This window comes from Dromaius novaehollandiae, chromosome 5 (assembly GCF_036370855.1).
Source record: "Dromaius novaehollandiae isolate bDroNov1 chromosome 5, bDroNov1.hap1, whole genome shotgun sequence".
Taxonomy (NCBI): Eukaryota; Metazoa; Chordata; class Aves; order Casuariiformes; family Dromaiidae; genus Dromaius; species Dromaius novaehollandiae.
The window spans coordinates 25,392,695-25,514,590 of record NC_088102.1 but is presented as its reverse complement, the minus strand read 5'-3'; the positions used below and the strand labels follow the sequence as shown (position 1 = coordinate 25,514,590).

Sequence of the window (121,896 nt, the reverse complement as noted above, 5' to 3'; positions counted from 1 at the left end):
AGCAGGGCTTTCAGTAAGAAAACATTAAAATCTACTAAAATATCATAAAGCCTGATATTTTTTAAGAACACCAAAGATGGCTTCTCTGGGCAAGCATGCTGCATGTGACACACTGCTGAGAAAGCCGCAGATTTCTGCTCCCTGCTCTGCACTGGAGGGTGGCGAGGTGCCCGTGCCGCCCTGCACACCGCCCTCTCCCCGCTGTTCACGGCGGGCGGCGCTGGGGCACCAGAGCCCGCGAGCCCCAGCCCCGGGGGCAGCGCTAGAGCAGCCCGGGCGCCGCGGGCGCGCAGCACCGGCCTGTGTGTCCCCCCCCCGCACTCCCCGTGGACTCGCCCAGGGGCCGGCGCTGCTCCCCCGCCGCGCGGGGCCGTGGCGGCCACAGACTACAAGTCCCAGCATGCCGCGCGGGGGCAGGGCCGTACCATGCGTGAGGGGGGGGGAAGGCGGCTCCACTTGAGGGAGAAAAGGTGCCGCGGTGCCAGCGAGGCGGTGAGTGCCTGCTCCGAGCGCTGACGGGACGGGACGGGGCGGGGCGGGACGGGGCGGGGGGGGTGGCGCGGAGTCGCAGCCTGCGGAGGGGCCGGCGGGGGGCCGCTGCCACCGCCACCGCCGCGCCCAGGTGGCCGCTTGCGGCTGCGGGCCCCTTGGCGCGGTGCGGCCCCGCGCCTGCCCTTGCCGTGCCCGGCGCCGCCGCCCCGCCGCCGCCGCGGTGCGGTGCGGAGCGGAGCGGAGCGGTGCTGCGGGGCCTCGCCGCCCTGCTGAGCAGCGTCTCCGCGGCCTCCCGTGGCGGCAAGCGGGGCTCCGGCCTGGGCCTGGGCCTGGGCCGGAAACCCGTGTCGCTCGGGCTTCCCCGTGGCCCTGGTGCACGGTCGTGGCTCCGCGCCGAGGCGCTGGGTGGGTGCTCGCGGCCCCCTGGGTGCGGCGTCCGGGCCGGGGCCGGGCTGTCGCCGCGGGCCCTGAGAGGGCGGCCGGGGCGCGCTGCGTTGCGCCTCGGCGGAGCGGGGGTGGGGGGGCGCGTTACCCCGAGCTGGGGCCGGAGAAAGTCGAAGAAGCTGGCTCAGCTCCGCCAGAGAGGGGCGGGATGGGGTCGTTAACGCGGCTTTGCTAACGAAAGGCGGTTACGTCAGCAGGCGCGTTGCACAGCTGCCGGGTCCTCAGGATACCCTCGGGGTGTCGGAATGGCTTGTGTACATGGAAAAGACTCCTTGACACCTTATGGAAAACTCTGAAATACAATCGATTCTGGCAGTTCTGTATCGTATGTTGGAGGCTTTTTAATTCCTTTTTCATTGCTACAGCACATCAAGCGTGAAAGCAGGGACTTTGTTGCTGTGGCACTCAGCTGCTCTGACCGTTTGTTTGCTGCCTGGTGTTGCCACCTTCTGCTGGTGACGTGCAGCTGGCACGTGTGGGCCGTAGCTGGGGTGTCGCGAGCTGCAGATTGTGGCTTCAGGTGGGAGTGAGACGCAAGAACAGATGGGCTTGTACCCTGCTCTCAGGCAAATGTTCTTAATAGTAATAAAAAGATGGAAAGAAAAAAAGAAGAGGCATGTATTCTTTATTAAAAAATGCCCCTGTTCACCCCTCTGATTTTCCAATAAATTGAATTTTACAAAACCTTACAGGGAACAGAAATGTTTTAGTTAAAAGACTGTTGTGAAAGTGTCTTCTGAAGGACACAGAGGTTATGAGAGATTTCTGTATAAAAGAGTGACAGAGATCAGTCCTCTAGGAGGAAGCCCCAAATTTCTTAGGATACCGTGAGGCAGAGGGAGGAGGGCAGTCTTCTTTGGGAAGCGTGCACTCATTTGGCTCCAGTGAGGGCTGCAGGTTTCTTTTCTCTGAGTTTGATCTTAGGCTCGGAGGAGTCCCAATCAGCTAGAGACCCCTTCCTAGGGGAGAGGCGCTGGGGTGCTGCAGGTTGCTCTGACTGGAACTGACACAGTGCATACTGGCTTTTCTGTCTCAGAGTTACCTAAAGCTTGTAAAGAAATAAAGTTTAGCTAAGGTTCACGTACAGAGGTCTCTTGTGTTATATTAGCTTATTTTGCTGATTGTGTTCCTGTGAACTGTTTCTGAAAGGCCTGACTTGTGTCATTGCGTTGTGTTTTTTGATTACAAGACCTGCAGGAGGAAAGACATGAGCCAGACTGATCTTGCTAAAGGATCCCAGTGAGAAGTGGGAAGGTTTCCAAATCAAATCTAAGAGTAGCAGAATTATGGAGCTCCACTGTCATGGGGTAAAAGCCCTCACTCTGTCAAGGTGCTCCTGAGAGTTTGTAGAGTGTGTGAACCATTCCTCATGATTCATATTGCAATCAGACAGACTGATCAACTATGTTTTCTATCTAATGACTGTCTAAGGGAAAGGATAGGAAAGAAAAATATATCCAATTTGTAATTTTTTCAGATTTGAATCTTCTAAAGTGACATAAAGAATCACTGTATGTATCACATGCATTTGACGTTTCCACTATCTTATAGCCTGTAAATAATGAATACAGTGCTCAGAAATGATTGAGTGGGAAATATGTTCGTTCCCCACTCTCACTTTCCAGAGAAAAGGTGAGCAAGGAGAGAAGTGACACACCCCGGGCCTGTACTGGATCTGTGATAGAGCCAGGATTAAGCTGTTGATTCTCATGGACTTCCGTTCTGCCAGTGCAGTCCCAGTCTGCGCCGCCTAGCACTTGCACAGGATGGTGACGATGAGCAAGCAAGTCCTGCTTGGTTGCTCTGATCAGGTCCCCTGTCCCCTGAATTGTATGCAGCTGTCTGCTGCTGATTGCTATATCACATGCAGCTTCCAGGGACATATCGCCTTCTCTCCCAGCACTCACTGGCCATTCATAGTGAGGAGCCTCCACAGGGAGCCTGGTAGTTTCCAACAAGTTTTAGGCTCTCTAATGTTGAAAGAACTTCCTTTAAACACTGTTTTATCTTCTAGTATTTCCTTAAAACCCCCACAGGCCGTGATACCTTCAAAGCACTTGCAGTGGAGAGGCAGCCTATTGCCATGTGCAGAACTGACTTTTGATGACTATGTGCTCTCTTGTTTCTCTCCACCTGTTGTGTCTTCTTACAAAGCCTTTGGTAACATGGACAAATATTCTGGTGTGTGTGTGTGGTCTAGCACAATGGGATGCTCTTTTTGGATTTGTGGCCTCTAGAAGCTGTTGAGTTAGAAACAGCAATGGAGTCAGAGCAGAGCAACAGCTTGTGTTCACTTGCTGCCTGGCTGCTTGGAGCTCTTGACTGGGGGCAGTTGCTAGTAGTGAGTCATTAGCAGAGAAGAAACTAAAGCGTGGATTGTCAGGTCCCTTGCGGAGCTAAACATTGGATCACTGTGTTCTTCTCAGATGTAACTGTTGCTGTTTTGTGTCTCTGCAGGGATTATCAGTCATGGCAAGAAGGGTCTTGAAACTTGCCTCGTTGGCAGCAGCCACCACGGGTGTCTACCTGTATGGCAACAAGTTCCTGGATCCCAATGATTTTGGGGTTGTTCGTGTGGGCCGGGCCATTGCCACAGTAAGTTTTACCGTAGTAACGTGTAGGAGGATTCCTAGGTGCATAAGAGAGTTGAAGAATTGAGAATTGAAGTTCACAAGAACTTGGCATTTCCTGCATTCCCTCTCTGCATTTCCAGTTGGCAGCTGGCCCCAGGAGTTGGAAGAGCAATGAGGAGCTCTTCAAGTTGTTGAGACAGCGGGGAGAAAAGAGGTGAAAGCATAGAAGGAATAGAGCTATCATTTACACATTTTAGAAAGAAATGGGCAAAGATACTGGGCTGCAGAGAACTGTTTCTGTGGATTGGTTGGGACCTTCAGAACTACGACTCACTTTGGTCACACACTTCGATCAGTCAATTTCCAAGGTCAGCGACCTGGTACAGCATCCTGTTGCCCTTAACAGTGGAGTAAGCAGACCATCTTGTCTGTAGATGCTATTTATTACACCAGAACATTTGTTTTAAAGGATCATGGTTGTTGTATTAGTATGCTACAGTAGTCATTGCCCTGAGACTTAGCATCAGACATTTGGGGAGAGAAAGGCAGGTGTTTTGAGGATCATTCTCAAGGCAAGGGATGAGGGTGGGAGATGATGTACTTCTAAGAATGGATTGGTTTCCAGATTTTTAAAGTAAACCGTACAGCATCTTCCTAGGCACATTGGTGCATCACCTCTACTTCAGCCTGGTGTTGATCGCAGCTCCAGAAAACCTGAGAATGGGGACTGCCAGCCAAACAGGTTGCAGTCTTCTTGAGGACATTCACCAATGAATCCATGAGGAGCAGGGAACAAGACAGAGCAGAGACTGTGTGTGTGTGGGATCTTCATGTACCTCACTTGCGTTATGCATCTGTCACTTCAGGCCATGTTCTCCATCACTTACAGGCCCCCAGCACTAAGCAGCTGTCTGCCTGCATATCCTACAACTTCTAAGCACTTTGTTAATGAGTTTTATAGAAAACCAGCTCCTGAGGGCAGATGCAATAAGAAGCAAGCTCTGTTCATTGGCTTGAGTGCCATGCCATTTATATGTGCAGGCTGCACCATAAATCATGAAGAATGAATGCTTATTTTGAAAGGGTGAATGTGGAAATACAGACTTTAATCTTTCCCTGTTAAAATAAATGCTAAGCTCTGTGCTCTGCCCAAGACCATTAAGGCAGCACTGTGTGGTGGTGGGGAGCAGTTATCTCCATTTTACTGCAAGGGGAAACTTAGGCATAGAGAGGGAGCACAACTTAGTGTGGCTGGAGAAGAGTTTGCTATCCAGGCTGTTAGGGTTCTGTAATCTGCACTTGAGTTCCCCGGCTTGACCAGTGTTTCTCAATCTTACTGAAGCCAGTGTTTTTTGTAACTGCCTTCTGTTTAAGATAAAAATCACTGCGCATTGATGAAGTTGTACGGTTGGTCTGTCTGTGTTTTGAGTGACCGTGAGAGATTACTCTTCCTGATGGATAAGAAGTAGGGGAAGGGAGATTTTCTTTACTTTAGATGCTGACGCATCTAAAGCCCTGCTTGACTTTCACATCCCCTGCCTTCAGGGAGTTGCAAGTCATGGGCTGACCAGCACTTCACTGGCCTTGCTCTTGCATGCATTAGATGGTTCTGAACCCCTGGCTGCAAGCAGTGACCCCCCCAAAAAAGGCTGCCAATGCTCTGTCTTCTATGGGTGATAGCAGTTTTGGCCAGGGCTGCAGCACGTGTATATCTGAGTGTACTTTTGAAAAAGGAATTTTCTGTTTCTTTTTGAATTCTCTGTTCCCTCTGACATATGGGACTGTATGGTCAGGTTGTTTCTGAGAGATTCTTTAGTCCTGCTGCACCAGGGATCTCTGTCTTCCCAGTCTGGGGTCTGCTCCATGTTGGTCAGGCGCGGGCCAGCCCTCATGTGAGCACAGTCAGGTTTCGTTCTCCACAGTGGAACAAGCTGGGTGAAGCCAACAGAGCAATTAGACATGTTCATTTCTAAGAAGCTCTCAGCTTCTTGGACTTGCTCTTTTTGTAAATGAAAGCTGAGATTCTGTAGCAAACAAGTGACTTTGGATATTGGTGGCATCCACATGGGCCTACAGAGTCTGTCCTTTAATCTAGCCATGACTGGGCTCCTTACTCGGATGCTTAACTCAATCACTGGACCATATCCAGCCAAAAGCAGGCTGTAATTAAAAGGCTGCAATTCTTAGAGCTAAATTCAGCAGCAGCAGATGCAAAAAATTAAGACAAGTTATGGTGTAGCCAAGAAAAAAAACCCTCTGGAAAAAGAACATGTGGAGATCAAAAAACCTAACCTAGAATTGCATTCTCAGGCCACCAGACAGGTTTCATCTGGTGAATGATTTGAGTTTGCTCTTATTTTAACTGTGCTGGTTCACTTGTCCTTTGCAGAATTTCCCAAGAGACTTGCTGAAGTGCTCTAATAGAAAATTTATTCTTGAGCCTCAGCTTAGGAAACTGGCATTTGCTGATGTGTGGATAGAAGTTACTCAGAAGGAATGTTGTGCCAGGACCTCACAAAATCTGAGGATCGTTTTAGGAGTGGTGGAAAGCTTGTAAGGAGTTGAGAACTGAATGAGGCAAAGTGGCAGCCCACATCTTTGGGATATTTAACACTGGACTGATAGAAGATCAGTTAAAAAAATAATCTGGCATATATAATGGGAGGAACTGGATGATCTTGTAGGTCTTTTTATGTCTCTAAGACACAGTCTCACTCTGTAGACAGCACTAGTCTTAGATGAGAGTGAAGTCTGTGGTCTGGACAGCATCACACTTCAGACAATTTCTGTGTTCTGGTAAAGTTAGAAACCTGGCAGAGCAGTTTTGCATTTGCTGCACTTCTTTGAGGGCATCCCAGTTGTTTTGGAGCACATCAAATGAACATTGTGTGCTGTAGCTGGAATGCATCTCAGACACTAGCAGGGATTTGGCAATGTCAGAGTTGCCTATCAGGATCATCATAATACTAATTTAGTGTTTAAGATTACGATGTAATTAGCAACTGCTTAATTAATTCCTTCTTCCTCCGTAATACAGGCCAATCTGTTAGCTGCTTCTTTTCAGGTTGGAGGTGATAATTACCCTCATGGACCAGAGATAAAATAAGAACCAAGTTAAGCCTTCATCCAAGGCTGATTTGAACCTCCCTCCACTTCAAAGTTGTTCTTTGACATGGGAATATGCTTTGGAAAATTTTCCTTCCGAATGTGTCTCTGTGTAGCTGTGCAGCTGCTGAGTTCACCAGGGGCAAGAAAGCCTGAAAAGCAAGAAGGAAAATTTTGTCCTGCTCAGTTTTCGATTCTGAAAACAGGAAGTGCAAGAAACCTCAGCTCTGCAAGGAAAGAGTATGCCTGTTTGAAACTGCTTCCCAGCTTCATCCCCTCTTAAATAGAGGCATCTTTGAGTTTTTGACTGCTTCCCAATTGTCAGTTCCAGCACCTTTGCCCCAAACCAGATTTGATCCCTTTGCCTCTTTGGCTTTCAGGATACTATGATTGTGCTTTGTGTGCTTTTTTTGCATGCTTCCCATATTGAGGGTGCAGGGTGAAAGCGGGGCTAGTATCCCATCACAGAATGGGATGCAGTCCCTTTGGTAGGGAAGTTTTAGGGAAGCTGAGTTTGGATCCAAGTCATGCAGACGGTGCTTTATGGCAAAGATTTTGAAGTTCAAATGACAGATTAGTGGATGAGCTCATCTCTAATCTAGATATGCATACCCTTCTCTCCCCCCAAATAAACTTCATGGAAGTGCCCTGTATGTTTTGATTCCATTTCCTGTCATTCTGACTGTGGAAAGAGAGGAACTCTAATCCTAGGATAAAATCGTGACATTCTTAAGATCCATTTTCAAAAATCTTTAGGCACTGAGGAATCTAACTGTACCATCTGGGGATATGTCCAGCTAATAAGCTTTAGCTGGATTCCCATATTGCACTTTTATAATTATGTGTCTGCCCCTTTTGCCCTGTTGCCCTTTGTGCAGTTGAATATCCCTGGAAGTACTGTTTGTGCTGCTTTGTGTGCTTGTCATCAGCCTCTCTGTTCTCTGCTAAGCCACCCACCCATACTGAGCTCACTGTGCACCAGTGTGGTTAGGCAGGTTGGAGGAGTGAAGATAAAATGTGGGATGACTGGTAAGGCACAAACAGGACTGAATGGCCTGTATTACTAGCAGCTGATCTTATTGTGAAAGCCCTAGATGGCTGACTGAGAATGGGACCCTGCTGTGCAAGGTGCTGTACAGCAGTTATGACAGTGCTTTGAGCTTCTCTAATGTTATAGGAGTACCAAGTGTTGGTTATTTTTAATAGCTACATATTAGGTCTCTGCACTGCTTTCTATAAATGATGAAATCAAGCATTTGAATTCTTGAAGCGATTAAAATTCTTTTTTTCATATAATTTAATTTAAATACTTGGTTACTGTAAACTCCACTATGAAGCCTAGACTTTGGAGCCTAAGTTACATACATTCTGCTTAACAGAGGGTTTGTTTTTTTGTCCAAGATAGCTGCAGAGCTTTCTCACTATTTCTGGTTTTGTCTGCAGACAGCAGTTATTACCTACGACTACCTCACCTCGCTTCGGAGTGTCCCATATGGATCGGAGGAATATGACTTCCTCAAGTCACAGGTAGGTGGTACCGCACTGGACTGTGTCCCTCAGAAGCCCTGCAAGGCACAGGTGTTACCAAAACCATTGCTGTAAAGCAAACCGTGAAGCTATTGGCTTTATAATTCAATATGCCTGCTACAGGGTGGTTGGTAACAACAGAGACAACTGTCTCTGCACGTTAGAAAAGATTCTTGCAAGACCTATGGAGAAGGTCCCTCATCAAGAGTAGCCACATACAAACAGTGCATGCCTATGCCCACTGGAGATTGAGGTTCTTCATCAATGAGAGGAGATGGGTTTGGGCTCTGCCCTGCCTTGCCCTATTCCTGGCTGCCCAGACTGGATGTGTGGAGGTCAGCTGCTGAGAGGGGCTTGGCAGTGGTTTCTCATCCCACTTGTTGTTTGGTAATGGCTGTAAAATGAAGGTTAAAGGATTTAAGTAGGAGTATGTTGGAGGGGAGATCACTGGGATGAATCATGCTTGTAGAAGATCCCTGAAGAAATCAGAAGTAATTGGGCAAGCATTTCGTAGCAAGGCTGTCTTTTGATGTCTTTTGATATCACCAATTAAGATGAATAGAAAAAGCATTTCTAGTGAGAAGAAGTAAGATATAAAAGGAAGCACCTCTGCTGTGCCCCTCAGTCCTGCGCTGCACTTTTCCTGCTTTTCACCGTAGCCCTACACTACATTACAACACTTTAGCTGTGAGTAGCATTGTGTTTTAGTTGAGTGCACATCACGTAGCCAGTGTCTCCCTGCTGTTCCAGCTTAGGGCCTCTTTAGAGTGGGAAACAAGGCTTGTGCTGAATTATGCCAGACTGTGCAGCATGTCTGAAGTGAGATCTTTAACTTTATTTCCCTTCTTAGTGCAAGTAGGATTTAGGCCACTGGTGTAGCTGTAATGCATGGGGTAGTATTATCGAGGGCCTCTCAGAGTGAAGGGACTCTGAAGATGGAAACAGAGGTGGGCCTGGGCTTATGGTTGAGCAGTGGGCTCTATTTCATGTCTTGTACCAAGGCCTGCCCCAGCCATGCTGATTCAGACCTTCTCCAGAAATAGAGTTCTGTGGCACTGGGCTCCAGCATGTTTTAGTACTCTTCTGGCAGGGAATCAACTTCATCAGCATAGTCTTAATTAGAGTATTTGGGATAGTATGAAGAACAGTTTCCATGAGCTTGTTCTCATCCTCTTCTTCTGTCTAAAGATATGAAGTTGTTCTACTGTCTCATCCCAGGTGAGCAGCACTGTTGCCCTAGCATGAACTGGGGACAGATGTACTAGAGTCTGGAGCTTCACTTTCTGTCTGCCCAGGTCTCTGCAGCCTCTGCAAGCACCCCGGGGGCACTCAGGCCTGTGGCTTCTCCTCACAGTTGGTGACTAGGAGAAACTGAAAATCTTGGCCAACTGTGGGGGTCTTTATAGTCAATGGAATGAGTTGGTGAGTTCGCAGGAGAGTTCTTGTTGGGCTAGGGTGCATAGGACAAATCTATTGCAACAAGCACTGATTACCTCCATTCCTGGCAGTCCCAATTCTGATGATTGTGAACTTCCCTATGTAGAGCAGATCCCTCCCAGGCAGGTCTGGCAAAGGAAGCTGGTCAGTGCAGATCTGGGCTGTTGTGTGGATCAGAAGCTTCCATACTGCAGAGCTGTCAATCTGGCACTTTTAGTGTCTCCAGAAGTTTATTGGGAAGCCTGTACCTTTGAAACCTGTTTTGCAGAAGGGCTGTTTGTAGCTTTCTTGAGCGAAGCCCAAGTTATGAAGTTGTTGGTGCTGCGTATAGCTTGTCATTTGGAAGCGGTTCCCAGCAGCCCTTGCAAATTCCTGACCTTTTGCTGTGTGTCTCCATGGCCTCATTAACCTCTGTCATGCAAGTTTTGATGGTTTGTCGATTCATGCTCCAGGCAGCCAGAAAGGGCCCTGTTTGCTGGCATTGCACAGAGCTGTGCTCTACCTGCTTGGCAGCCAAGACAAGCTGAGTCAGCCTCTGTGTGTGGCAGACCTAGTGACTAGTGCAACATGTCAGCATGACAGGAGAGGGCTCTTGTGGCATGGCCAACACTAGCCCTGAGCCTTTGGCTGCATGAAAAGGATTGAGCTGGGAAGTAAGTAGGAGGAAGTAAGCATAGGCATAGCATGAGTTAGCAAAACTCTTCAGTGTGTTGAGGATCCAGGCCTGTCCTGATACTGGCAGGTGTGTTTGAGGGACACCACTAAGCCTGACAGTAGCAGAGCTCGTGGGCTCCCCAGCAACATCACTGCAGTACTTGTGCTAGCAAAGTGTCAACTTGACAGGGGAATTGCATGCCAAACCCTTTGTCTCAGGGCAGCTCCATGTGGATGGCGATCAAATTTTTACCATTTTGCAGCTCTTTCAGCAATCTCTGGGAGCTGAGTTTGTTGTGCTTGGACCAGTCACTTCAATGCAAAAAGTTCTCCCGCTGGAGTGGGTACTAAAGGTTAGTCACTGGATGGGGCTAACAGGACGTGGCTGTCCCTCCCAAGAGTATGCCGTGTGTAGAGGATACTTATCCAGATGCTGCTTGTACTTGCCTCTGTCCTGAATACATCTTTGGTGCTCTCAGGCATTCATTGTACTTCGTGGCTTTCAGTCCTTCCAGTGAGGCCAAATTAACCTCCCATTCATATGCTGAGAGTTTGTAATTTCCTTTTAAATGTGTATATGAATTGGTTTACTGATTTCCACCCTCATTTTGATGCTGGGCTTAGACCACAGATTGTGTTGGACAGGGACTTGGACTCCCTGGGATGCAGATAGTGACTGCAGGTCTGGATGCAGCTGCTATGCCTCTGCTTCTGGTGGGGGGATGGTGCAGCTGCATATGTGCCTGGGTCAGGCTTGCTGCTGGGAGTGGAAAAGCACTCTTTTCTGTGTATCTCTTCCTGGTACTCAACACCCTGATGGGTGCTACTTGAATGCTAATGATAATGCTCAACTCACTCCACGAGTTCCCAGTCAAACATTAAACTAGAACCTCCAAATTGCTCACAGGCTCAGGTGGGAGATAGGAAACCTCAATGGCAGCACCAGTCCCTGAGCCTGTTGGGGCCAAACAGGGACATAGTCATTAGGAAACAGTTAAATGCAAAGCAGATTAAAAGAAAATGGGTTCCCCAGGGGCTCTTAGCCAGGTTCTCACTTAGCTCCAAGGAAACCTCTTCAATCTTACTCTGTTTTTCTGTCCCTCATGGGCCACTTCTATTGCTAATGCTCTCAGCCAGACAGTTCTCAGCACCTTTTTATGGCCAGCAAATTGGGGGAGTATTTATTACTTTCCATGAGGAGCTGGAATTTTGCTCTGTATCCGTGGGGTTTGGTCGTGTTGGTTTGGCACTTGTGCCTCTCTCTGCCTCTCCCCTCAGTCAGGAGATATGAGAAGCCACCTTCATGATGGTACTCGTAGCCCTTCCTCAGCAACCATCGTGGCAAAAAAGCTTTATCATTTCCACTCCTGCCACTGCCTGTAACAGCGGTATACCTGCTCAAATGGCCATGTTTTATGCCCTTTACAGCACTTGTCTCATTTCACCACTGGTGGCTGGAGCACATGGGTAACTTGATCTTTCCCCTGAGTTAGGGAACCTGTCCTGGGTTATCTGCCCTTTTCCTACATATGATGGTACTGCCTGTATCATGACCATCATTAGCCCCAAGACATTGGATGCTTCCTAGGATGTCTGTAGGTCCTGTGTCAGGAGCGCTTGGGGAGATCTGAGTTTTCTTGGCTTCATGTCTGATTCATTAAATGGTCCTGACCATCTATGCATGTATAAGCTTGGACATTTCTTCCTGCTTCTGCCCTGCTTTTATTGTGGATCAGAGGAGGAATGAGGACAGTGCACTCAGTCTCATTTCCCAAACTTGACATTTATTACCTAATACTTTATCAACAAACCACTTGGTTCTGTAGAAGGCTGCATCTCTCTTACATTCTTCTGCCTCCTGAAGTGGTTTGTCTCCCTAATCTCAAGTCAGCCTCCTCTGTGACGTTTCCACTGTGCCTCTTATCATTGGCACCTGACATCATCCAGCACCTGGATGTCTTCATTGGCACTTCGAACATTGCTGGCATCAGTTTCTGCCGAACCTTCTGACTGACAGCAGGAATCTCACAACACAGTTTGTTTAAGGGCTGGCATCAGTGGGCTTCTAAGTTGTTGGAGGAAGAAGATTCCAGTGGGTCATCTTGAAGACTTCAGCACTAGTGGGCATAGCTGCAAATCTTGAGCAGGGCATTGCTTTTGTTGTGTTCTTATGTAAGACAAAAGATTGCTGCTGAGAATGTGGATAGTGGTACATTTTTAATGGAGGGGAGATATTGAGGAGAGAAAGGATCTCTCGTCAGGGTGTCTCAGGAGACAGTAAGAATCTGTTCTTGAGTTAACTATGTTGGCTATAAAATTGCTTTGTCAGGGAAAAGTCATTTGGGGAGGTTAATTAACGTTCTTCCTTTTGAGAGCAGAACTAGGATATTCTCCTCATTCAAACTCGTGGTTGTTGGGCTTTCAGTACCTGGGCAATTATTTGAAAGCTGCAACCTTATGCCATCATTTTACAGAATATGTTTTCTTGCTCCTGGGAGGCTCTTCCCAGCATATGTAGCATTTGCTTCTCACAGTGAGGTGGGTGTTTTCAAAAGAGAGCTTTGTCTCATAGTATAGTTGCCTGACTGAAGGAGCCTGCTGCCCCTGAAAAGAAGATGAGTGGGTGTACATGTGTTTTTCAAAAATAGCCTGCAATTTCTGAGTAGCTCAGACTAGTGAAAGAGCCTGTGCCTTTGGCCCTCTCTCGTGATACAGTAACACTGTGTGCCTTAAATAATAGGAAGCAATGTCCTAAAATAGTTTCTTCATGATGGAGCTGGACTGTGTCTGCAGAGAGAAGTCCCTGGGAGCTCTCGATGGCCCTCCTGCAGAAAGGCAACTCCAAGTTGGGACTGTAGGCTGTTCTACTCTGCAGCAGCTTCAGGAACAGGAGTTTCTCAGAGAGAAGTTCCCTACTAATGTACTTCCTCTAAGAGGTGAAGGAGGTGGTTATTTCTGTCTCTGCAGCCTTGGTTGGCTGTTCTTGCCCTTCGCAGTGGGGCAAGTGCATGCAGTGGTGGTTCTCTTTGGCTGTGCTTCAATCTGTGATGAACCAGAATGAGAAGAATCAAATGAACTTCTTATGAGACACTGAATAGCCATTAGGTGGCAGTGACTATCTGTCACCAAGCTAAATGGGTACCAGGAATAGAGAGGTGAAAAGCTTCACAGTCCGTCCACAGTCCCTGAGCTGATCATGTGAGGTTGCCCTATTATGTGCTCCCCAGGATGTCTCTTCATCTAAAAGGCTTGGTCGACACTAATGCAGTCTAAAAAAGCTACTAGCAGGGCCAGCTGGTGGTTTGATGACTCTACATTTGAGCACTGCTGTCTAGCAAACTTCCTGCCAACACATAAAGCATGAAAGCTTTGCACTGAAAACATATAACGAGCTGCAAAATAAATCTTGTAATTATAAGACACTTCCTTTTCCTCCTTCTTCTTTCTAGAGTGGTGTCAGCTGAACACTATGGCCACAGCATCTCTAGGTTTTAATTTTGTAGCATTTAGGAAGGTCCACTCTTTGGGATGTGTGCCTGCGAAGCAGGATGTTCTTCAGTCCTCTGCAGTGATTTGTTCAGAGAAACGGGCCATCTCACTGTGACATTTTTGGAGGAGGAAGAAGGAGAGAAGTGAGGGGAAATAGATATTGTCTCATTTAATTTGCACTTTTCTTCCTGGCCATGCCCCCTCATCTCTAAAGTCCTTCAAATTTCAGGAGCATGATTGTGAGGTGCCAGGCATACCACTGGTCTGTACAGAAGGTTTCCCAAGTGGTCCTGCATCTGTCCAGCACTGTCCCAAGCAGAAGTGAAGCTGTGTGCCTTGGGAGCATTTTGGATTCTCCCCTCCAGGTGGGGCTGTCCCTTCGCATTTGAATCCCAGAAGAAGACCTCAATATTTTGGTTCCTTGCAGCTACTGAGGTGGTACATAATAGCCAGAGAAACATTTGAGGAACATCTCAACCAGGTGCATTGAGAAAACCACTAGGAAGCTCTTGAAGGATGTAGGCTGCAAGGAACCTGTACCATGAGGAGCACTATGAAAAGAGGAACTGGAAAGTGGAGAAATAATCTTGTTTTATTTAATGTTTGGAGTACACCTTGAGTCCCAACATGAAATAAACACTCAACAGTGTAAAGTCAGGGACTTGGCAAGAGATGTCATTTGCTCTGAAGAGCTCATAATTGAGATTTATTTCTTTGCCTAGATTTTTCACCCTAGATGAAGATTGGATTACATACATACAGGATTTATCAGGAAATTGAAGGCCTGAGAAAAGATGGAAGGAAATGGGAAGGAAGTGGGAATTGCTTAGCATGCTACTGTAAGTAACTTAAGGCTGGTCCCGTTGACTTTGAAGCCCCATGTAGGACTGTTATGTTAATGAAAGACCGAGTAGCCTTGACCTCCTGGCCAGTTTATATAAGTTGGTTGTTAAAGGCCACCTATAAAATCAGTAGAGCTGACAGGTAGCCAGTGTTTTACCTATTTTAAAAGTAGGAAGACAGCTGGCTTTTTTTTATCTGAGACGAGGAAAAATAGATACATAAAACATTCACTTGGTGATAGAGACACATTAGTGCTTGGAAGGGTAAACTGGGCTTCTCAGATGTTATGTGTTGTTTGTCCTTTGAATCCCTGACAAGACCCATATTGTGGATTCTGTTCCCCTTCCAAAGGATACTGTAGTCAGCTTGCAATAAAACTCCAGCCTGAAGGACTCAGGTTAGGAGTACAGAGATGTAAAAACAGGGATGAAAAGCCTGGAAGTGCATACAGAGGATATTTCACATATCAGGCCAGGCTGGAATTGTAAAGCAGGGCTGAATACCGTAGATTTGCTCTGCTAAACCGGTGACCTTATCACATTCTCCCTAAAGTGTATCTGATAAAGGAATGTGCTGGAGGGTAACACACAATTACCTTACCTGTCAGGCCAGTGTCTTCATTTAGTCTGTTAAGTCAGGGAATTGTTGCAGTGGGCAATGTCTTGCAAACATGTCTCTGAAGTTCCTGACAGTGCTGAAGGCATCTTAGTGGGTTCTAGGCAAGTCCTCATACTCACATGGGACCCACCCAATTTCCACAGTTGAGGAAAAGGTGTCTCCAAAGGAAAATCTGATCTCCTCCTTTATCCAGCGCCTCAGGGCCAGGCCAGGGTCTGCCAGGCTGGGAAAGCCTCGGGAACTGGGAATAAGGAAGCTGTGTTCTCTGGGTTGAAGCAGCTGCTGATTTAGTTCAGGGGCACAATAAAATGTATGGTTCAGTGCCAGGTTTTGCAGCTATCCCTTACTTTCTTGACTAGGGAAATTGTTTGGAAGCCCTGCCTAGAAATCTGTTGATGTTAGCACATGTGTCTGCATTTTTGTGCATCTAGACAGGCACATCTGTCTGCTTGTAGATGTGTGCCTGTGTGTTCAGGGTATGACTGATTCTGTTGAAATAGCCACTTCCAAGAAAGAATCAAAGGCTCAAAGATGGCTTCAGAGTAAGGGGAATGGTAATCACATTCACTGCTAGCCTGATTGTGGTCCCATGGAATTGGTTTGGGGTTTCTGTTTTTCTTCTTTCTTTCTTTTTTTTTTTTTTTTTTGGAAAGTCCTGTTTTAGTGACTGCAAATTCTGCTTATGGTGCACCATTCAGAGCAGCTTGCTGCTCCTTCCTCTCCTGATGCAGCAGCATCATCTTGGCAGGTCTGACACCAGTAACAACTTGTTTTTGTCAGTGTACTGAGCTGATGTGACTTGGAAGGGACCCACAGGGAGCAGATAAACATAGTGACAAGGGTCATCTTTATACAGCCTCCACTCTGTTCCTAGCTCCACTTCAACAATGAATCTGCCTGTGAGGCGGCATATACACAGCTATGCACAATGCTTTATGAAATGTTCTCTGCAAAGCCTGGATCCATTTACTGTCTTGCCAGCTTTGCTGAATTTAGAGGTAAATTCACTGAAAAGGTCACTAGCAGAATTGTTTTTTAAAAACGGCTCCTAAAGTGACCTTACTGCCCCTGCAGTTTCTGTTTGAAAGTATATTGGTTTTGGTTTGCCTGTCAACTCTGTAAGTGTGCAGCCTGTTTCTTATTGTAGGGCTGCTCTGGAGAGTTGCTCACTATCCTTTACTTTTGTTTATTGTGTTTTTTTCTGAGGTATAGGCCACTGCTGTTGCCCCTCAACATGAGTAGGTTTTTGCAGGATTGCTGAAGGGCAGCAGGCTTTGCACTCCCATCTGTTTATTGTAGGGTTGCCACAAGAGGATAAGTAAGGGAGATGCACTTCCCTCCCTGGGGCCCTTTCCTTTGTGTTCACAGTCAGGCAGCAGGATGGGTAGAGCCCAGCAGGAGCTGTTTAATCTCTGCGGTGCCCTAGTATCACCTGCTCTGTCTCTCCTCTTGCTCTTCATGTCAGCTTCCCTGCTTCTACTTCTTGCAATAAGCCAAAGTTTTGCTGTGGCAGAGTCTGAATTGAGAGTTATTCACTGCCAATATATGGAGTGGTGATCCTTGACTGAGGAACAGGGTTATAATGAAATGTTGGCTTCTAAGCATGGGGAGTGAGAAATGGGTCTGATAAGGGTCTCCCCTTACACAGTAAGGCTGTCAGCTGGAAACTTGCTTTGTTCACTGTGAGCCAGTGCTTGTGCTGGACTGCATGCTCAAAGTTGAGAGATGTCTGCAACCTGGTGCATGTGAAGGGTCCTAAGAGTTGTACCGGCTCCTGCCTCCCTGACCAGCAAGGTGGATTCAACACTTTGTCCAGGCAGGACAGCTCTCCCAGTCTGTGGCTTTGCATGCTTGTGTCATGGGCAGTCAAGCCAGCAGATTCCCCCTTCCCCTTCCCAGTCCCTCTCTGGAGCAGGATTTTCAGTGCTAGCAGAGCTTGGTTCTCACCTGGAGAGATGAGCACCACAGTGCCTGTGCCTTAGCTTCTTTCTTGGAGATCCCACTCCAGAACCAGTGGGATGTCAGGTTTCTTAGCATGCCAAAATCTGATGAGCTCATAGCCCAAGAAATTCTTCCATTTGCAGACAGCTTAGAAACCTGTTACATTTCATATTAATATTGAAAGACTAATGCAGGCATGCATTTTTTATTCGTGGGATATTAAATTTAAATAAAGCAACAGCAAAAAAGACTAACTCTCTCCTTTTGCTTTTAGGCCTCTTTATTTAAGAAAATCATTGAAATTGTGTGGTATACATGCAACTATTGAAAGCAGGTTCCTTTAAATATCTACAAAAACCTTTTCACTGCTTGTAATTGCTGGACATATGTGCAGTTAATTGAAGAAGAAGCAATGTATAGAGAAGACCACTCCCCCCCACAACCCCCACCCCAGTGGCAGCTGCCACCCCTTCCACCTGCATTGCTCAACAAATTTCATCTCAAGATGGGAAATGAATTCTCAATTGCAACATGCTTAGTAATTAACCGCACTGTAATTCTGATGTGCAGTGCTGTCACCCACCATCAGGAGGGAGTGGAAAAGGCGCTGCATTTTGTTGATGGTTGAACATTTGTTTTCCTCATCATTTTGACACCAGAGGTAATTGCCATTCCTGAAGTATTCTCTTGGTACCATTACAAAGCAACTGTTAGGGACAAATTAATTATGAAGACTCTCATTATGGCAGATTAATAAGCCAATGGAGGAGATTTCTTTCCTTTCTTTCAGACAAATGAACAGTAAAATCTAACAGCTCCCAGATAACTGCTAGAAACACGTGTTTCTCTATAAGCCAACGCATATTTTGTTGGAGATGGTGGGGATTCACGAAACTAGGAATAGAGTATAGATAAGGTTTCCAGACTTGTTTTTATTGAGCTTTTGCTTTCCCAGTGTCATGTGCCAAAATGAGCTTGGGTCTGTGTATTGCCATATGGAAGGGAGGTCTTCATGGTTCTGCAGCTGAGAGTTGGTATTGGACCAGTGTCTTCCGTCTGGGTCATGATTGAGTAGTGTCATGTAGGTTTGGGAGTAAGGAATGCCGAACTTTGGATTTGATGGATTTCAGGAGAAGACATAAAGTCAGGATCTGGATTGCTCTATGGCCATTAAGGGTATCCTGGGCCAGGGATGTCAGATCTGGTGTGCTGGTTGAGTTCCAAGTGTCTGATGATGTTCTGCCTGCTGTGTTCCCCTGGAAGTTGCAGGGTTTCCACCCATATTATTTCTGTGGGGTACTCTCTAGGGGCTGTTGCGATATGGCCCAAAGACTTCCTCTGGTGGAGGTGTTGAGGCACTCTGCCTCCCTGTGGCTGATGTGTTCTATCAAAGCCTTAGACAGTAGGAGTTTGACATATCTGAATTGCTTACGGTTTCTTTAGAAGCTTACTCAGCTTCTGTGCACAGTCAGGACTTGGTAATTGTACTTTCAAAGAAGCAATTAGATATATATCTCACAGATGATTGACTACTATGGGGTACTAGTGAATCTCAAGTGATAATGAACACATGATTAAAAAGGGACTTATTTTAGGCTCCAGAATAGGCATCATGTAGACTTTAGAGGCCTGCTGGAGGAGGCCTGTTTAGGTTCTCATCTTTGCCTTCCTGTTAGTCTCACTAGAGTCAGCAGGAAGCAGTGACTTGGCAGGGGATCTCTCTAGTTGGGACCAGCATCCCCTCTCTTGTCTGTTCTTTTTGATGCCTGTGGCCATGTGCTTGTGCATACAGTGCTCTGTTCCTGCCCTGGAAAGGAACAAATCCTCAATGGTAATCAAAGCACGGCCACTCATGCCATGGACCCCTTACTGAGAGAGCTGTAAACTCTACTCTTTTCCAGAGATCAGACCAAGTCTGCATTTATCCCATTTTCCATCTTCCTCTGCCTTCTTCAATCAAGTCCCTGTTTCACTGTGATTTCATCCCTTTTCATGGGGTCTGTGTGGGATATGTAAATTCTTGAATATTGAATACATGAGGCCAGAAGTCATAGATAGTATTACTTTTAGACTGCTAGCATCTGATTTCTTCTCATCCCTTTGCTTCACACCCATCTAGTATACTGCTAATTCTATATGGTCCTTTCTGGCATGCAAGTTTTGTCTTTGAGACTATCCATAGCGTTGCATTTTGCCAGCAAGGTCTGATTCTTTGGAGGATCTTTGTCAGTTTTTCCCTGGGAGCATTATTTTTCTGACAGCTTTTGTACTTATTGTCTTTGTGATAGGCCTTTTTTCTTGAGCTTGCCATTTACCTTCTAGCCGACATTAGAAATTGGCTATCTTTGATCTAGTCTGTTGATGAAGATTGTCTCTTGCCTGTTGTCTTCATTGCAGTATTACCTTTGGCATTTACACTTGCTTTTGCTTGTCCAGCATTACCTTCTTACACCAGATTCTCTCAATTTTGACAAAGTAACATTGACCTTTGCTCATGTGAGAGTCAGACCAAAACCTCTGGATTCTTAGATGGATTCTTTTGTTTTTTAAACTGTGGCAAGCATGTCAGATTGGCAGTTTTCTCTACAGAGAAGTTGTAACTGGGTAGTGATAGAACAAGCTTTTCTTACCCTGCCCATTGGGGTACTTGCACAGATGATAATAGCAATCAGCATCTCTTATAGCAAAAAAGATCCATCTCTGACCTTCATCTGATAAAGTGCATTTTCTGCTATATCTAGTGCCTTCTGTGGGAGGGTGGAGGAAATGGGTTGGGATATTCTTCCATAGGCAATGGAGCAGAAATCCATTTAATAATATCCTATGTTGAACTGCTGTTAAATACAGTATTTACTAGTCCTTTGATCCTGGTTGGGGTAGGCAACCTCAAGATGAAGGCTTTCTGTGCCTTTTCTTGTTGGCTGTGTGCCCAACTCCCCATGCAATGATAACATTTCATGTTGTACCACATTCCTTATAAGTAAAATAACAGCTGGCAATGAGTCTGCAGGTGGAAAGACATTCCATTTTCTTGAAATTAGAATGAGACAAGACATCCAGCAGCTTTACTGACTATTTTACTCTAGTTTCTTATAATATGTTTGACATTTACAAATGCAGCATCCCTGCCTTGTGGATGCTCATTCATCTCTTAGATGAGTGGGCAAACTCAGCAACTGGCAATGGAAAGGGCAAAATGTTGAATATGTAAGTGTATACACAGATGATCTCAATTTCATTCCTTTCACAGCCTGGGTGAGCCACAGCCAAGTGCAGGGAAAATGCATGCAGTATAGTTCGTTGTGATACCATCTGTGACAAAGGCAATTACCTTTAGTAGTGTTGGGGGTAATTCCTTCCGCCTATTGTGGGAGCAAAGTAATGTGCTCTAGATGGTGACTAATCAACATGCAGCCTCACCTGGGATGTCATTTTATTCATCTCAGTGTGATGCCATGTCAAATATTCTTAAATATTTTTTTTTAACTGCTGTCTCTGCTATTTTTAACTGGCAGCTTGAAAGCCAGCATAGGTTCTCTCTGATGCTTGTGTTCCCAGCAGCCATAAAGATTCAGTAGGCCCAGTGCTGCCTTCAGTGGCACCCACATAAGCCCATTGTTTCCAGATTCTGCTTCCACTGACACCTGCACAAACCTATTGTTTTCAGCCTGAAAGCAAAGGAGTGGCTGAGAAGAAGGATCTGACCTTCTAATTGCAGTTTAACAAGTGTATTGATTGTACATGAATCAGAAGAGACACCAGCTCAGTCTCCCATAGCGGTGTCATTGCTGGGATGCTAATAGACTCCAGCTTCCTTTCTGAGTGCTGAGCTGTGCAGTGTTAACCAGAGGAAAAAGCTGGAATAACTTATATAAATATTTTTTTTTCACTAAAGTCAGCAGCTCTGACTCTGATACCCAGAGGGTAACAGATCTGCTGAGTAACAAGGGGCCTTTTTTTTTTTTTTTACGTAGGCACTTTTTAAAGTAGAATTGCGCTTTACTAGTGACGATGACTTACTGGCACTGGTAACCCTGCCACTGTCTTACTACTGGACCTAGTGCTATGACAGTCACTGTAGTTTTGTGGAATTGACAGTGTAATCCCATGGTTGTTATCCCTCCTGACTTCCTAGTCAATCTAACTTAATCACTTCTAGGTATTTCTTGTGTTGCTGTCCCTCTCCTCTCCAGGCACCCTGTTCCTATGGGAAAAGGGCTGTACTTTGAAGGTCAGTCTTCTCAGATTAAAGAAGGGGAAAGGAATCTGCCTCTGTCAGTTTGGTAAGGAGTGTTTTACTGAGCTCTCCAGAGAGATTGCAATGGAAATTCTTCTTTCTGGGTACTGTGACCATGCTGAATGCTGGAAACCATCTGTGTGGCTATAACAGAGGGAGCCTTTTTGCTGTGCTCTCCTGGCCACTGGGGTGACCTGCCAGGAGAGAAGTTATGTATGTATGAGAGGGAGAAGCTGCTGTCGCAGGGCTTAATCACCTGACGTTGACTCAGATGGGTCCTGACTGGAGGTCAGCTGTGACGTGCAGCTGGTAGGGTGGGATTTGACTGTTGGGAAGAGAAAAATGTCAGCCCAGATTCTTTGGCGTCTACAAAGTGGATGTGACGATTTCTCCCCTCCAGCAACAACGCCTGCCTGTGTGCTTCCTTCTTCCTTGCATGCTCACACAGGAGAACAGACTGTGTGAAGCTATCCTGTCCTGACCCACAGCTGCTGAATTAGATGAGACTCAGCTGAGCTTTCTCTGTCTTTCCTTCTGTGCTTGGGACATCCATCCCAATAAACTTCGCCTCTCTGTCAGTATATCTTTCAGTATATCTTCTGTCCATTGGTGGTTCCTGTGGACTCCATGGCTCTTTCATCTCCATGTATTGCAGGATGGGATACAGACACTAAGGCAAGTGGCTCCCAGGTGTGCATCTTCATCTCTGCTGCTGAGCTCCTTCAATTTGCTTTGAAGGCCAGGAATATTCAGCACTGAACAGATTTCCTTGATATTCATTTCCTCTCATCTCCTTCTTCTTTGCTAATTCTGGTAACACCCTGTGTTTCCCTTCCCCTTTACAGTGTCTGTCCTCTTGGAAAGTGTTACCAAGTCATCCCTCTTGGCACCATCTGGTTTTATTTATTGAAGGTGAATCAAGAAACTTCCTCACTTTATCCCATCCTGGTTCAGTCACCTGGAAGCAGCTCCTAATGTTCCCTTTCTTGTTTGTTTTGCTCCCTCTACTCCATCTGAGACTTAAGACTTTTTTTCAGTGAAGGGAGCATCTCTACGCCCCTCTCCCTGATGTGAAGCCTCCCTGTGCGTAGCCATAACTGTATGAGTTTCAGTGGCAGCCAATTCCCACTGTGGGCTTGTGTGAGCTCTTCCTCCCACCCTCCCCATGGTCCAGGACCAGCCTTCCCTTCCCAAGCAACTGCCTTCTCAGGGTCTCCTTACATGGATGTAGCTGTATGGGGAGTGTTTTCTCTTCAGGTTCTTTTTGCTGCACAAAATTATCTTTTGCTGTTAAGTCTTTAGTCTATGGTTTCTGTAGAGTGTGACAGAAGCTCCTGTTTTGGGAGCACCTCTGAAAGTAACACATCTCAGTTGAACTTCTTCCTTACAGTGACTGAAGACAGCAAATAGAACAGGGCTTAATAGCACTGATGGCTGGGACCCTCTGCTGTAGCTAAACACAAGGCCATTTAAGATGGTATCCTTGCAAAACCTCAGCTTGTTTTCGCTCCAGTCCCTCATGGTCTGATCCAAGCTGAGCTGAATTAATTTTATTAGCAAGATTTTGAGAGGATGCTGTGTCAAATTTATTATCATTTCACCTGCCTTGTAACTGGAGCTGCAGGCACTATGATCAATGGATTGAGACACGTGTCTAATTTCACTGCGGCTTCTGTAAATGTCTGTGTGTCTTCTGCAGCCATGCTGCTGAGTGACTTCTCATCCTCCAGGGATGCTCTGCAATGAAATACAGGACAGATCTTTGTCTCAGCTCTACAAGGACAACAGGGCACTGAGGGCAGTTTTGTGAGCCTGCCCACTGTGCAAGTAGTTGTAACATCCCAGGTCTCTAGGTCTGTGTGTACGATTATCGCTAGGTCTGGTGCTTCCTTCTCATGCAGGTCTGATCTTATCCCATCTTCATGTGGAAGTACCATTTACATCAGCGTGCCTGGTCTCAAACCAAAGATGGTGTGAAGAATCTGTTGTGTAGTCACAGGTATTGTCTTCTTCCTGAGAGGGCTTCCCTCTGGACTGATAACAGCTTTAAGAGAGAATGGACTGCACCTTTGTGCTGTGTCCTGGACACAGCACTTCCTTTTCCTTTCCAAGAAGAAAAGAAACTGAACAGAATTTGCTGAGAGGGAGGTAAAAAGACAAATTCTGCCATCACAGGGACTTGGCCTAGGCCAGCGCCTTGCATTGTGGGGCCCTCAGATTCTGGTGTTCCCAGTGTCCTCAGCAGACAGTGGACAAGGGAGCAGGACTGAGCTGTACAGATTTTCCACATTCCTATGTTTAAAATAGCTCCACAGGTTACAAAATTGAACAGAAGCATTGGACTCTCAGTGGCTGTGACATCTTTGCTTTTGCCCTGACCAGATCTCCCAACCTTTTCTTCAGTCAGTGTATGGGTCCCAGTATATGCAGTCATACAACAGGGCATTTGCATGGCACATCGTTTCTGGTGGGATACATGCCAGTATGTAAGGCCATCTGGGGGATGGAAGTAGGAGCAAGCCTGGAGACAGCCTGCTGGCAGAGCCCTGGCATGTGGCACAGCTCCTGCTCAGCCCTGCAGCTCCTCTGCAGGCCTGGAGGCCAGCAGTGTGTCAGACACCCTTGGTGGATGGATCACAGCTCTGGCAGAACAGCTAAGTCTAGCACAAAGGGTCACTGAACAGCAATGGGGTTATCTCAGCACTGCAAATACAAGAGATAGAGCCATGACAGTGATAGTAGGGAGCTGTGTGTGAGTCTCACTCTTCATGCGTGGGATATAACAGGTCTGATTTAGCATGTGGAGTGGAATCTAGCCTTCATTTTGCATTGTTGCCCTCCCAGGTTCCCATGAACTAGCTCAAGATTTTGGGTGTAAGTTTCCCAGACTGCCAAGAAGCATTAGAACATATTACTGTTTTAAATTTCACTTCCTTTCTTACCTTCCAAAGCTTGACTTTAATATCTGTAGTGAGGCAATACCTGCCCTAGTGGTACTTCAGTGTGTATTTATAGTAAATCATCAGATATCTCTAACTGTAAAGCAAAGGACATTTGAAACAGACAGTCATAGATTTCGCTAGAAGCGAAAAATGTCTCTAAGATGATCCTGACCATTAAGAGATGTCCTTCTATTTTTCACTTTTGCTTGAGTTTTTGCTTTGGATGTGTGTCAGGTAGGGCAATCTAGTGAAGAGAACAGAATCAGGGGCTTTGATTTTTATTCCCAGTCCTGCCATTAGTGTGGCTTGGGGGAGCCAGGCAAATCCTTTCTCTCTTCTGCAGTTTATTTTCCTGGTCAAAAAAGAATGAGCGTTTGCTTTTGTGAAGTACTTTCAGAGCTATGTATGAAACTTGCTATAGAAGTATTAAATAATCTTATTAAAAAGTCCTATGGCATGGTACTGAGTGCCTGTACCTACCTACTGAAAATAAGTTAGCATCTCACAGTGTATAATACCCTGCTAGTTAGGTTATTCAGACTAGAAGGGACCCCCCTTCTGGGGCTAAAGAAGATCTTATAGGAGAGGCCTGGTTTCTGGGTTCTACTTTCAAATCCTCAAGAATGAGGGGCCTGCTCGGCCTGCTGTGTGCAGCACCAAATTCATCTCCTTTTTGGCTGAGCCTTCAACACAGCAGAATGTTGCTCTCTGGAGATGATGTCTGTAGGTGCGAAGGACTCACCTTGACTCTCAAATTCACACATTCAGCAGTTTGATCTGGAACTTTTAGTAGGAGAAAATGGGTTGGTAATGCCATAGTCATAGAAGTGCTACATCCCAGTTATTTCAATATGCTATTTTCCCCTTATCTTCCTTCCTATTGCTCCTTGTTCTCCCTGCTAAGGAGACCTGGACAGAATAGTGCATTATATCTCAGAGGTGTTCAGAGGGGAAACAGCTGTTCCCTTCTTCTGATTTTCCTCCTGAACTGCCCCACAGATAACTAATTGCAGCTCAGTTGCTTCTATTAGCTATTTACCTAAAATTGAGCTGGCTAATGAAAATGTTTCTAATTAATACGAGGCAGATTAAAACTCATTACAGCAAGGTCGTCGGTAATGAGAGATAATCAGAGCACAAATGACCGAGCTTGAAGCAAAATGAAGATGGAGCATGAGCAAACTATCGGTACTGGCTGTGCATGCACCAGCCAGCAAGGGCAGAGTTCAGCAAGGTGGCTGCCGGTGCTCTGTGTACTGGTCAAGCAACATTGCTTGCTCCTCTCCAGTGCAGCTGCTAAGGCAGTCAAAACTGGTTTCCTGAGAAATAGGAGGATGCCTTTTTACTCAGGGTTTTCCCTGAGGGGAGCTAGCTAAAATGTATAGGTCTGAAAAGGTCACAGAATATACCAGCCAAAGTAGGAACATATGGAATGCCCTGGTTCAATATGGGCAGGCACAGATCTACAGAGGAGATAAGTCTTTAGGAAAGTTATGCTCAGGTTACACAAATAATGAATTATTAGATTGTGGGGTGCATTGCACCGGGAGTTATTCTCATTCCAAAGATGTGTGCTTAGCCTGTGATCAGCAGTACGATCAGTTAATATTAGTACAGGGAAGCATTTGAATGGGAAATGTCTGACATGCATTGGAACGAGCTTTTGTAAAAGGTAAGCAGGAAAGACAGCATGAAAAGGAGGCAATAAGAATTCCATTAGAGTTGTGTGTTTCCCTGCAGCATCCCTGCTGCCAGTCACTTTCATCTCCAGGCTGACAGTGTTAGTGAAGGCTATAGTAGTTTATATTAACTGTATACTTATTCAGACTTGTTGAAAGAGGAGATAACAGCCCCTTGGACGCAACTACGCTGTCATTGTAATGGGTTCTGGGTTTTCTATTGCTGTTTTTAAAGCACCTAAGTACCCTATTCACTTCACCAGTAGCTATATCCTCCCTAAACATCTTTACAGGTCTTTAGCATGGCACCTGATTTCAGTCTCTCCGTGTTCAATTGAGGTGGACTTCCTTTCATTGCTTTCTAGTTTGTGCTGTCCCAGATCATCTAAAGCAGCACTGTAGTTTTACCAGTCATGTGTGTACAGCCCTGCCATCATCATGTGTGGAAGAGAAAAGGCTTGTGGCCAGATTCCTTTCCTGTCATCTCTGACGTGTCTTTTCTCCCTCACCCACTTGTCATATCTTGGGGATACCTACCACAGAGATGTGATGACGTCCTCTCTTCCCGCTCTCTGCACTGGGACACTGGAGTCCAAGGGGAAGCCTCACTATTCCAGTCCAGTCTCCAGTTACTGGAGGCAGTTATGGAGTAGCTGTCTCCTGCTGGACACCTGGCAGATTTTCTGCCTGGGACACCCCCACGCACCCTGTGCCACAAGGTATTTCCTAACATCCTAAAGCCTTGAGATAGAACAGCAAGGGTTGCAACTCTGACATGCCAGAGGAAGAAAGGAAGAGGTCACAGTCATCGCCAATATCCCAAGCCCTTGCAATTGCAGGGAATTTAGTAAATAAAGAAGATTCTTGGAAGCAGATTGAATCCCAGCAGAAGACCAGACCCCTGATAGTCTCTGCCAGTTTGACCTAGGGAAACATCTCCCTTGACTGTATTTCTTGTGAGTGATTTAACCTGCAATATAGAAGCTGGATACACCAAATAGTTTCTTTAGAGATTTTAATGATGGTGGGAACATCAGCGCACCCTGCCTGTCTCTTACTGTGGCCGATCAATACGGTAATTTTCGTCTTGATGCCTTGAAGAAGAGTGTTTAAAGCCTTTTAGACATTTTATTACATGTAATGTTCTTATGAGTCTGTAAAATGGGATCGCGATACTGAGTTTTGTAAAGAACTGTGTAAAAGCACTTTTAGAGATGAAAAGCTCCGTATAAAATCAGGTATGGTTGTTTTATCATAAATGTCTAAAGCCTTTCTGAATATCATTAAGCTCTTGGCTTTTATATCCTCTGACAGTGAGTGCCACTGGTTAATGCTGTACTGTGTAAAATAGGATGTAAAAAAAGTTAAAGGGTTGTTGCTTTGTGGAATGCCCTATTATTTGCTCTTTTGTGAGAGCTGGGAATAGGAATGGGAGATTTGCTTTTTTATTATTTCATACAATTCCCTCTTATGCATCAACTCTCTCTAATCTAAACAGTCCTCTGACATTTCAAATCTCTTTTTCTCATGGGCTCCTTTCAAGCCCACAACCATTTCTTTTCCTGAACCTCTCTAGACTTTTTTTATTTCTCCTTTTTTGTGATAGGATGTCCAGAACCAAACACACTATCCAAGGTGAAGTTGTGCTGTCAGTTTATACAATGGCATTTTGATGTTGATGTTTTGATATTATGATTTGGTATTTTAACGTTGTTCTCTCTCCCTTTCTTAAGAGTCAAACAGCTTGTTTGGGTTTTTTTGACCCCCATTTTGCATTGAGCAGGTGCCTTCACTGCGCCATCCACAACAACATGATGCTCCTGTTGGGTGGTTACAGTTAATTTAGAGCCCATTGGTGTGTGCGGCCAGGACAAATTGTTCCTTCCAACGTGTGTAACCTTGTGGCTGTTTATGCTCAGGGTGATCTGCCAGTCTATTGATTGTGTGTCTGTCTTTGGTAGGGGCTTGGCAGGGCATATTTTTCCATAGTGGTGAGTAATTTCTATTGCATTTCCTGGAAGTTTTGTCATTGTGCAGTTCTCTCCTTTGCCAGATCTCTAGCAGGGAAATTAAACCTTGATATTAGAATGGGTGTAATGGGTCACTCCACTGTTAACTTTTGACAGTGATGCAGGGCAACCCATCTATCTTACAGAGCCCCTCCTGCCTTGTGGGTGCTGCCTGTACCTCTTTCTCTTTTCATCACATTTCTCAGTGTTTCTAGTACTAGTTCAGACTTGCTGGAAATAATGACATTGCAGGTGCTAATGTAGACAGCTCCTACAGTATCACCTTGTCTAAACCTGCTCAGAGAATGTTGAAATGAAGCTGTGGTAAAAACATTACTAAATATTACAGTCTTGTCCTAACTAGAGATCCCTGCCATTGCTACTGTCTGTAGTGCAGGGCTTGGTGTTGCAGAGAGGGCATTTTGAGTGGAGAATGGGGTAAAACAAACACATGATTTGAAAGAGTGTCCTTGCATCTTGTCCAATAAGGGCGGAGTTTTCTTTTCACTTTTTGTGAGGGAATTTATTGAAAGCCACTTGAAAGTCCAAATAAATCTTTCCCCTTTCTCTTTTATTGACTCTTGTGTTAACATGCTCAGAGAATTTTAGTGGACTGGAGAAGAATGATTTTTTTTTTCCTCTCAAAATTCCTCTTGGCTTTTTTTCAGTCATATGACATTTAGCTAGATGATTTTAGTATTCTCTGTAATTATTGTCTCAAGTAATTTAGTTGATATAGGATAAAAGCTAACAGGACTATGATTCTAGACTTCTTTTAAAAGACAGGGCAGCATTTGTTCCCCCTCAGTTCACTGGAAGCTAACAGTTTTAATGCGCAACCCCTTTTTTATTATAATTATTAGCATCTCAGCCACTTTTTAAATTCATCTGTAGATTTTATATGATTAAAGTCTTCAAGGTTGTTTCTGGGAACATCATTTTTGAGATCCCGTCTTGGAGAGCGTTTCCCTTTTGTAGCTGTGAGTGAGGAGCAGGCCTAGGGTAGACTTCTCCTCAGCATCCTGCCCCATGCAGGAAATCACCTGCTGCTTGAGCAGGCGTTTCCCTTCTCATGCTCAGGTTGGGCACAGGTGAAACATTAGCAGGCAGCCAGGTGGCACGGAGCTGTTCCTGCTCACCTGTGTGAGCATGCTTGACAGCACTAGGGTGCCGTTCTAGCCCTGTGCCCACGATGAAATCCAGCCTGGTGCCCTTTGTAAGGTATCTGTGTTTACAATGTTCCTGGAGACTGCAGTCATCACCAGGAATTTCTGGTGACTTGCTTGTTATGTTTTAGACTAATTGCATTTCAAATTTTCTCTCTGCATTCCTAATCCTCATTTCACGTTTTGCCAGCTATGAGTATGCCCCTCAGGGTTGGAATGACTTTTCTGAAGGACTTTTCATTTGAGGAATTGCTTTCACCATTTCACCTTGTTGTCTTTAGGGGTGTTCCAGAGCCCTTTTACAGAATCTGTCCCCAGATACTCAAGTTTGTACCAGTATATTTTACCTTAGCTGCTTAGTTTCTTCTAAATTAATTTCTTTATTTTTAAGACCAGATTAACATCAGCCCCATTGCTGACACCTGGATGTTTGATGCTCTGAAGAGCAGCTCTTTGCCAAGGTCTCTGTGAGTAAAGACTCTTTCAAAAGCATTTAAAATACTTGAGAAGCCAGATCTGCTTGTATATCAAGGATAAATTAAAAACCATCCCTGCACCTCTGCTTGCTGAGTGCTTCGTCCTGGAGGTGCCTGCTCTCCACACCTGAAAGTTATTTCTTTTACTAGGGCCCATATGAAACAACTTTAATAATCAAAGTTAATTTCAGTCTACCTAGGATTTTGGCAAACCACATGGGTCTGACAGCCCTGCTGTGGGCCAATGGAGAATGTATCCTGCTGAAACTGGGCAGGGGGTGAGAGAGAAAGAGAAGCCGATATGAAGTGGGGAAGGAACCATATACATGTGCAGACAGGTAGGCATTTGTAATCCAAGTTACCTCTCAAGGGCTTGGTAATCCCCTGTATGTGAAATGTTTCCTTTCCTGGCAGTGTGCTTGTGGGCATGCTGCATACAAGCATGTTCATGTCTAACTAGCTGCTGTTCTCAGCTCTTCTCCCTGATAAGAGTAAGAATCCACAGTGTATTGCTTGTTCTACAAAGAGCAGTATCTTGTGAGATTTCTTGGAGAAAAGCTCTGAGCCGTTCTGGGAGATTTCCATTTACCCTGCAGTTTCTTGGACATAGGACAGGAACATGTGGGTCAACAGTATTGGACACTGTAGGGGGAGCATAACACTCTTACTTTGCCTGTGATCAGGAGAAGGTTGTATATTAGGAAAACAAGTGCTACCTCTGAACCTCTGAGTTCTGTGAAGTTCTTGCTCTTCTTTATTTCTGGAGCCCTCTGTAAGGAGTGCCCTCCTCTTTCTCGGTGGGGACTGCTGTGTCCATGGGGCAATCTGGGTTCTCTACAGGATGGGGAAGTTTGAGTGGCTTAAATATCCTCTCTCCTCATGCTAGAGGAGTGAGGGGCCCTCTCTGCATCCTTCACAGCAGTGACAGGCATGAAAATACACCCTCAGCCAAGTGTGTCTACATCCAGTTGCATTTTCAGCTACTTAAGTTTTCCATCTTGCTGGCTGTTCCGGGTCATTTGCCAGCTGATCCTCTGGGTGATCGCTGTGGGGCAGGTGAATGCTTTGGTGCCAGCACCTCCAACCTGAGCTGGGTGATGCCCAGCACCGTGTTACAGCCTCAGGACTGCTGGTGCTCTGCCCTGAGCCATGCAGCAGCCTGGGGCCTCTCCTGGGCTCCTGCTGTGTCTGTGGGAGGTGGCAAGGCGCTGCGCTGGCCCCTGCTCAGCATGGGAGTTTCTGGAGTGCATCTGCAAGGAGCCGGCCCTGGCACTGTTTCCTGCCTGCACCCAGGGCAGGCAGCTGCACCCAGCCTGCCACCTCCAGGGAGGCCGGGCCACCACGGCTACAGCTTCCCCTTCACTGCCAACAGTGGGTTTTCTGCACTGCTGGAGGCAGAGAGTGGAGGGCAATTACTGGAGCTGCATAAAGCTGTTTCCCTCTAATGGGCTTAACTCCCTGCACTGTGACAAACTGCCCAGCTGCTTTGGCTCCCTCCCTGCCTTTGCCTTTCTCTTTCATCCCGTTACTCCTTCCCTGCATTTCTTGCTCTCTTGTCCCCTTTCACGCTTTCCTTTCCTCATCCCCTTTTGGCCTGCTTTTGCCCTGCCCACACGCAGGGGAACCGGCTGGGCAGGGGCCTGCTTGTTACAGCAGAAGCTTTAAAGCAGCTGTGTGAAATGCAGCACAGTAATCCAGGAGACTTCAGGGAGTGCTCAGGGGCACTGTGGGCACTATGCACCTGAGAGTGCTTCGGAGCAGGCAATGTGAGTTGCGTGCCCCTCTGTTTTGGGATAAGCTTGCTCTGCTGATGTGAGTTACACTTGCCTTGGCACTTGCATCTGGGGGGGAGGGTGGAGAGAGAGAGAGACTGTATGTGCATGTGCGTGCATGAGTGTGTCAAGTCTCACATACTGAGTGTAAGACTCGCACATTAGGCTTTCTCCTCACACTCCCTTAGGCCTGTACTTCATGTGCTGCAGCTCTGCACCCAGCCTGTCCCCTGACACGTTTCCAAGTGGGATATACGCACCCTGTCCCGTGATATGATGCTATGCTGCCTCATGCAGAGGGCATAGATAGCCAAGAAGTTGTACGTGTGTATATGTTTGTGTGTTCATACGTATTTGTTTCGTCGTTCCTGTCTGCTGTGTACTTCAAGGCTTCAGGTGGTGTCCATCACCACAGGACCTCAATGTCTCCTGGGCTGATGAGGTCTGCAAACAGAATTTGACCTTCACTAACTTTTTACACAGAAGCTAGAGGAACTAGCAGCCTCCATTCACATAGGTATCAGGCATTACCAGGTGATGGGTGCAGAGTTGTTTTTTGCAATTGATTTGCTTAGGTTTTATTAATGTACCAGGATAAAGTTATCTGAAGTTTATCAAAGAATATTGAGTATAACCATGTCCTTGGCAGGAGGCTTTCATAGTGAGAGTAATAAAGGCAGAATAAATCATTGTCACTAAAGGATATAGCAGCTGATCTGTTCTTGAGACACAGAATGATCTTCAGGAGCTGAAATCCAGGACTGCAAGTGTTTGACAATAGGCTTTGTCATTTGGTGGCTGCTCTTTGGCCAGTGTGAACAAAGCTATTGAGTCTCCTAACTCCTAGCTTCTAGAACCACTGTCATAGTGAGCTTTATTGACAGTGTGAGGAGTCAAACCAAGACCTGGCTGGACAGGAAGGTATAATTTCTCCTGGTGGTGCATTGGAATGAGATGAGGAGGATGACGGACTGCCCACCTACTGTTTTTCCACACTGCCAGATAGCTTTGATATATTTTTTTAATTCTATATTTTTAACAGACTCTCTGAGCTAGTATCTGTTGGGGTTTTTTTTCCACTTTAATCCCATGCACTGAGAGTCTGACATATGTAGTCATGGTCCTGACTTTTACCTTTTGACAAAGGAGTCCCAAATTCTGTGTTGTAGCAGTAGATCATAGTGACAAACCAATGCTGCGCTATGGATGGACATGTTGTTCTCTGCAAGGATGTGTCACAGGACAGAGCCAAAAACTAGTGTACTGCCACTGATTATGATACATGTGCAAATAAGTCTGGGAGTCCCTTTTACTGTGGAGCATCTTGTCCTGATCTGGTTCAACCCCTTCTGAATCAAGCCAGAATCCTCGTGCTTAGCTGATGCATTAGATCATGATGGCCAAAACCAATCAAGGAAATCCCTGGTGTGCTTAAATATTGAGGGAATAAAAGGGACACACATGCGTATGCATGTAACACATCTAATAGGCAGCAACAAGGCTTGGCTGATGTTGTGGTCTCTCTGCAGGTACACCTGCGCTCTGCTGAGCGCCTCCGGGAGCTGTGCTGCGCTAACCGAGGCACCTTCATCAAGGTGGGGCAGCACCTGGGAGCGCTCGACTACCTGCTGCCTGAGGAGTACACCCGCACCCTCAAAGTGCTGCATAGCCAAGCCCCACAGAGCACCAGGCAGGAGATTGAGCAAGTCATCCGTGAGGATCTGGGCAAAGAGGTAGGAGTGGCTGTTGGCTTCTTAGGTCTCAGTGAGCCATGTGCAGCTGGAGGAAGGAAAATAGCAGCAAGGAGGTGCCTGGTGATCCTCAGCTGCAAGAGATGTCAAGGAGAGATGTCTCCTCTTTGCCTCTACGAGAATGCCATGCAAATTTTCCCTGCCTATTGGTGGGCATTGCTGGCAAGTTTAGGAAAGGAGAAAATAATAGAGGAATAATACAGTGAGGACTGCCAGGTGGAAATGACAGGCCTCAGCAGAGCAGCATGCCCGGGAGCTTGTGCCCAGACTAACAGGGTTGCTGGAGGTCAGGATGGAGGGCCATGGGCCGCACTGAGAGGGGTGCTGTTCAGGACTCGGATGCTCTGGGAGAACTGTGTGAGGGGACACTACTCTCCCCTGGCTGTACTAGACCAATTCCAGCCAGCACTGACAGCCCTTTACTTTTTCAAGCCCCTAATTAACCCCCAAAGAAAAAAATAAATAAATCGCTTTAATAACAGCATAAATCACTTTTGGAGCTTGCAGTCAGGTAACAGGGAAGCCAAAGAGGCTGTGTCGCAGTTAACCCTCAGCAGCCCACAGCACTGAGATCAGAGGAGGGGGGTGCCTGTGTTCATTAGCTGTAAGAATCACGGTGTTTAGAAAGCGTATCCTGCTACTTTGCATCTTGTGCCTTTTGAGGAGAGCTCCCCTTGCACGCCTGCCCTAGGCCGAGGAGAGGCATTTCAAGGGTCACAGCTGACATAGTGAGAGGGAGGGAGGAGGCACCAGTGTGCAAAGGCAATTGCAAAAAAAGGCGGGGGGGGGAAGACGGGAGGTTGAAGAAGGGAAGCAGTGTATACATGTGCATCTGTTCATTTAAAGAGGTGTAGGGAGCTGGTTTGGGGTGTTCCTGGCTGTCTGACGGTGTGGGGAGGTGGTACAGTAGGACACAGGGCGAGTAAGTGAAGTATTTGGACCTGTTCAGTACATTATGGACAGATTTGGATGGAGTGGGTCTGCCTAGGTGTAGTTGTAGGGCCTAAATATTACCTGGTCAGGAATGACAATGAATATTTCCCCTCAGTTTAATGGCACAGTTAACATCAGCCCCTGACCTGCCTTCTCATTGCCTGTGTGAGAGTAAGACGCTCCCTCTGGGTGCTGCAGGCTTGTAGCACAGCTGGTACCAGCTGTGTTTCATAGCTCAGTGGCTAGATGGAGCAGGGTAGGCTGTGTGCTGCCTGTGAACCCCTGCTGCTCTGCAGGGCTCCATGCAGCAGCCCACCCTCTGTGGGAGCCATCCTGAGGTTAGCCCCCATTAAATCACAAAAGCAGCCACCTCTGGCTCAGTTTGTGCGATTCCTCTCTGTGACTGAGCAGGGTGCTCAGAGATGGGCCCTCTTCTTTTCTCTCAAATGTATTTTCAGCTGCCACTGAGACGCCCTGGTTTCTCTCAGTATTTCAGGAGCTAGACAAGCCCTCCATGCCTCATTGATTTGCAGTGAGGTAGCTCGAATCCAGTCTCTGCAGCAGCCTTCCCTCTTAGCATTCATTTCACCCACATGGGCAGTGCTGGGTGATATTTAATTTTAAAGAGACAGAGAGAGGGGAAAAAGACAGAAATGGGAAGAAAGAGAGGGAATGCTAATGAGAGGAAGAAAGCAGTGGTAAAAAAGAAAGAAGTGAAGAGCATGAGATGGACAAAAAAAATTAAAGGAACTGGTGAAGTTGGGCAGTATTAAAACCAGAGGTATCAGAGGAACAAATCAAGGCATTTAAAAACAAGAAGGGGCTGGGAAAACTTAATGCACCAAATTTGTCTTTGCTGGAGCTCAGAGGATTTACTGGAGTTACTTCAGGAACAAATTTAATTCCAGTGTAGCTATGTCCTCATTACATTTTAAATACAACAAACTGAGCTGAAATATAGATGGAAGAAGGGGCAAGGTGGAGTGTCAGAGCAGTGGGGAATGCAGAGAGGGATCCTGAAACCTTCTCCCGTGGGGCCAGCATGACACCTGGGAACTTGCAGGTGAATTCAAAAAGGAGAAAATGACACTGAGGGAATCTTCCTGGGGGACCAAAGCCTGACCCTGCTGCTTTCAAATTCAGTGGTAGGACTTTTGTCACCTCTAACAGGCACAGGAGCACGCCTCTCAGATGAGTCTCAAGTATAGGCAATAAAAAAAAAATTATATACAGTTTGGACAAGTGCAGACCCTAGAGGGAAAATAATAACTGGGAAATACAGATTTTTCTAGGGAGGAATTTGACAAACTGGCAAATGAAGCAGGAACTTGCAAAAGCACTTTAAGATTGAAAAAGCCTATAAATGTATAGGACCATTGTATCTTAGTCAATTAGAAAGAGTCTGTCTCCTGATGTGACCTCCTCCTGAAAATCTTATCAGGGGCTTGGAGTTTGACAAATGGGGAGGGTTTTATGGGAAAACTGGCCTAAATGGAGAGCGTGCTGATGGGACTGATCTTTGAGCCAAGACAGAGTGCTTGTGAAGCACGCAGCAGTTCGACACTGCTCTGTTGTCACCATGTAGGCTTGCACAGCACCTGCTGGTGGAGGAATGCTCACTCCAGGCCAGCAGCATGGCTAGAGACTACAAGCTGCAGCATTTAGCTCTGTCGCATGAGCTAATGGGCTGATTTAATGACAAATGGCCTGTTTTGCTGATCCAGCACAGAAGGAGAAGCATAATACCAGCTGACTATTCGGTTGCCCTGTTGAACCCCATTTTCAATCTAGGGCAATATCCATGTGTACCTATCAGGGGTTGTCAGGATAGGAATAATCAGTGGTCCCCAGTGTAGGTGTGGTGAGCGGATGCTGTTTTCCTAATCTCAGCCACAGTGGGTTGGCTGAGTGACGGTGGAAGATGATAATTCTCTTGAGTATTGTAAGCAAGAGGGTAGGGGAGAGGGATTCTCATGACAACATGAGTAGTAATGGTGGGAGGGACTGCACAAAGAAACCTTTACAATGACTCTTGGAAATGCTCACCAGTAAGATCATAGAGCAAGAATCTTTTGGGGAGACGATGGAGATAGTCTGGATGGATCCCTTGGATCAACTGGGAAAAGGTGCGTGCACAAGAATGGCTGATGAGTTGTGAATGAAACCATCTCACTTACCTCTTTTCTCTTCATTGCTTGAACAAAGTTCTGCAAGTTAAAAAAAAAAAAAAAAAAAAAAAAAGTGCTGGCTGTTGAAAATGAATGAGAAATGGATATGTTCCTGCCCAACAATTATCCTTTTCTCTGCATGGCTATTAATGACATAGGGAAAAATAGCTGGTTAAGCTCTGTAACTCAACAAGGTACATGCAAGAGCAGAGCCAGGCAACTTCTGGTAAATGTGGAAACCAGACATTTAGGGAGAGTGGTGAGAGGCTCTGGAAGGGGAATCTTCAAGAGTGGCTTCACCTTAAAAATGCAAAATTGTTGCTCTTGGAAGCTAGAAATGGTCAAGGAGCTGTTTTGGCAGCATTGGGATTAAGGGCACTTCCTCCCTCTTGGCAGGCTTTTTAGGAGAGGTTGGCTCGTGGCTTTGGGATGCAAGGATGTCAGGGAGGTGATACCAGTTTGGTCCCAGACCGAAGGTGCAGAACCCAGGGCATCTGAGTTCAGCCAGATCCATTCTGACAGCCCTTCAATGGTCTGTGGAAGAGGCTCTCTGTAGGTCTTTGTGTGATTTTCATGGACAAAGTGCTCAGAGGAGCTAATCACTTGTTGCTAAGACTGATCAGACTATTGAGACACTCACTGCTGAAAGTACATCTACTTTGCTCTGCTCTGATCACAGTCATTCCAAAGCTTCTCTCCTTGTAGGACCAAGCAGCTGCAGAATGAGTTGGCAGCTTTTATAGCTTTGCTCTTCCAAATATCCTTGGTGTCTTTCTGTTGTTTGGCTCCAGTGCTGTCCAGTGCAGTCCCTAATATGGCTCTGTGGATCTTACGTCTCTTCTACAGTGCAGTGATAATGAGTTTAGATACTGTGACTTCTGGCTTCACTGCATACACCTGTCTACCGCAACACACTATTGTACCTCTTTGTAGTCCTGACATACCTCCTGGTTTGCAATCATCCATCTGGTCATACTGCACATCCCAGTAGGCCACAGTGTAGCTCTACCAACTCAGCACCACTGTAATGCCTTTCCCATGCACAGCAAGACATCACTTTCCAGAGCCCATTTCTCATCAGCTTCTAGTCCTCTGATGCCAGCATTTTTCTAATCATCTTTCTGACCTTTTCACCAAGACTCCTCATTATCCCCATTGTGTATTTGCATCTTCCATCCTCTACCCAGGCTTTTAGTTATCTCAGAGGTAATTTCTCCTGGTGGGAGCCATTCCCTCCCCTTCCTTCTCTCACCATTGTGCTTTTGGAAATCTCCCAGTCCCTCCATCTTTGCTCCTCTCTGGCAGGTTGTAAGGGTTGTCCTCTGGTCTCTGCTCCTGGGGTCTGTCTGAAGTTGTGCGGTTGGGAGCAGGGCAAAGATAACATTAGCATCCCTGTGAAGTCAGCACAGTCCCAGGCAGGGGCTTTCCCACACTGGCACAGTGCCTGTGCTGCACAGCTGGCCAGGAGCTCTGCTCCCGGGGCCGGTGGATGGCAGGGATGTCCTGCCCTGCAGGGTGATGGGCTGGTGTAGGGCACATGGCAGGCCTTGCCTGGCCCCAGGAGGGGACCAAGGGTCTAGTCTTCCTCCTCTCCCCTTGACTCATCCTCACGTCTCTGGCTTCTCCCTAACAGCTGTTGAAGCTTTTTTAGAGCTGAGTGCTCCAGCTTCAGCAATTCCCAGTCTCGGACACTATTAAATAAGGGATCTCAAGAGATCCTGGTCAGCTCTCTGCCCTGACCACTAGTACCTACATCTGCACACACATTTACCCCATTGCATGTCAGTTTGCATTTCTTCAGGAAGGATGAGTGGCAAAATAGGCTTGTTCCAAGAATATGCCAGTGGTTGAATTTGTTGCTTCCAGTGCTGCTTCTATTCAAAGCTGGGAGAAAGGGTTGGGGACAGCCCATAGCCTGAGGCTTTTCTCTGCTGAAGCCGAATTGTATAAGGGGCTTAAATAGATGGAAAGTCAGACATTTAAAAGGCTATCAGTCCAGCTCTCCTTTGTGGGAGTGGTAATGGGAAGTAGTTCCTAATTGCTTGATTAGCGCCTCCAAGGAGACCATCCTTTTCATCCACAGTTAATTGCAGCTTTTACCTGTTGTTCAAGAACTATTTTGCCATTTGCAGAAAGCCTCCATGCAGCTTGCAGCCATGCAGTGATGGAGCTCACTGATCGAGCAGGGCAGGATATGTCAGTGATTTGATTGCGATTTGTAAGTGAAATACATGTGGTAGAGGCATCTCCTGTGCTGTGATTTGCGTTGTGAAGCAAGATGCATTTGTACAGATGGTGGTGTTCAGGGATCCCAGCCTTTGGGTGAAGAAAGGCTTTGCTTTCATCGGATTCCTACCCATGCAGCTAGCATAGCACCAATGCGGTGCAATAAGAAACAGATACTCCTTGTCTGAGAAATCATTGTCTCTGCAGCAAAACTGTGGCTAGGAAGGATGCTGCCCTTTGTCCCTCTGCCTTTAATTTCTCCTAACATTCCCAGAGTGTTTTGTGGGTTGGGTACCCACATCTTATTCATCCACTGTTGAAATGTATCCATATCTGCCTGAGAGCATGGTCACTGCAATGATACACAGCAATGCCACAGGGCCATTTGACAAGGAGCGAAAATAATCTTATGCCCATGTGAACCTGCCCGGGGAAAGAGTTAGAATGGGGCTGAAGCAAGGGACTAGTACCTTGGCTTTCACCATAAGGGCCTTAGTAACAACAGCGAGAAACTTCCCTGCCCTCCCTGCTGCAGTCTGAGACAGGTCAAAGGGAAAGGGGAGACACCTCTATTCACTCTGCTTTCTGTAAGCACTCTCAATACAGCATGGCAGCCTTTGCTCTGGCGGAGATAGGGAAGGATGGATTGATTCCCTCCCTTCTGGAACTGTTTATCAGAATTTTAAGCTCCGGCAAGGCATATGCTTACTTCTGATCTGCAGAACTGTTGAAGTACTGCTCAGCTGTGTTGGAGAGCAACTAAGCCTTCAGCAGGGTGTTACGCTGCACGCCCTGTGGCATCCAAGTTGTTCCCAAGGGAATGTGATCCATTTTCTGAAGCCAGTTCCTTCTGCTGCCCTAGAGAAGAGTCTTTTACCCTGCTAGCTCACAAGGTCTTTGGGTCACGAAGCTGCAGATCACATTATGGCCCCAGGAAGCCTGTTCCCAGGCTGACAGTGTTGTCTAACCCATCCAGGATGCCAGGAGATGTGCTGCACTTAGTCCAGCATTACACATCCTTGTGGTATAGAGTGCTTTGCACAAAATTGTTGATGCCTGGCATGGTCACTTACACAGTTCCGTGGAGCTGTGAGGGACTGATGCTGAATGGCTCTGAGGAAAATTCTGTATGTTCTGCTGCAAAACCTCCAAGCCTAGGTCTCCTATTGCTTTTGACCTTGGTTCTGTCCGAGGGTACCACACTCCAGCAACACCATGTGGGGGTGGTTTTTGAAGTCAGCCCCCATGTACACTGCTAATAGACACAGGGAACTGGATTTAGGTTAGCAAGGGTCTGTTCTGCCTGCTGTGGGTTTGGTGCCCATCACAGGAAACCTCCTCCCACTGTGTGGCAGCCTGCATCCATTACCCACCGGACTGGAGGCTGGGCTGTGAGGACCATCACTGTGACAGCATGAGGAGCTGCTGCGAGCATATGGCTGGGAAGTGGGAGGGGAGGATTTGGCTCTTCTCCCACCCCTCTACTAGCCCCTCTCAGTAGGCCCATCGAGGCTTCCAAGCAGCTGTCAATAAAAAACACATTTGTATTAAAACTATAATGAGGAATAAAAAAGCTTCACATTTTTTTCAATAACTTGGGATATAAAAAAAAGAGATTTTTATCAATTATGAAAAGGATTTTGGCCATAAAAAGGTAATTTAAAGAATCTGAGATGGATGGTGAAAAGCATTAATGTCACCCAGAACAAATGGGCCTGCATTACTCAACTGAGAGGCAAGAGCAGCTGCCTATACAGATCCTGCTGCTGCTGCAGCCTCCGCTGTGCTCTCCTACCCCATCTCTGGGGAAGAGGCCCCAGTTGCTGTTAGCTCTCAGTGCGACTGCCGCCATGCCAGGCCCTTGTGCTGGCGGTGGCTGCCCGGGACCTCTGCTCTGCTGCCAAGTGCAGGTGGGGAAAGCAAATGGGGAACTGTGTGGCTCAGGCTGCACACCTTGCTTTGTCTCTTGTGCCTTGCTTGCCCTGTTTGCAAGCACTAGAGTGACTGACCTAATGACAGGTCAAGGACAACCTGGCATCCTTTTTGCCAGGGGAGCTTTGGGACAGGGTTACTCCCTCCTCCAGTGCGTGAGAAGGTTGTTTTCTCCCAGCTCCTGGGAGAGGATCTGGCTGAGTCCCACTCGTGGCAGCCTGGGCACTCTAAGCCCCATTGCACAAGTGAAGGAAGGTTTTCATGGATAGATTAGAGGATAATCTCCTTTGACTTCCTTCGTGTTAATTATTTAACACACTGGAGGTTAGACAGTGGATTTTCTGAGAGTTTTTTTCTTTTTTTTTGTCTTCCACAAAAAAGTGAAACATTTGGGATCAGAAAATGCCATGGGGAATGGCCTGCAGGCTCAGTGCCTTTTTGTCTTTAACTTACTTAAATAACTTCAGGTGCCTGTGTGTTAGCATATGATATACCTGCATGGAATTTGTTGGCTCACGAGGTCTTGCTTGAAGATGGCAGGCTACCCAGAATGATCTCTTCAGTAGGATTTTGTCAAAGTTTTGGTGACACCTGGGGTGCCCTGTGTTGCTCTGGCACATTGGCTGGCAATGCACACCACAGCTGTGATGGGCTGTGGTCCGTGCCCATGTCCTGTGGAGGTGCTGGATGTGCTGTACGCAGTGCTTCAGCCTGGCCATAGACAGAAACTGCCTCTTAGCACATGGGTAACCCTTCCAGTTCCAAATAGTCACTGGAAATTACTATGTCTGACTGTGATAGGTAGTGCTTATGTGGCATTCTTGCACACAGAGACTTTCTGTTTTCAAACTCAGTGTGTCTCATCGGCTCAGGAATCTCCATATATGTTTATCGTACAGCAGGATCAGGGCAAGGGCAGTAACACTGAGCTGCTCTGTGGAGGGCCTGGCTCCTGTTTCAAAGAATCACACAGAAATGCTGAAGCACCCAGAAATGTTCTTACTCAATGCTCCAATCTGGATGCAAGCTGGATTTAGGCTGCCTGATTTTTCTCATAGGGAGCAGGGAATCCTGTCATCTGCCTGCGTACTGATATCTCAGTTTCATACTTGATTCTGCCCCGTTAGCATCTCCTGTTTTCTTTCAAGATCTTAGATCTGCCTATTACTTGACTCTTGTCCCATCAGGAGCATGCAAACATGATGCAGTGAGTCTGGAGACTTGGCAGAAGGATATGTGTAGATGAAGTAAATGACATAAGATGAAATAAAGAGTTGTGGAGCCTGACCTTGGCATATATGGATCTTCCTAGCACACTAGAAGCAGAATAGACAGCATAGCATTTTTATTAATTTTTAAGAGGTACAGGTTGTCTAGTAAGCCCTATTTTATGGCATTGCTGGGATCAGTCTGAGAGAAAGCTCCCGATTCCTAGAAAAGATGCTGAGCTATAGAAAGAAACTTGTCTGCAGTTTTTCCTCCTATGAGAAAGCTGCTATGGGTGAGAAGACTGGAAGTCTTGCTCATGGGAAACTCACATTCGACATGCGTTTCTGCTTTGAGAATTGCAACAAGAATTGGGATCTTGGCATCTCAAAGGTCTTTCCACCATTAATGAGTGAAGCATTTCAGTTCCTGGCAGGTAGGTTGGTCTGAGAGAGAGGAAGAGTACTCTAATGCTCTCTGCAGTAATGGAGTTAGGTTTGTGAACCAATGAGGTACATTTTGCACATATTTTCTGTAAGCTTTGTAGTGCTTTGGTTTTACAGGATGCATGGTTCAGAGCCAACCTACGAAGCTGTCTGTGACAACTGAAACAATAAACTCACATGACATACTGTTCATGCCGGGACAGCTCAACTGAAGCAGACCCACGTGTTTTTCCTTTACAAAGCTCACATAAGCAATCCATCTCGAATTGGCAAATCCTTTGAAGAGACTGTTCAGCACCAACCCTTCCAAATTTCAAATGATTAGTAGAAAATATACATTAGTTGGTTTATTTCAGATAATGAATGAAACTCAGGTAGTATCAGTTGTGAGTAGAGAACAAAGCTAATTTTGCCAAATACCTTACTGGATGTAAATGATTAGTTTGGGTCTATTAACTGTTATTCCCATTTATCAATCCAGCCTAGAAGGAGGCTAGAGCAATTAAAATTCCCAAGGCTTGTTAAGAATGGTTGTACTAAAGAAGTCTCTTGAAATAACTTTTGTTGTCCTGTCCTTTGTGGGACTAGTGTCTTTGCCTCTGCTGACAAGGAAACCTCAAAGCCTCTGATGGGCTCCTGTATACCATCCCACCTATCGCAGCCTGTCTTTTGCCCTTTGGACCATAGCTTAACTTCTTCATTTATATTTTTTTTTCTTTGTTTGGAAAGAGCTGTGAGGCCAGTTCTTAATGGCACATCCGGTCAAAGGCCTTTGCCAGTCATCAGGACCAGCTCACGAGTTACTGGTTGGCTACTCCAAACTAAATATTTAAGACACTAGGTAGTTTTCCATGTGTGAGCAGAGAGGGAGGGAACAGTATGGATGTCTCTGGGGGTTTTATCTCTCCTTTGACCACACAACCATAGTGCACTGATGAGAGCGTGCTGGGTTGAGCATATCCAGTGACTTAGTGTCCTCTACTGATGAAGGAAGAAGTGCAGCCTGAGCAGTGGCAGGCTCTGGGCTACTTTATCTCCTGGCATTACTGGCTTGGAGGCATGTTTGGGGTGGATCTCAGTCCTTGGTGCTTCCTTGGTGAGGTGGCTTCCAGGGGTATGATGTGGTGGGTTTTGGGCACCCCTGCTAGCATTAGATAGAATCCTCCAAACTGGTTCATCTCAACCACAAGAGTCCAGTGATTTTGAGCTATAGAAAACTGAGCTAGATAATCACTCAGTGTTTAGACCTCCCTGTCCTGTTCCTATCCCTGGGGCTGGCTTTGCTTCTTTATCTGTTTTTGAGCTGCATCTGCCCTGGGGAGGGAAGTAAAGCAGCTGGATTTTGGTGCTAGAGTATTGGGTTGCTGGATCTCTGAGAAATGCATATTAATTAATCAAAATTAGCCCTCTACTTTCTCCTTAGCCCACCTTTTCCTTTCTAACAACCTTTCCAGCACAGCTTGAGGGTGTGGGGGCAGACCCTGTGCTCAAGGTGGAAAAGAAACAAGCTGTTTCCCAGTGCACCTTTGACTGGCAGACCTTCCCTTTGCAATGTCTGTCACCCTGCAGTGGCAGCAGCAATGCTGGGCCTGTAAGTGGAGTTGATTTATGTTAACTGTTGAAACAATAATGTTTAATCTGTAAAGTGCTAATCTATTTTTTATGTTGATTATGAATAGGCCAGCTGTACCTGCTTTCCTATTCATAGAGTTTAGTGAACAAGCCCATTTTACAGGCTGGGTTTGGAGGGTGATTTACATGAGAGCAGACACTGCTTTAAGGAGAGTAAATCAGCTGAGTTATGCCACTGAACCAGAGACCTGGCAGCCCAACAGAAAGATTTGGTGGAGACAGGAAGATTTGGGGGTAAGGAAGGAAGCATGGAAGGGAGAGGAGGAAGGAACAGGGAATGAACAAACTGTAGAAGGAGCAGATGGATCAGAGCAGAGGCAGGAAAAGTGGGGGAAATACGGGCCGGAGAGGAAAGGGGAGATTGACAAGGAGGAAGGGCAAGGAGGACAAGGAGTATCTTTCTCACTCTCTCTGTTTTGGGAGCTGGAGTAGAAGGGTCTTGTGGCCCCGTGTAGTGTACACTCGCATGAATGCAATGCTGTGCTGCTGGACGTGTGCCATGCACCTTGGCACTCTGCTCCTCGTGTGCACCCTACTCATGTACTCACGTTCAAACACCCGCCCTGGCACTCTCTTTCCTCTGCCTCTCTGTGAATGGAGGATTTCATCCACTGTTCCCCCTCCAAGAGCCGGGCATGCAAATATATTGCCCCATGCCACCTTCTTACGATTCTCTGCTAGCCCTGGCACAGCTTTTCTTGCCCATCAGATGTGTGTAGCCCCACCTTTCCTAACCCTATATCCCCAAACATCCCCTCATCACCCTGTATATCCACATAAACCTGCCCCCAGACCTTTCCCCCACGCTTCCTTTCTCTCTTACACTTCACAAAGCCCCCAGGCTTTAAAAGCTGAAGCAGAGGCATTTAAGATGAGGTACAGGTGATGTCTGTTCCCGAAGGTCCCTATATATCCTCAGGCTCTGGCAGCTGGTTATTTCTCACAGGACTGCTGCTGCTGTTCAGGCTTAGTTGCTGACAGGGCCCTTGGGGCATCTCTGCAGTCCGAGGTGGAGCCTCCCTCTGCCTGGCTGTGACTAACACTGAACCTGTTGTCTTGGGTCCATTGACCCTTTCCTAGTCTGGTTTCAGACAGTGTGTGGCAAAGATGTGTATATACCCAGAGTCAAAATGGCCTTGGGAATTCATTTGCTCCTGGGTGCTTTCTTAAATCTTACCTTCTTGTTTCATGTGCCAACTAGCCCCATTTCTGTGGTGTTCTTCCCAAATGCTTGCTCTTTGCAGCAAGCTGCTGGCATCTGTAGCACTGATATGTCAATAGCTGCTCTGTGGGAATTTGATCAAGGGCTTGTGGGTGCCTTGGAGACCCCCACATGTCTTACTGTGTGTGTGGTTCAGGAGAAATGGGGCCTTCCCAACGGAATGGGGGGGAGCCGTGGGATTATTGTCATCTGTCACTTGTGAGCAGTAGCACTTGGCACTCTAGTCACAGGCAAGGAGTCTGCTGTGCCAGGCGCTGTACAGGCATGAGTGTAATCAGCTTCTGTCCTAGACAGCTTATAGTCTGTATAAAACAGGAGACAGCAGATCAACTCAGACAGACTGCTGAGTGCAGAGACCATCCTGGACTACTGGTCAGATTAAAAATAAACCATGAAGCTTTGAAGGTGAATACAAATAGACAAATTTGGCCCACAGAGAGAAGGAATTGTTGGAAGAATATAAATAGACAGTGACATGGTCAAAGGGACTAGACAGGGCAGCAGTCTTTTCCCCTTTTCAGAAAAGGCATGGGCCAGGCCAGGGTGTGTTTGTCAAACCCAGCAAAAAAAGGTGTTTCAACATCAAGGTGTGAGAGGATGGGAACCTGGACAAGAGTTTTAACTGGGCTAGTAGAGAGAAAAGACCATGTTTTAGGTGTGTTGTGCAGGAAGAATATGCAAGATTTAGACCTGGTCTGCAAGTGAGATCTAGAGGAAGGTCAGTGTTTGAGACAGTACCAAGGTTGCAGGCATGTTTGACAGACATGGTGACATTGTCCATTGTGGTGAGAAAGGAGGGATGGTTTGAGTGAGAAGATTGGGAACTCTGCTTGAGCTATGTTGAATGTGAACAGACAGATGAATATCTGAAAGAAGATGTTTGAGAGAGAGGCTGAAATTGTAGTTTGGATAGAAGCAGAATGATCTAGAGTACAGAGGTAGATCTACAAGTCGCTAGAAAGGAGATGGGAATTTTATAAATAATATTTTCCAGAGGCGGTGGGGGAAGAAGGGACTGTGGGCAGAATGTTGTAGACCATCTCCCAAAAGCTGGGAGAGGGATGAGGAAGATGCTCAGACATGCTGACAGAACTGATAGAAAAGCAGAAAGCTGAGGAGAATAGTGAAGAGGAGCATGCTTGACTGTGCTGAAGGCACTTACAGAGAATGAGGATGGAGTACTGACTCTCTAAGCCATAGCTAAAAACTGTCGCTGGAGACTTTGGCAGTCTGTAATGGAGTGGACAGTGCAGGAGCTGGGCTGGAAGAAAGTCCAGCTCCAGCTGAGACAAAGGGAACTGAAGGTGATGGCAAAAAGCACAGTGAGGTCAGTGGTAAAAGGGAGATGAGGCAGAAATGGGAGACAAGTGAGAGGCACAGGTGGGAGGTTTTAGTTCTTACTGGTGAAGACAGGGAATCGTAAAGGTGGTTTGTATTCCAAGGAAAAGGAGAGAGTGGTAAAGGAGTGTGTGAGGAAAGGATGTGAGTGAATGTGAGGGAAATAAGGTGATGGGGTAGAAAGAGGTCATAAAGTCAAGTGAAAGTATTAGAAGGTATTTGCAGGAGTCAGTTCTCTTCCTTAGGTAGTACAGGGATATTCCTGCTACGTTAGCAACTTCAGCTCTATTCCTACAGAGCTGAAGAGATGCAGGGAACACACTGACCCTCAAAGCCTAGGATCTCAGTGGGAAGGGGCCACCATCACCCCTCCTGGACTACAGAACAAGAGAGTCCCATCAGGCAGGTGGGATACAGAAGGAAGAGTTTATTGGCAGAAGAGTGTTGTCTGTTGCCCTGCTCTCCTGGTTTCCCAGCCTAACAAAGATGGGGATCTTCATTTGTTAGTGGGAAGGGAAGAGAGAATGAGAGAAAGGGAGTCCTTTCAGTTAAAACAAAAAAATGGCTGGTGGTGGGAAAGTTGTGTGCTCTCAAAGGACTGTGATTCCAGTCTGTCTCAGAGATTGACGGGTGTGGCTCCATCCTCACAGACGGTTATGAGAGATGCAGGTGAGGTAATATTTCTCCAAAAAGGTCGAGAGAAAAGAATGGATTTAATGAGCATCGTTCAATTCAAGTGGGAGACAGCTCAGGATAAAAGACCAAATTAAGAGAAAGGGAAGCATTTGTATGTGCGAGGGGAGGGCATGGAACATGGGCAGTTTGGAGCATCTGCCCCACAGCCAGGGAGTGCAGTACTGGAGGGAATAAGGGGCTCACAAGTCACTGGCCTTTGTTTTCAGCATGATGAAATGGAAGGAAGTAAACAGGAATATATACATATATATTTGCCTCAGCTTCTTTCTTTAGTCTATGCATTTTGCATAGACTAAGACGCTTATGTCATGCAAAACAGAGTGGGCAGTGACACCGTTTAGTGTGCACTTGGAGAGAACTTTATCTTCCACCTTCTCTCTACACAAGTGTTGCTGCTGGCGGATTGTGGGTTGACTTTCTGGATCAGGAAACACTGTCTGCTGTTGGAGGCAAGTCTCAGGCAGACTGCACTGTGGATCTTGTTTCGGATAGCAGGAGGGTAACTAGCTGGACAATAGGTTTGTTCTGAGGTGTCAAGAAATGGGATGCTGAACAAGGCAGGTCATTGTGTTGATCAGCTACATCTGGAAGCAAGACATGTACATTGTCCCGATGGCACATGTAGGGTTGGAGGGACCAGTACTTTGTTTTCATGGAGGGAGATCCTGAGGATATCACTGATTTCACTGGTGTTCCTCTGCAGGGAAATCAACTGGACTTGTTGCTTATCATTAAAATTATGATGCAGGTTCCAACAGCAAAATCTTTCCTTTGGTAATGGACTTTTTCAAAAGAAAGAACTTGTTGGAAGGTAATTCTGAGTGTGGGATGGCAGGTGTGGAGGAAAGCTGTCTGCACTGTTACAAATGAGGGTGACTGAGCACTGGAACAGGTTGCCCAGAGAGGTTGTGGAGTCTCCTTCTCTGGAGATAATCAAAACCCTCCTGGATGTGATCCTGTGCAACGTGCTCTAGGTGACCCTGCTTGAGCGGGGGGTTTGGACTAGATGATCTCCAGAGGTCCCTTCCAACCTCAATCGTCCTGTGATTCTCTGAAGTGGGGTGGTTTGACCAGTGCTGATATTCATACTGGTGGCTGTTTTAGAAGCTAGTTCTGAGACGTCCTGGCTCTGCTGTTTCCTCTCCCTGTTTTCCCGTACGTGCTTATGCTAGTGAAGATGTTGTGCGAGCCCTGCAGGTAACGTCTGGACTCTGCTTTCCCACTGTCCAGCTCGATACCTACCTTATGTCAAAAGTCTAATGTGCTGTCTCTTTGCTTTAAGAGTGTCCTGTGAAACCAGCACCTGGATAAAGAACAGCTGAGTGAAGCTGAGCGTGGAAGAGGTGTGGTGAGGCTAGCGGAAAATCTGTATAACTCTTGAGCTGCTGAACTAGTCTGTTAATCTTAGCATCTTTTATCTCTGGAAGCCAGTAGGACACCTGATAGCTTCACTGGTAAAAAGCGTTCATCTCCTTGTGACAGGATGTTAGATTCCAGTCTGGCCATGGCAAACCTTGCTTTTATTGGATTGGATATTGCAGTCTCTTTTTTCTATAAATAAAGCCCATATTTACCAGCCTACCTGCTCAGCAGCACAGTTGCTGGAACCAGCAACTGGATTTGTCACAGTATGACCTGACTTCTCATTGAACACAGTTGGGCTTGAGATTTCTGTCCTGATTATCCAACCTGTCATAAGACTTGTCTTCATTTACTGAACCCTCCAAGGCCAGCTGTTTCTTACCAGTGCAGTGAGATTGATGGTTGACATGGGAGGTGCAAGGCCAGGAAAGGCAGGGCTCCCTGGAGACTGGGCCTGAACAATGGGACACTGCCTGATCCTGACCTGGGCTAGTGGCCAAACACATCATCTGCTGGCACTCATGCTAGAGTGCACTTTCTCACCATCACATTCATGCTCTGGAACTCAATATCCCTGGAAGCAGTAAAACCCCAAGAAGAATGAGGTTGCCATTTCAGCTAGGTTATAATGATAAGCAATATATGAAAGGATTCTGGTTAGGCTTTCAGGGCTTTGGTGAGTTTGGTTGTGGGAGCCATGTGTAAATAGCTCCCCTTCAGGGAGAGGAGGAGATCGGGTCTGCCTCTCGGACTCCTGGGGTCTCAGGAGTTGTGCATCAACTCTGCGTGCTCACTGCTGTTCCTGCCTGTTGCTGCTGTCACCACTGGGATTGGTTTCAATTCAAGATGAGTGATATTCTCAGATATTTTGGTCTTGTCTTAAAGATCTGACACCACTCAGTAGGAATGAAGATACCTGAGTGTGCCTGAGCAGAGACTGTTAAGCAGGAGTAAACAGGGACAGAATAAAAGGTGCTTTTTCTCAAAGTATCACTCTGTAAGAATTAAAGATGCTGCAGCAAGTAATGACTGATACCTATTGCTGTACAGTTCAGTGGATGGCTGAGATGAAAGAGAGGGTGGCTGCATGTAGGCTTTCACATTGCTTTTCTAGACAGAAGAGACCACAGAAAGAGGATGGTAGATGGGCAGAATAGGCAGCAAGCAAGATCCTGGGTGCTGGGTAGTGGGTGGGCCTACTTTGGTCTCCAGATGATGGGATAAAGACTTTTGCAAAGTCTTGTTCTTTAGGATTCATGCCTTTGAGAATAGGAAGTGTTGTTGGTAGGATCCCAAAGTGAGATTCTCAGTGGTATAGCTGGTAGTGGGCTGCAGAGTACTGAAGTGGTGCAAGATAGAAAGAGCAGGGAAGGATGAACTTTGTACTCAAGCTGGCTCAAAGCCTTTTCCCAGGGAAGCCGATGACTTGGTTCAGGCTGATCAGTACAGGGTATTGCACATAACCTGGGCTGGCAGGGGAAATTTATTAGGACCCTAAGCATTTGGGCCATTCTCCCCATGGCTTACCTGGGGGGTAACCTGTTTCTGCAGCTGGGACTGCTACCAGTCAAGCTGCAAAAAGTGTGCACTGACCTGATGAACACCTCCACCTTGCTTTGTTTTCATCAGAAAACACCATTTCTGGTATTGCATTTGTTGTGATTGGAATGTGTGTGAGGGGGGATGGGGATGGGGGGGTGTTTAATAGTGTAGCATTGCAGGCTATATCTGCAGTAACACCAAATGGGGTCAGGTCATAGAGCTCAACTGTGGCATATGATTGTCATACAGTTAAATTATTAGCATGTGCTTTGTTCTGATTTTGGTGTAAGCCAACGAGGGTTGTTGGTAAGCAATTACCTTACAGAGTAAAGAAATGATCCTGCGGTCTGATATGACGGGGAGGTACTGATGCAGTAAACATCCAAGACATGTCACTGCTGGGTAAGGGGAGAGGTAGGGATGTCATCAAGCTGGTGAATAATAACAGTGATAAAGAAGCTATCCTGTGTCAGCTGGACACTTGCAGCTTTTTCACCTTGTATTGTTGCCTTCTCAGACCAGGCACAGAAGGGCTGAGCTTAGGTGTGGCTTCTTGCCTGGTATAAATTGTGTGCCTGCTCTGAAGTCGGTGCTTCTTGGGTGAGAGATTTCTTTATAGCATTTAGAGGTTATGGAAAACAGTGCTGCTGACTTAGTAGATAGTGCTTTTTCATTGGGTCACTGCACAGCTGCAACAGGTTGCAAAGGGCACTGTGCTAGCCACGGTGCCCCGTTTCATGTCCGTTTTAAAAGTGGAGGTCCTTCTTTTATATAATGAACCCATACAACCAGGCTGGACAACCCTGGTTTTGTGATATTGCTGTGCAGTGTTAGCAGTGATTAGCCAAGTTGGCCATGATCATCATGCCAGAACCAAACAAATGCTTGCCATCACCAGATAAGTTTATATGTGTGCAGCTGTATGTGTAATAAACGCTGTATACATATCAAACAGATAGGTTTTTAAAAGATGTTAAAGTTACCGAAGGGGTCCCAAGAAGTTAGAAGAGGACAGACTTAGCTGACTGGACAGCCCTAATTCTGCCCACCTTTGTGGTGGCCTGTGACCACTAAAATGGTATGGGCCAACATCATGCAGGAAATCAGGGAGAGCCAAGGTTAGAGCTCAGCTGTTCTGAATTTTAGGCTGGCACCTTAAGGCACGTCATATCTCCTCTTGAAATGTGTCACATTACTTTCCCATCCTGTGCACTGAATGAAGTAGCAATTTTGTGGAATAAACCGTATGTAATTGTTTCGCTGCCTCAGAATACATGCACATTTCTTTTTACCTGCATTTTCATATATACCTGTATATACATACACACTTATCTGTATATGTAATATGAACACCATGGAATTCATTCAGAAGAAAGCCACTATTCTGTATATATCTACAATATTATTTAAAAAATTGAGTTAATAAATACATGCTCTTGACAGATGTGTTTAGGATCCATCAATTAAGCTTGGCATTCATTAGTGGAGGAGAAGTCCAATCAGATTTCACGGACTCAAAAAAGCGTTCTATAAATCGTGGGCTGTTTGTTCTGACATTTGATAAATTATTCTTCATAATCCATTGTCTGCTGCGATAAATCTAATCTTTCAGTTTTTGCTGTCTTAATAATTCTTGGAGCAACACTGTGACATTTTGTTTTTGTAGAGGGGATAGAAAGGCTGGAACAATGGAAAAAAATCTTTATTCGGTGTCTGGGAAGTAGATATCTCTACTCCAAGGTAACATTTTCTCATGCCTAGAGCTGTGGTCTCACAGACTTGTAGGGATCAGTGATTCCACAGTGCCATGGATAGTTATGTATTTGTTCTTGAAAAGGTGACCAGACAAGAATGAGGTTCACATCCTTTGGACCTAGTCCAGGAAAGGCATTCAGAGTTTTGAAAGCAAATAGGGGCCTAGTGTCAGTAAAGAGAATTCTAGAAGTTCTTGCAGCCACAAGCCTTAAAAATGTGGTGTCAGACCTAGAGCTAAGTACAGGATATGCAGCAGATTTCAGTTATTCCCTCACATGAAATAGAGAGGACATGGTACTAAGCAGTGCTAAGATGGCAGCTGCAGGCTCCAGAGCTTCTATGGGAAACCTGCTCTCTTCCCAAAATGAAATGTGTTGGTCTGTTTTCCAGCAAGTCTGCAAATCCCACTATCTCAGCTGCACTGGACTGTCTCAGCTGGGAGGCCATAGACAGCACGAACCAAGTGTAAATCTCAGAAGGCTCCTGCAGAATGAGCTTGCTTACCTTAGCAGATTGCTGCCCATGGAGCCATGATTCAGAGGGGAGTTTTGGGTGCCATTTCTAGCACGGATAGAAAAAACAGAGGAATCGAGTCACCTTGTCAAGGGAATTCCAGCTTGGAGAATCACAGCACAGGGCAATGTGTGGAATTTACTTACCGTCATGTTCTTGCTGTCAAATTCCTCCATGGACCTTTCTCCCACCTATATGATCCCTTTTGTCTTGAATGGATTTATACATGCTGCCCCATGTGCATCCTCCTGTGCTGATGCATGGCATCAAAATGTCAGAAGCCTGCTAGCAGTTTCTGGCCATCCCAACACAGCGCTGTCATCATAGGAACCCTGTTGTGTCATTGCCTGTGATGACTCTCCTGGAGGCAAAAAGCTCAAGTTAATCCTATGTTGCCTAGTCTGAAGTAGCAAGACATCTCACAGATTGCTATCTCTAAATAAAAAATATAAGATCTGGGAGCAATTATGCTGTGCTGCGATCAGAAGAGGGGATCTGCTGTGAAATCATGGAGGAGGCTTTGAATGTTTAATTTTGCTTTGCTTTTCAGTCATAGAGGAATAGCACTATCTCTGCTGGTCCCCCTTTTGTGAATGGTTTTGAGCAGCTGTGGTGGGTGAAGCTTTGGAGCACAAGTGTCTGGAGATGGCCTCTGTGTGCCGGGGGTCCTCAGCTCCTGCCACTTATTCTCCAGATGTGCCAGGCCCTGGCAGAGTCTGGCATGTGGGCCTCTTCATTCTGAACCCCACTTCTGGCATACTTACTGCACTTTTGGTAACAGCAGCAACCTTATTGTCTGAAAGTTGAATGACAGGCATTTCATGAAGATACACTGTTACCAGGGCTCAGTGCCTACCCTGGAGACTGGGCCACCTCCAGCTGTGGTTCCTCTATGTGCTCTGCACTCTCAGTAACTTAGAGGTCAGTAACTTTCTAGCCTGTCAGACAGCACCCAAGTCCCAGGCTAGCAGCGGGTGAAGTAATTCCTCCATTTTCCACCCTCCTGTCGTTGAGACTAGTCAGTCTGGTAGGACGAACTGCTGAAGAACATAAGATGGCTGTACTGATAAGATCAAAAGCTGAAGCCTACTATGTCTCCAACTGTAGCCAGCACTGGCTGAGAGGCAAGTGCTGTAAAAGCATGGCAGACTTTCCCTGGTATGATCTTCCAGCTTCCATTGATCTGAGCATTAGAGATTTCCTGAGCCAGAGATTGTATCTTGGTGTTTAATAACTTGTGATGGCTTTTCTTCATTGATTTGTCTAATTGCTTTTTGAATCCGCCCACACTTCTGGCATTCACAACATCCTGTGGCAATGAGTTCCACAGCTTAATTAGTGTGTGGAAAAAAATATTTTGTTTTGCTTGTTTTAACCCTCCTACCTGCTAATTTTGTGTGCTAATAGACAATTTGCTGCTCCTGAATGCTTCTATGGAGTGATTGAGCATTCCCAATCACATTCTCTGTGGCAGAAGTGATTTTATAGATCTCTGTGACATTCCCTCCTCGTTGTCTCTCTTTCCAGGCTGAAGAGTCCTTTGAAGTCCTTGAAAACATTTGAAGGCACTCTTGGAATGCTTTGGTGAAGGACTCTCTTCCCCTGGGAAATATTGAACATTTGAAAATGTCCTCAGTGACCCATCTGTACTGGACTGGTTCAGCTTGGCAGAGTTGGGGGAAGGTTCTCTGTAAGTGGATGTGGAAAAACAGAATTTTCAACACCCTCCTGGGTGCTGTTGGAAACCTTCTGGATAGGACCCATAAATGCAAAGTATTCTTATTTCATCCCTGTAGTGGCCTCATTCTGGCTGCACCGTGTAAAGGGCCTGGAGAACCACGCTGGAATTCGATCATTTGCACATGCATATAAAAAGGCTGGGATTAAGAGGCAGTATATTGCGAAGGAAATTGACTAGCAAAATGTGCATATTTAACATGTCTGGTTTGGAGATGAAGACACCAGGCTCCAGCCTATTCAGGATATCTGGGTAAAATCCCAGCTCTGCCAAAGACTCCTCAGAACATGCCAGGCAGGTCACATAAGGCAATGCTTTCAGAAATGACTTTGATTTAGGAGCTTAAATCCAATTGATGTCCCATAATTTCCTACATGTTTAAACACAGGATCCTCAAATATACTGAGGCATTCTGATGCTTGGCACTGCAACATCTCTAAGAGCTAGTGTGCTCCACAAAACTCGAGCAGAACAGTGTGTGCTTTGGGAAGGCACTTTAACATGTGAGAAGGCCTCTTGGTGAAAACCAGGGACACTGGGGATACATGAGTGTGTGTGGGGCCCACGGTGGCTATGCACCTCGTACAATGGCACTCCAGGCTTAACGAGGGTCTCTAGATGCAACCTCGGCACAAACAAATACTAAGTGTCTACCTAGATCCTGGAAGAGCTTTTATATCTGCTCCCTGAGGTGTGAATACTAATACCAACAATCATGAAAAGATTTTGCATATTTTAAATTAAAAGAGCCTCATACTTTAGAATTAAACAACCAGGACTGTTTTTCCAGCCACTGAAGTACAATGACACTTGCATTTGCTGGTTGAGCACATGCCCGATGGGGATCTGGATAAACAGAAGGCTAATGAGGGAAACCACCACGTCCGGGGACACTGCTCACCTGTGCAGCTGTAAATCTGCAGCTGGCTGTCCAGCTCATTTGAAAGAGCAACCCTAAAGTTCACTTTCTCTCTTGTAAACCTTTATTAAACCTGCCTGGAAACTGGGCTTATTTCATCTCCTGCCAGGATTACAGATGGTAACAGCCACTTTGATAAGGCCCTCTGAGACCAACTGTGGCCTGAAAGAAGTATGGGAGTCCCTTAAGTTCTACATCAGGTGGGCTCTGAGACTGCCCCTGACCTTTGCTTGCTAATTATCCATCCCAGAAGTGACGGATGCAGTTTTTGTTGGGGGTGCTTATTAGCTGGATGCCTGTGAGCCATAGGAGGCTCAGCCTGCTGTCTTGAAGGATTCCTCCAAGAGCTCCAAACTCCTGTTTGAAATGGGTACAGCAACCTCCCCTTGGGAAGGAAGGCTTGGACCCCCGCTCTCCGGCAGGCAGTGTGGGGGGCCTGGCTCACTCCCTTGCCACAGGGCAGGCTGCTTCCACGTCAGACTGTTTCTTACTCACTTTTGCCTCTCTGGGACACATGGCCTGACCAACCCTCACACTGGCAGGAGCACTAGCTGCCTCCAGCTTGCTGCAAAAGCACAGTTTCATAATGAATGAGAACAATTTGCTAAGTGGGGGTCCTGGAGCCCAGTGGTAATCGTGCTGCTGCTTTATCTCAGCCTCACACCTGCTCACGTAATGTCCTGGCTGTGATATGCTCCCTCCCCCATATGCGCACTCTATCTTTCTGCTCCTAGAGTGGCCATCAATTCTCTGGCCTTGTTGCAGTCCTTGCGCTTACTGCCCTAGCCTGGAGCCTGTGGGTGTGCACAAATCCCCCCTTGAATTCCAGCAGGACCACTGGACTGGCTCCAGTTGACATGACTGCTATCCCAGCTTTCTTGTCCTGATTAACAAGTTTTAAAACGAAATCCGTCTGCCTAAGAGACTTTCAAGAGACAACTTTTCCCAAATCATGTTTCCTGAGCAAGCTTAGCCACAAAAGAGTATTGTATATATTATTCCTGCCAGAAGTAATATGTGCAACCTTTTTTTTTTTTCCCCTGCATGCATTCAGTGCTGGTGAAAATGGTTGGATTGACAGTGTAGGCAATTAAAAGCTTTTGAAATCACAGAGCAGGTGGAATTTTATCCCATTTATATGCTGTCTTACCACAAATGTGCCTTACACAGAATTCAGGCTACTGAACTCCCAACCCCATGCTTTAATCACTGGAGGAGGTTACGACCCTTGCAACAGGTAGTCTAGTAATTTTGGCCGGTATGCTAGTCTCTACAGACCTGCCCTATAAAATGAGGATGTAGGGTAGTGGAGGAGATGAAGAGACCCCCAGTTTGATCTCATGTGGCAAGTTCTCTGTTTGCATATTCTCTTTACTTACGGAATCTTGTAGCTTGGCATGCTCCTGGCCACCTTAAGGCCCTTCCCTTTAACAGGTTCTCTCTTTATCTGACAGACAAACATCACCTGAAGGTAAAAGTCCCTGTGTCTTGAGCACGTGTCCTCTGAACCATCTATCATCCTATAAATGTTTCTTTATACTAATCTGAAAACAGAATCTCCAAATCAAGTGAACTGAAAAAAAACGAAAGAAAGAGAGAATGGGGAGAGAGAAAAACCTTGATTTTTTTTGTCTTGAGACAGGAATGTCAATAGGTTTGAATCATGGACCTGCTGTAATTAAAAAACACATAACTAGTCGTCTTTAAATGCAGTTGTTTTACTTAATGATTTTGCCGCCAGGACCAAATGGAATTAAATAAATAAATAAAAGGCACCTTCCTAGTGAATTACTGGAGGCAGCTGAGTCTCTGTTGGAATCTAATTGCTGTGAATGCTCCAGTTTGTTGCTAGTAATAGTCTCCTGTGGAAGGGACTAGGAGGGAAGGGGTAGGGTGGAGTAGGAGGGAGCTCAGTCCTTGGCAGCTGCAGGAGGGAACGGGTTGCTCCTTGTATAGCGTTTTTCCTCCCTTTCAGCAAAAAGAATATTTGTTTAACACTTTGCATGAAGGCTCAGCTTAGAAGGGCTTTATTCATGTTTAATTACTAGCTTGCTGCAGCTCGTATCTTTAATTACCTTTTAAAAAGCAGGTTATAAAAATGCACTGACTGACTTTCTTTTTTGTTGCTGCATAAATTACAGGCTTCTCAACTGCTCCCCCGAAATTGATACTGCTGAGGGAGAAGGGTGGGACAGGTTCCCCTTGCTGCCTCTTCTGGCTACATCAGAGCTTGCCTGCACCATGCTCTGGGGAACAAAACAGAAATCCCCCCGGGTAGTGTTATGTGCACTAGCTCTCTGTCCAAAGCAACATTGCCCTGTTGGCACTGCCTCTGAGCTAATTAGCTGTGCTGAGAGGCCTGGCTCATCAGCTGGGGTGGTATCACACTGCTGTGGTTATAGTGTTCCCAGGACCCAAACTGCCTGGTACTGCATGCAGGATCCTTAGTGGGGTGCTGCATTATGCAGGGCAGACAGGCCTTTGCCCATGTCCCATCAGCTCTCTCAGGCCTACCTAGGTTTTGTTCCCTGGGCATCCCTGTGATGAATCTGCTTCCTGATCTACAGTTTTCTGTATAGTCTAGTCCTGAGTTTCACGCCCAGGGCTGCTAATGCTTCCCTCTCCTGCTCACAGAGTGCTTTCTTGTATCCAGCTGGTGCTTTTTCTGAGCTGAGTGCCCTGGTTACCTTCATTCAAGGAGTGAGAAAGCCCATCACATGAAACATGTTCAGGTCAAGTCTCTAGAAGTGGAAACTGCAATTCTAGATACCCCCCAGACAATCCAGCCGTCACCACCACTCCCAGTCATGGCTTTCACCATGTGAGCTGGCTGATGCTATACTGCAGGGGAATATGCACTGTCAGGTGTTCAGGAGGTGATGGTGGGTGGCATTAAAAATGTGCCATAGAATTGCATCGAAAGGGTCAGCTGTTGGCCAGGGATACTAACCGTAACTGCTCCACCGGGCTTCAGGGAAGCCTGGAGGGGCCACTCACATGCAACCTGGCTGCGTCACGTCTCAGATGAAATGTGCTGTTGGGACTCTGACACAGATTTCTGTAAGCACAATATCTCCAAGGGCACTTCCCTGTGTGACAGGCTTCACTGGGAGGCCAAGCAATGACAAAGCTCAGGGAGGGGGACAGAGGAAGAATGGAAGGGCTGCGCCTGCCCAGCTTTGGCATGTGTTGTCCCTGGCCTTTGAGTAGAGGTTTCCTTAGGACGGTCTCTGGGACCCCAAGCTGACACCTCTTTTTCTTCTCCTGACAGATCAAAGAGCTCTTTGCGAGTTTTGAGGACGCTCCCTTGGGAGCAGCATCACTAGCCCAGGTCCACAAGGCAGTGCTGCAGGATGGAAGGACAGTGGCAGTGAAAGTCCAGCACCCAAAGGTCCAAGCTCAGAGCTCCAAGGATATTTTGCTGATGGAGGTAAAACTACCTGAATACTTTGTCTTACAGAGCAGTTGCTGTGCAGAGATGTCAGGGGTCACATTCACCCATGGTGTAAGCAGGCATAATAACATTGACATCTGGGCACAGTGACCTGGATCCTGTAGCCTTGAAACCTCCACAGAGATAAATGCTGGCTTACAAGAATGATAAAGAAAATTGGCGAGGTTTGCAGTGAGGGAGTGATGTGTGATTGGAGAGACTGGAATGGAGAGCTGCAGGAGTGAAGAGACAAGAAAGCGAGAGGGTGAGAGTGAAGAAGGGCAGGACAGACAAATAAATATGAGAGACATAAGAGTAAGTCCACGTGAGACTTAAAAATTATGGATTGAGTCCTGAGGTCTCTCCACGGGCTGTATGCCCATTAACTGTTGGATTTAGTTGGTCTCAGCTCCCCTTGCAGTCAGGTCTGTGTTACCGAGCAAAAATTGTTCTCCGCAATCATCACATTTTTCAGTTTAGTTCCAATATGGATTCAGCAGCAGCTGAAGTTGCTGTGATTCCGTTCTGGTTCTTGATCAATTCCTTAATGCTGAGATGATTCATGCTGGAAAAAAGAACACTGAAATATGGAGAGGGTCATGTGACAGAGACAGACAAACAAATGAGTGATTCAGCTGGGAAAAAGTTTCAGTGCCTGTCTTCTGTTCCTATCCTGGATGGTGGGTACCACTCATGTTCCCAGGGCAATGCTGTAGCTTCTCCCAAACTTCTGAAATCTAGCACATGGGAGGGAGGAACTGGAGAAAAGCTTTAGCACTGCCCTGCATTGGCAGGGGCAGGGAACAGGAAAGAGAGATTGGGATGAGGTGGAGGAGGGGACAAGTATTACGTCTGTAAATTGTAAAGCTTTTAGCCCTCTTAGTAAGCCTGTAGCCTTATGTATAGCACCAATGTACAGTAATATGCACATCTGTTGGCAGACAAGAATGTCCATGGGATTGAAGAGGGGAAGATCAAGCTCAGGAGGTCTGATAAGCATTTACAGGGTACTGCTGATGCAATGAAACACAGCTCTCTATCACAGGAGATAGAGATATCAAAGATCCTGCCAGCCCGCTCTCAGAGGAGCACATAGGTAGAACTTCTTTAGGCCACTAAAACTACTTGCTCTGAGCAATCCTGGCTAGTCTGCAAAGCAGGACAGCATCCCAGGGGTTTGTGCCGGTGTGGTGGGGGGAAGCGATGACATGACACTACACTGTAGACCTTGTCAGGTACAAGCAATCCCAGTACTGAGGGATTCCCTCCTAGAGCACATCAGTTATTTTGAATCAGTAGTCAAATACATTTTGGGGTTCAGCAAAGATATCCTGGTAACATTGCTGTTTCAATTCTGATTTGTCAATAGATAACTGAACTGGCTCTGGGTGCAGCTGTAGTTTTGGATTTGATTCAGGTCCTTTCCAGGACTGATTGTGGTGGTCTGTGTGATGAGTTTGCTTTGTCGTCACACACATTGTCACATGCACAGCAGTTCTCAGCAGGCTTTTGGCATCATTCAGTCTTGCTCAGGACAAGATAGCAGAAAGTGACACATGCTCTCTTGTTTTTAAAAGGTCTCTTGTGGAGCGTTGGCTTACATGCATTGTTGTATCCTTGTGTGGTGCTATTTTGTGTAGGCTGCATTTAGAACCAGATTATGTCCACTGAGGTTCTGGTCCTTTAAGAACCAGACAGACATTCCAACTAGGTAGGGGGTTAATGTAATTATTGATTGAAGTGGTCATCTTTACACACTAGTGGGAAGGAATCTGAATGGGAAAAGCTAGATGGAAAATTCCTCATTTTACCTGAGGTTTCATAGCATCAGTGCTGACTCCTTAAAAATTAAGCCAGCACCCAATAAATCTAGAGAGAGATCCCTCCCTGCTCTTCTTATATCAATACTTTTTTCAGGACAATGTTTTAGACAGATGTCAGAAAAGGGGCAGGCCAAATAGTCATTAACTATGTCTCTGCTGATGTCGAATTTGGCAAATTGATTCAAAAGAACATTTAAAGAAAGCAGAAAAAATGTATGAATTTTCTCACATCAAGCACTAACGAAATAATCCTGCAGCCCTACAAAGTTTACATACATGTTCATGAAAATTGCTGGTTACATTTCATTTGCGTGACTTAAATTTGAAAGGATTTATGGCTCTAGATATAATAGGAGAAAAATCATTCAATAGTGTCTGGAACCTGGTGATTACACTTTTAAAGTAACATTGGGTTTGGAACTGACATTTAGATAAGAGAAGTAGAGATGGGGTGGAGAATAAATGTTTTCACATAGCTGAACAGGAGGCAGTGATGGTTCATGAATTTATTTTTTGTCATACATTTCAATGATAACAGCTTTCTCTGTGTGTGTTTTAAATGTTCCCCCTGCCGTGCAGGAATCCCCATCTCAAAGGTGGCGACTTAGAAAGAGAAGCTGTCTAGGAGCACACACAGACAAGACTGTTTTCATTTTCAAATGGAAGTTTTATTCTTGTTTTATGACTCGATTAGTTAAAAAAAATAATTATTTTCCATAAGATGTGATCCAAATTTTCAGCCAGTGCATGTTTGTGACACCAATGGAGAATCTGGCCCTTCATTTGAACAGAAGGCATGTTTGGCTGCTGTGCAGCTTTGATTATGTCATCCAATCACATAATCTTGATTTTCTCCAGGAAGGATTGCCCATCACCTACCCCTTTATTAAATGCTGCTGTAAAGAAATATTTCTCTGAACTTTTCAGCTGGGCTTCTCAAGACCCTGTTGGGCTGAATGTCTAAAGCCTTTAAGGAAAAGAGGGTGCCAGGTGAAAGCAGCACAGTGCCACATTTCCATATTTAGACAACACCACTCAGGGCAGCCGAGGATGGCTATGAGTCACACTGAAGGGCAGCTGGCTTTCTGCCCGCATCAGAAGTGTCTTTCAAGGGTCCAGAGCTTTCTACCTGTAGCTGAACCTTACTGTCTTCTCTGAACTGCTCAGTGGATTTTCCTGTGCTAGCAAAATTCTTGCTCATCAGTGGAAGAAGTAATATAATGGTGACAAGCCTTGTTTTAGATCTTCCCTTCCATGCTATTCGAAGGCTATTCGAATGAAATCAAACAGTGACTTATTGAATTACAGGAGTTAGAGACACAGAAGAGAGTTGCTCTTGGGCCATGCCCTCGGCATCCTCTTTTCTCCAGGGCTTTTTCTATCATTTCAAGGCACTAGGCAGCTGGGCTGCCAGCACTGCGTTTTGGTGTCTGTTCCACCAGTTACCTCCTGGATGTGTCTGTGTGGAGAGGCAAGCCAAAAATTGTATTGCAAGAGCAAGGCATAGTACCATGTGTTTTATCATGATGCTGCAGGAATCCTACAAGCTCTTGGGGTACAGATTGGGGGATTTTTTTGTCTTCAAGTTACATGGAATGGCCCTACCTAAACAGTGTCTGCCTTGTATAGATGCCAGCACAGCACTGTGTATAGCTGCATGGCTTTGGAGCTAGGATGTGGCTAACCATCTCTTTCCTTGATGTCAGGTTCTCCTCTTGGTTGTGAAGCAGATCTTTCCAGATTTTGAGTTCATGTGGCTGGTGGAAGAAGCTAAGAAGAATCTGCCTCTGGAGTTGGATTTCCTCAATGAGGGCAGAAATGCTGAGAAGGTAGCTCATATGCTCAAGAACTTTGATTTCCTAAAGGTGAGAGAACACATGTTCCTGTGTATGTATGTGCATTAATCTTCTCACTTTATGCTCCTGATGCACCTTATTCATCACCTGAAAGAACCAAACAGAGGAAGAGTGAGGTTCAGTCCATTCATGCTGTTCATTCTAGACTGCTCTGCTGTTATGGGCCAGAAACTGCTCTGAGACATGCCTGTCTCCTTGTCTGCTCCCTAGTGTAAGCACCATGTATTGGATAAGGAGTGGTGGCTTGGGGCCAGCAGTTTCTTAAGCCTGCTACTCATTTCCCCAGACACTGTTTCTGACCTTGTCCAGAGTCCTGTGAATTTGCCATTCTTTGCTGAGCCATGTGATAGTACCTTTTCCTGGGTTTTATCTCAACTGAGGGCAAGAAATGGGCATAAAATAGAAAAGCTGGACTGGAGCTGATTATGCGAAGTAGGATTTGGCACAGTGTTTCAGTATATTTCAGGAGAAAGTATATTCCTAAAAATCTTCCCTCCTGCAAAAAAAAGCATGTTCTCGCTCTGGAAGTAAGTACACATCTTGCATGTGCATCCACCATCCATAATGCATTCATGTTACCCTCATACACAAACTCAGTTGCATCCATATTGTGATCTTCCCCAACTGATAGACTTGCCCACCTCCCCTGTCACACACTGCCAGAGTTCACTGACAAATGTCTCAAGTACAACTACATGTGTACACATTGCCTTCTCTGCAGTATGTATGCACAGCTTCAAACTCACACATGCATGTCCTTTGCTGACATACTCACAACAGGCGCAAACCTCCACTGTGTGCATTCTGGAAATACACAAGTATGATCAAGCACACACACTGCTGTTGGCACAGTGACTGACATAACTGTGTTTGCACATACACAAAGGCAGCAAAAAATGCACCCTCCTATGTATCCTCCTTCATTCACACATGAAAATGACATTTTCAACTTCTGTTTATGCAAAAGTCCCAAGCTGAAAGTGAGAGATGTCTGAAATCAGATGAGTTTTCGGTAGACTTTGCAGGCTGATGCATCGCTTTTCTCCTTGGATCCTCCATGCTAGGGTCATAAATCTCTGTCACCTACCTCCAGGTCTGGGACAGTCCTTTTGGAGCCCAGTGGCACCAGTGGCCTTTCCATAAACACAGATGGCTAAAGGCCAGCAGGGCAACAGAAAGCCAAAGGTCAATGATTCTGTTGAATGGATGCTTATCAAAAATGATGCACCTTGGAGAGCTGTATCCATTGCAGCTGTGACTTGGATACTGTGAAGTAAATCCCCATGGAGACGGCCAATCACTTCCTTGCTGGGTTAAGGAGCTATCATGATATCAATATGTGTAACAATAACAAATGGCTTGAGATGGCTAAATAATGGATTCCCCTGTCTGACCTGCCAATTCAGAGACACGTTCATCACCCAAAGGCAACGGAAGAATTGGGCGCTTGTATCATTAATTTTCCTAAACACGCAAGAAAGCTGAGAAGTGGATTTTGTGCTGTGAACCCAGTTGAGCTTTTAAAGCCAGAGATAAATTGTTTCCATGCACTTGCATTGCAGCCAAACATCTGTGAGTAATTAAAAAAAATCACCAAAGAATTCGTCTGTGGGTGAGAGAAGCATCTCCAAGAGCATGTACAGTGCTTTATAAGCCCACTGACTTGCCCCTGTAAATCTTGAGACAGGAATGAGTGTCAGCTGAAATGATCTACAGCAGCAGGGATCAGCAAGTCTAGGAGGCAGTCCACAGGAGCTAAAAGGGCTGGGGAACTGTGAGTTTTGGAGTTGGTTTGATTTCTCGCCCATCTAACTTTGCAAAAACTGGAAATCCAGATCAGCTGGGAAAGCTGCAGGTAACTGAATCCCGCTTGCACACAGCAGATCCTTGGCATCAAAGTCTTCACAGGTTAATATGCAAAGCGTGCTGGAGTGTTGAATGGCAGGACTGAGGGCCATAGGAACTGATCAGCAAAGGAGTCTTTGGTCTAAAGTGGCATGTGTGTGACAAGGTAGAAGTGAGATGCATTGGGAAAATGGTCTCTCTAGGACAGGAACAGCAGGGGTGGCAGACAGTTTGTGGAGCTGTAAGGGGCTGAGACACTGTCAGGAGTTACAATCAGAATATAAAACAAATGCAGCTTGTTGTGGAGTTGTGAGACCTACAGTGGCCTGGCTGGTTCCCCTGGCTTTGGTTGCACTAGATGGACAACATCCTTTACCTCTTCCTGACCTGCCCCAATATGCTGGACCCTTGCAAAATGTGAATCCTGAGTCCATGGCCAAATTGAGTGAGGAGAGTGGGCTGCACAGCTGGCTGTCTCTTCCCAGGATCCAAAATGTGTGTATGCTGTGCCAGGCCACATTAATGGGTATTGCTGGAGCTCCCTTAGATCCTTGGTAATGTGTACATGTGTGGCTTCAGCGATGAGTGAAGATAAATCTGGACAGCTTGGGAGATCTGTCAGCACCATGATGTGAGGAACATCAAAAAGGAACTTTAGCAAAATGACTCCATTGATGGAATGAACTTCAGCACAGAAAGAATTTGGCTGGAGACAGGCTGAAAAAGAGGAAGCCAGCCTGGGTTAAGGCTTCTCTTAAGCTGCATCACTGCCTCTCTCTGTGACACTGGGCCTGTTACTTATACCTCACTCAGCTTGATTTACTGCAGATTGAATGAAAAGTGCTTTGACATTTTATACTTGTTACTGTGTCACATTGGCAATAAGATACTTAAGGGTCTCCCAGGGTTTCTATGACAAGCCCCTTATTTGTGACACTTGATTTTTCTCCCAATTCAATTGCAGATGGCCTAAGTACGCAGGGTTTGTCAGCTCAAAAGCGTTTGTGTTCCAAGGAGCACTGCTGAGATACAATTTATGACTATAGCTTATCATTTTTAGAGCTGTGTAAGTGGGCCCTGTGCATAGCAAACAGGAGATGTGGTTCCTGTCTAAAGGAGCTGAGTGGATGATTCAGAAACTTCCAATGGGTACTAGTTAAACAGCCCAGCTACAGGAGCTGCAGAGCACCTAAGAAAGCTCTCAGACCTCAGTGGAAGTGAGAAGTGGTCAAAGTCTTGTAAAGTGGGGCCTGAGATGTTGCATGAGCACAATTCTTGCAGCTGTTGTGTCGGTGTGTTTTCTCTGCACATACTGCTGCTCTTTTAGGGTAGAGGCCTGCAGGCTTCAGCACCAATAGGTGTGGTTTCCTCAAGAAAAAGACAAGTCCTCACTTCCACCTCTTTCAGAATGCTCCTTTTTACAGTTTTCCTGGGTTGTCTGTGATGTATTCTCCTTCGTTTCCCAACCTGTTTTTTGACCTATACCTTGTTTTCCTGTTTCAGGTCCCCAGGATCTACTGGGAGCTCTCGACAAGGCGTGTACTCCTCATGGAGTTTATGGAAGGGGGACAGGTGAACGACAGGGCCTACATGAAAAGGAATGGCATCAATGTCAATGAGGTAGTTTCTGAGCCGTCTCTGAACTGGGCATGCAGGGCGGGCAGCGCAACTCTCATTTGGACACTGAGGCTGACAGGGCAGGAAGGGGCAGAAAGGGGAGCACATGCAGATATGAACAGAGCAGTCAATCTCAGAGCTCTCAGTTCTCGTGCTTAAGTACATAACCTCTTTTGGGGAAGGCTCTCCTGTAAAATTGCAGAGCTGGACAGATCTTCAAGGAGACAGACCGTGAGTGATGGCAGTGCCCTTATATTACATACACCCATGGTTTGCTCCAAGATGGCAGTTCCCGGTGTCCTGAAAGAACAGTTTTCGCTTCTGATTCTCCTTGTCCATCTCCTTCCCTTTTCTTTCTTCGGCACTAATTTTCTCCTGGAGAAATGCATGGGATTTAGCTTTTTTATCTCAAGAGCTATCACCTTAAGAAGGAGATACAAATCAGAAGCCTTGTATGATCACAGTTACTAGAGTGCTGGAATCTCAGCCACAGTGTGTTGCATGTATTCTAACCTGAGTTGCTCTCTTCTGCTTTCCAAAATCTCCCTCTTTCTTCTGAATACAACTGGATACAGTTTTCTCCTTTGCTTCCTGGTCCTGTATTACCATGTAGTTTTGCTGTCCTTCATTGCACAGCTGCCAGATTCCATGCCTGCAGAGGCTACATTTCCCTGATGAGTGAGATAATTTCTGTGTGGCACAAAGTTGGAGGAGCACTGTAGATTCTCTGTGGCTGAGAGATTCTTGAGGAAAGGAAGGTATTATCTCCCAGAAGGGGTGAGAAGATGCCTGTGGAAAGGGTTTTGAGCCGTTAAACAATGTGTCAAGCCACCCCTCCTGGTCAGTGAGTGCTGATTGAGTCAGTGCTGCTTGCTTTTCCCCTGTGCCCTATTGATGAGCCTCAAAGCTACACTTGGTTGACTGGCTATGAAAGAGCTACGGCATAAAATCAATTGTACTTAATCCATCCATATGCTTTACTCTGAAGTCTGGACATGTCCTCTCTCCCTGCTCTCCCTCCTCTCGTGGATAGAGAGTGCCCTTTCTATCCATGACAATGTTCATATAGCATCAGTTAAAGGCATGACAAAGACCTCTTGGGGAGAGGAAATGTGAGTTTGGTATGCCACACAAGGAGAGAATGTTGTCTATCTTCTCAGCCACCTCCACAAGACAGCATGAAGCTCCTTCTCTGACTAAACTGCTCAGCCAAATTACAGATGGAGGACTGAGCAATCTGCTCTTTCTCTGCATAGATCACCTCTTCTTCTGCTTTTGCACCCAACAGAAGCCAATGAGACATTTTCTGGTACAGTCAGGAAGTCAGGCATCTTTTCATGTGTTTCTGCACTGAAATATAGGAAAGGGACCTCTAGGATTAAAACAAAGTAGATTTTTACAGAATCACAAAATAGTTGGGGTTGGAAGGAACCTCTGGAGATCATCTGGTCCAACCCCCCTGCTCAAGCAGGCTAAAGCAGGCTGCCCAGGACCGTGTCCAGTCAGGTTTAGAATGTCTCCAAGGATGGAGACTTCACAAACTCTCTGGGCAACCTATTCAACTACCCGCATGGTAAATAAGGGTTTTCTCATGTTCAGGTGGCATTTCCTGTGTTTCAGTTTGTGCCCATTGCTTGTTGTCCTGTCACTGAACACCACTGAGAAGAGTCTGGGTCTGTCTTCTTTACACCTTCCCATCAGATATGTATAAATACTGATAAGGTTCCCCCTGAGCTTTCCTTTCTCCAGCCTAAACAGTCCCAGCTCTGCTTGTATGACAGATGCACCAGTCCCTTAATCATTTTTTGTGACCCTTCACTGGACTCACTCCCGTAAATCCATGTCTTTCTTGTACTGGAGAGCCCCGAATTGGACACAGCACTCCAGCTGTGGCCTCACCAGTGCTGAGGATCACCTCCCTCAACCTGATGGCAATGCTCTTCCTAATGCAGGCCAGGATACTGCTGGCCTTCTTTGCCACAAGGGCTCATTGTTGTCCTATGTTCAACTTGTTGTACTTCAGCACCCCCAGCTCCCCCTCTGCTCTCTAGCCAGTCAGCTCCCAGCCTGTACTGGGGCTATTCCTGCCCAGGTACAAGACTTTGCACTTCCCTTTGTTGAACCTCTTGATATTCCTGTCTGCCCATTTGTCCGGCCTGCTGAGGTCCCTCTAAGAGCACAGCCATCTTGTGTGTCAGTCACTCCTCCCAGTTTTGTATCATCTGCAAACTTGCTGAGGGTGCATTGGGCCCCATCATCCAGGTCATTACTGAAGAAGTTAAACAACATTGGCCCTGGTAATGACCACTGGGGGGCATCACTAGTGACTGGCCTCCAGCTGGATGTCATACCATGGATCACTCCCCTCTGAGCCCAGGAGTTCAGCCAATTTTCATTCCACCTCACTGTCCACTTATCTATCCTGCACTTCATCAGCTTATCTATGAGGATGTTATGGGAGACAGTGTCAAAAGCCTTACTAAAGTCAAGGTGAACAGCATACATTGCTCTTCCATCATCCGCCAAGCTGGTCCCCTCATCACACAGGGCTATCAGGTTGGTAAGCATGATTTCTTCTTTGTAAATCCATGTTGACTGCTCCCAGTCACCTTCCTGTTCTTGATGTGTCTGGAAAGAGAATCTAGGATTGGTTGCTCCATCACCTTCCCAGGGATCAAGGTGAGGCTGACTGGCCTGTAGTTTCCCAGATCATCCTTCTTGCCCTTCTGGAAGATAGGAGTGACATTTGCTCTTTTCCAGTCCTCAGGAACCTGTCCCAGTTGCCATGACCTTTCAGAGATAATTGAGAGTGGCTTCGCAATGACATCGGACAGCTCCCTCAGCACTCATAGATGCACCCCATCACATCCCGTGGACTTGTGTTTATGTCCAGTTTGCTTAAGTATTCCCTGACTTGATCCTCCTCCACCAAGGGTAGGTCTTCATTGTTCCAAGCTCCCCCTTTGGTCTCAGGGGCTTGGGATTCTTGAGGACCAGTCTTATGAGTAAAGACTGAAGTGAAGAAGACAGTAAGTACCTCTGCCTTTTCTGTGTCCTTTGTCACCAGGGCCCCTGCCCCATTTAGCAGTGGATCCACATTTTCCTTAGCCTTCCTTTTGCTGCTTATGTACGTAGAAAAGTCTTTCTTGTTGCCTTTTTGAGGCTGTCTTTCCATTCTTACTGTTAAGGACAAGCCAAGATCAATGGGCAGTAGTGAATGATACTCCGTCTTTCCTGCAACATGTCTAGTCTATTTTCATTCAAAGGATTCCTTAAATGAACGCCACCTCACCTGCAGATAGTGCAGTCTCTCTTTCTTCACTTCTCCATTAGGAAAATTTTGGAACACTTGGGTCACTAATTTTCCCCCTACTTCCCACCAGGGCATCAGAGAGGTCATTGTCAGCAGTCCGTTTCCTTTTCTGTGTCTGTTTTGTGCTGATGATCTTTCCTTGTATTTACCAGGCTAAGTGCTTCAATGCTGCATCTGGTCTGCAAAGAGCACTATAGTATGCTCAGAGCACTGCAGTACGCTCATGCACTTTACTATTAAGAGAGACTCAAAAAAAACCTGGTCCACAGCAGAACACCTAGCCAGCTCCATTCATCTGATCAAAACAGCTGATCAAAAGCCAGAAAGTCTTTCTTTTCCTTTCTTTCAATGAGTGTGTCTTATGTTAGTCACTTTCTCCTGGTATAAAAGCAGAGGTTGAAGCCAACACACAGCACTGAGATACAAAACTGAACATTCCTCAGATCTTGAAAAAGTCAGTTAGAAAGGCTTGATTTCATGCATTAGCAGGAGGGCTGATGAGTAGTATTTTCATTTAGGTTTTGAGCTGGGCTTCCTCAAAGATCTTGGAGTCCATCTCTATTTGGAGGTCTAGATAGCTAGCACAGTGCAGCTCCCTGATACTTTGCTTGCTTCTCTGAATCTTGTCAAACTACTAGAAACAGTAAAGTTGTCTGGAAAAGCCCAGGGAAATACAGTCTTTACAGTCTTCCAGGGCTCTCTCCAGCCATTCAGGGTGGAAAACTCAATGACTGCAACCTTTTAATGGGGTATTTTGGTGCTAGTACGTGACAAAACAGAGAAGCAGCTAATTGCAGTTTTTTTAGCTTGAAGAAGCTTCTGCTCATGGGAGGAGAGGTTTAGGATGAAAATTCAGCTCAATTTTTTTCATCCACCCCTTTGGGAAGGCTGTTATGCTATGTCTTGGCACAACAGATTCCATGCAGCAGTGAAATCACTTATTGTGCTGATTCTGAGCCAGTCCCCGAATGATGGCTGAGATGTAATTTAAAAAGAAGTTGTCAACAAAGCTTTACTACTCTGAAGTATAAACCTCACAGGTTTCTGGCAACCTAGCAGGTAAAGGATATTACTGCAGCTCAGTGGTAGGACTAGACATTTCTGCAAATTGTCTCAGTGTCCAACCTGAGCTGTCCTTTCTTCCTTTTCTCTCTCTTACCTCCTCCCCACCAATTAATGATTAACTTTTACTGATATAAATACTGATACTGAATAAAATAGCAGTGCAAAGCAGCGGGTGCTGAGCCTTACAGAAGCATGTGATGGGGAACAAGGTCTGTTATGGCCACAGCAAGATGAGGTAGGAGCAGTGTGCATCCTACGCTACTCCTCTGATGAGGTGCAGCAGATGGGGACAAGTATGACCAAGGTCCATTGTTGGCTGCTGCTCTTGATGCCTGGAATAAGGAACTGCGTGGCATGGTGGCAAAGTGAGCAAAAGGCAACAGACAGCAAAAGGAGTCTGAGGAGGGTGTGGCAACCCAGGTTTCAAAACTATGACATGATTTATAATATACAGGATTTCTGGCTTTCAAGAGCTGCATTAGCTCCCTATAAATCACCTCAATGTATCTATCTGTCAACCCCTCTATCATCTTACTCCATTTTGTTGTACTGGGCGGAGGAAGAGGAGGCTTCACTAAGCAGGATTTCTCTTGTGTGACAACGCAGCCTTGAAAAGCAAGCTGAGCCTCTCTCCTCTAAATGGAAAGGATCCCTGAGGTGAAAGCTCCCTTCAAACCAGGTTACTGACATTTACTTAATACCATCTGTAGCAGGATTATCATTAAAGCTGCCCAAAAGCACATTAATCTCTCTGGATCCGTCCGAGCGCTGGACTGTAATGGCATTTAATCAGAGAAGGCTTTGATTTCCAAAGACAAGTGCAAACACTGAAATATCTGCCTGTGGAACAGTTACTTATTCATGTGCAAGTGTAGCTGAGGATGAGAATGCAGCTGGGATATTGACAATGGGAGCGAAGCCTGGAGAGGGGAACTATAAAGAAATGAGCTGGCAGTGAATTTTGAGGGAAGGCAAGACCGTGGAAGGGTTAAGAAAGGGGCCGCCTGGAAACTAGGCTGTTTCTGTTTCAAGACACAGGAGCATTTGTAGTCTTTGTTGGGAAGATGTATTTGGAGGAGGTGGGAGCAGGGAAGGGAGGAGAAATAAAGAGTGAGGGGCTCGCAAGATGTTTATAGCACACTGGGTACAAGAGAGAGGAAGAAGGGCAAGGCTACTTAGCACATGGATGGTCCCAAATGGCACAGATGCCCCTGCTGCACCCATTCTGATTTTAACTGATACATTTAGAGAGACCTTGCCCATATACAGATCTTAACATTATCTCTGATATGCTGCATGGGTCCTTCCTGTCCCTCCTGGTGGATGCTCTGCCCATCTGCATGGAGGCTGCTGGATCAGCAGGCTGTGGGAGCTGTGAGGCTTACCAGTGCACTTGTGGCATGTACTGTGGTGCCTCCAACTAACCAGTCCACTTCAGACAGCGAAGTGGACAGTCTCCACTTTGATCATCCTGGCCTGAGTTTGAGTTAGGGAATGGAAATGGTGCTGTGGGCTTTGGCTCACTAAGAGCTTGGGTCGTGGGCTGTGGATTGTTCAGAAGTCAGGAAAGTATTTTGTCCAACTGAGAAGTGAAAGCAATCTGCTAAGGTGCCCAAGATGAGCTATTGTGCTACTAAGGCCATCCATCACCCTGTCCTAGTCTAAAGTTTTTGCTTCCTTTTGTTACTAAATGAGACCCACAGCAGAGCAATATCTCTTTGCCTTCCTCTTAGCTTGATAAAGAGCCCAGCCACCTTCTGATGGTTACAACTTTGTGACTTGAGATATGTTTTAAGTGTGGGATTCTGAGAGTCAGCACAAGGCCTAGGAGCTATTAAAACTTAAGTGGGATATCCCAGAGTGGGATCCCTTCTCTGTCATTGCAGGTGTTGAAACCTCTCATATCTCAAGCATTTGTGCTTATAAAACTGAAGTGTTAGCTGAAACGGAGCATGAAAAAGAACACTGTTCCTGGAGAAAATGGCTATTCTTGCTCTTTGCAGCTCCTGATTTAGTCAGGAGAGCAGTTTCTTTACAGATTCTCCTATATTTCCTCTTACCTGAAGCTTAATGATAATTCACAAGGCACTGGTAAGCAAGGATGGTGATGTCTAGCATTTCCAGCTGTTAAGCTTTGCAAAGACACCAAATAAAGAGTTAAATTAGACATGAACTCTTTTCTTATTGAAAGTCAATCTCAGGCATCAGTGTCAATCAGTTGCTCAAGAGTCTTAGCATGATGCTTTACATTAAATCCAAGGAAGTATTACTGCATTTAAAGCCAAAGGAAAATGATCCCCACATTCATTTCAGCTCTGACAGAGTTAGAAAAAGACTAAGAAAATAAATAATAACTGGTCTTATCTAGCTACTTCCTTTTGAGAATTTGTAGAAACTTCTAAAGTCAGTCCCTCGTTTCCCTGGGCAGATGAGTCAGAATATTTCTCCCCACTTAAATGACATGGAAGATGGGGCGATGAGTAGGAAAATAATTTCCTCAGGCCCAAACAGTGGGTGTGGGGCACGCTAGGAGTATACTTCAGAAGTCCCAAGAACTACTTTTGCATCTTAATGACATCTTATGTGCCCAGACATCACCTTGGTGTGATGCTAGATCAGTGCATAGTGATAGTGCTGCATTACAGAGCACTGCGTTTTGATCCTCACAACTGGATCATAGAGGGCAAAAAGCGAAATTGGATCTCTTGTGTGTGACCATCCTAATCTGCTGTGGAGAAGGGCCTTTTCAGAGCAGAGACACAGAGCAGACTCCAAATTGTGGCTTTGCTCATTCCACGCCCTTTGCTGATTTGATACCAGTTTAATTGGGCAGGATCGCTCTAGCAGGATTAAACAAACCCTTAGACAATCACCACAATAACAAGAACAAAAGAAAACAAAAACCCAACACACTCTTCAATCCAATTAACCTTCGATTAAGGTTCCAAAATCGATGCTATTCTTTTGGCCTGAGGAGGTAATATAAATCCCTGAGAAATGAGCTGCACAACGACCTTTACTTTTAATGAGATCAATAGAAGTTAGTGTCGCCATCTCTGAAAATAATTGGCAAATATTACAGCCAAATTAAGGCCAGCGATGAGTATCTGCTCCTGATCTAAAGAGACAGTCACAAATGGAGATGGGGCAGGAAAGGATGCTGCCCTATCAGACAGTTTCATTTGGGACTTGCCAAGAGCAGGTGGTGAGATCAGCCCTACAGTGACCATGTCACAGGATCTCTTTCATGGCCATGTCAGTGGGAGGCATGTAGCCAGGACCACTGCAGCTTGTTCACAGGGCCAGGAAGGTATCAATGACTTTACCTGGATAATCCAAGCCAGTTTGTTACATTGCAGCTACCCATGAATGTGGTAGATGTGCCAGCCTTTTATTGTAGGACTATTCATAGGCTCACACACTCATTTCTTTCTGAGAGATTTCTAATTAACTGTGCATATTGGCATGCTATTTGTAAGGGTATTCATTTCTGAAAGGCTTTGCAGTGTTTTACTGTTGGGTTGCTCAGTCAACTGGGTGTGCTGATTTGTTAGAGGTGGATTGCATAGAGGGGCTGGCATGTGCCCACAGGTTTGGTGCTATGGGGTTGTATGCCCGGGAATGTAATATGGGTTTACTAAAAGTGGTTCACAGTGGATCATGTGAGGATAACTGGTAGTCTAGGCTTTCAAAACCATCAGCTGTGCCCCAGCTGTGCTGGGCCACAGTGACAGCAGCAACAATTTCTGGCTATGTGCATGTACAAGAAGAAATATATCACTGCTGGCAGGTGTAGTACAGCTTGGGATTCTCCAAAATAGGTGACAGAAATTCAGTAGGTCTAGTCAGTAAAATAGCTGATACGCTGAGTATGAGTCAGTCAACTGCAAAAAGATGGGGATTAGGAGGGAAATTGTAAAGAGGGTTAGAAAGTGATAGAGGCAATGGTGGAGAGAAATTGCCATTGTGGAGTTTTGTGAGGTTTGCTTTTCAAGCTGATCTTTTTTAATAATTTCATTAATGACGTTGACAAACAGAACCGTGTGAAGAATATTGTTGATGACACCAAGCTGGGAGGTTCTGTCATTGTAGAGGAGAATCAGAGTAGCAATAGCTCTTGCTGGCCTTGAGGACTGCAATGATAGAAATGGATAAAAATGAGCAATACCAAGTGAAAAGCCATGCCCTTAAAAAGTAATAAGAACAATTTCTTCAAAAGCCTGGGAGTTTATCAAGGGGGAGTGACATATTAGAATTATCTTCGGAATATTAGTCAATCACCTGATAAGTGTGAGTTTCCAATGCAGTGCAACTGCATAAAAGGCTGTCAATTCCTAGGACAGAGCAGATAAAGGTGCATCCTGTAGAAATAGTGTAGTATTTATGCTATATTTATACTGATAATTATCTTACTGATGAACAGACTGGAGTAGTAAACACCGGAGAGGGAAGGGACTAGTTAAACTCAAGGATTATATTAGCAGAGGAACTAATGGATTTAAAGTAGACATCAGTAAAATTAGACTGGAATTCAGGGAAAGGTTTCTGACTGTGTAAGGTGTGAATTTTTGGAACAGTCTCCAAAGTCATGCTTTCAGTCTGTTACTCATTTCTAGTGAACTTGGTCAGTTTATGGAGAGACTGTATGATAGTGTACACTAGCAATCCTCAATGTCTGTACTGCATTCTTGTTTTCTTCTATATTGGCATGTAACTCATGTAGGATAGTTTGTGACACCTAGGGTCCTTGACATATTGTGTACATAAAACAAATTTCATGTATTTATTTCAATGAGGAGTTACGTGAAGTCTGGTTGTTGTGCATGTATCTGTCACCACATTGTGTTACAGCCTTTAGCAAGTTTTTGCTAAGGCTGCTGATTCTCCTTCTTTTCATCTACTGTCTGCTGATTCCTCAGCTACATTTTCTCCCCGGTGATCAATTTGCTTCCTAAAGGAAGTGAAAACATTGTGTTGAAAACATGCAGTTTGCCTGGCACAGTGATGTCAGGTAATGTGGTAACCGCAGGCTGCTATTTACATTGACTGCTTAGGCCACAGGCTCCCTTGGTGACTAGAGTCTTCATATTCTGATGCAGCATGGACAGACAGTTGAACTTGTTTTAGGCAATAACACACCTTCTGGCAATAGGCAGGGACAAACCTCTGGCCAAAGCCAGAATCTGGTATAATCCTGACATAACAAGCTCAGCTCTCCTGCTGACTAGCATATGATTTTTTCCTATATATTAAGCTTAAATTATCCCATTCTTAATTACACCCCCTTCTGCCTAGTTGTATTTCTTATAGCACGCTCAGTTATCCCTCTGTTTCCTTGGTATTCAAACCTTTTAATATTGGTAGACTGTCCCTCCTCTGCCATTCGTTAGCCAGCTTCTGGCATTTTAGCTCTTGTAATCTTTTTCCTAAGTAAATTCCTGCTGCATCCTCCTCATTTATTTGCTTTCTCTGAACTCACTCCATGTTGTCTTCATCTCTCTGTTAATGAGGTGTCTTGAAGTGAATGCAGGATTCCAAGGGTGATTATTATTTTTTATCATGTGCAGCAGAACAATGCCGGGAGACCCTGGTAATGGTAAGGACCTTGTTGTGTTGGATGCTAAACAGGGAAAGGAACGATGACCTGTCTGTGTCATAACAGAATACCAAGGTGTTTACTGTGGTCTTTGCTTCCGTAAATTATTGCAACCTTTTGTCTGATTTGCTATGCACCTTCACCCCAAGGTCTTACACAGCCTAAATGCATGCTGAGTTCCTCTCTTCCTCTGAGTAGCAGATTTTCATGTGTTTTCTCAAATCACCTATTCTTCCAAAGTGAATTCCCTATATTACTGATTACTTTTCTGGTGGTCTTCTCAATAAGGATGGAATCAATGTCAGTAGTGATGGGACACTGCTGGAAAAAGTAACAGAAGGGTCAGCATCTATGGGAAATGTGGTGATGTAGATGGCAGGCTCCTGCAGTTGATTTTCCGCAAGTTTTTAAAGAATCTTAGTCCCATGAGTATTCAAAAAAACACACTGTTGTTGGCTGTTGATTCATTTAGTAAATCATGTGCTGCTACCAGTCTTCCCTAACTAGGGGAGCCTGCAAACACTCCAAGCACCAAGACTGCCTGATCCATTACAGCCCCCTTTCTGTGAATCTATCATGAAACTGCTTTGAGGGTGTCAGTAGAAAACAAGCCCAGCAGAAGTAAGGGAAGCTTACTCCAGCCAAATTACCGGGAACCATTGTCATTTATCACTAAGCTCTTGTAGAGACATACTCAAAGAAACATATGTGCGTGAAACAGCAGACCTATAGTTATGCATGCATACACAAACACATAGTGACATGTGCATTGTCAGTACTAAGAGTAATCTTGTTGCCAGTATGCAAGCACAGAACTGTGCCAAGCATATTACCTGCTCCAGAGCTTGTGGATGCTACAGGTGTTTAGAATAGCTGTATATCTCATCCAGTGAGCAGGCTTTGTCTGCTGCGGTACATGTTCCAGCTCACTGCTGAGTGTAATGATGATGTGAGGGCCTAGGAAGAAGATGAAAACTTTAGGAAGGAAAATGTTTTCCTTTTATTTTTAATTTTCTTTTTTCTGCCCTCCCCCATTCCATTTTGCTAGGGGGCCCTTTGGGGATGTAGAAGTAGAAAACTGGGAAACTTTGAGAAAAACAGAATGGAGTTTTTATGTTAATTTTTTTCTTTCAGAATGATTAGTGAAAATCTTTTGATACTAAGTTTTAAACTGATATCATAATGTCTGCATTTTAGTCCTTCAGTAAGTGTGCATTAGACAAATATGTACAGCAAATGAAGTTATGTTATTTCAAAATTCACAGCACCAGACAAATATGAAACCTCAGTACCAGAGGCCCTATGTACAGTATACATATCTTTGAAATATTATGGGGCTATACTGTAATTAATGTATGTAAAGGTATCATGTTTTTACCTAAACTTTTTCTCTAGAAACATGAATTGCTTTTATGTCTGAATTAAAATAATAGGACTGTATTCAATATTATATCTAAGCCCCAGAAATAAAACCTTCCTTTTTGTTTAGAAGTCAACAGTAGTCTTCAACATTTAATTTTTCTCTTATTTTAGAGGTATGTCAACAGATAAAAATATGCATAAATACCTAGTGTGCAGCACAGCTCCATCTCTTACACTGAGTAAATTTATTTTTATTCAAAAGTAAAGAATGCTTATGTGCTCATTTCATAAATCCCCCTAACATACCTTCTATATGCTCACTAAATTATACAGAATGCTTTTCTCTTTCTTGAGGAAGCCATAGAGTCTAGTTTTAGTGAAATAACTACTGCAGATATTCCTCAAAACATTTTTAAATGTTTTTTTTCAATTGTGCAGGCCAGGAAGTGGGCTACTGTATTTGGCAGGCCTCCTTCCTGGTCAGCAAATCTCATGTTCCCCGTAGGCCTCCACTGCAGAAAAAGGTTCAGCCCTTTCAGATCACTGCCCTTGTCAACCCTCCAGGAAAACTGCATCACCAGGGGCATCCCAAGGCTGCGCACTGGGGAAGAAGGTAAATGTGGGTACGTCAGGGAAGGGAGAGGGGACAGGCGTGACCCAGCCTGTGGGTCTGAGCAGGGCTGTGACCACTGCCTGCTTTCATGGCAAGGTGGGAAGATGGATCCCAACCCTCTTTTGTGTTATGCCCTGGTCTGCAAAAGGCTGTGGCCACAGATCTGTTTAGGAACCTGCCTGCTGGTGGTGACTCAGTAGGGCACACCCTCCCCGCACCTGGAGACCTGAGTCTCAGAGCCATACCATGAGGTGCTGTTATGAAGGTGGTGTAGGTAACTTGGTGACAGGCACTTTTATAGGACTGTAGGATAATTGAGTTTGGAAGGGACCTCAAGAGGTCTCCAGTCCAACCTCCTGCTCAAAGCAGGGTCAGCTATGAGGTCAGACCAGGTCACTCAGGGCTTTATCCGGTCAGGTCTTGAAAATCTCCAAGGGTGGAGACTGAACAACCTCTCTGAGCAACCTGCTCCACTGTTTGACTTTCCCAACCTGTGCCATTACCACAGCACAGAAGAATAGCCTGCTGTCTTTGAACCAGTCCCTACCTCAGTGCTCCAGAATCAATAAACTTTCCCAGCTTTAGCCACGACCAACAGGTTTGCAGAACTGCTAACCCTTGTCTGGACTTGTGTTTAATGGGTATGAGGCAACATGTTTAAACTAACCTCTTACTCCAGTGCAAGCACAATAGGAGCTCACACCCAGCATCCCACTTGCACTCAGAGCACAGGCATCTGGAGAGGTTTTTCATGCTCTCTGAATCCCATCATGCATGCTCCCAGCAGTGAGAGCCTTACCTCGAGAGCCAGGAGATGTGCAGGGATGGCCATACAACCTGCACACGGCCTGGGCACTAGCTAGGCTGTCTCTGCATGCTGGGCATGGATAGCACCTCCTGTATTATCACCGCCTCATGATGACTACTGATGAATGCGTTTACATCTCTGCAAATGCTTGCTGCCTGGCCCTGATGTGCTCACAGTCCCACTGGGTGGGCGGAACACTCTGTGGATGTTGTGCCACTGGCGGGGAGGGACATTGCTGTGTTGTGAGCCATCCCCAACTGACACAACTCCACCAGAGTCTCCTTGTTGTAGCTCCTCACAGCACGTGGAAGGGAAGGTGGACCACCAGCCACAGGCAAAACTCCCTGAACTAGAACTCACGCCTTTTTCATTGAGAAGCGCTCTCTCTCCTTTTTCACTGTTGTGTTTATTAGCTCCACTCTGACCCATAGCCCCCTACTAATTGAGACTGGGATCTGAGGTGGTTCTGCCAGTATATTGCAGGTTGGATATCTCCCTGCCCTAAGCTCTGCTGATGCATCCCAAATTCTCCCCAAATCCTCATCCTCGGTAATTCTGTGCTCTTCCAGGTCCCTGGAGGACAAGACAGCTGGAGGTACAGGGTGAAATGCAGTTTGCTCAGTGTGAGCACAGGTACCATAGTTGATGCTATGATCTGTGACACCCAAGTCCATTCCTCCTGGTCTGCAGGTCGCTGGTAGGCTGTGTGAGGGACTGGCTCAAAACAGACTATCTGGCACATCCTTGGATTGTCAGCCAGTGCTACTTAGCTCTTCTAGGACCTCACAGTGCCTGGTACTTTAATCCTATTCAATTTCAGAGCTAAACTGGGTTGATCTAGGAGACCTGGAAAGGTCACTTCATTCCTCCAGTGATCTCTGCTGGTGATTCAGGTGGGAACATATTTCCCCTCAGTCAGTACTTATAATGCCTGTGTGTTATTAGGGGAACTGCACTGTAGGAGACCACATGGCTGTGCTACATTGTCCGCATGGGTGATTCAGCATGGTGGCAGCATTCCCCATGAGTCAGTGGTGGCTCCAGGTCCTACCTAGAGGGATGAAGGGCTGTCCCAAGTGGTCTTACAGCTGTCCCTGTTGCTGTGCAGCAGGAAGGGTTCCAATTCCTCCTCCTTATTTGTAGCAACTTGGGACACTTTCATAAGGATGGGTGTTTTCTGGCCTATTTCTAACTGGTCTCATGTCCTCTTGGAGATTCAGCTGAATATAGGGCTCTTCATGCCCTGTCCTAAACATAATAGTGCAGCAGTGTTCTGTGGCTTCTTAAACAACTGTCTCGCTCCTCTCAGAAGCAGCTGCATTTCAGAGGTGGGTAAAGCAAGCTCATCCCTGTTTGTCTGTTCTTCTGCAGGACATGCTGTCTTTAGTATCCCTGTTACCTCTTTTACCACCTCTGCTTATGGGGAGGGTTGCCTGTTTGCTGCTTACACTGTGCGACTGATGACATGACTGGGATAATTTATCACAATGGTCTTTTAATTGCTTGTTCAGCACTCTGCTGTGGAGCACCGTGCCGCTCTCTGATGGCGGGGAGGGACAGGGATGGGGTGTCAGGCTGAGGCTGCTGTGTTAGTGTGTGGTGAGGGGCCTGCTGCTCTCAATGATCCTGGTCCTGTGGATTCTTGCTTGCTCCTAGGAGGTTTTTAACTTTAATAAAATATCTGGGTGATAAGGATGCGGCAGCATGGAGGGACACAGCAATGACAGGATGATTTAAATGGCCTTTCAGTGCCACTTCATCTTCACAGACATCATAGATCAGATTAGCAAGGGATTCAGGAAAGGAAGGGGGAAAGTGGGGGACAGAGTGACGGAGGGAGGGGAGGGACCCATGTTCATTCTGGTAAGCAGATGGACAGGCTGTGTCTCCCCCCACCCCTCTCTGCTGGGCCCTGCTATTATTTACAGATGGAAACACCTAAGTCTGCCCCCGAGTGGCATCTCACCCTCCCTGGTAACTCTTCCCATGCCTACCCCATGAACATCTCTCTGCTCCTACCTGCCCACACAGAGACTATCCCTACCTGCTCTAAGAATGCTACCGCCTTTCCCCCATTTTTTCCTCCTCATTACCAGACACCACTATTCTTCCCCATGGGAATTTTCTCCTTCATATGCCAGGCAAATGTTCTGAAATACCCCCTGACCCTATAAACATCTTCATGCCCCCTACACAGACCCCTCCATGAATGCCCTGAAGGATGCTGCAGTAGATGCCAACAGCTGCCCCATACGTTTGTCAGTGTGAGGGGCTGCAACAACTTTGCCTGGGACTACCGGCATGCTCCGGCTCCTTGCTTCCCCCAGTATCGACATGCTGGGGCTGCCTCCCCTCCCTGGCAGGTGCCCTGCTGTGGGTGGCAGCGTGTGACAGGCTCCTACCTCCTCACAGGTCTCTCGCAATCTGGGGAAGCTCTACAGCGAAATGATCTTTGTGAATGGCTTTGTCCACTGTGACCCACACCCAGGCAATGTGCTGGTGAAGAAATGCCCAGCCTCTGGCAAGGCCCATATTATCCTCCTGGACCATGGCCTCTACCAGGTATGTGATTATGGGGGGCTTCCAGGGCCTGTGGGGCTGCCTGTGGGTATCAGGCTGGAAGTCCAGCTGCAGCTTTGCCTCCTGAAGCCCATATGAATGGATTTTTCCTGTTACTCCCATCACCCTCCCTGGGAATTTCCTACTGCAAAATGAGGTGCATGGAGCAGCTTTGGGGTGCGAGGCTTTCTTCCCTGGTCTCTTGTCCTCCATGGACTTCCCAAGGCCACATCTCCCTCCCCAGGTGCTGAGCGAGTCATTCCGCATGGACTACTGTCACCTTTGGCAGGCCCTCATCAAGGCTGACATGAAGAGGGTGCAGAAGTACAGCCGGCGGCTTGGGGCAGGGGATTTGTACCCTCTCTTTGCCTGCATGCTCACCGCCAGGTCCTGGGAGTCTGTCAACAGAGGCATTGACCGGTCGCCAGTCTCAGCCAGTGAGGTAGGTCCTGTGTGTCCTTCCTTCTCCTCGGATACCTTTCCATTTTGTAACTACCTGCATCACTGATATTGCTGTGATGTTGGGCAATCCCTGGCAGCTCTGTAGGAAAGTCTGCACTGATGACTGAGCTACAAAAAGCCAGGCATCCTTCTGCAATGTATTTTATGGTGGCTGAACTTAATTTCCCAGTTTTACTTGTCATGGGTTGCTTGAATTTTGAGTATTTTGGTGGCTAAGTGTTCACCAATTCTGGCAGAGGAAACATTTGTAAATCAACCCTTTCTTAAAAAGAAAAGCATTGAATGCAGCTGTGCTGGGAACCAGTAAGGAGGATAAGGTGAGGGTAGAAGAGACATAAAGGCTTGGTGGGAAGACACGAGAAGGATAATACATTATCACTATTCATGTAAATGATTATCAGCACTGATACATACTCCTAAAAACCCTTGGAAATTACCTCCCAATCAGAAACCCTATTAACTTGGAGTCAAGGTTGCTTAACTGCAAATTCTGTCAACTCAATCACTACAAATCTAGGAAATTGCCACTTAAATTTTCTCCCCCTTTCCTATCCACACATGCTGGGATCTTTCTCACACCTCCTAGCGCTCCTGGCACACTACCTTAAGAATAGCAGCAGCCCCATCAGCCATGCTGTTTGTAGAGATCAGCATGTAATGATGTGATTTGAGTAAATGGAGCAGTGTTTGTGTCTAGAAACACTTTGTGTCCTATGGTTTGTTTTTATCTGGGTGCATTTGTAGTAGATAGGATGAAATTCATTTAAGTAGCATTAAAATATTATACTGTGAAATTCTCTTCTGGAAGCTCCTTTGGGTCAGGGTTTGATTCTGATGGATGTGGTTGAATTTGCTGTACAGTGCTGCCATTATCCAAAATAATGAGTAGGTCAGATACCTTGGGTAATGGAACCCCCCTAGTAGTATGCTTGCTTTGTACCTGAGCTAGTTCTCTGTGTATCAGAAATAATATAAGCACTGTCTAGTGGTTCTGTGCTCGATCTGATAAGTTCTGGAGCTGGTCGCTCCAGAAATAAAGCTCAGAGGCAACCAAGTGACTCCACAAAGATCTGACTTCGATACAAGGCCGGTGTTGAGTCTGAGCTAATAAGCCACGTTTGTCCTAAACTGGTTTGTGTAAATTATGCCAGAGGTGTGACTGCGGCCACATGGTGCCTTGTGTGGGCTAATGAACTTTGTCAGAGCTGAGTTGCCTGCATGGAGCCAGCTCTGTTGTCTTTGCTGACATAGCACAACTCATGCTGAAACTGGATAATCCTGCCTCAGATAATGGGAAGCTGAGCAGATGTGCTGTGGCATTAGGAAATGAGCTGCTGCTTGCCCTTAGTTTGGAGGTGAATTTGAGAGATTGTATCAGCAGCAAGAGCCAAGCACTGTGTAGGCAGGTGCCATGAGCACAGAGCTCTGAACAGTGTGCATGGGGACATATTGACAGGAGAGTAGCCTATAAGACAAGGAAGTAGCTCACCTGATACAAAGCCTTAGCTATGCTCAGTCTTAGCTACGTTCAGTTTTGGGCACTGCATCTTGAGAAAGGTGTGATGAAATTGGGGAAAGTTCAGTGGGAAGCCACAAGAAGAGCTGGATGTCAAGCACATGCAACCCATGAACAAAGTCTGAGCAAGCTACGGCAAAAATAGTCTAGAAAAGGGCAGGCTGAAGGGAGACATGATAGTGATTCTCAAATCTGTTAAAGACTGCTGCAAACAGGGCAAGAGGTAATGGGCTTAAAATTCAGCTAAGGAGATTTGGGTAAACCATGAGAAAAGCAGTATCTAATGGCAAAGCTAGTGAAACACTGATATAGATGGTCTTGGGAGGATGTGGGTCACATCACCAGGCAGTTTTAGGAGCAGGCTGGGCAAATATCTGTGAGGATTGCCATAGATGTAGTTGTTCCTGCTGTGAGGCAAGGCCAGGCGGCTGACTGCTCAGGGTGGCTGCTAGCCTTATCTTATTTTATCATAGTGTTTTGCTGCATCTTGCAGTAGTCTTTGCTATTGCAGCCAAGGGGCTTTTCTCAGGTCCTGTGGCATAACTCATTTCTTTGCCTGTGCACAGGCTTCATCCTTGACAGAAAATGACACTTCTGATGACAGATGATGTGGTTGTTTTGTGATGTGGACAAACAGCTGGAGCTAAAAATAAAAAGGAAGGAAATAGGAAAGAAAACAAGAGATTACCTATATGTGCAAAATAAAACACCCCGTGCAGTGATGCTGGTTAGGATAATGGGCTAAGAATCTCAGGGAGGAATTTTCTGCCAGCGAACAGTAGAACAGCATTTAGGAGAGCTAAGCCTCTTCTTGTTGAAGCTTTGTGCATTTGGTCAGTGTTGGAGGCAGGGCATGGGTATCCATATGTTGTCACCAAAGCAGCTGGGATGCTGTGTTAGCTGTATGCATCACTGACCATCATGAGCTGCACAGTAGATCTGTACAGCCCATTGGTCTGTCCCTGTATAATAAATCTTAAGTTCACAAAGGGTTGGTGTTAGATCCTCTACCATGAAATATAAGGCTGCCATCCATTCTTCTATGGGAGAAAAGGTTTTAGACGTGTCCTTCCCTTCCCCCAAAAGGAACCCTTTCCCTCTAGAGGAAGTCACATTTACTGCCCTCTGCATGTGCCCTGTTCAAAAGTGTTCCAGAGACTTTTATTTGGATTTTCTGATTCCTCTCTGGAGGAAGAGGAGGGGGCACTGCATGTGTATGAGATCAGCTCCGCACCACACTCTCCTACATTCACTGGGATGCTGGGTGAACTTTTAGATCTAAAAAGAGGCAGAAGACTGAGCGCTGTCTGTCTTCCCTGCTAAGGCTGCTTGTCTTTGGAGGGAAGCCCATCTTAAGTGGCCCTGACCCTTGCCTGATGGTTGTCATCAGGCTTTGTGATCCTGGGCAGGGATCAGGGTATTTGTTGGAAGCTGGGAGACCAAAGAGTGTGAAAGATTGCTTTGCATGTCCTTGGTCTTACAGTCTTTCCTTAAGCATCTGCTATTGACTGTTGTCAGATGGATACAGGACTAGACGGACCCTTAATCTGACTTAGTGTGACAGTTCTGTGAACTTGTGAGTTCGCACGAAGGTATGCATGGTGTTTTTACACTCCTGTTAAGCTGTGTTGACAACAGAGGACTAGACTAGACCTTGGAAACAGCTTCCTTAATATAACATAGAGCCATCAGTTGCATGGGATGGGAAAATATGAGTGACAAGGAGCCGCCTGGCTGGCTTTGCAGCTTTCCCCCACCTTCCTGGTCAGTCCTGTGGTACCTGCACCTCTCTCAGCTTTTGGACTGGTGAGGCAAAGCTGTCTGAAAGCCGCAAGGGTGGTAATGATGCCTGATTGTTGTGTGCTGCTTGGGGCCAAGAACTGAGATAGCAGCAAGTACCCTGCTGTCCGGAGAGGTTATTAATCCTGCCGGTGAGGCAAAGGGTCCTTATCCCGCTGAAGGGTTGATGGAATATGGCGAGAATGAGCTGTGCCTGTGCTGTGATTGCTTGGGACAACCTGGTGCCTGCAGCAAAACAACAGGAAGAGCTTTTTAGCTTCTGGCCTACAGTCACATTCTGGCAAAATACCTTCTCCTGCCAAATCTTAGCCATATGTGGATGTGGGTTTCCCATGCTCTCTCAACCTCTCTCTTCTCTCTCCCTGACATGTCCGTGACCTGGCTGGCTGCAGGACATCGAAATCCGGTCCAATGCTGCTGCTTACCTACCCCAAATCACCCAGCTCCTCAACAACGTCCCCCGCCAGATGCTGCTGCTGCTGAAGACCAATGACCTGTTACGGGGGATCGAGTCAGCCCTGCAAACGCGGGCCAGTGCCAGCTCCTTCCTCAACATGTCTCGCTGCTGCATCAGAGCTGTCTCCACGTGAGTTTCTTCCCTTGGCACCAGAGGCCTAGCTTGGATCTTGACCTCCTACCCTTGGCTATGGACCTCTCCACATCTGCTGGATCCTACCCCTTCTCATTTATGCATCTCATCCTCTTTCTGCACTGTCTGCACTCTCACCAGGTTCTTCTCAGGACCAGTCTCTTATCTGGGGCTGGGGATGTGGGTGGTGTTGGAGACCTTAGGGTAATGTTTTGGGTTTGGCCCTGTAACTCTATCCAGAAGAGGGGAAGGGGCTTCCTGCTTATTATAAGCATCATTACTGGAAAGTACTTGCAGGTAGGAAAGATCTGCAGGTTCATGGCTGTCTCTTTCTGCAGCCTGATCTGGGGATCAGGGCTCACTGTGACACTTAAAACCTGGGAACAGAAACCAGGCAACTGGTTTCTACCTGTGGATCTGATCCCTACTCACTCTTGTAAGTCAATTTACTTCCGCTGCCTCAGATTATTCCAGGCTGAGTGGTGGGAAGAGAACCAGGATCCCACATGAGCAGGCTGTCTCCTCTGCCAGATTTATGCTAAGAAGACAGTCCCCAGCTCCTCAGGAATATTTGCTTGGAGGAAATCCCTGCTTCCTGGAGTCCCCACTGCCGGTGATGCTCCAGAAGTGGGATGGTCCCGTCCCCACGGGGAGGATTTGTTGTGCTGAAGATGTAGGACAGGCCTCCTTCCTGCCAGACTGCACGCTGCAGGATTTAATGCCACTGTTTTTCATTCTAGGTATCAGAGGAGCAAGAGTCACTCGCTTTACAGGAGGGCCCAGATCTCACTCACAGAAGCCCTGAGCCTGTGGCAGATCAACTTGTATGAACTCTTCCTGTGGCTGAAGGGGTCCCGGCTGGGAAACTGGGTCATTGCTCTCCTTAGCCGGATGCACCATTGCACACACTGACGTGAACTGGTGGGAGAGGCCTGGGTGCTCGCTCTCTCCTGCTCTCCATGGCACATTTGCCTTTCTGACTGTTTATGTCTATTGCAGAGGCTATTTTGGAGTCTTGTTCCTTGTTACATGCTGCACTGTCCCTGCCTGTTATAGCTTTCTCTGTGGCAGCGAGGGATGGAGCTGGGTGCCAGGGCTCTGTGATTTTATGCTTTAGGAAAGGGAAGGGGGGGATACGGTGTGCTGGGAAGGGCAGGATATTCGAGGGTCTCTCTGTTTCCCATCTCTACAGGACCCTAGTGGCAAATTCCAGTGGGACTGCACAGGAAACAAAAACCTTTCCAGAGGTTTTTTTTGAATCATCCTACAGAATTTTAGAGAATCACAGGCCCGCCTAGAATGCCCCCAAATATTTCACAGCCCCTCAGAGAGAGGCAGTAAGTCCTTTTAAAATCCGATAGGGTTTGTATTAGTAATTGCAGAGTCTCCTTAGTCTGATTTCTGTTCAGGTGTACAGAGAGTTTCTCAAAAAGGAATATGATCTAGCATAGAGCTGGCACTATTGGATTCACTCACAGTGCTGGGGTGAAGAGGAACCTAATGGTGTGAGCAGTGGACTGGGAGCCTGGCTTTCTGAGGTTCGTCTCCAGTCCTGTCAGCAAGTGCCTCTGTGGTTTTGGACTTTTCCTGGCCTGTTTCCTCACAAGTGAAATGGGGGAAAGGACAGTGGTCCTGCCTCTTACCCAAAATTCAGGGAAGGCAGGAGGAATGCCAGCTTAGTGCTCTGAAACTGCTGGTAATGTCTGTGTACTGTACAGTGGTGCCACACAGCAAAATAAATGTGTTGCATCAAAGACCTACAGGGGAGGGATGCCCAGCTGTGCACTCAGGGTGACATTTTGGCCTCTAACCTCAGTCCTGTTTCAGTTTCTCCACTGAGTGAGTGATGTCAGGCAGTGCTGTTAACTCTTTACAAGCCAAATGAAATGCCACATCAGTCCTTCCGCTGCCCAAGAGGTTTGTTCCACATCCGGGTCCTCTGGTGCTGTGTCAGACATGTGTTGGGATATGGTGATGGAGCTGGTGTTGTTTTGCTGGAGTGATGCACCACTCCTTGCCACCCAGATCCATGCTGAGCCTGCCTCCTGCCTGCCTGCAGGAGCATGCTGCAGCCCATCCGCGAGACGTCACTGTCCCCATGCTGTGCACTGAGCATTTTGTCTCATCACTGCCTGTGACATTTCACTGCTTCTGCTTCAGATGAAAACCTGCCACTGGCTCAGTGGTGCAAGCGACAGGTCTGATGGCTTTGACTCTGCAGCTGCAGGATGGGTGCCAGAAAGTCTTGTCCAGAGGCCTCCCTTTTGCCAAGCATACCTTGGATCTTGGGAGATGTCCCAGCTCCTTGTGAGGATTCCTGTAGCCAGCAAGGGTGAATGGAGGTGACTGCTTGGGTCATTTCAGCCTTTCTCAAAAACTGTATTGGTGAATGAGGAGTCCCATGCTGGGCACGGAGGATGGGATGGGAACTTGCCTTTGCTGTCAGCAAGCTTGTTAAGGTGAGGGTCATTAATAAGCCACCAGGCAGTGCCTCAGTGCAAGCCATGAGAATGCATTTTCCCAGTTTGCATTTTCCCAGTTTGCACAGGTGTGAGAACCCACCTCGCTGTGTGTCCATTTGCGTGGGAAGGGAGGCAGGGCATAGAAGTGTGGGTGAGTGCATGTGTCAGTCCTTCGTGATGAGCTAATTCTCTTGCTGGCTGCGTGGGAGAGAGAAGGGATGTAATCCAGAAAAGATACCTGACTCTGCCTGTGTGCTTGGGCATGAATGAGTCAGTATTTGCAAAAGTGTCCTTGCTTGTGGCAGTGATTGTGTGTGTGTGTGCTGTGCATGTGTGCACACAGCCCTGTGGCTTAGGACTGCCCAGAAGGGGTGTCTGATTGGTGGAGTTGTCAGTGGAGAATTACTGAACATGAGTTTTTGGTCTCCTGCGCAGACCAACTCCCTGACATCAGCATTAGCTTTCTGAGCCCTTTCTGTGGTGGGGGCAGAACCTGAAGCAACACACTCTCCTGTCTTTGTTAAGAGCAAGAAAAGGTGGCCAGGTAAGACCAAATGTCCTGGCAAAGCCTGTCCCCAGCCTATGCAATGGCAGGTCGAGATTATCCCTACTTCTAGGCTGTGTGACACCATCTGGGAATGGAGTGGGGGTAATTGCAGTGGTGAGACTCTAAGTCAACAAGGAATCATAGGAGCCCTCGGGTATTGGTCCTGCAGCCTGTACATGAATAATCTTTGCTCAAATGAGCAATCTCACTGAATCAGTGCCTTGCTTAGGCAATTATAGCCTGTAGGCTAGCCACCGTGGGTGGACCTGTCTCATTCTCTTCACAAATAGAGAGCTCTGCTTGCAATGTGGCTAGGTGCATACAATGAAGTCCAGGAGACCCTCTAGCAGTGGTCACGGACTGCATGGCCCCTTGTAGCTGCCCCTGCAGATGCCTTTGCAGTTTCCTGCGGACACATCTGGACAGACTGACTGGAGTGCTGTCTGGGTCTCACAAACATCTGTGTGTGAAAGCTCATATTTCAATAAGACCCTCATCATACCCTTGATTTCCAGAGGATCCTGTGTGGTGGAGAGGCTTCCCGAAGCTGATGTTTGCATTAACCACTGATTTTAGAGTTTACGGCCTCAGTTGAGCCTGTGCTTTCACACCACCTAAATCCAGCCACACAATTACTAATCATGCTGCCTGAGGAAGATGCTAGCTCTAAACATGGAAGGAAACTAACTAGCAGCCCCTCCGACTGTCATTTTTGGCAGCGTGCAGCAGATAGAGAGCAGCGCGTGTTTGAAAGAGCTTTGTCTATTGGCATTAGACTCTGCCAGATGACTGCCTGCTTCAGTATTACCAGTGGGACTCCTCAGACAGTTTTGCTCAGCCCTCACCCTTCCCCTAGCCAATTGATGAGGGTTTGCCTGAGGAAAGAACATGCAAACACCCGGAGTTTGACCCTTTAACATTCCTGGCTTGACTTTTTGCCGAAAGCTCTCAAAGGTGAATGTGTTGAAAGGGTTTTGAAAAGACACCTCCTCATCCCAATTTGTGGTTGTCAAACATGGGTAACCTGGATCTGCTCTGTGCACTTGGCCTTCCCTTTCCACGATCTGAATTTATTGATGTTTTCACCAGCAGCAGACAGCCGCTGCTTCCCTGCTTGCAGTTGGCACGTGGGCTATTCTCTCTCTGCCTGGGTTCAGCTGTGAAGGAACTGAAATTTCACAGTGCTCCCTGTTTATTGCAGGCACTAACCATTTGTCTTGAAGCAAACTCCTGAGCCCACAAACTCCTCAATACTTGCAAGTGTGGTGTTGGAGCTGGAGCCAGAGATGCAAAGCTGATGGGCAACTCCTCGCTCCTCTAATATGAAATGTTAAGTGGTGGCTTTGTAGAATGTCCCATCCTAAAGGCTCTCAGTGCTCTCAGAAGTGTTGAGGAGACAGCAGTCATTTAATACAGCATTTAAATGTACCATCATTAGGTTAGGTGGAAGTGGGAAATGGGACTGGCAGGGTGGGGATGATGTTGCCATGCGATACTGTGCAAGCATTTAGGGCATGAAGTGAACAGGCTTTTTTTCATATCCAGCTGAAGAAAAAGCCAGAGAGAGCATTAGTCCTGGCAAAACACCACAGCCTTTACCTAACACATCCAGTGAACTTTAATGATGACAAGTGGGTGGCATATAGATTTGCAGATCATGGCTGCGTGGTGCCCTCTGCCATCCCGCAGGGGTGCGTGAACGTCGTGCAGTCACAGCTTTCCAGATGAATCACTCCCTGGTTGTCACAGCAAGACACTGTGGCCGACACACAGCTGGGCCAATCCCAAAGTCATTCCCCTCCTAAATGACTGCCTTGGGTAACCTGCTCCACCTTTCTTGGCAGGTTTCTTCCACCCCCACTATTGCTTCTCTCACTGCACCCCTAGCACTCTTCTCTGCCTTGTACCCTGGGCCTAAGGGGCACGGGCGGGCTGCCAGGTCCTAGAGCTGTCAGGGCAGCGACGCAAGTGGCAAGCTGTGCTGGGACACCCTGCAGCTGGGTGAGATCTGGAGAGGCCAAGCCCTCAGGGCTGCCATCTCTCCCTCTACAGGCCCTGACAACTGGATGGCTAGAAATGGGGAGGGGAGGACTTCTTCCTCCTCCTGGGCTCCTCTCTAGGTACAAGAAACTGAGGCTGGCTTGGGCCTCTGCAGCCTGAGCTGTGGCCTTCCCCATCTCACCCCAGGGGATGTGTTTGACCCCGGGTGATGGAGGGAAGCCGGTATTGCTGCTTTCCACCTCAAAAGGCACAGGGCAAACAAACAGCACTGAGACACAGGGGTGTGGGGTGGGGGGCTATGGCCAGTCCTGACAGCGGGGATCTGCTGGTGTTGCCGAGCTGGGAGGTGGGAGGGCCCCACCACGCTGCGTAAATCCATGTCCATTTGGAGGCTGCTGATCCTCTGATAGCTTGAGTAGAGGTGCTGCAAGGTGTAACAGGAGGGAGGGAAAAGGGAAAGGGAGTAATTGGAGCCTGTGAGTTTATTCATCACCTCCCTTTCAATGTCTGCGGCAGAGCAGCAGAACAGCTACTCTCTGATCCGCCCCAAAGAGCTGTCTCCCTCCTGATGCCCGCAGGCCCAGCCTAAGGTCTTGATCGCTGTAAGAACACAGCAGCTCCCTGGGGACTCCTGCTGCCTCTGTGCTGCTGCCCTTCGACGCTGAGCAGTGCCCGCGAGGGTCCCGGCTCCTCGACACCTCAGCCGAGGCTGCAGCTCTGCTGACTGCCTGGGCTGTGACACCTCCCCGGGGGAGCTCCCTGCGCAGCCAGGGCTGGGCCAGGGGAGGCAGGACAGGGAAAGTCCAGTCGCGAGCGCTGCCACTGCACAAGTACACTCGTTTCTCTGCTGACAATACCAACCCAAGGGCTAGCCCTGCCTGCGAGGGCTCAGTTTGCAACTGCACAGCTCACTTCACCTACGTGTGGGAGGTGCTGACGGCTGATCAAATCAGTCACAAGCAAACAAGGCCACGGAGGAAAGGTGCTCCCACCACCATCCTCGCTTCTGTGTTGCTCCAGAAAATTCTAGGAGGGGCTGCCAGGCTGCAGACTTGATGAGATCCCCCCTGCCCCTTCATGCATATCTCTGTAGGCAAGCTGCTGCGACTGCTGTATGCTCACTGTCTCACCTTGTGCTACATGAAGTGAGTCGGCAGGGCTCAAAGGCTTTCTGCTCCTTCCGATCACCAGTCCCTGCGTGCTCCTGACTGGAGGTGGTAATAGCCACCGTGCCCCCATCTCTCGCGAAGGGACTTAGCCTCAGCCACTCTGCTGCATCATTGCAACGGGTTAATAACGGTGTTGGCATTCAAGCCAGGCAGCAAACAGCTCTTTGAAGAGCAGCGTGATGCTATGTGCTCACGGCAATTAATTTTCTTGGGAAGAGTTTGGGATTTGGGGAGGCAGGGGAGGAGGGTTGAGGAAAGGAAAAACCAGAAGCGACCGCCACCCTTTCTGGAGTCAATATCAAACACAGATGTGGTTCTAAATTGATTTGTGATTGTTAAATATGGATTGCTTTCTCTGCTTTGCTGTCACAGCTCACCCAGATGCTGTGGTGGGCAAGATGCTATCTCTGGCACAACGGAGGGTTCCCCCTTGCTCCCCCAGCCCCGCGTGCCCACTGCAGCGTGCTGCTGGCTGAGGCACAGCGCTTCGCAGGCATTTCAGAGCCTTTTTTAGCTCTACCCCTGTGGAGCTTTCATGTGGCTCTTTCCGTCCCTCCTCCACATGGGACTTGTTGGCGTTTCCAGCGTGTTTTTTGTTCCAGTCAGCCAGCCAGCAGCTGTCACTCTGCCGGGGATGACGGGCTGTTGGATGCCGAGCCTGGGGCACATGGGCAGGCTCAGAAGCATTGCCTGCTGTGGCTCTCTGTAACGCAGGCTTGCCAGGGGCTGCTGGGAAGCACCGCTTGTCTGCCAGGCTCACCAAGGGGGCCACGGGGCTCTGCCAGTGCAGGGCTGGCCCTCTTCCAGCCCTTTTGTGCATGTGAAGCAGTGGGGGCAGCAGGGAGATGCTGCCAGCCTGCTCGCACAGGGCAGCCACTCTCAGTGCTGGCCAATGCCCTCCAGCTGCTCCCCATGTGAGGAGGTGGCTACGTGGGTCAGACGCAGATGGGAAGCATGTCAGTGGCAGGGTCACTGAGTGCTGAGTGGGGCTCCCCCAAGCCACACTCCTATCTCCTTCCACAGCTCTCTGGGAAATGAAGGCGCTCAGTGCTGCCCACTGCTAGGTCTCACCTTCCCTCTCCTCCTGGCTCACAGGAAGTGCCTGGACCTTTTTCTCTCCCAGCCTGTAATGTGCCTATGGCTGTGCACAAAAAGCCTCATTACTAATAATTTACAATATTCTGTTTCCCATACAACCACCTAGCAGAAGGGATATCATAGAGGAATGAGAAGTGTGAGCTAGCTCTTATAACTAGAAGCACCTTTCTGCAGGGAAGAAAAACTACTAGCTAAGTAGCAGAAGGGTTACGGTGGACACCAGGTAAACATGAGCTAGCAGTGTGCTCTCACTGGGACCAGCGGAAACCACATCCGGAGGAGTGTGGCCAGCAAGGCTAGTAATCCTCCTCTGCTTGGTGCTGGTGAGTCCACACCTGAGATACTGTGTCCTATTACAGTTCTCTGAGTTCAAGAGGCATGTTGAAAAGCTGGAGAGGGTGCGGAAGAGGCTAGCAAGATGGCCAGGACCTACAGCGCATGGCCTACGAGGGGAGGTTGAGGGAGCTAGGCTTGCTTAGTCTGGCAAAGAGGAGGAAAGGAATGATCTGGCAAAGGTTGGCAACTATTTAAAAGGAAGTTACAGAGACAATGGAGCAAAACTATTTATTGTAGTGGCAAATGATTTAACAAGGGCCAATGGCCACAAATTGTGGCTTGGACAGTCAGAGTGGACACACATAAAAACCAGGAAGGGTGAAGAAGTACTTCTTTACCAGAGAGGGTGTCCATCCTGGGAGGTTTTCAAGATCTGGTGAGACTGACCCATGGCTGAGCTGGTCAAGTGTTGGTGATAGTCCTACCTGGAGCAGGAGGTTGGACGAGGGACATCCAGAGGCCCCTTCCAGCCAGCATGTCCATGATGCTGTACAACCACAGCACAAACCAGGGAAGGCCCTGGCTCAAAACAGTCAACCAGTGAGCACTGTGGTTAGGATGAGCTTGGATCTGGGTTTTGCTCTCCCAGACTTTCCCCATTGCACCAGTGTTTGCACTCAAATACAAGATAATGTTGCTGCCCAGAGCTCATCTTTGTTTTTGAAGTAATGCCCAGGCCAGCGTTTGCAGACTGTTTCATTTGTTCATTTTCAGAGCTGGGGCTGTGATCGCGCGTGTCCTGGCCAAAAGCCAGGCTGGGTAGTTAACCTGGTGGTTTTAAGTGGCCAGCAGCCTCTCAGTCCCTTCCTGTCCAAAACCCATGTGTCATGGTGCTTAGTGTGGACATGCAGTGCACTTTTCCAGGAGCCAGCTGTGGACCCATTCCTTCACTCTAAGGCTGCCTCAGGCTTTGAACAGGATTTAAAATAGGAGTAAGTTCTGCTTACATGCAGTTGCATGCTTCTTGAGAGAGCTAGAGGGATGTTAAGTGACCTTTTTGTAATGAGAATCAGGCCCCATAGAGAAAGCACTCAGCATTTCTCCGGCTGAAGGCATTCAGTACGTGTTGTGTCAGGAACTGCACCCAGCCAAGTGCTTCCCTATACCTCCTCGGAAGGTTGCAACCAATTCTCTGCGGTGCAGGGATCCAAGTCTCTGTCATCTTCAGGGATCGCTGCAGTGCGCTCACTGTCAGGTATGCTTGAAGGAGCCCTGAAAGCTGCAGCTAGGGCAAAATATGATTGTGCACTTAACTGTGCTTATCCTGCTGAACTTGTGACACATTCAGGAAGTACCAACCTCCCAGTGGAGTCTCAGTACAGCTCAAAATGATATTTTCAAAGGGTAATGGCATTTATGGGTTGGCTTGTGTGTCCCGGAGACCCTCCCTCTGTTTGCAGTCCTCCTTGGCACTTCAGATCGGCAATGATGTCGGATCACTAGCTGTTGTCTTTGCACATCCTGCTTCTTGATCCGATCTTCTGTAAACCAAATACTTTGATTTTTGGTGTTCTGGTAAATAGTGTTCATTCAGACTGCAGGCACAGTACAGGCTAGGGAAGGGCTTCGGTAATTTGTTTTGTTTTGTTTTGTTTTATTTTCATTCTCTCATTTGATTCTGATTCTTTTTTTGCTGAGGCCACTCTTCCCTATTCTGATAAAGATGAGTACTGGTAACACTCAAAAAGCCCCTTCCTATAGCTGGAGCACCGCAAAGAGGGGAACAAAAATTAGGTCCAACGTAACAACACATATCTGTATGTTAAAATGCATGTTACCTGCAGGTAGTTTGCAGCCCTGCGGTTCCTGGCTCATCATGGATCTAAGCAAGCAATCAAGTGTCTTTCCAGGGTGGCTGCCCCTGTGAGCTGTCTGCTGTGGCGCTTGGCCACAGGAACCTGCTATCGTGTCAGCTAATAGCGCCTCTAACTTTAATAAAGCAAAGATGGAAGAGATTGCTAAATGGTAGCTAATAAACAAAGTGACATGCATGAGGCCTGGTAATATAATATTGCTCTTAAAGAAAATATGAAAAATAGTAATCATGGCCATTGTTATTACTATCTTGTCCTTCACCATGCCTAAACTATCCATCATGCTGATAAGGCTGAAAGGAACACCCAGCAATATAAGATGCATATATCACGGGGAAGCTGGTTATGTGGCTGCCCATGCTGCAGCCCCTCTGTGCTGGGCCTGCATTTGCTCCTCTGCGTCATGAGACCGTCAGATAAATCTGAACAGAACCAAAGCACGAAAAGCCTATCAACGTAGCCACCTTTAGTAGAGGATCAGTAGTGAAATAGCCATCCTGCATCAGAAGGCATGGGAACCTGAGTAATGAGGTGATGTGGGCAGGGGATTTATTCTGGTGTATCAACAGATCTGAAACGCATTGGTGTGAGCCAGACAGAGCCATAGGGGAAGAGAGAGGGAGGAAAGCAGATTGTTTTGCACAGTGTGGAAAGTCAGCTAAAAGCATCATACCACTGCCAACTTTGTGCAGCAGGCTGAACAGTCAGTGTTGTGGGAGTACAGCTCTGAAGAAATTATACTTGACTTTTCAATTTTCTTCCTAGAGAATAAGACTCACTAAGGATGGGGAATGAAAGGGAGCTTTGTCAGACTGTGTAAGGCCATCCAACCCAGCCTGCGCTGGCAGCGGGTTGCTCCCTGCAATTTATTCTTCAGCCCTGTTCCTGCTTGGTTCACGCGATTCATGCAACTGGTTTCATTTGGAGACTGCTCTGTGGCCCCACTCCTGGGAGCTACGTCCCAGGTCCTCTGCCTGCGATTTCCGCTCGTTGCTGCCGGCACGCTCCCTGCTACATGCACTCCCCAAGCAGCTGGCTGGGTGAGGGCTGGGGTGAGCGCCCGCATGTGGGCAGGGGGCTGCAAAGCTGCTTGGGCACTCCCGTGCCCCATGGCATGGCTCTGCCAGGGCTTGAATTTCCCTATGGGTGTGGGGAGCAGGCAGAGCTGCCTGCAAGGCTGGGTGAGGGATCCCAATCCCGGTGGCGGCAGTGGCGGTGCTGAGTACTCTGCGTAAGCCCCCCACCCCAGAGCCTGCCTTCTCCTGGGGAGGAGAAAGAGCTATTTGCCATTTCGTGCTGCATGCTATGCATGTAGAAAGCATGTGGCGGATCACAACGATGGGCTATTATTTTTGGCAGTTACCCCCTTCAAACAGTTAGAGGCCTACAGATGCTGGAGCCTGACTGTTGAAATGAAATGTTGTTAAACCTGGGACATAAATCACACACAGGCGCCAGAGCACTGAGTGAAGGCTGCCACTTGAGCTTAGCACAGCCTCCGTGTGCAAGTGTCGTGGCCGATGTGGTCTCCTGCCCAGGACCTTGCTCTACTGGGCCATGCTGTAGCATGCCACACGTCCCAGATGGCCCCTTGCAAATACATCCTGCTGCAGCTGAGGCAGCTGCTGAGCAGAGACCACAAAATGGCTCTCTGCCTCTTTCCCTCACGGATCAGCCTTTGCAGGCTGGTCTCTGATTTTTGCAGTCCCCCCGTCCCCACACCTCTGGCCATTGTCGGGGGGGCGGGGTGCAGGAGGAGAGGGGATGCCTCCTGGGAGGGAGGAATTTTGGATTGCAGTAGCTCCTGTTGAGAAAACACAAGAAAAGTGTTAAAAAAGGCCTCTGGGCTGACCCAAAGCAAACTGCTGCACCATGATGCTCCCTGAGTAGGTGACCTGATGGTGCTGTGTCCTGCCAGGGTCACCTGCGGCTTCTTCAGCATCCAGCCCAGCCCAACCAAAGCTTGCATGGAGCCCCTCACCTGTGAGCGGGGACGCGTCGCCTCCCCTGCCTCAGGGAGGCTGTTTCGGTGCATGCTGCTAGCGGGTAAATGCACTATGGAGATGGATGGCAATGTGTCTCCCAGGGCATGGTTAGGGTACCCAGGTCAGTCACAAGCTAAAAATAATCAAGCTGCCATCTGAATTTGTGTGCAAGTATAGTGCAGCAAGTGTGTGCGAGAGAGGGCGAGGAAGAGGGGCTGCCACGCTGCTCAGCTCTGCCATCAGCAGCACGTCTATCTGGAGGGCTGTCAGTCACGGCAAGTAAACACACACACACACAAAATGACAAAGTTTGGGGCTATCCCTGAAAGATCAGGCCGGCTTATTTGCATATTAGCTCTCACACATCCCTGTTCCATGCTTTCGCATCTCGTTTTCATTCCTATGAACTCTTAGAGGAAGGAAAGGAAAATGTGTCATCCCCGAACCCAACCAGGGCTTAAGCTAAAGGACTATAGAAGATTGCTGAGGGCTTCAGGGACATTTAATCAAAAAAAGAAGGTACTTTGATCTGCCCACCGCTCAGAGAGCTCCAGGGAGGCCGGTGCAGCCCTGGCCATTGAGCTCTGCCTTACAACACATGCAGACCCAGGGCCCCCACTGAGGTCTGCTCAGCCCTGGGCACCTCACAGGCATCAGCCAGGATGGGTGGCATGGCGTCTCATGGGGGACGCTTTCGTTTGAGGTGGGCTAATTACCCCCATCGGCTGAGAGCTTCCAACTCATGCCATGTCTCTCCCTGTAATGCAGCTGGCTCTTGACTCTGGCCACCTCCCCCTCAGGCCGGCCGGCTCCCGGGAACGCCAGGTCTGTCCCTGTCAGCCAGCAACAAAGACAATTACAGCACCGCCAAGTTAAATTAGCGCCGGCAATCTCCCTCTCCCTTTCACTGAAACACTTACCTGAAATTAGCAGCGGTCGGCGCTTCGCAGAGGTGAACACGATTGTGATTATGAATGCACTTCTTGTTTGTCTTTTCAGTGCCGAAATCCTGTCAGCGAGGAGAAGCGATAATAACATGCTATTAAGTTCTTTCTGGATAATGTAATTCAGGAGTCAGGAGGCAGTTTGGTCATTTATGCCTTTGAAAAGCTCAGAATAATTTTCAGTGTCATTATCTTCCATTTTAAAGAGCCCGTTTCAAATATCAATATACAGAACCCCTCTCCTCACCGCCTCACATTTGCTTTTGTGGTTTTCTCCCACCTTTTGTTCACATTTTCTTTGAATTTTTAGGGATTTTGTTTTTGTTTCCAATCATTCATGCACCCTGAAACACATACACCCGTGCCCAGCCCATTTTTCGCTCTCCTTTTCTTTCGTAGTGGATTTGGGAACTCACACGTATTTTATTTAGCACTTCTAATTTCAGTGGCTGCTGAACCAGCTGCTCGTGACGCTGGAAGATTTTGGTCGGTTTAGGCCTCCACTGAGGAGGGTGAAGGGTGGATGTGGAGTCGAGTCCAGCAGGACACGAGCAGGACAGCAGGGCTGGCAGGGAAAGATGGAGAAGACAGGAGCTGCCCTCCCTCTCTGGGATTAACCGGGAGCGGGAGCGCTGCTGGGGCTGGCGGGGCTGGCGGGGGTCTGGAGCCCTGTCTGTGGCCACACGTCCGCCTTGCCGCCCCGCCATGCCTGCGAGCGCTGCTGGGCCGGCCCATGCTTGCGTTCATGGGAGTGAAGGAGCAGGGCTGGGGGAGGCTCAGCCACCGCGGCATGAGCAGCTGCCCTGCTCTCAGGGCCTCTCTCCGTCTCGCTGGGCACAGCCTCGCCACGAGTTGTATGCAGAGCTTGATGCATCATTATGTTCTTTGCTCATGCTTTTGTCAAGTGTGTGCTCCACCATAAGCAGTTAATGGATATTTTTGCCCTGAAATTGCCCCCAGGATAGGGAGCCCGGAGCCTCCCTAGCAGATGCATCTTCAACACCAGCTTACACTGCAGGCATGAAAACAGACAGATGTCTCCGAGTGAATGCAGCAAAAATTCCTATCCAAAACTGGGGCAGGAAAATAATCCGGCTCCTCTCCTGCATGCACAGAGCACAACCAAAGAGGAGAATTTTATTCATTAAGTTAATTGGCAACAATCCCTGCAATATCAGCCTTGGCCTTAAGTTGGTTTCTAGTCCTGGAAAATATCCTAGCCCTCCTATTTTAAAAACATGAAGGTACGCAACTCCTTCCATTTTTTAATGTACTGGCATTGTCATTGTTTCATTGCGAAGAGGAGGGCTAACGCCCTCCATTTGCTGCCTTCTTTCTCCAGAGGGAGAAAGGGGTTCTCCCAAGTATAGTACAGAAAATTTGCAGGCAGCAGGTGAGAGTCACATCCATCATTAATCTCGTCCATATTGTTCAGCAGCTTCCGAAAGAACTGGCTGAGGCTCATGTCCAGCAAAGCCAGCAGTGGAGTTAGAATATGACCCAGCGTGAGCTTATTTGCAGAGCAGGTGTGGGGCGACTTGTGCAGAGAGCAGGCTCATTGGCCTCTCTGTGCCAAGCAGATGCAGGAACATTAGCAACACCACACAGCTTCATTACTGGAGCTGGTCCAGCATCGTTAATGTAGAGGATACAGTCTCCTTGGGACAGGTCTGAAGAGGAATGAGGATGCTCTTTCCTTGGTGAGGTGTGAAGACGCCTTTCAAACACTTTCGGCCATCAAGAACATTAACACACAGTTTGGTGCTGGCCAATAATGCTGTGAAGCCATGCTGGCAAACTGGGGCGCAATGAATGCATCTGCCCCCAGGATGAGGGTTACCATCTCCCTGAGAGCCACAGGGCACTCCGTTCGCGGAGGGGCTGCACGGGTACGGGTGTGTGGGGCTGTGACTGCTCCCAGCACAGCTGTCCTCGGAGAACTCGCTTCTCCATGCCCAGCCCCAAGTGCCTCTGTGAGCCTGGAGGCTCCTCTGATCTGGGGTATTTTTGGGGTCCTCCCATGCAGGTTTTTGGTTACTGACATGTTTGCTCACACTGCAGTCTCTCCTGCAGTGGGTATTCTCACACAGTCCTTCTCGCCTCCATCCACATAGCTATTTTCATTAAATCTAAAGGACTTTCATTATGTCTGGGATCTCTATGCTTTTCTTGGACTTGGTTGAAATCGGACAAGCTTTTGAACAAATAACTGGCATTAGGGAACCAAGAGAGGGTCAGACAGCCTAGTCCTTCCTCTCAGGCAGCCTGAGGGAATAAGCTGTCTGTCCTCAGGAAACTGGACTAAGGAGGGAAAAATAAAAGAAAGAAAGGAAAGAAAAGGTAGTGAAAAGCAGCTGACAATGACCTTCTTAGGTGGCATGTTATGTCAGCCTGCTGACTCTGGCCAGATTTCCGTTCACTCTGCAAACATCCTGCCCAGTTTAGCTCACCTCCCAGCCTCTCCTTGAGTATTTGTCCCACCTGCAACTAATTTTCTCAGTCTGATTTTTCCCCAGTTTCCTTCCTGCACTCACAGCCCATGTGCATTTATCTTGCAGCATAGCAAGCGCTAGATCCCCCCCCTATCCTAGCCAGCCTTCCCTGCCCTTTTTCCTCTGTGGCCCCTGCTCAGTGCTGTTTCAGGCCCTGTCAGAAACAAGGGCCATGTTTCATCCTCTAGCCCTTCCCAGAATCTGAAAGTCCTAAAGGAAACCATTGTCCTTGCAGTCACAGGTAGCTGGTGGAGTTTATATCCCAATTCTATAGACAAGGCAAATGGGGCCCAGAGAGGGAACGTCAGCTAACACTGGGAATGGAGCTTTCCTTAGGCCTGTGCTTTAACCACAAGGCAGAGGTTCCCCCATCCCTAGCTGCATGAAGCTGCTATGGTCCATGCACAGCTGCCCACAGTGGATTAGATGGTATATGCTTGTGCAGAGTCATTTTCTGCTTGCTTTTCTTGCTGGACCCTGTCTTCCCCCCTACTCTGTAGTGATGTTTCTGTGATTCTTGATTTGGCTATTCATGATCTCTTTTGTTGCTTTGGACCTGGCCCCTTCCTGCACATCCTCCTGATGTGGTTGTGTGCCTCCTTTACTGACCTTCTTGAGTGAACACACTAGCATTGCCAGCAGGCATCCATGCAGACTGAAGGAGGGTTGGCCACGGTTTGTGCCATCCCTCATTCTTGGACTGTGTGGAAAAGGTGAGATAAAGATGCTGATGTCTCATATTGAAGAAGGGAGTTCAGTGAGTTTTAGATCACTCTGAATATCAATGGTCTGGTCTTAAATAGTGGCACAATTCAGAATTCAACTCAGTTTGGGGCAGGCAGCTGGGATAGAAAGAGCAGTCAGGACTCAGAGGTTTCAGCAGGCCTGTGGGGAGAGCCGGACATGGAATGGCACTCCCAGGTCAGGATGGCATTTTCCCACATTTTATAAGACCATGGCCTAGGGTACATATGCAAAAGGGCTTTTACTAGGGAAAAATAGAAGCTCTGCTAACCACTGATCTTATAGCAACAGTAATATATGTTTCTCACCCAGTTAAGTTAAAGGTCTTGCATTGGCTTACGTGAAGCCACAACATCCATGAATGCTCTTGGAAGCCTGGCGAAAAATCATTTGCAGAAGAGAGGTCAGAAGCCTGGAAGTGAAAACAGAAGAAAAACAAGAAGAAAACAGAGTTAATCGCTTTGAGCATGGACAGCAATCATAGCGGGAGTGGGTGGGTAAGAGTTTAAGGGAGAACAGTGTGGCTTGGGGGGGAAGAGGAAGCAAAAGAGAAAATAAAAGCTAACAGAAGAAAAATTCAAGGGCTCTTGCTTGGCTAGGAAGGACAGAACAGGACCAGTGTATTGCAGCAGGACGGGACTCAGCCTTCACCAGCGCCCTCATTTTGTCATTGTTTTCTCATGAATTCTATGGAAAAGAGTTGCCCAGGACTTCTCCACAGTGGGATGGTGCAGCCCCTGCCTAGAAATACATGCCACGGTTATAATGGGACAAGTGGAAAGTACACAGTATGTTTAATCTGTCTCCTCATTGCCTGTAATGGGACTGGAATAGGAAATGCTCAAGCTGGTGTTTTATGCCTTACAGATTCAAACAACAGATTGTCTTTGAGACTATACTTAGAAGTAGGACAATTTGACTTACACAAGCGACTCTGTGTTACTACAGTATTCACACGAGGCTGTTTTTGAACTCCACATTACATTACGCCAGGGAAGCCATTCTGGGCTCCACACCAAACCAACTGCATATTGGACAGAGGGTTTTGTCACTTTTCTGTCCATCTTCTGCTGGGTCAATGACTATATTCGCCATTATTACCAAATCTTAATAGGTTATCTCTAGGCTACCTAAGACTGCCTAAGCAGTAGCTCTCTTTCCACAGAAAAGCAGTATCTCTCTTTCCACAGACGTGCTTTGAAATCCATGGATTAAAAGTGTTACAAGTGCTGAGTATTAATGCCTCAGTTACAAAATGTATAACCAGTGTCAAGAGACAGGTTAAGGTCTGTGCGAGTGGATGGTACCAATATACATAGTCTTTCAAGCTATTTGTCTTAAGTTCAGCCATGGAAACATGTGAAGGTTCTGGGTAGAGCCAGCTGTCCTGAGAGATACTCAGGACCCATAAGCACCACCATTCTGCTTTGGTCTTTTATTAATGTCAGTCTGAGGAGAAATCCGCACCCGTTCTGGGCTGAGGTCCCCGACAGAGCCCTTGTAGGCTATTCACTACTTCTGCTCCAAGACTGTGTGGATACATAAAATGTTTAGCATATTCTCAGGCACAAACCTTCTAGTTCTTCCTCACTGGAAGAACAAACTGCATGCCCCAAACATATGTTATTACACAGACTAAGGGGCAATGGTGATGTCTGAATGAATAAAAAGTCATCACAATATTAACACAAATTATAATAAAACATCATGTTTTATAACATGAAATGGAATCTTACTGACCATATCAGACCATTGCTGTGTCTAGTCCAGACTGCAGTCTCCAACAGCAGTTAGTCCTGACTTGCCCAGAGAGAGGTAGAAAAACCTCACTAATTGACAATGCTTAAGGCTTGCCAACTGGAGACATTTCTTCCTACTTCCATACTTCTGTTTATAGAAGGCACAAACCTTTAAGCAAGAAAGTTTATATCTTTTCTGTTGAAAGAATATATATATTTACATAGAATGCAGCTGCGTTTGTTTTCAATAATTACTAAGTACTTTGAAATCTTTACAACCTGTGCAAGACAGTGACTAACCACTTGCCTGTGTCTATCTGTACCAGCCATTCTTTATGACACAAGAGCAGCAAAGATTGAGTCACACTCATCACCAGGGTGTCCTGTCCCAAGCTATGCTGGTCACATGAGTCATTTGGCTCAGTCAGATCACCAGATCATCTTGGACACTCAAGCTGTGTGGGCTGGAGTTGAATCACCAAGACTGCACGAAGCACCTCAGTTACTGAGATCAGGCCAGTCACTCCAATGAAGTGCAGGTTAACTAAAAAGATGGCCTTTAAAGATGTAATAATATATGCTCAATCTTAAATATTTAATCAGCACAGTTATTGGCTGGTTTTTTTTTTCTACCCAAACTAATGCTGCCTGTGACTGTCTCATTGGTGTACTGTAACACTAGGTTGTGTTACAAGGTAAGCTGGGCTTGGAGAAGTTCTCCCATCCCCTCACCTACCTGGCCCTGGTTTACTTTTGGCTGTAGCAAGGCGTGTTGGGAAGCTAGAGGAAAAAGTGTTTCTGGTCACTAGGGAGGAAGAAATAGCTTGATGAGAGGAATTGCTGGCTGTCATGGTTTTTGGACAAGGGGTCAAGAACGAATGTTGTGAGGGTTTTAGTTAAAAAACTAGGGGAGAAAGACTGGAGGTGGTGATAGATGGAGGTGGACATGAAAGACTGCAGATGAGAGTAGAGGACCCTTCCAGGGTATAAAGTCCCAGAGTTTAGATCTGGGATGGAGGGGGCCTGGCATCACCAAATGATTACTACTGTCTATAGGGGCCTGCAGTGCTGGGGGAACGTGGAGACTGACAAGGTGCAGGGTCTTATGGGGATGTCTGCAGTCCCAAGCTGAAAGAAGACAAGACAGCTCTCTGATGTGATTCAGAGAGTGGCCTTGCAGATACACCAGATGCCTGCTCTGCAGGGACCCTCCTAGGAAGACAGCACGTTCCCTTCATGTGCCCTCTCTGGCTTTCTGCATCTACCTGCAGGTAGGTATCTGGGGGAGGTGTAGCAGTGCCTGATCTGCACATCTGCCATGGGAGACCCAGGCCCTCTGCTTATCGCACCGGCCAGTTTTGACTGTATGCTTCCATTGTAAATAAGTATTTTGCAGTTTTCCTCTGCTAGTGAGATTGCCTAACAGCACCTGTTGCTTGAGGAAGCTAATTTTTAACAGGTAACATGTAGTGGGAAAACAGCATCCTGGTTCCAAACACCTGTTAAGAGATCTTAAAACCCCAAACGATAGCCCTCTCTGGGGCTCAGCATGACTCAGTGCCTTTGGCTGATGTCTTTGGTGACATCACTGGTGACCTAAAGGTCCTTTCCCAAGCAGCACCCTTGGTTTACTGCAAGGGCTGATAAATTAATACCAGCAGTATTTCTCCTTTGCTGTTCCCAGGGTGCAGTACAGATTAGTGAAGAGTGACTATACCTCTTCCAGCTAGACTAAGAGAAAGAATTACATAGGGATGTTAGAAGCTCTCCTGCCATTACAGATGGGACAAAATGGGAGGCCAGCCAGCTTGCACTCATAATAATCAGGAGCTCATTAAGTATTCTAATCAGGCAGAAATATTTTCCTGTCAGCTCATTACAAACTGTAAAGAGGTCACAGCTTTGGGTTGTGGTTGCTTTTTCTCTTGCTAGAGATAACGAGTGTGTCAGCTGATGGCTTTGGTAGCTCGTTTGTTACAACATGTGGAGGATGTGGAAAAGGAAGGGAAGAAAAAGGGAGGTGGCAGAGCCAGTAGCAATGAAACTGCCCTGAGGTGGTGGTGTTGGTGGTGGTGTTGGTGGTGGTGTTGGTGGTGGTGTTGGTGGTGGTGTTGGTGGTGTTGTGGTTGGTGGTGGTGGTGGTGGTGTTGTGGTTGTTGTTGTTGTTGGTGGTGGTGGTGTTGTTGTGGTTGGTGGTGTTGGTGGTGGTGGTGTTGGTGGTGGTGGTGTTGGTGGTACTTGGTGACCTGGAGGCAGGCAAGTATTTATCTGCTTTTTTACTGTGGCAAAAAATGAAGAAAAGGGTGGCTAGAGCAAGTCCTGTACCTCAAAGTGGTGGTGGTGGTTATGAAATATGTGACAGTGCATCTCCTTTTGGACTTATTTGCAAGCCTGACAATGAGTACAGGGGGATAACTTCATCGTGTCTTGGGGTGGCTGAGGATGGATGGGAGCAAATGTGACAATAGCAAAGCAATGTTTAGGCTTTTTGAGGGTGCCATATTCTGTGGAGATCTCTAGCTTCTGTTTTTCTCTTCTTCCGTCTTAGGCCACTGAAGGACATTTTGTAAAGGGCCAGATAAGGGGGAACAGAGTGCTGTGGGGAGCAAACAATAGTAAGCAGAAGAACTTTTCTTCTAAGGCCTTAAACTGAGAATTGAGATACAGGTTCAAGATTCTTTACACCGCAGTACCATTGAGAGTTTTTCACAGTGCTTACTTCATTTAGCTCTCCAGCTGTGCCCAGCGCTGTGATAGGAGAGCTGTGCAGCACCAGGCCAGGCTTCAGATTTTGAGTCTTACATCCGTTTGCTGAGTCTCTTACTCTTGTCTCTTGTCTGAAGCGCAGCTCTTTGTGTCACTTCGTGCACCAGCTCATTACTCAGACCTAAAATATTGCTGCCTATTGGCTGGCCAGCACCTCTCCCTCTCACTCCCTTGCCTGAAAGGGTTTGGCCAAGCAAGGAGCAACTCTCAGTAGAAAAGCCTCTGTGAGACTTAAAACATAAACTATATTGAAATAAGCAGGAATTGATGCTCATGTCAAGGCTGGTACTAGGCCTTATTGACTGACCCAAAGCTGCCAAGCCTATTGACCATGAGAGGCTGTTTTTAACACAGAGATCTGTGGCAGGCCACATTTATTGCTAAGATAAACTGTGCTCTTGCTAATCCCCCTCTGTCAGCCACTCAATAACCTCTGGATCTGCAAAACCTTCTATTTGTTGAGACAAACACCCTCCTTTCCTCCCATCAGTTGCGAAGGTTGTCATCAAGGTGGAAGCAAATCGCCTTTTGAAGTGACAGAAATCTGTGGCAAAACAGCTTGCGCAGGGAGCAGTAGTTCTCCGAATTCCCCATCTACTTTGCCATGAAGAAGCTAAATAATGCTATCAGTTGGACAGACCTTTCAAAATATTCATGATTTGTACAGGACCTATAGAAAACCAACATTTGTTGCTTCTTTCCTGGGCTCCTTTGTGCCTGGTGCTGTATGGCCACTGGGGCTGGAGATGCTGTAACAAATGGGGCAGACTTGTAGCTGCAAGAACCCACTAGAAACCTGAGGGATGAACAGCATCAAAGTGACAATATCTGAGCTGGGAGGAGGGTTAGCAAAGTTAGGAGACTGCTATCCAAAAAGAGTTTGTAAACAGAAAAGAACTATTGAAGATGAACTAGAAAAGCACCCTAGGGCACTATTATTTTTTTCTTTCCTTCCTGCAGAGTCAGGAAATGAATTGAAGGAGCATCTACTCGATGCTGTTGACATATAGCGGTGCATCTCTCTGGGCTGTATAACCCTCCCAGTAGCCTTTGTTGAAGGCTAGATAGTTGTAGCTGTAGACAGAAAGTATTTGAAGGTATAGTCTCTACTTCGTGCACAATTTCCTTCTTTCTTCACAGTTTACAACACTCAAAACAATGGCCACTCAGGAGTTAAAATAATGTTATTCCGATATGGCGCCTAGGTAGCAGCTAGCAGGAAATGCTTTCAAGGAAAGATACTCGGAATCTGTTTATTTGGGGCATTAAGTTAGATTTAGTACAGCTTGGACAGGAGAATGTTAAGTACAAAAAATAAACAAGTTAATTAGCATCTGAGGTTTCAGGAAGCAATTCACTTAGTAATTCCACAGTGAGCTTGCTGGATTTAAGATTCTTAGGTGTGTTCTTAGTTGTTTTCCTTCTGGCAATCTTTCAACTGCTATCTCTATGCTACATTGCTTCACACCTGGATTGACCTGCCTTTACAATGTGTTCTTGACATCCAGTCAAGGTGTCTCTGGAGCAGAAACACTTCTATTAAAATGCTGGTGGGAAACCTGGGGTTCTCATTCTGGTGCTAGTAATAGCGAGCGTGTATCCTCCACTAAAGCGGCCTTGCCTTCCTGCTCCTGTATGCTTCCTTCAGAGGCCCTGGCTATGCCTGCCCTCCAAAGAGATCTTCATTTGCAATACTGTGGAAGTGTGTTGGAGCAAACTCAGGGAAGGAGTGCTATCAGGGCTGGTACCAAGTCTAGCCCAAAGTCTGGTGGAGTACCTGAAGAGTAAGACTGAAAACAGACCTTCTGGTAATGATCCTGCTGCTTGTCCTTATTCTGAGGAGCAGACTACACTTTTCTGCAGACAGAACCATTTCTCTGCTCGGAAGTGATGCGATAAAGAGCTTGGCGCAGCCACTGCAGGAGTGACCTCTGTGTCATGGGATCTAACAAAGGTTTTTAGCTCCTCAGGTAAATAACTCTGCTTTGGAGGTTACCTAAGGAGTCATGTGGACAGTCGTGCTGAGATGGCTGCCCAGTACAGCTCTTCCTGCAGGCGGGCTGCTCAGGCTGTGGAGAGGAGCTCTGTGAGCAATTATGTGCTGTGTTACAACACAGCTACACAGGGAGATTTAAATGGCTCTTTCCAGCTATCAGCTGATTGCTGCTATGCTAATAGCAGCAAGGATCCTCTGTCTCTTGACACTCAAACCCTTTCCCCCACACACTCACTATAGCATCTGTAGCAGAGACTTAAAGCTTTGAGCTAATTTCACAGCTATTCTTGCAGTCCTCTCTCCACTGTCATCTCTATCCTTCCTTTCCAAAACTGTGGCATGCTTCCTGTGGCATCTTCCCATCTATTGCAGTCTGTTGCCTTCTGCTCAAGATGTTGGCATCAGGTCATTAAAAGGGCAAATGCATTGCTTGGCACATGTGCTTGTTGCAGCAGCAGATACAGCGGGAGAAAGCCACAGGAAAGGCACATAAGCTCAGTTTCATTAGTGTATATGGCTTTAGGAAAGATGAAACTTTCTTGAAGCAAATGGCCCAAATCAGGCTACAGAGGCACTTCGAACGTTATAGATGTCTTCAGCCTTTTCTTTTATGGCAAATGTTTTCTTTTTGGTAAATGTTAGGATGTTCTCAAAAAGGAACTTGAAAGCAAAACTAAAGCTACATTTGAGAATATACCCATCTCCCATGAATATACTCGGTATTTCCTTCCCTCTCTCTATCAGCTGGGAAAAGGGAGGGAGAAAATGGAGTAAGCTGATAAGATAGCCTGGTGGTTTTCTACATCAGGATTCTCTGTTTCTGGAGGTGCTAAGGTAACTTTTTCTTGCATAAAGCACTGCCTGGCAGGGATTGCATGTCTGATTAATAGCCTGTGAGTGGCTGCTCTTTTCAATGTCCTCATCCATTAAAACTCAGCTAAGGCACATAGCCATCCTGTGCTTCAGGTGCATAGCCAAGAGGGGGAGTAATCTGGAAATGACCTGCCTATCCAGAGATGGGCTCCAGAGCAGAAAGAAAAGATAGGGCTAATATTATAAAAAGTGAAAGAACAACCACTGAATGATTATCATAGAGTCTCAAGTTGGGTACTGGGTTGGAAACATGGGGGAAAGAAAGAACTGGTGTGTTTCAGAACTTGACGAATCAACTTCACCATAAGTCTAAGAAACCAAAGTTGGAGGGGAATTATTTTCCTGAAGGAAAAATGGAGAATGCACAGCCTTGGAAAGGGGCAGAACTCATATGATGTGGAAGTAAACACCTATTTTTGTCACAAAAAGGTTGAGCAGTTCATCTCAGACTTCTAGTCTCCTGGCAACTGTGGAGAACAGACCATACTGGGACCACGATTTTAATCAACCTAATTGCAAGTCCTTTCTCTCCTCCTCCAGCAGTCAGCCTATGGGAGTATGTCATCTTACAGGACTTTGAAACTTCTTAGTTCTCTATGCCACAGTAACATGGTGCTGAGGTCTGTGTAGTACTCCTTCATATTTCTTGACTGGAAACAGTGCCTTACTTTGAGGAAGGGGGAGGTTGCATTTTTGTATGTTAGGTTAAAGCAAACGCAACAAATTCACTTCAGTGAAAAACCTCCTGTTGGAGATGACCTCAAAATAGGAGTGTTTCACAGTTCTGGCCTGTTTCCCTGACTGTATCTCTGCCTGCCCACAATTTTCAGAAAGCCTCTACATCCTGCTCCTGTCCATTCTCCAGAAGTGCTTTCTTGTGTATGCAAATATGCAAAATACCATGTGTTCAGTGTATTAAGCATATGATGATAGGAAACATCTACTCTGCTCATGAGAAACATCACCTATTTTCAGCCTTCTTTTTTTTTAAAAAAAAAGAGCCTGTTCTTATAACACTTTATCTTGCTCAGGAGTTAAGGGGAGTTAGTTTAGTCCTCACCTTCTCAAGCTCCCAGGCTTCTGCAGCCACTGGAATGTCTTTCTGGCACGGATGGTGAGAGGAGTTGGCCCTGGAGCTGAATGACAAAACACTGCACTGTGGGACAGCACTAGCATCCAGGACAATAATGTGAGCAAGCCCAGAACTGTGAGCATACAGTGACAAACTGGTGTAAAGGATAGTTTGAATGTGCTTCAGTTCACTATAATTAAGCTGCTGCACTTAGAGACTCCCTAGCTCCTTTGCACTTTGCCCTGTCTCTTTGTCAGAAGATCTCAGTACTGCTCTGTCTCTCCACTGGCCCTAAAAGAGGGAAAATAACACTGACAATTCATTTGCATTTCTCTCCTAGGAAATGGTGGGCCCTCTATGTGCTGTAATGGGTCAACAAGATGCGCTGGTCTACCTTGCTGCCTTGTGGCAGTGCTGAGGCATTACAAAAGGGTATCCTGGTGTCAGCTGGCAGGGTAGACTATGGGCTTCCCCTTGCTCAAAGCCCTGAAAGGCCTAAACCTGAAAACAGTTAGGAAGCTGCTTCTGCCCCCCCCCCCCCAACCCCTTTTTTCCTCTAGTTACCCTTCTTCCCACTACTTTTTCCCAAAGGATTGACTTCAGATCTATGCTTTATCAGGCAGGCAGCCAGAACTGAATGGCTTTTCCAGGGCCATTGTGGAAAAGCCTCCCATGCAGCCATACAGCTGCTTCCATGCATGAAAACAGACCTCTCTTTCTGTGGCTGACACTGCAGTGCCCCTTGCCCATGGGAAATCTGCATGAGAAATGTGTAGGGCTGAGCACTGAGGAGAGCAGTTGCCAGAGATTCAGGCTGCGAGTGCCCTGGGTGCCCAGGGATGCTTTCCTGGCTCTTCGCAAGTGCACTCAGAAGCACTGGGCGGTATCTTGAGCTCTGCCATGAACTTGGTAGCCGAGGTGATTTGGCAGGTGTTGTGGGATGCTGATGCAATGATTACTTTTATTCCATTCTGATCCAGCGCCTGGAGCTTAGTAAAGGCCTTTCTGTCAGAGCTGGGAGCAACACACAGCCCGCCCAGGGGCACTGAAAGAAACACCTGGTGTTGTTCAAAGGCTGTTTTATCCCTGTTGTATCGCTGTTAAAGGAATTGTACTTTTCTTCTTCATTTGTATCTTTGCCCTCCCTACCCCCTTTCTTTTTAAAAAAATCCACGAGGGATTAGATTTGCAAATGAACGGGCAGGAAAGTGACAACAAAGGGAGCTGGAGCTGAGGAGCGCAGGTATAATTACTGTAATTAACTCAAGCAGCAGGGGCACAGCCAGTGTTGGGAGCATCGCTAAGAGATGCTGTGGGCGAGGGAGGTAGGAGAGAGAGCCTTGACAGCCAGCCGCAGAGATCAGCCCTGGTCCCCAGGTGCCCACTGCCCGTGTGAGAGTGTCAATGAGAAAAGCACGGTTCTGCCCTGCAGCTGCCCCAGCCCCCTGCAGTGGGGAGGCTTAAGGCCCTGCAGTGACCTGTGGCTCTGCAGAACAAGGTGCAGCAAGAGCTCATTCTTGTGCTGAAATAGCTCCATGCCCTTCTCAGGGACAGCCCCAAAGGTGTTGCCCAGAGCCTTTGTCTCCCATTGCACCCCAGGAGCAGAGGATGCTCAGCATGTGGCAGCCCTAGCCCATAGATAGGGAACTGAAGCTGGAGCCTATGGAGGAAAATCCTGCAGCAGCTGAGGCCTCCTAGGAGGAGCTGGGCCCAGCTGACAGCTTCTCTCAGAAGCTCTTTAGCACTAGAAATAGGTTACTCACAGCCTTTACTAGGTGCTGATTGGGGACTTTATGGCCTGTCTCAGAAATGGTATTAACTGTCCTCATCCTTAGCAGACTATAGGGACAGTGGCCTCCTCAATTTGAGGAGAGTTACCAAAGGTCCATAATGAGACATACCTATGGTATGGGAGGGGTTGTCATGCGCTCCTGACACCAGGAATGTTTCCAGTCACTTGAGAAGGGACAGACATGTCTTTGTCACACTTCTGCTAATTACAGTCCTGGGATCACTATTTGGTCTCTCTGTAGCACACATGTAAGGATGCACTGTTGGGCTGGGAGCATGGCAGGGCACAGCTTTCCCCGCATGCTCTCCCCTCCTGCTTCCACATGCTCGCTCTGCACTTCAGCACAACCGCCCGGTGTCTGCCTGCACAGCGCGTCCTGCGGCAGCTCTGGCTGCTCGCAGAAGGGCTTCTCTTATTCTCTGCCTGATAGAGTTGGGGGTGGGGGATGATTTCAAATATAAATGTTGCAAACAGTTGTTGCTGATACTCTGCTTCCAGTCTGTGAGACTGTTACTAGTTTTATTGTGATTCTTAGACATGACTTTAGTTTATTGGGTTTAAAAGGGGCAGGGGGGGAAATCTCTTTAGTTTTGTAGTTTTGGGACTGCACAGACCACTGAGCCAGGAATAAAAACTGCTTTTCCTGGCAGGGGCTACTGGGTGAGGAAGGCTTGTGCAGGGAGGTGCATGGCTCCATAGCCAGTGGTAGGAACAGAGTTACGTGGGCTTCTTGGAGAGGCCTGTCTCCTTGTTGCTGAAAGATTAATGTCCCAAGCTCTGTTCTGCACAGGGTTGAGCATATGTAAATGTGTCTGGTATATTTAGAAACTGCTTGATGATTACAGCCCATAGATTTACTGAAGCTGCGTAGGGACTGGTGTGTGGGGGGTTTGTGTTTTTTCTTTTTCTTTTTCCTTTTTCTTTTCTGCCCTGCACTCTCTCTTTTTTTTTTTTTTTTAAAAAAAAACCCTCAGACTCTCCCATTTCATTGTGGAAAAATCTGATATGAGAAAGGAGGAATAGATTTCTGTGAACTACTGCTGTTTAAACTTGCTCCTACTGATCGAAAAAGCTATAGGAAATAGGATTGGAAGGGGCTTTGAGAGATCATCTAGTCCATCTCCTTGCCCCAGGCATGTTCAGCTGCACCTCCTTTGCCCTTGACAATATTTTGTCTAAGTTCTAGGCAATCTATTCCAGTGCTTCCCTATTCTTAACAGATTAAGCCAAATCTTCCATGCTGAAGTTTAGCTTATTACCTCTCTTGCTCACCAGGTGCATGGAAAAAGGATTATTCTTTTTTCCTCGTAGCAGCTTTTCACATATTAGAAAACTATTACTCTGTCTTCCCTCAGTCATTATTTTTTCTTTAAGTAACCTCTGTCTGTTCAGTCAGCCCTCGTTGGCCAGGGACCCTAACCTTTGACCACCATTCCCCTTTTTCTCTTCTGGACTCTCTTGGTTAGCCTGTGTCTTGGAGCGGGACACCCAATGCTGGATACAACCCAGGGGAAGACCTACATCATGGGTCTGTCAGACTAAGCATTCTGGTTGTCCCAGTATGATACTTAGTGTCTAGTGGTAGAGACATTCTTATTTACCTTTCAGCTTGCGATGTACAGTAACTTCCAGACCCTTGGCTATAAAATTGCCACCTAGCTGACTGTTTCTTTTTTTTTGTATTTATGAAGTTGATTATTCCTGCTTAAGTCTAATTACAAGAATATGTCCTTGTTGAATTTCATCTTGTGTTCTCAGATCATTTGTCCAATTTGCTGTGATTGTTCCATATTCTATTTCTGTTCTCTAGCATATTCAGTTCCTCCCAGCTTGATGTCATCTGCAGATTTAATAAGTATACTCTTTATTCCATTATCCAAGACATTCATGGAAATATTGATTAGTGTTGGACCCCCCCCCCCCCATGAACACATGTAGAATCCATTTAATACTACTTTCATCTGGCAATAAAATAGTGATAACTATTTTTAAGAAATGGTTTTCTGACCAATTTTTTATTATATCACTGTAGATTAATGCAGAGCATCTCTTCTTGAATATCATGAGTTGCATGTCAAAAGCTTCACCAAAGTCAAGACATTTGGCATCCCTGACCTCCCAAGCCCTGTTACCCTTTTGGAAAAGGAAACTAGATCAGTGTGACTTGAGTTACTCCTGCAAATCTATATTGGCTGTTATTCATCCCCTCAAGAATACCTTCTACCTTAGATCCAGATCCTGTTCTGTTGAAAGATTATGGCTCAGCACTTTAAACTGATAATCTCTCAGCAGCTTCACAGGTACTAATAAATTCAATTTCATGCTTAGAGGTAGTTACTTGCTACTACTATTATTTATATCAATAGGAAGATGGAGTCCTAGAAAACCCTAGTAAACTGCTTACAGTAGCGCACAGGGAAGACTGAAGCTAAGAGCTGACCCTAGGAAACTTCTCCCTAGGTCCTAGCTTGCTCTGGATGTCCCTAATGCATGTAGGCAGCATGGTCCCACAGCAGCATCAGCAGCTTGTGTCAGAAATGTAGCTACCAAAAGGGGCAAGCTGTGGCCAGCAAACCTCCTCAGGCTGAAGAGTCTCACAACCCAAGTCTTAACTCCCCAGCCAACTACACTGGGTCCTGGGCTATCTAGCAGGCAGCATGCAGGGGCATTGCCTTAAAGGAAAAGGGTGAACTTAGTCCCATATTCCCTAAAGAAATAGCTTCAATCTTAATCCAGGAATGGGGATTAGAATCCCAGTTGCCCAGAGGTGCCCAGGGTTGAGAGTTTGAGCAGTCAGCTTGTTCTGGGCACATCCTCTCTCCTTGCACATGTCCTCTTGGCTGCTGTTGGTGGTCCAGGGCTCCCCTGTTTCCCACCACCACCACTTCCTGACCCCATCCCCTCTATGTTGCCCTGGGGGATGTGAACGCCATCGCCCTGCCTCAGGAGAGGAGTGATACTTAACTCCAGACCTGAGCATCAGCACACCTGGGCGTGCAGCTGAGCACCTGTGCTAAGTGCTAACCCACGCTGCCACCCAGTCATCTAAGCCAGCCTACTTGATTGGGTTCCTTGCCTCCTGCACACACAAAAACTTAAACGCTTTACATTCTGCAGACAACTGTCAAGGAATCTCAAATCGCAATTTTCTACCTCTCTTGTTGCTGGAATAACTGAATGGTAAGAGGCAGAAATGCTGATTCCCCTCCCCCCACACTAAAATAAGTGCACTTAGGTATTTTTAGCAAGCAAATGTGCCAAAATGCAGAAGCTGCTAAATATAGCAAATCTCATCTTTTTTTCTTCAAATCCTATCAGTGAGAACTCTGCCCCATGTACTTAAGAAAGAAATGGAGCAATTCAACAGCAATACATAATTTCTTTTCCTCTTTGGGGAAAGATTTTTGTTCTGTCCCATTAATTCCCAGCCATATTCCAACATCACACTGGGCAGTATTAGTATGATTGAAAACTCTTTCACTTTTTAGGTCAAGTTTTTTTTGTTTCTTACTTCTGTCAATGCAAAACTCACCTGCCACTATACCATGTTGTGAGTGAGAGGTGGATGGAAAAGTCAGGAGAAAGGGAAAGGAAAAATATCATAACAACCAACATGTAGAATATTCTCTTAGTCATTCTGTTTCTTGTCCTCTTCCTGTCCTGTGTCTGTTCTTCTACCTCAAGCTCTGATGTTGAAGTTAAACCTCCTGATACACACTTAGAATCAAGGGGCTCACACTGGAGCTTTTCAAGGCAACAAATCACTAATTAGATCCTTGGAAAACTCACAACACACTTTTAGAAATAATTAGAAAAATAAAGGATGATGCATGTTTGTGATAAATGGTGTGACTCATCAAAATGTCATCAAATTACATCCAGAAATGTTATCCTGTTGCTTCTTAAAGTGACTTCAGTAAGGTAAATATCCTGTAAGCAATGGGTGCTACTGGGATGTAGGGCTGTGCCAGCAGAATTGGGATGCATGTTTGTTTCTACAATAGATCAGATGGCCACAGTGATCTAGTTTTCTTCTGGCTCTGCTGAGAGTAGTCTCGAAGAAGAAAGCAGGTGTACTGCTGTAAAGGAGGAGAGCATGAAGCCATGGATACCCAGGACCTGCTTCCGTATGGTTTGCACTCTTTCCCAGATGCCAACTTTGAAATGTTGTTTGGTTTAGGCCAAGAGCCCTTAGGGTGAGGCTGGGAAATGCTATTTGAAGAATACAGTACGTTGCCCTTTTTGGAGCTACCTGACTGTGGAAGGAACAACTGGAGTGCTTTTTAGTGGAACAGGATTTCCCAGCTTGCAAGGAGCATGGGAGCTGGATGCAGGTGTGAGCGATGGAGCCTTATTTCCCTTCTGTATTGAAAACATCTTCCCTGGCTGGGCACAGGCTTAGCAGCAGAGAATAGAAATTTAATTGAGAAACGTGGAGAACAGTAGAGCCCCTCTCTTCCCCTCCTGAAGTGCAGCACTCTGGACACGTACAACTTATCAGTCCATACCTCTGCCATAGCTGTAGCAGGGTCTTGGTCCAGTGCAAACAGGGTGTGCTAGAGACCCAGCTGCTGGGACCTATGCACTGGTCTTGGATCCTCTGTAGGAAGCTCTGGCTGTGTGTATGTGGGTTCAGTGCTTTCAGGGCAGGGAGAGCCAAAGGCTCAAAGAAAATTTCTTCAAAGAAAATGGTTCCTGAGCACTTGAGTTTGCACTCAGCAGAGCCTGACTTGCTGCCTTCTGTGATGCACACCTCAGTGAGGGGACATCTCTAGGTAATAGGCACAAAGAAAATCAGAGGAGAGAGTTGATATTGGCACAGAATAGGATATGGGGGTTCAATTAAATGAAATAATAATGGTTTTGCCCAATTACTGACTGAAAAAACTGCTTCTAGGAGTAGTGGAACTTGAGCTTTTTGTGACATTTATTTACAACAGCACTATCCTGTCCAGATTCTCTGGTGTTTGATGATACCATTCAAATCACACTTCAGCATCTCCCTTAGTAGAAACTTGGCCTCTCTCCACTATCCATTTGCCTATTTTCATGAAACTTGTAAAAGTACAATACCAGATGGAGATGTAGCCATGTCAGAGATTTAGCTCAAATTTGCCCACAGATTTAAAAGGTTTGGGGAGATGAAGGAGGGAGGAGGAGTGGTAGACTGCTATAGTTGCAAGCAGTAAACTACGTGAGCCAGGCTACCCCAGGAAGCAAGCTTTGCAAAGCATCTAGCAGAAAGTCGCAAGCAGACTCCTCTTCAATCTTGCTGTTAGTTCCCAGAGGGTGCTCACTGCCTGTTTGTGGGCCTGGGGTGCAGATCCTCTGCCTTTCATGCTGACAGCTCCTTCAAGAGCATGCCTCTCAGTGTAGCTCAACCACTTGCATGCACCTCTTCCCTAGCTGTCATGTCCTGTTCCCTTCCCTGCCTTGCTCATTCTCGTTTCCTCTAACAGCCCCTTGTTCTTCTTCCACTCTCTGTCTCCTCTTGTTACTCCCTCCTTCCCTCTTATGGAAAGCTGTCTCCAGGAGCAGCAGAGAGGGTTAAGCCTGCTGGGTTTCATGGCCACAGGAGCGTTGGTGGCCTCATGCATGGTAAAGTGCCTTTTTGGCATGCAGAGCTGTGAGCAGCCTCCCTCTCCCTTTTCTCCTCCTCCTCAGGCACTGTGCCAATAGGCAAGCATTTGCAAAGCAAAATTACAGAGCTCTCTGGGTAATGATCTGCCTGTTCCCATACAGCAGGTGCCTGGAGGCTGAATCCACACCACTCCCTCTCAACTCTATTTCCATGCATGTCAGGAAGAGATGGCTATTCCTCCCTTACAGCTGCTTGCAGCCTAGAGACACCAGGGGAGTCACCCTCCGAACAGGAGCGTGCCATTGGGGGGATCCTCTCTCTGCCGTGGCCACAGTGGACTCTGATCAGAAAGGCTGGATCTAAATCCCAGCTGTGTGCATGGGCAGGCAGAGAGGAGAGAGTGTCCTCACTGACTTGTACAACACAGATGCATGGGAGAGCAGTGCCACTTCCCACCTGCCTATTCCTCTCTAGGTGCTGGGGATAGTGAGGGAGATTTGGGGTAGATCACTTGCATTTACCGGATCACTTCTAAAACATCTTTAAACTAGTTCCTGTGAGTCTTTGACTGCAGCTGCAGGGTCCTGCCAAACTGTGCTGGCCTTGTGGGGGAGGAGCTTGGAGACTGCCTTGACTGTTCTGTAAAGGAAAGTCCTCCTTACCTGGACCTAGATTTTCCCATGGTTTGTGGGGCAGAGTATCTGGGGTATGTGCAATCTAAGAGCAAGGATCCTGGCCACAGCGCTGCTTAAGGTTGGGATGCTCTTAGACTTTGGGGTCAGCTCTTATGGACAGACATCAAAGGGAATTTCAGTGCTGTCTTCTCTGAGAGGGGTTGGGAGAAAAACAAAGGGATGAGGGAACACAACAGGGATCCTGGAGATGCTCCATGAAACTGAGTCCTAACATGGCAAGCTGAAAGGGGCTGGGAAAGGCCAGATAAACTGTCAGATGAAATCTTAATCTGTGAAGAGTCTTTGGCATTTGGATGCCCAAAAGCATCCTAGGCACAACATCAGAGGATGTTGCCCTGAAAGAAGAATGGATTTCTCTCGAAGACAACACATGGCATGTATTGGAGAAACATTGATGGAGCAAACAGAAAATGGAAGCCTGTTGCCAGAGCAAGATAGCAGCACATGATGCAGCTGTGTCGCTTGAATTGAGAGATTCCTATTTCTGCCACCCACATGCATTTTGCACCCACATGTTATGGCCTGGCTCTCTCCTGCCTTGCATTATTCAAAATTGCATGAAGTAAAGGGGGATTCTAGGCAAAGGGCAGAGCAGTCGTTTTACACCACTGTGGGGAAGGAGTGTCAGGCTCAAGGCAAAGAAGAGCACAGGACCCATAAGCATGTAAGATCCACTTTCTTTTGGCTCCTGGAGATAAACTCTGAGAATTAGGAAGACAAAACTGTTAGTATGTTGAGCTGTTAGAAGGCACAAATGCTGGATGCTGTCTTGGAGAAGAATCTGTCCTGGATCTCTACACCCATTTCATACTCTGGGGCCCTGCCACTCTTTCCCCCAGAAGGAATCCAGATAGGAACCTGTTATCTGCATTTATCTTGCAAAATAAATATTTGATAAACAAAGTCAAATACTGTTAAAGGGCATACTGAGACATTAACTTATTCCCCTAAGCAGTAGGACAAACAAAGCAACTTCATTAGCAGTAATATATCACACAGTGCCTGGATAGCTCCTGTTGTGCCGAAAGAGCCAGGCTTGCTCAGGTAAGTGCCTGGGCCTTGAGGGAGTAAAAAGGGCCAAATTACGCTCACAAGGATGGATGCTCCCCCATGGTGCAAAAATGGAGTTCTCCTGGAGGGCGATTTCAGCCTGGTCCCTTCAGGAAGCCTGTATGGCCCCAGGAAAGGCATGTAAAGCTGGGAGAGTCCCAGGTCTGTAGCCCTGTCTCCACCCGAAGCAATGGGCGGCGGTACGCCCTGTGAAAAAGAGCTGTGAGCTGCAGCCATGGTGTTCTTGCCTCTGAATTTTAACTCTTCAGCTTCTGCATAGAAACAAAATCCAATGATCAATAACTTCCCAACAGTGAAGGGATGAACACAGGGTGAAATGGAGAATGGCAAAACTGTGGATTATAGTGAAAGAAGAGGGAGGTGGAAAAAGAGGCCATGTGGAAAGGATGAGACCAGGGAATAGAAACTGGTGAGTTGTTATGCTCTCTTCCCTTTTTATATAGGACTAGTGTTTGAAATATTTTAAAGTTTGTTATGATCTGATAAAATGTTATACATATAGTAATATTTTGCCTGTCTCCTGCATCTCTCATCTGGTGATCTTAAAGTATATTACAAAATCTCTATTAATAAAGTTTTTCAACATCTCTGTAGGTCATCTTATCTATTTACAGATGAAAAATATAAACTAAAAGTTCAAATGGCTGAGCTAAGAAAATGACCCAGCATCCTAGTCCCCCAGCATTGCTTGTTAATTTGAAGTGTGTCCTCCCAAGCAGTCACCTGTGCAGTTGTGCAGGGAGGGCAACAGCTTGCGCAGTGTCCAGGGCAGGACGCAGGAAGGGGCTGAGGAAGAGGAGGTCTGCAGGGCTCCCTGCCAGGAAGCACGGCCACCTCATTTTGGCAGTGGTGTGTTGTCGGAGAGCTTTTTTCAGTAGAGCAGGGCCGACTTTGATGCAGATCCAGCCACGCAAGCAGTCCCCAGAGGGAGCTGTTAAGCATTTAGGATACAGTCACTTTGGGCTTTGAAGGCTGCAGCTGTGTTCAGGGCAGGTCCCTCCACACCAAGGCCGCTGGACCTGGCTCAGGCTCTTTCAGCCCTTCTCTAGTCCATTTGCCTCTGTCATCTCTGCATCACTCATCCCCAAAATGCATCTGCCAATGAGCAGGGCACCTCCACATGCTGCCCTGCTGGTGACAGCAAGGCAAGAGGGCCTTCACCGGTGGTGATTCCACTCCCAACGCTATCACGCCTCAGAGAAAGAGCCTGCAGTACTGGTGGAGAAAGGTCTGTCTTCCTTGGCATGTAATGAACCTTTGGCGGATGAAAATTTGGCACTTTGAGAGTAGATAAGGCGAGGCCAGGGATAGGTAATTCAGTCCCATGGGGCTTCTCCCCTATCCTCATTTCTTTCTTTGAGAGCAATGACTTCTCTGCCTCTCTTCACTGCCAGACAGCCCTGTCACAGCCTGTTAAGTCAGGCACATCTTGCAGCAGGGCCCTGGCGCTAGCTCGTGCTGGCAGGAGCCAGGGAAACACACAGCTCTCTGGAGCAAGGGCTCTCTCTCTGCAGGAGGAGCGGTGGCAGTGGCAGAGGCAGATTTCCACAGCAGACAAACCTGGCTGCTGACCTGTGCCTTGTCTGAAACCAGGCAGCGCTGCCTTTGCACGGAGGTGGGCCCAAGGGAAGCTGGGAACAGGCTGTGGCTCTCGAGCAACGTCCATGCGGAGGGACAGGGCACTCCTGCCCTGTCAGGTGAGGCAGACCTCTGCTAGCTGCTGGCAGTTTAGGCTCAGTGCTACCAAAATGAGCTGTTGCAATACCATTCGGTGGATGCCATGATGCAGATAGGCACTCACCAGTTTGCTTCACGTTCTTCGGCAGCAAGAGGCAAGTCTTAGGCAGACTCAGGTCTCTGTAGCCCAGGGCTCCTGTCTAGTCTGCTGCCTCTGCCCAGCTTTCCCAATTAGTTGTCCGATGAAATCAAAAGTGACAACATCCTTCCGGGATGACTGGACATCTCCCACTGCATTTGCATGTGCACCCTGGGAAAGGACTGAGAGTACAGGGCCCAGATTTCTATTCAGAGAGATGATTTCTTATCTACCTTGGTCATACTAGGCCATCAGTGATGGTTTGGTGGTGACTTCTGTGGGCAATGAGTGCATTTTTCCTCTGTCCTCTTCCCAGTAGGCAGGTCATCTTATCTCAAAAATTACCATTTAGAGCTCCCTTCACCCCTTGCCTGAGCTGCTCCTCTCATTACTAGTCTACAGGAAGAGAGCAGCAATGAGCTTGCAGCAAAGTCCCTCTGCTGCACCTGATCTTGTGATCAAGCAGCCTTTCTGCTCCCGAGGGAGCTTCGGCTGCTGACTCAGGGCTTGTATCTCCTCTGTGACTAAACAGAAAAGTCAGGACCAGGTTTTGATCTCAGATAAAACTGCACTGACCCAAAATAATTGATCTTCAACACTGGTAATATCAGAGCTGGCTCAAGTCCTTAAGACTGTCAAAACAATGCAATGTCACCAACAGCAAATTCTCCTCAAAACAAGAGATGTCCCCATCCCCTGGGAAGATGCATTGCAGAGCCAAGTCAGTCTGTCTTGGAAATGTGAATTCATTCCAGATCCTGATCTTTTCTTCTGACTGCTCTGAAGCGTGCTCTCCCGAAGGTGCTTCTTCTGAGTCCCTTGCACGTGTCAGCGAATAGGGACAGAAGGTGTTGCCAGAGTTCACACCGAGTGTCACAGGGATCTAGAATAAATACTGCCATGTAATAGATTTTTATCCACTGCCTTGCCGTAATCCCCATCTGAATCCCTTCCAAATTGCAGTCAGACGGCTGTTTGTACAAGTCAAACATTGATTCAGCTGCCTCTCGAAAGAGATTCAGGGAGAGTAGGCTGGAGGCAGCACTAGCCAGGGAGCTGGGATGCTGCAATGTGACACATGCTGAAGGGTTAAATGGTTTTTAACAGCACCCAGTGCCAGAGTATTTCCCCTTTCCCCACACAAGGAGGAGGTGTTTATAGAAAGGATAATTGCTTAAGCAATGAGCCTGGCACCTCAAGGAGTTTGCCTGTCCCTGCTCGGCAGAGCTGCAGAGGGTAGAGTAGGGTAGGTTCATGCCTCACTGAGGGGCAGCTCCATGCCGTGGGTATTTGCAGTAGCTCCAAACAGCCAGGCAGGATTCAGCCTCCCCTCCCTGCTGCCCTGCAGCCTGCTTGAGGGGATTCCTTTCTTCTTTCTCTGGGAACTCCGTAAATACAGCGCACACATGACTCACTGCCTCCCTCACAGTAAATTAGCTCCTGTACCGTTCCTGCTGCCTATCAGTCCTCCCTCTAGGCATGCAAATCAGGTAGGACAGTTTTCCCCCCAGCCACATGGGTAAACTGAGGCACAAGAGAGGATCAGGACTAGAGAAAGGAACCTAAGAAAGGTGTACCACAGCTCTGACTAGACTTGAGAAGCTGCTGGTACCCTCTCAGCCCTTCCTTTTAAGTTCTGTCTACAACATGATATTCCTCCCCACAGAGCTGACTCCCTGCAGCACTGGAGTGCCCTAATTCAGAGCTGCCTGACCTCTTCCTCCTTGCAGCACTGGGTGTTCACCCAGTCCTCTTGGGTCCAAGTAAACAGCAGTTTCTTTCATATCCCCAACTCTGTGCCTGGGGTGTTGCTTGCAGGGTTGTACCTGGAGCTTCGAATGCTCCTTGCCGAGGCCTTGGCTG

The 121,896-nt window shown here is 46.8% G+C and overlaps 1 protein-coding gene across 11 annotated transcripts; it reads left to right on the top strand.

The window, feature by feature from the left end:
* The first annotated feature begins 362 nt into the window (after positions 1-362).
* On the top strand, positions 363-89,078 carry ADCK1 (aarF domain containing kinase 1). 11 transcript variants are annotated; one of them, XM_064512240.1, is made up of 12 exons: positions 363-492; positions 3,394-3,531; positions 8,058-8,141; positions 32,934-33,137; positions 58,055-58,213; positions 61,746-61,904; positions 65,244-65,360; positions 77,199-77,306; positions 80,527-80,676; positions 80,918-81,115; positions 84,844-85,037; positions 85,781-89,078. In XM_064512240.1, the coding sequence occupies exons 1-12, from the start codon at positions 427-429 to the stop codon at positions 85,950-85,952; spliced, it is 1,749 nt and encodes a 582-aa protein (XP_064368310.1). In that variant the 5' UTR covers positions 363-426; the 3' UTR covers positions 85,953-89,078. The 11 variants fall into 11 exon arrangements, with proteins under 11 accessions (XP_064368310.1, XP_064368314.1, XP_064368313.1 ...); XM_026120407.2 differs by lacking the exon at positions 363-492 and adding an exon at positions 510-897; XM_064512244.1 differs by lacking the exon at positions 32,934-33,137.
* The last annotated feature ends 32,818 nt before the right edge of the window (positions 89,079-121,896 follow it).

Coding starts and splice junctions, on each gene's coding strand:
- ADCK1 (XM_064512240.1), top strand. CDS start 427: ATGCGTGAGGGGGGGGGAAGGCGGCTCCACTTGAGGGAGAAAAGGTGC. Junction 8,142..32,933: donor ATGACTTCCTCAAGTCACAG/GTAGGTGGTACC, acceptor GTCTCTCTGCAG/GTACACCTGCGCTCTGCTGA. Junction 33,138..58,054: donor GTGAGGATCTGGGCAAAGAG/GTAGGAGTGGCT, acceptor TTCTCCTGACAG/ATCAAAGAGCTCTTTGCGAG.